Source organism: Melopsittacus undulatus, chromosome 5 (genome assembly GCF_012275295.1).
Source record: "Melopsittacus undulatus isolate bMelUnd1 chromosome 5, bMelUnd1.mat.Z, whole genome shotgun sequence".
Taxonomy (NCBI): Eukaryota; Metazoa; Chordata; class Aves; order Psittaciformes; family Psittaculidae; genus Melopsittacus; species Melopsittacus undulatus.
In genome coordinates, this window is record NC_047531.1 from 50,507,351 (window position 1) to 50,643,695 (window position 136,345).

Sequence of the window (136,345 nt, forward strand, 5' to 3'; positions counted from 1 at the left end):
ATTTGCCATTTTAAAATAAAGACATATTTCAATATTCTCCATAGGTTCTTTCTCTGCCTCTTATACAACAGGCAGGGCAGATTTTTATTTTTCCTTTAAGAAAAGAAGCTGATCATATCAGTCTAGGACGTTTTCCAAAAAACCTGAGGGGAGTGAGGTTTCCATATACCAGGGCCAAAATACAGATGTTTGGCCTAAAATTGATTTTATTATTTTTATTTTGGATTTTGGAAAAACAAGTACACAGTTCTCCACAAAAGAGCACAAATCTTCACAAAAGGATACAAGTCTCCACAAAAGAACACAACTCTCCACCAAAGAACACGAGTCTCCACTAAAGAATACAAATACCTCTGTTCTCTCTGTTACACTGGAAGGAAACTGAAATGGACAAAATGAGCAGGCCTATTTTCTCTAAGCAGAACTCTCAGAAATGGGAAAACCAAGCAGTCAGATGAGTACAATGAAGGGACTTTGACCCCACAAGAATGTCAATTTTTACCAAATGAACCAAACAGTCCAATAAAGGATATAACCTTCCCTATAAATCTTACCTTGCAGAAAACAAAGGCATAATGATTTCAAAACAAGGAGCAGAATCAGGCTATAGAGCAGCCAGGGCAGCAAACAAGGAGAGACCAAAGGTAGATCTTACGTGGTATAACTTTGTGAGAGGAAAGAACTGAATATATGGCCCAGTAAAATCCTCCTGTTTGGATCATTTATGAACAATTACAGGAATTTATCTCTGATTTTCTCACATACCACCTGAGGTATATGATCTTCATCTGGTGTTTGAACTTTGCTGACAGCTCTTGACTCACTTAAATGATGAATAAAAGCTAGCTGATATAGGCACTGTGAAGTATAAATAGAAGAGTTAGCAGCAGAGTTTCCATCAGAGTTTGCAGAGTAGTGTTTATAAGCTTTGCTGTATAAATGTGGTTTTGCTATAGCAACAAAGATGAACAGTCATCATTTTCTATGACCAACACCAAATCTAGTAATATCTGTGTCCTGCCTTGCACAGAGAAATTATTTACCTCTACATGAGGTTCAGTCTGGTAGCCAAAATGGAGAAGAAATTATACTAAAATTCATATACTGTGCATATATATATTTCCCAGTGGATTGACTGGGTCAATATCACAGCAGATCTTTCAGTCTTCTAATGACAAAGCAACTAAGCCAGTTGAGAAAACACAGACTAGTCTGTTCTCACTGCCAATTTTAAGAGTCTCTAGAGTATATTGTCCCATCTGCAAGTATCAAATAACTACCTGATACCAAGTAAGACATTGGAAAAGAACAGCTTTTAAGAACTGATCTATTAGTTCAGCAGAGGGAAATTCAGAGAGATGACATTCAGCTCAAATGAGGGTACTCAGAAGGACCCAAAAAGTATCTTGGGCATGTGCCTAAGACTATCCCACAGTAGACCACAGACAGCTAGATGATTTATCCCATCAAACAGGAAACACTAAAGGCAATTAGAAAGCTTTGAAGCTAGGAATATTTATTTATTTCAGGTGACTTTCAACCACTAACAACATTCATCAGCTGGGGACCTGAGAAAAGCTGAAATAAGCTAACCCAGCTGACAAGATAGAAATGTTAAGCAGTTTTTCAAGTAAGGTTAAAAAATAGGCAGAAGATAATGGAGTTCAATAGTAGGGGTGATAGGTGAAGTAAGGGAAGAGTTTATTTCAAGAAATCAGCAACATAACCTCTAAGGAAATAAAAGATCACATGGTTTTATGGCCTTCATCTCAGCAAAATATGAACTTGCCTTCTGGTGACCGATGAAGTAGTCATGAAGACTTAATCTACTCAAACTATGTGAAAGGAGAGAATCATGATGACAGAACAAGACATACATATCCATGGACGTAAGCCAACTAAAAGCATCATTTTTTATGACAAACCAAAAAGCAAAGTATGCTGAGAGGTATTATGAATACTATTCATAACAATGTGAAGCTCAGAAAGCTGGAAGTAGTCACATAGAAGAAATTATGTGATTAGTAATATTAATACTAAACTTGATGGTGTGTGTCCTGTGGGTTTTGGAGGATTGCATTTCATGCCTAATGTGTTCCATAAAAGCTACAGTGGAAAACCAGATCTGATGTTGATGATATTATGCATCCAATACCCTGTTACCTGATTAAAAAGTCATAGACAACTGAGTGGACTCAGCAGTGTTTGTGGTTTAAGTATTAATTAATCTAATAAACTAGAAGGCATCTATAATAGACTACCAAATTTCACAAAAATATAAGGCAAGCTTCCCCTCAAAAACCCTTGTTATTAAGAGCAGAAACGAAAAATCTGTTACTGTGTCTTTCCTCCTGCAGATCATTTTATCAGTCTACACAGCCAATAATACAACTTCAGAAATTGCTAAAAGTAATGTGTTTTTTTTTTTCTTAACACAGAAATCCTGCATGTGATACCAAGTAATTAAGTAATGTCCATTAGTAATTACTCACCATAATGGACCCCACGACACAGTTAATGGCTTTTATAAAAATTGAAAAACAGAAAAATTGCCTCATGAAATGAGGTTTGATTTATTTAGTGCAAACAGGATATGTCACCAACCTGAAATATCTCTTGTTGGATCTTTTCTTTTTGAAACTTAGAGGAACAGCTGAGATTAGAGTTGGGAACACACTTTTAACTGAAGTAGTGCTAAAACAACTGGGACTTTTTCAGGATTATCCTGCTGAATGCCCAAGAAGCAAAAATTCCCTGGATTCAAAAAAGGTATTTGAGCCAAGAAGATACCACTCTTGGTGAAAACAATTACAGAAGTTGTGTATTTATGCCTATATACATACACAAGTATACAGTACATGTGCATACTTACATGTATGTACATGTATATACAGAAAGGGAATTAAAAACCAATTAAGTGAGAACGGTTACAAACTACAAATACAAATGGGTAATGAAGTCAGTAAGTTGAATGAACAACTTATCATAAATCCATAAATTTTAAATAATAAGACATTAAAGAAATCCAGAAATAATAAACTCAGTGAATTAATTACAAGTCAATAGCTAGATTCAGACAAAAAAAATGGTAAAGTGTAATCACCAGGTATTTCAGTGGCATTTGAAACTAATCAAGTTATGTGTCTAGTTCTTAAGGTATTACTGATAGCTCAAAAACTGGCCATGGAGCAAATGAGGATGTGAGTAGCCTCTGTGACAGTTAAACCTTTACAAAAACACAGACTCAGATATATTAGGTTCAAGAATCTTAAATAAATCCTTCTTACCTAAGTAAACCTCCAAATTACTAATATAGTTTTTCTGGCAAACACTGAAGAGCATTAGAAAAATTCTGGAAGACTGGAAAATTGTCAACATAGTCAAAGAGAGAATCTTGTTGTAAATGCTCATCATCTTGAAGAAACAAAATGAAATTTGCAAAGTCAAAATGCTGACTGTTTCAAGATGCAAAATGTGAACATTAGACGCCTGAATAGTGGCACTAAAGAACACAGCCTTAGAAGACAAAATCAGATGAGAAATAAAACAACACAAAAAAAAATCTTTTTGTTACAAAGATAAGCAAAGTAATGATATAATCTTTACAGTGGTGTTGATGAAAATGGCTTAATTAAAACAAAAATCTGAAATTCACATCTTAAATGTGATATAGTACTCAATGACAATTAGCTTGAATTTGATAAAAGAAATCAAGACTCTTTCAGAAAGAAATTGTAACTCCAATAATTACATAATATAAGCATAGATATTTGTCATTAGTTAATCCAATAAGCTGTTTTGTTTGTTTCCACCATTGCCTCTGAAAATCTGACAATAAATTTCGATAACCTAAGCAATATTCAGACGAAAAGGAAGATAAAAACTAATAGTAAATCAGGTCAAACAACAGGCCCTGGGGGACAGACATGCACGTGTACACATGTATACACATATATTAGAGTGTTATGGTCACATCTGAAGCAAAATGGTCACATCTGAAGCAAATTCCCTACTCATTCCTGCTTACCAAGTATGTTCGGATTGTGGAGCCAAGTCAGAATCTCTGGTCCAGGTGACTACCCACTAGTGTACACCAAGTGCTGTTGAGGATACACTGCTTCAGGCCTGAGGGTGCTGAGAATGGTGGGAATAAGATAGGAGCAGCAGACAACATATCAGTTCTTGGACCATCTAGAGAACAAATTGCAGCACACTTTTACATAGGCTTGAGAGAAATAAGCTCTGGAGAAATTGTGTGAGCAGTGGCTCCTGTGACACCTTTGGTCTCCCTCTGAAAAAAACCCTGCTCTCTGGCTACAAAGTGTGAGCCAGCCGCAGGAGACACAAGAGGAGAAATTTCAGTTGAACCCTGACCTGGGAATTTCCATTCCCCCAGAATGAATGTTATTCAGTCAGAAACACACTTTAGATGTTGAAATTGCCCCAGGGGAAGCAAGGCATGTCAGGAGGCTTCAACAGAGCAGGGCACCTACTTTACCTTTTCTAGTCCTCCCAATAAACATAGGTGTGTAAAAGCTGCTGCCCTGGCATTTTGGGGGTTTTGTAGTGCTTAGTTAGCCATGCTGTCTCACTAAGGAATTTCTGAGTGGTGGGCATATTGTTTCCCTCTCTTACATTTTCTTATTCACTCCCTGTCCCCACCCCACAACATCTCCCTCCCTTGTCATCTCCTGACCTATTATGGGTCATGTTGGCCCTCTCAGGCAATAAAAATTTGTTGCTGTTTGAACACTTTTGCTGACCCATTTCTGTCAAGCTGCAGGTGTTCCTCCCACTCAGACTTTTGGCTGTTGCTTAAATCTACATGCCTGGGCCATGGGCTGCTGAACAGTGGTCCCTCTCTCACTTTGCAGGGGAATAGGCATGCAGAGAGCTTGGCTGCTGAATGCATTGTGAGTGGGAGGATGGAGGTAGTTGCTGGGACTGAGGAGGTCCAGCTGTGAGGACCTTTAAGGCAGGGTATGCAAGCCATGGGGTGTTAGTAGCCCATCATTAGGCTATAAGGGTGTAGCAGCTCTAAGAATAGGTGCTTCAGCGCCAAAAGCATAAGTACAGAATAAATTATTAATTTCACACAGTACTAAAAAAAAGGGAACAGGAGAGAAACTCTTGATTCACTAGGGGCAAAAGATTTCCTTCTTGAGGATACCTTTTCACTCCACAGGGAGCAATCAGATGGCTCCATGCAGTTGTCTTTTATAAAAATCTTAACACAAAGTTGCACAAAACCAATGCGAGCTTTATCCCACTTCCTTACCCTCACGCTGCCTTCTCCACTGACATGTGCCACTGAAATGAAGGCAAGCAATGCCCCTCCCCTTGTCTCTTACTTTCTTGGTAAGAAAGCACCACTTAGGGTGCACAGCTTTTTAACTTCTTTTTTTTTTTCTCACAGTAAACATTCTGTCCATTTCAATTTTTATAATTTCAACAGTCCTGGCCTGGCATCAGATTGGAATGTACATACTGTCAATGCCATCCATAAAGTGCAGGAAGAGATAGACACTGAAAGTCTAGTCTTTTGGATTGCTGATTTTCAGATTATACAGTTTTGTTCCAGGGAGCCTTACTAAGTCTTGATCAAAGTGAGATCTTGGAAATATGGATAGTATATATGTTCGGTCCTCAGCACCAAGTGCTTTGCTAATCTATTTGTATAGCAACGTGTGCTTGTTAAAACAGATAGTTCGTGCATTCTTCAATCTACTAGCTTCCAGATTTGCTTCAACCATTACTTTCTATATTTGCAATTCAGAGCTATAGTTTTTATCTAGCTCTTGTAGATAGCAAAATATGCATGCAAAATAGGCATGTAAAATGTCTATTATGTTGTTTTTATTCTGGAGGATAACTGTGAAACAATAGCCTGAAAAGTATGGACTGTTCTGTTCACTTTACAAAACTGACATTGAAACTGGAAGGTGATAATTTGAATGGCATTATAAAGAATAATTTCCCTGTTATTTGTCAGACATAGAAAAGTAATACGCTCATCACAAAAATCTAGATTAGTTCTTCTTTGGGTATACAAATCTGACTTGTCTTAATCCATTCTTCCTAGCAGTCCAAATATACAGCTTTTGTCACATCATTTATTAAGCACTTTGCCTCATCAGTGGAGCAAAGCAAAGTGGATAGCATTCAAAAGCACAGATAAAAACATCATTGATACATAAACACACAGGTCTACTGGAAAAATAGCTTTGAAACAGGGAGGAGGGAGGCTGGGAGTTGGGGGGATGGAGGAGCTATCGGTCGGTGCTCGGTCGGGCAGGGTGGGGTGAGTTATGGGTTGGTGGCTGGTGAGGTGTTGTATTCTCTTCGCTTGTTATTTGCTTTATCATTATTGTTTGTAGTAGTAGTAGCAGGAGTGACTTGTGTTATACCTAGCTATTAAACTGTGCTTATCTCAACCCATGGGGGCTACATTGTTTGGATTCTCCTTCCTAACTCTCCAGGAGTTGGGGGAGCAAGGGGGCGAGTGAGTGAACGAGCTGTGTGTGGACTTGGTTTAAACCACGACAGAAGTACTCTGCAACTTTAGTGTATTCTGAAATTTATCTTAAAACTAGAGGTCTGACCTGATGTAGTCTATGGGTCCCCATCTAAATCACAACTTTTAGAGCCAAAATGCAGTCCATTACAACCTGAGCTTACACAATAAATAGCAGGAGTAGAAACTTAGACTCTTAGAATCATAGAATGATTGGGTTGGAAAGGATCTGTCAAGATCATCTAGTCCAACCTCTAAGGTACATCTTTCACTACCACTTTGCTCAAAGCCCCATGAAGCTAACCTAGAACAATTCCAATGATAGGGCACCTACAAATTCTCTGGGTAACCTGTTCCACTGTCTCATTACCCTCATTTAAAAAAATTTCTTCCTTATGTGCAATCTAAATCTATCAGTTTAAACCCACTGCTCCTTGTCATCACAGTCCTTGGTAAAAGGTCTTCTTTATAAGCTCTCTTTATATACTGAAAGCATGCAATATGGTCTGTCTGGAACCTCCTCTTCTCCAGGCTGAGTAAGCCCAACTACCTCAGCCTGTCTTCATAGGAGAGGTACTCCAGCCCTCTAACCATCTCTGTGGCCTCCTTTGGATCCTCTCTGACAGGTCCATGTCTTTCTTATACATAGGACTCCAGAGCTGAATGCAGTACTCCAGGTGAAGTCTCACAAGGCAGAATAGAAGGGAAAAATCCATTTTCTTGACCTGCTGCCCATGTTTCTTTTGATGCAGCTTACAACTGGCTTTCTGGGCTGCAAGTGCACATTGCTGGCTCATGTCCAATTTCTCAATTTTTCATCTATTGGTAGACCAAAGCTCTTCACAGGACTGCTTTCAATCCATTCATGCCTCAGTCTGGCCTAATACTAGGGATTGTCCCAGCCTAAGTGAGGCAACAGCAGGCCTTGCTGTTGACCCTGTTGAACTTTATGAGATTCATAAAGACATCTTCCTCAAGCCTGTGAAGTTCCTCTGGATGGCATCCCTTTCCTTTAGTGAATCAACTGCACCACTCATCTTGGTGTTGTCTGCAAACTTGCTGAGAGTGAACTGTCTGCGTGTTTGATGAAGATATTAAATAGTGTTGGTCCCGGTATTGATCTTTGAGGCTCACAATTTGTTCCTGGTTTCCACTCGGACATTGAACATAACTCTTGACATGTCCATCAGCCAATTCCTTAGCTAACAATCAAAATTTGTATCTTGCCTATTTAGCAGCAAGTATACCATTGCAGACCATATTTAAGACCTTACAGATGTCTAGGTAGATGGCATTGTAGCTATTATGTCATCCACTGATGTAGTTGCTCTATTGTAGAAGGTTTATCATCCTCAGTCTGAGCCTGACATTGATGAATGTCAAGAAATAAAATATGCTAAGGGTTTCCATACCTATTTAACAGACAAGACAGGCAGGCAAGGACTAGGGTTCCAAAAACATTTGCTCTTGTGCTTGCTGTTCCTTCGCTCTAAATCTTCAGAACCTTCCTTGCTCAGCACATCTCCATGCTCCTCCTGTGCTGCTCTTCTGTCTCTCCATCTCCAGGATTCTGACTGTGCACCCTTAGCCTCTGCTCTTCTCTCTTGTATACCCTTTCTCCTCTCTACCTTCTCCATGATGTTTCTGGAGCAAGCACAAAAATATGGAGAATACAGATAAGATGTGGATATAACTACAGCAGGTAAGGCAGAAAAATGCAGAGGTACTTAAACCTTAACTTCCTAACCCTGGATCAGAAGCAGTGCAGGTCAACTCCATGTAGAGGCAAGAATAGCCATATTTGCCTGTGCAACAGTGGTATAACCAATGGTTTCAAGCTAGCATGGGAACCACTAAATTTTGCATAGTGTAGACACTTCTTCATGCAGTGTCCTGGAAAAAAATTGCATAGGGAATCAAGTTGAATGTTTTCCTCAATGAGATTAAAAATGTTTCATGTCAGGGCAGCTGAGAGGAAGCAGGACTGCTTACTCCAGGCCCAAACAGCACAGGGGCCTCAAGCTTCCCCTCTAACTCATGGAGGAAAGAAGGAGGCTGTTGATCAGGGAAGCTGGGAATTAGTAACAAAAAAAAAAAAAACCAAAAAAACAACAAAAGGAGGAAGAGAGCAATTAAAAGCAAGGGGCTTCCTCCTGAATCTGCTGTACCCACCCAGAACCGCTTTGCTGTCCTGCAGGGGGCTGATGAGGAAATGCACTTGCACCAGAAACAGCCAGCTAGTGCACTGGTACAGAAGATCTCTACTGGTGCCGCCAGGAAAAAGCGGCGGGTTGTAGTAGTAGGGAACTCTGCCTTGAAAGGGACAGAAGCGCTCATCTGTCGGCCTGACCCGGTCGCAAGGGAGGTGTGTTTCCTACCTGGGGCACGGATCAGGGATGTTGTGGAGAGGCTGCCTGCTCTAGTAAGTCCCATGGACTATTACCCACTTCTAGTGTTCCATGTGGGTGCTAGGGATATAGATAGTAGTAGCCTGAGGAGTATAAAGAAGGACTACAGAGCTCTGGGAGAGGTGGTCAGGGGTTCTGGAGCTCAGATAGTCTTTTCAACAATTCTCCAAGACACGGGGGAGGACCTTCCAAAGGCAAGGAGGATTGGACAGGTTAATGAATGGTTAAAAGGGTGGTGTCATAGTCACGGGGTTGGGTGCCTTGGACATGGGGCCCACATTTGTAGGCCAGGCCTACTGGGGTCTGGTGGAGCTGCTCTGATAAAGGGAAGAGTGGCTTTGCTGGGAGGCTTGCCAGACTTGTCAAGGATGCTTTAAACTAGTTGTGTTGGAGGAGGGGAGCATCATTCCATCCCAACACACCCAGTCAGTTGCCAGCACCTATAATAAATACTCTGAGCAATGTAGTGATATTCTAGCTGCTCCAGCCACTGAGCTGGCTTCATTTGGAGCTCGGATCAGATGCCTCTATACAAATACCTGTAGCATGGGGAATAAACAAGAGGAATTAGAGATGTGGGCACATCTATGGGGCTATGATATAATAGGCATCACAGAAGCATGGTGGGATGGCTCCTTTGACTGGAGTGTTGGAATGGAAGGTTACAGGCTCTTTAGAAAAGACAGGCCCAGTAGGAGGGGAGGGGGAGTTTCCCTTTATGTTAGGGGTAGGCTGGAGAGTATGGAACTCTGTCTGGGGACAGGTGATCAGTTAACAGAAAGTTTGTGGGTCAGGGTTAAGGGGAAATCGGTGATGGGACACATTACTGTGGGGATATGTTACAGACTGCCTGATCAAGAGGAACCTGTGGATGAAGAACTCTACAGACAAATAGGAAAAGCCTCACACCCGCAGGCCCTTGTTCTCATGGGGGACTTCAACCACCCTGACATCTGTTGGGGCGGTGGTACGGCTCGGCACAAACAATCCAGGAGGTTTCTCGATTGTGTGGAAGACAACTTCCTTCTGCAAGCAATAGAGGAGCCAACAAGGAGAGATACCATGCTTGACCTTGTGCTCACCAACAGGGAAGGGCTTGTTGGAAATGTGACTCTCCAGGGAAGTCTTGGATGCAGTGATCACAAGATGGTCAAATTCTAGGTCCTCAAGACAGTGAGAAGAGTGTGCAGTAAGCTCACTGCCCTGGACTTCAAGAGAGCAGAATTTGGTCTCTTCAGGAACCTGCTTAGCAAGATTACAGGGGATATAGCCCTAGAGGGTAAGGGGGCCCATGACTCTTGGTTAATATTCAAGGATCACCTGCTCAGGAGTGTTGCATCCCGACCAGAAGGAAGTGCAGCAGGAAGGCCAGGAGACCTCCTTGACTGGATAAGGAGCTGCTGAGAAAAATTCACAAGAAAAAAAGAGGCTTATAAAAGGTGGAAGCAAGGACAGGTGACCTGGGATGAATACAGGGATGTTGTCAGGGTAGTTAGAGACCAAGTTAAGAAAGCTAAGGCCCAATTGGAGCTAAACTTGGCAAGGGATGTTAAAGATAATAGGAAGGGATTTTATAGGTATGTAGCGGCTAAAAGCAGACTAAGGACAATGTAGGCCCCCTCCGGAAACTTTCGGGAGAACTGGCTACACAGGACTTGGAGAAGGCTGAGGTTCTGAATGGCTTCTTTGCCTTGGTCTTCACTGGCAAAGGCTCTGACTGCAGCACCCAAGTCTTGAAAGGCGGACGCAGGGACTGTGAAAACCTAGACCTTAGGCCCACTGTACAAGAGGATCTGGTTCGAGACCATCTTAAGGACCTGAATGTACACAAGTGCATGGGACCTGATGAAATCCATCTGCGGGTCCTGAAGGAGCTGGCAAATGAAGTTGTTAAGCCACTGGCCATCATATTTGAAAAATCATGGCAGACAGGTGAAGTTCCTGATGACTGGAAAAATGGAAATATAACCCCCATTTTCAAGAAGGGGAAAATGGATGACCCAGGGAATTACAGACCAGTCAGTCTCACCTCTGTGCCTAGCAAAATCTGGGAGCAAATTCTCCTGGAAGGCATGCTAGGGCACATGAAAAAGAGAAATGTGCTTGGTGACAGCCAGCATGGCTTTACTAGGGGAAAATCCTGCATGACCAATGTGGTGGCCTTCTATGACGGGGCTACAAAAGTGATGGACAGGGGTGGAGCAGTTGACGTCATCTGCCTGGACCTGTGCAAAGTGTTCAACACTGTCCCACATGACATCCTTGTCTCTAAATTGGAGTGTCATCAATTTGATAGGTGGACCACTCGGAGGATAAAGAACTGGCTGGATGGTCGCACTCAAAGAGTTGTGGTAAACGGTTCAGTGTCTGGCTGGAGACCAGTAACGAGTGGTGTCCCTCAGGGATCACTGCTGGGACCGGTCTTGTTTAATATCTTTGTTGCTGACATGGACAATGGAATTGAGTGTGCCCTCAGCAAGTTTGCCGATGACACCAAGCTGTGTGGTTCTGTTGATACGCTAGAGGGAAGGAATGCCATTCAGAGGGACCTTGACACACTTGTGAGGTGGGCTGATGCCAACGTCATGAAGTTTAACCATGACAAGTGCAAGGTCCTACAGCTGGGTGGGAGCAATCCCAGGCACAGCTACAGGTTGGGCAAAAAGGAAATTCATGGTAGTCCTGTGGAGAAGGACTTGGGGGTGTTAGTCAATGAGAAAATGAACATGAGCCCACTTCAGTGTGCACTCGCAGCCCAGAAAGCCAACCGTATCCTGGGCTGCATCAAGAGCAGCATGACCAGCAGGTCAAAGGAGGTGATCCTGCCCCTTTACTCTGCTCTCATGAGACCTCACCTGCAGTACCTTGTGCAGTTCTGGTGTCCTCAACATAGAAAGGACATGGAACTGTTAGAACAAGTCCAGAGGAGGGCCACGAGGATGATCAGGGGACTGGAGCACCTTCTGTATGAAGACAGGCTGAGAAAGTTGGGGCTGTTCAGCCTGGAGAAGAGAAGGCTGCGTGGAGACCTCATAGCAGCCTTCCAGTATCTGAAGGGGGCCTACAGGGATGCTGGTGAGGGACTCTTCATTAGGGACTGTAGTGATAGGACAAGGGGTAATGGGTTGAAACTTAAACAGCAGAGGTTTAGACTGGATATAAGGAAGAAATTCTTTACTGTGAGGGTGGTGAGGTACTGGAATGGGTTGCCCAGGGAGGTAATGAATGCTCCATCCCTGGCAGTGTTCAAGACCAGGTTGGATGAAGCCTTGGGTCATATGGTTTAGTGTGAGGTGTCCCTGCCCATGGCAGGGGGGTTGGAACTAGATGATCTTGAGGTCCTTTCCAATCCTAACTATTCTATGATTCTATGATTCTTTGCCTCAGTCTTCACTGGCAAATGCTCGGACCACACCACTCAAGTCTTGGAGGGCAGACACAAGGATTGTGGGAATGAAGACCTTCGGCTCACTGTAGGAGAGAATCTGGTTCAAGACCATCTTAAGAACCTGAACGTACACAAGTGCATGGGACCTGATGAAATCCATCTGCGGGTCCTGAAGGAGCTGGCAAATAAAGTTGTTAAGCCACTGGCCATCATATTTGAAAAATCATGGCGGTCAAGTGAAGTTCCTGATGATGGGGAAAAGGGTAATATAACCCCCATTTTCAAGAAGGGGAAAATGGATGACCCAGGGAATTACAGACCAGTCAGTCTCACCTCTGTGCCTAGCAAAATCTTGGAGCAGATTCTCCTGGAGGGCATGCCAGGGCACATGAAAAACACCAAGGTGCTTGGTGACAGCCAGCATGGCTTCACTACGGGGAAATCCTGGCTGACCAATTTGGTGGCCTTCTGTGATGGAGCTACAGAACTGATGGACAGGGGTGGAGCAGTTGATGTCATCTACCTGGACTTCTACAAAGCGTTTAACACTGTCCCACATGACATCCTTGTCTCTAAATTGGAGAGACACCAGTTTGATAGGTGGACCACTCGGTGGGTGAAGAGCTAGCTAGCTGGCTGCATGCAAAGAGTTGTGGTGAAAAACTCAACACCCAGCTGGAGACCAGTAACAAGAGGTGTCAGTCAGGGATCAGTGTTGGGACCTGTCTCGTTCAACATCTTTGTCACTGACATGGACAGTGGGATTGAATGCACCCTCAGTAAGTTTGCCGATGACACCAAGCTGTGTGGTTTGGTTGATACGCTGGAAGGGATGAATGCCATCCAGAGGAACTTTGACACACATGTGAGGTGGGCTGATGCCAACCTCATGAAGTTCAACAAAGCAAAGTGCAAGGTCCTACACCTGGGTCAGAACAAGCTCAGGCACTGCTACAGGCTGGGCAAAGAGATTCAGAGCAGCCCTGCTGAAAAGGACTTGGGGGTGTTAATGAGAAAATGAACATGAGCTGGCTTCAGTGTGCACTCACAGCCCAGAAAGCCAACCGTATCCTGGGCTGCATCAAAAGGAGCATAACCAGCAGCTTGAAGGAGGTGATCCTGCCCCTTTACTCTGCTCTCATGAGACCTCACCTGCAGTACCTTGTGCAGTTCTGGTGTCCTCAACATAGAAAGGACATGGAACTGTTGAAACAAATCCAGAGGAAGGCCATGAGGATGATCAGGGGACTGGAGCACCTTCTGTATGAAGACAGGCTGAGAAAGTTGGGGCTGTTGAGCCTGGAGAAGAGAAGGCTGCGTGGAGACCTCATAGCAGCCTTCCAGTATCTGAAGGGCGTCTATAAGGGTGCTGGTGAGGGACTCTTCATTAGGGACTGTAGGGAAAGGATAAGCTGTAACTGGTTAAAACTTAAACAGGGGAAGTTTAGATTGGATATAAGAAGGAAGTTCTTTACTATAAGGGCGGTGAGGCACTGGAATGGTTTGCCCAAGGAAGCTGTGAATGCTCCATTCCTGGCAGTGTTCAAGACCTGGTTTGACAGAGCCTTGGGTGACATGGTTTAGTGTGAGGTGTCCCTTCCCATGGCAGGGGAATTGGAACTAGATGTTCTTAAGGTCCTTTCCAACCCTAACTATTCTATGATTCTAAAACATTCACCTAGTATTCTTCCTCTCTCTATCATTACTTTTTTGGTTATGCAGAATATAAAGAACCGAACAATTCACAGGATCAAATTTATGAACTAAATTTTTAGAATAGTTGCTGTCAAAAGAATATTCAGTAGTGGAGGAAGACATGGGGATGTAAGGGTGAGGACTGGGCCTTTCCTCATATGAAGGAAATAGTGGTCTTCAGGTAGTAAGTCTGAGATGACACAGAGGAAAAGAGCTGCTTGGTCAACCAAGTGGTAATAGTCCAGTACCTGGGAGAAGAAGCAGTAGGAAGAGGAGACAGATCTGTCTTGGGAACCACTTCTGTCTGATATTGATACCTAATTCAGATTAAAACTGTCTTCAATTTGGGCCTAATAGCTAATCAATGTGGAAAAGCAATACTTGGAAGCGTCTCTGTTTCCTTGTTTTGCCAGAATAAAACCATTAGACTTGGTTTCTATTTCATGCAAACATTGATAGGATATAATTTGTCATGATGGGCATCTTACCAAGTGTATAGTTTGGGGATGTGCTAGAATCTGTCTCTTTTAAGGCTGACTGCAAATATTGTTTTATAAACTGGATAATTGAGCAGTAATCATCAGTGTCACATTAATGGAAGGCTACATTTCCTCCCACTTCAAGAAGCTGAAACACTGTTAGCCTGTTGCAGGATGGTCAAATGTCATATACACTATGCATTATACTTGAAAATGGAAGTGTATTCTTGAGTTTTAGAAATAAATTAGTAACTCAGTCTTCACACAAAACTCTCTTAATATCAGTAGAAATGCTATGCATAACAAAGTGAATGGATCTTAAGCCTTCACCTTCCCATCTCCTTTTCTAGGGATAAATTCAAAGGGAAGTATGTATGTCTAATACAGAAGCTATGAACAATCAGGAATTAATACCTTACTCAGCATTCTAAACTCTCCAGATTAAAGCTGGTGCATATTTTGCTGAGAAAAAAAAAAAGCGAGTATATATTAAAATTAATTATTATTACTACTGTAATTTATTACATTAAGAAAGTAATTTTATAGAAATTCTTCTAGTAATGAAGATATTCTAGATTATTATATTGTCTTGTAGTTCATGGAGCTTGGTATATTGAAGAATGGAGCCAAAAACCACACTTTGGAATACTTTGAAAGCATGGCATGTGCAGAGCATCATATTAATGCTGTAAAACTTATCAAATATCTCTAAGACATTTCCGGAAACTATACTCCTGCATAAGAAAGGTAGTAAAGGAGTGTTTTCTGCCAGTACTAAAGTTACTGAGAAAGGGGAAAGTGCATGAACTCAAGGAAGCTGTCAGGATAATCAACCTCAGTTGCCAAGGGTGATTCATATTTCTCTGAGAAATAACCCATACTGATTTGATTGAAGAAGTCTGGCAGATCATGATCTTAAAACTGCCTGTACCAACACTTATGGATGAAAAGTTGGCATCATATTTTCTAGCATAGGCCGAGAGTCTGTATTAGACAATGAGACTGGAGAAAAGATCTGAAGTAATTTAATCAGTCTCTCTGAATACTGTATGGGTTCTTCATGTAGAAGATGATTGCCTGCCTGACAGAATCATCATAGAATTATCATAGAATGGTTTAAGTTGGAAGGGACCTTAAAAATAATCTTCCTGCATAGAAGTTCTACATAGTTTTATGAATTATTTTCTCTGAAGCTTTTATTGTTCTAAATAGGTGGTAATTAGCACTGTTACAGATGACTCTGCACTTACCAATCCTGACATTGTCCCAGTGAGAACATGGACAGAAGTTCCTCCCTCAAGTCAGATTTCCACAAATCATCAGACTCAATCTCCTCTGGATGGGAAGAAAATAAAAGTCTCCTTACCAAAAAAACATGTAGTTTCAAGGTTTTGAGACTTAGTTAGGACCACTGAAAGAGAAACAATAGATTAGAGGTGCATTGTACTCAAAAATTCTAACAGAGACACTCTGGGACACAACAATCCATGAGGATTTTGTGAAGAGGAGAGATAAGAAAGGCTAGACAGAGCTTCTATGTACTGAATGTGCCCCACATTTTTTTATAGAATAACTGAACTATGCTTAACTCAATTTAAAATTTTACTTTGTGGTTGACCTTTTCCAGATTAATGACACTATTTCAGTGGTAGGACACAGGAGACATGCCAGTTACAGTGATTGAATAAAAACATCAAGAGAAACTATATATACCGTTGCCTAGCAGAGAACCAAAACAATTTTTCCTGAAAGCCACATGAATTTATTTTCCAAGTCTTAAAAATGGCTGTGTGTTGAACATCAATAGAAAGGAGCTGGAAGAAAGAGGTGATTTGTAGAAGTTATGCTTTGGACAGTGATGATAATTATTAAAATGACCCCATATTATTTTTGTATGAAAATAAAAATTGGATTTGAAAAATAGTGCCAAAGAATTAAGGTCACACTCAGCTAGACAATTTAAAATGTGCTTCACTTTACTGAATTTACTTACTGTCTCTTTAAGATCTTTCTACCAATTTCCAGGTGTTACCTCAAATCTGATACGAATAAACAAAGACTCTTAATCTTTTCCCTTTTAATCCCTTTTACCTTCTTTCTGATCAGTATGAATAATGCTAACCTGTTTACTCAGTACCAGAACCCAAATATAACCTTTGGTTTGGGCTTTCCTCCAGATCTTCATATCCAGGCTCTGCATGTATGTGCCTTTGCCATCTGAGACCTCTGTTCTGGGCTGGGATGAATCTGTCTCTGAACATGCTAGTCTGTGTACTCTGACTATACAGACAACAGAAGCAAGTAGTTTGGATTAGATAAGTCCATAGTAGCCCATAGCTGGATAAAGTGAATCCCCATTTGAGATGATGAGGGCCTGGATTTAGCAACATGGAAGAATAGAAAAGGTGGAATACGAAAGATGTCTGGAGTTAATAAGAACTCCTTCCTTTTTTTTTCTTTTCCCTGAAGAAAGGCAGATCCATGACTTTTGTTCTCTTCAGAACAGAACTAATATACATGTGTTGGAAGAATATTACTGAAAAGAAGTTGCCCAAAGTGTGAGTATTCAAACAACAATGAGCTTTGATGATGGCAATGAAAACCACAGTGTTTACACTAGGCAAGGAATGGGTGCAGTAAATAAAACCTCAGTCAGAGGAGGCTGTTAACTTTTGCTAGAGGGAATGGGCTGAATGTGACAGTTCATGTTCTCTTTAGTCCCTAGAGACTTGGAACTGTAGAAGTAGGCTACCACCCGTGAAGATTGTGCTGTGCTCATAGCCTAGTATGCAGACTTATTTTCTTATGATTTGAGAATTGCTTTTGAATCAATAAATTTTGCAAAGCATCAGGGCAATTCCTTTCATTTGGTGACGCTGAAAGTTAATAATCTGTCAATGCAGCTATTTAATTTTCAAAATATGGAGTAATTTGGAGTATGAACTCTGTGGATTTTTTTGTTTGTTTCATGTCTATGACATACAAAGCCTGAATCTGTACATGATAGAGGGAGAGAAAGGCATCTAATTTTCTCATGGTTTGTATTTCAAATGATCTCTTCTGTTTCTGTGGGAAAGAAGCAGTGCTTTCAATAATAACTTTTTTCTATTCTATTTTTTTCCTTTTGTAAATAATCAAAATAGAAACTTATTTTTAAGCAGGAAATAATCAGTTGAGCTATCTTCTCATTTCTTTAAAACTTGGTTCCAATATCAGCTATCCTTTCCTAAGTAGTTTCCTTCTTTCTATTTTAATTTTGAGTGACTGTTCTGTCTTCTCAAACTGATAGTAAGCATACTAGCAATAGTGGTATTCTTACCAGACTGAAGATAAAGCTGCTGTATCCCTTATGGAAGTATTCCTAGAATGCCTCCATACAAGGAATATACCTAGCTTGCACTCATACTATGAATATATTCAGTGTAGATCCATGTATCTTGTGACTGGGTGCTGTGATTTCTTTTCAAGTGGAATGTTTCGTGCTCTAAAGTTACCCCATCAACACAAGATGAGGTGGTTAGAGATAGTGATAGAGCCAGAGACTTCAATTTCTATAACACCAGGACTCTGTGTATGGGGCATTGACCTCCATTTTCAGATTATTTTTGGTTTGCTGGTATGGATTCCAATTACAATTAAAATGGATTTTTATTTATATGAAAGAGGGCTAGGAATATTAGTAGGCTATATGGATGATACTTTAATTAATATATTTTTTCAGGCAGACAAGGCTCATAAATGTATTTCATGTTTCCAGATATTTTTCTACTTCTCTGGCAATTTGAAATACAAAGTTCTCATCTGCCTCTTTGTAACTTACTGGGTTTTTTTCACCACACTGTGATAAAGAAAACAACAAAAACTGCGTGAAGTCTTTTTTTTATTTGTTTTTTTCTTTTCAAATGAATATTCAAACAAGCTGTGCAGTCCAGACATCCAAAATCTGTGTGGCATTCACTGTAAAAGTTAACTCAATTTCAGAAAGACTGTAGTTAATAGATTTCATGGGCATTACTTATGTAGAATTAGCACCTAAGTGAAATGGGAAAACATCACATGAAAAATGAACAAGATTGTCTTGCAAAAAGCTGTTTTAAGCCCAAATGAAACATGAATATCATTGAGTCTAGTTAAAAATCGAGGTGAATAATTGGAAGAAATTTGCAGGGAACTTTGCCATTTTGTTTTACAGAAAATGAATGGATGTGTTCCCATTCCTGTGGAAAATTTTGGAGGTACCTCACATAATTTATAATTGATTTTCCACTAAACTGTTGAAAAAATCTTTTTTTGCTTTTGCTACTAAAGTGCAGCACCAGCAAAAATTTACAGAACATCCTGGCAAATTCTTCAGAAATTAACTCTACCTCAAAAACCTGAAAGTATGATGTATGTTTTTGGTTTGGTTTGGTTTTGCTTAGTTTGATACAATTTTTTGTATTTGAAAAATAGAATACCATGAAAGTGTGGAGTATGTTAGTTCCCTAATTCAGTAAGAGGCAATAGTATTGTAGCTACAGCAGTACTTTTTAGCAGAACATGTCAAATGACACTGAGGTAGATTTTATTCTTTTTAGATTTGAAATGTAATAGAATCTTATTAGAGCTCTTGGACCTAACCTGTGACTTAAGACACCATGCACCAGAAAGGCCAAACCTGCAGTCAGTTTGCTGTTTCCTAGATTTTTAAAGTCTGGATATTAGAACTTGTTAAAGAATCATCTCATGGGTTTTATTACTGTGTAATGAGTCTTTCACCTCTCAGTTGCTGACTGAATTTTCTGTAACAGCAAAAATGCTTTATTATCTGGAGAGCAGTTAAAGGAATCAAAAGTTCCATTTACGGTGTGAGAACTTAGCCCACAACTTGAATGCAGTACAAAGAGCCATTAGAATTAACCTTAACTGAGCAGTTCACCAGAAATCATAGAGAAACAGTTATCTTTTTCCTTTAAAGTATAGTTCTATCAGCCATGATTTGATGTCTCATATTCAATATAGATGAGAGTTAGATGTACGTTTTTACTGCTCATTTTGTAGCCATGCAGTGGAGGAAGAAGTCTTCAACTAAAACAGGTCCTGTTGAACTAAATACACATTCTGCTGCTTCTGTCAGTGGGACCAGCATTTCACCCTTAGGTTCCATAAAAATCAACCTGAAACAATTCCTATTGTGCTACTGTTTTTTTTCAAAACTATCTCCACAGCACCTTTTGCAAAATTACTTACTTAGTAAGTTTTAGAAACAGGTAAATTAAGAGGTTACACTTGCTCTCCCAAGATGCAGATAGTAAGCTACCATTTATATCCTAAAGCTCTTGAGAAGATGTTTTAGTTTAGCTGTGTTATTAGTTCTGGTCATAGCACTGATTTGAAAAATAAGGTGTAAAATTAGTTTCACTTCTAGTAGTCTTAAATTTGCGCTGGTAAGATTTTCAGATGCTCTTTGAAAAAGATTTCTGTCACTGTAGATCCATTATAGATCTTAAAAAGTACTGCTTAAGAAACATCTATATTTTTTTTCTCATTTCCTGACAGCTAATATTAAATTATAGATATTTGATTGCTAGGACCTAGTTTTGCTCAACCTTATTTTGAAAATGCCTATTTCTATCTCTGTCTTGATAGAGAGTCAAAGCTGGATATTGCCATGTTTTCTGAAGTGAAAGCCTTCAAATACATGCCTGAATATTAACTGAAAATTCTCAACTGAAATTCTAATTACCTGACAATATTGTTACCACATGATGTCCAAGACAATGCTAAAAACCTTCTAGATGTAAATGTTTGAAGCATATGAATTATAGCCAGTTTTGTACTTCAAACAGAGTATTTCCTGATTTGCTTAAGCTCTAATCACGTATTTATATGATGAACATCAATTAAGTGGTGATGGTCAATGGCAGCCTTGGCTGCAGTGACCATGAGATGGTGGAGTTTAGGATCCTGTGTGGGAGGAATAGAATACCTAGCAAGGCCACAGTTCTGGATTTCTGAAGGGCCAACTTTGGCCTGTTCAATCAACTGCTAAGGGAAGTCCCATGGGAAAGGGTACTAGGTGGTAAAGGAGCTCATGATAATGGGTCAAAATTCAAGGACCACTTCTTCCAAGCTCAGGATCAGAGCATCCCAATGAGTAGGAAATCAAGTAAGGGATCTAGGAGACCAGCGTGGTTAAACAAGGAGCTGCTGGGCAAACTCAAGCGAAAAAGGAGAATCTATGGATTATGGAAAGAGGGGCTGGCCACTTGGGAGGAATATAGGACAGTTGTTAGAGGATGTAGGGAGGCAATTAGGACAGCTAAGGCCTCCTTGGAACTTAATCTTGCAAGTCGGATTAAGGACAACAGAAAGGGCTTCTTCAAATACATAGCAAATAAAACTAACACAAGAGGCAATATAGGCCCACTGTTGAACGAGGTTGGTGCCCTGGAGACAGAGGATACAAAGAAGGCAGAAGTTCTGAATGCTTTCTTTGCCTCTGTCTTTACTCCTGCAGACTCTCCCCAGGGCCCCCAGATTCCTGTAGCCCCAGAAGGAGTCAGGACAAAGGAGGAGTTTGCTTTGGTAGATGAGGATTGGGTTAGGGATCAGCTATGCAATCTGGACATCTATAAGTCAATGGGTCCAGATGGAATGCACCCACGGGTGCTGAGGGAGCTGGCGGAGGTCATTGCTAGGCCACTCTCCATCATCTTTGGTAAATCGTGGGAAACGGGAGAGGTGCCTGAGGATTGGAAGATGGCAAATGTCACACCAGTCTATAAGAAAGGCAAGAAGGAGGACCCAGGTAATTATAGACCAATCAGCCTTACCTCCGTCCCTGGAAAGGTGATGGAACAACTTATTCTTGACTCCATCTCTAGGCATATTAAGGATGAGGGGGTTATTAAGAACAGCCAACATGGTTTTATGAAGGGGGAGTCATGTTTGACCAACCTTATAGCCTTCTATGAGGAAGTGACTAGGTGGAAGGATGATGGTAGAGCGGTAGATGTGGTTTTTCTTGATTTCAGTAAGGCATTTGATACTGTCTCCCACAGCATTCTCATAGATAAGCTAAGAAAGTGTGGGCTTGACAATCAGGTAGTGAGGTGGATCAAGAACTGGTTGAAAGGAAGAAGGCAGAGAGTTGTGGTCAATGGCACGGAATCTAGCTGGAGGTCTGTGACTAGTGGAGTCCCTCAGGGGTCGGTGCTGGGACCAGTGCTGTTTAATATTTTCATCAATGACCTGGATGAGGGAACTGAGTGTACCCTCAGCAAGTTTGCTGATGACACTAAACTGGGAGGAGTGGCTGACACACCAGAAGGCTGTGTTGCCATTCAGTGAGACCTGGACAGGCTGGAGAGTTGGGCAGGGAGAAACTTGATGAAATTCAACAAGGGCAAGTGTAGAGTCTTGCATCTGGGGAAGAACAACCCCATGTACCAGTACAGGCTGGGGGTTGACCTGCTGGAAAGGAGTGAAGGGGAAAGGGAACTGGGGGTCCTGGTGGGTAGGAGGATGACCATGAGCCAGCAATGTGCCCTTGTGGCCAAGAAGGCAAATGGCATCCTAGGATGCATTAGAAAGGGTGTGGTTAGTAGGGCAAGAGAGGTTCTCCTCCCCCTCTACTCTGCCTTGGTGAGGCCGCATCTGGAATATTGCATCCAGTTCTGGGCCCCTCAGTTCAAGGACAGGGAATTGCTTGAAAGAGTCCAGCACAGAGCCACAAAGATGATGAAGGGAGTGGAACACCTCCCTTATGAGGAGAGGCTGAGGGAGCTGGGTCTCTTTAGCTTGGAGAAGAGGAGACTGAGGGGTGACCTCATCAGTGTTTACAAATATGTAAAGGGTGGGTGTCAGGATGATGGAGTTAGGCTTTTTTCAGTGATATCCAGTGATAGGACAAGGGGCAATGGGTGTAAACTGGAGCATAGGAGGTTCCACGTTAACAACAGGAAGAACTTCTTTACTGTAAGAGTGACAGAGCACTGGAACAGGTTGCCCAGGGGGGTTGTGGAGTCTCCTACGTTGGAGATATTCAAGGCCCGCCTGGACAAGTTCCTGTGTGATGTAGTCTAGGTTACCCTGCTCTTGCAGGGAGGTTGGACTAGATGATCTTTCGAGGTCCCTTCCAACCCTCGGGATTCTGTGATTCTGTAATTGAACTTCACTGTATTCAAGGTAACACCTGTCTGTAAGAAACTAAAGGAGAAGTATGAAATCTGACTTTGGATTAGCAATCTATTCTCATATTATTTCAGGTTTCAATCTAACTGTTAGAGAAGCATCCACCCTCTAGAACCTGACAATGATTCAATGCTTCTATGCTCAGAGATTTTTGCCACAGTGTACTTTGTGAAGCTTCTCATGCTGGTATTTCTGAGTGTGACATGGCTTCGTTTACTAAAACCACCCTAGAAGTTTATCTGATGTGAGTGACTTATAATTATTTAGGATGTTAATTTTACTTCTTTAAGTTTGATGAACTGCAAGGCTTGATGGGTACCATAAAAGAGTAAAATTTTTATTTTTTAATTGGTTAATTGTATAATAATCTGATTTCATATTTAATGTTCAGATTTCTTAATTAAATTGTTCTGTATGTTCACAAAGACGGAACTGTATGGGAAATTAGTGGCAAAAAAAATCTGTCCTTCTCCTTCTAAGAAAGAACATTGTATCCATTTTCAAGTTAACATATCCCAAGGGAAAATTGCTATGTAACTTTTATTCTCTCTCAAATAAAGCTCTTCAGTCAGTTACAAAATAATGGCCAAAGATTTATTCTATAGCTCCTTTAATGCACAGAAAAATAAAATTACTTAAGTACCGTACTAAGAGATGAGTATTAGTGTAAATTTCACTCTTTCATGAATTCTTTTTAGTTACTCTTAAACTGATTCAAGTAGGGTGATTTGAATGCAAAATCCTTCATGTAATTTGTGTTGGCTTTTCAAAAAGACAAACTTTATAATGTAATGAATCATATATTGGGGGAGACCTTTGACTCAGATAAGTAAACAGGTTCAGAGAAGGAAAGTGCAATCAAATATAGGAATTAATAGTGTTTGGTGTGATCCTCTGCTACTGTACAAATACAAATACAGATGCAAATGGGTGAAAATTATCCTAGATGTAAAAGTGTTAATATCAGCTAATCCACTTCTTCTTAATTTTAATTCATAAAAACCTCTGATATACACAGAAAAAAGGTGCAATACTCCAAACTAAATTTTCTTCCTTTCCTAACTCTCATATTTTCATATTCTGTGATATCCCATAGTTGTACAATGTCATTCTAATTCAACTGACCATTTTTATTTTTCACTCTAATTTCACCTTGCTTTCACCTTTGTTACTCTTTTATGTCATAAAATCTGCAACGTTATTGATCTTTTTGGAGTCAGTGATTCTCGTTGAACCAAATTTCTACCCAAGATACTACAAACAATGAGATGCAATAAATATCAAATAATACAGTGTTAAAATCTTCACTGATTCAAGATATGGAAGAAAAAAATATTTGTTTTGTACTGCATCAAAGAAATTATTCTTCCTTAGTAATGTGCTACAGAAATTGGAATCTCAGATAGTTTAAGATCTTTTGACATGTTAGAGTTATAAGCAGGAAACTTCTGACATGTTACATTATAAGTTACTTTTTAAAATTGTTCATAGCTTTGCTAAAATTAAACTGGTTGGGTTGGAATTTCCTTGTCTGACTGGAGCTGATTTTATTAATTTTAAGTTTCAGTTTCTCAGAAGGTAAGTTTTGCACTTTTCTTACACTTGTTGCCATGACAATGATAGTGAGTCTGATCTTTAATTAGGGACTTGTTATGTGCAAGAACAGTTTGAGTTTTAGGGATGGATCATTTACTTACCCTTGAAAACTTGACCAGTTTTGACCAACTTGTAATTCTTTGACTCGTGTTTACATGTCCTCAGTACAGTTTTGTTAATAAATTTTCACATACATTTCACGAATATTTCTCATGTTTTAGGAATGCTTTATTCTCTCAGAGATCCAATGGACAATTAGAATCATAGAATCATAGAATAGTTAGGATTGGAAAGGACCTCAAGATCATCTAGTTCCAACCCCCCTGCCATGGGCAGGGACACCTCACACTAAACCATATGACCCAAGGCTTCATCCAACCTGGTCTTGAACACTGCCAGGGATGGAGCATTCATTACCTCCCTGGGCAACCCATTCCAGTACCTCACCACCCTCACAGTAAAGAATTTCTTCCTTATATCCAGTCTAAACCTCTGCTGTTTAAGTTTCAACCCATTACCCCTTGTCCTATCACTACAGTCCCTAATGAAGAGTCCCTCACCAGCATCCCTGTAGGCCCCCTTCAGATACTGGAAGGCTGCTATGAGGTCTCCACGCAGCCTTCTCTTCTCCAGGCTGAACAGCCCCAACTTTCTCAGCCTGTCTTCATACAGAAGGTGCTCCAGTCCCCTGATCATCCTCGTGGCCCTCCTCTGGACTTGTTCTAACAGTTCCATGTCCTTTCTATGTTGAGGACACCAGAACTGCACAAGGTACTGCAGGTGAGGTCTCATGAGAGCAGAGTAAAGGGGCAGGATCACCTCCTTTGACCTGCTGGTCATGCTGCTCTTGATGCAGCCCAGGATACGGTTGGCTTTCTGGGCTGCGAGTGCACACTGAAGTGGGCTCATGTTCATTTTCTCATTGACTAACACCCCCAAGTCCTTCTCCACAGGACTACCATGAATTTCCTTTTTGCCCAACCTGTAGCTGTGCCTGGGATTGCTCCCACCCAGCTGTAGGACCTTGCACTTGTCATGGTTAAAATTCATGAAGTCATTAAGAACCTCAGCCTTCTCCAAATCCTGTATAGCCAGTTCTCCTGATGGCTTCCGAAGAGGGCCCATGTTGACTCTAGTCTGTCTTTTATTTGCAATGTGCCTAAAGAATCCCTTTCTGTTATCTTTCACATCCCTAGCCGAGTTTAATTCTAACTGGGCCTTAGCCTTTCTAACCTGGTCCCTAGCTCCCCAGACAACATCACTGTATTCTTCTCAGGCCACCTGTCCTTGCTTCCACCTTTTATAAGTCTCTTTCTTCCTTCAAAGTTTCCTCAGCAGCTCCTTATCCATCCAAGGAGTTCTCCTGGCTCTCCTGCTGTACTTCCTTCTAGTCAGGATGCAACACTCCTGAGCTTGTAGCAGGTGATCCTTGAATATCAACCAACAGTCTGGAGGCCCCCTGCCCTCTAGGGCTATATCCCATGGAATCTTGCTAAGCAGGTTCCTGAAGAGGCCAGGGTCTGATCTCTTGAAGTCCAGAGCAGTGAGCTTGTTTCATGCTCTTCTCACTCTCCTGAGGATCTCGAACTTGATCATCTCATGATCGCTACAACCAAGGCTGCCCTGGAGAGTCACATTTCCAACCACCCTCTCCCTGAGGGTGAGCACAAGGTCAAGCATGGTACCTCTCCTTGTCAGCTCCTCTACTTGCAGAAGAAAGTTGTCTTCCACACAATCGAGGAACCTTGTGGATTGTTTGTGCCGGGCTGTTCTGTCCCTCCAACAAATAATAAGGCTTAAAATTGCCACAGACCCAAAGCAAACCCTTAATTACCTTTGAAGAAGAACAATTCTAGACATTAAGCGCACTTCTGTTCTTGGATGCACTAACTGCTATTCTAGCATACTCTGATACAATGTGAAACAAGATTTTCCATAAAATATTTAACAAATCTAGAAAAGAAGAATAGCTGATAATGAACTACACCAGTAAAACCATGAAAAGTAGGATTTAGTCATTAGATTTCGTTGCTTCTTGACTTTTCAAACAGATTATCAAAATGCATAGCCTACTGTATGTCAGGAGAGAACAAGCACATCCTAAAACTGAGATGGGAAAATATATGGGGATGTTATGCCAATAAGAATGTAATTAGACTTTTTTTTATTAATTTGCAAAAATAAGTTAGTTCCATCACCATCAAGATAAACAGGTTTCAGTTCTGCTTAAAACTCCTGAAGGATCTATGTGGATAAAGAAAGAGTTACTGTGATTATAGGTACCAGTATAGTATTAAAATATTGCTTATGTTACTTTATTAAAGAAGGATAATTGTAAATTATATGTAAATATCTCTCCCATATAAGCTAGGCATTGAAAAAAATCTTGCTCTGGAACAGATGCACTCTCTAAGGCAACTTTTGCTTACTTTACTCATCACAAAGCAAGAAAAGTGATAAAAGTTCCAGTATTCTGCATAATGACACTTGTATAAAGCAGGCTGTATTTGCCCCTGAAGTTAAAATGTAATAAATCCCAGAAGTACAATGAAAAATAATTTACTATGGACCATATTTATCAATCAATAGTGATAAATCTGCTTTAATTTCCAATGTCTACCTTAGTAGCTGTAGATATTAGTTTATTTATCTTCATAAAGCTAGATGTTCCCTTTACATTCAGTAAGAACTGTGAATTTCCTAAAAATACTTGCATAGTGTACAAGAAAGGGTTGAGGAAAAAGTAAAATCCCTGTGAGCTGAAACTGAATAGATTGCAGTTGGTTGCTCCAAACTGTTTGTGGTTAAAAGCATTTTGAAAGCACAGTGTTATTACACTATGAGTAAGTCAAGTTTTCTTTCTTTTTTTTTGTTTTTCCTCTCCAGTGTAATTTTTTACCAGGAATCGTCACCTTGAGCAAATTTTACATTAACCCAAATGCCAGATGTTAATTTCCCTAAGCTGTTTTTGTGTGACTAGCTTTCCTGAAGTACTATGGAAGCCATAAGCCCAGTTTCAGGGTTAAAGAGCAACCAAAGTTCCAGTTAGATCAGTGGTAGCTGTGGATACAGGGCAGCCTTTAAAAACCAGTTATAAGGCAATGCTGCTGACATAGAGAAAGTAGTCCTGGAAGCTCCTATTGAGAACACCCATTGACTCATCTGGTATTTCCATATATAAAAGCTTGGAAAACTACTTTCCGTTCTCAAATCTTAGGAGGTGCTGGGACTTCATTTATGGATTTTGTTACTTTCCATGTCACAAGTACACTTACACATTTTAAAGTAAACTAAAGCTATCCTGTATCTGTGCATTTATGTGTGCTTGTATGTACACACATACACACACACGTTTCTCCATATAGTATTTTTAGATAGCAAACACAAAATTCTTTTGCTACTTACAGTCTAGCCCAAAAGAATGGAGATATGATGCATGCATATACTTTAACATGTTAAATAATAATAAAGAGATTATCTCCTGGAGAAGCAGTAAGACAATCACCTGCTACCATTCACCTGCAAAAATATCACCACTGGCAAGTGGTAAGGTCTTCCAACTTGAAAATCAAGGCAGATAACTCCTTCAATGGGATGTCGCCTTATTTCTGGCAAATTCACAGTCATGTGAACTTTTGCTGTTCTCAGTAAAACCATACAGATGGAACACTTAAGTTTAATGTAGCTTGCAAAATGTTTCTAGAAGGTATTTTCTCAGTCTGGGATCTCCAGGGCACCATGTACCATATTTTGCTAAATACCAAAAAATGAAGCAAAGTGGAAGAAATAGGTCTGGTAATATGTGTTTCACCATGACAGCCTCACATGTATTTGGAATTCCCCCATATTAAACAAAATGGCCTGATTCCTTTGCATTGTCAGAAAGTACAAGGAAGTGATAAAAAGGGTAAGTACGTGGACCTCAGAGTGAGAAAAACTACTGTCCAATAAGGTGAGAAAAATTAGCACTTGGTCTGCCACAGAATCTACTTCTACTATTATATTTCAGAACTCTGACTTCCAAGACCAAAAGGCACTGTTCCACCCATTTCTTACAGATATTGTGCAAAATTAAAGCTACATCAAACAACAAATAAAAAAAAAAAGAGCAGGTTTGTACTGGTTTACGTTAATGGCAAAAAAAGCAAACACCTTCAGACAGCTGCAAAAAATTAAGCTTTCTTAAGTGCTCCTTAATTAAATTAGGCAGTATTGAACAAAAACCCAAATCTGTGTAAAAGGGATTTCTCTTGAAAATATTGCCCTTACACAACATTCTAAGCAATCCTTTCTAGAGAGTGCTGGCATGGGGGTAAATTCTTCCAGCTCTTTTGAGAACAGGCCTGAAAATCACAGCCTCTAAAATCTGTTGTCTCAATCTGCTTTGAAATGCTGACTTACACCTTTATGAAAAGATAAGCGACAAAGTAATTCGCTAACAGTTGCCTTTCTGAAAATAAGTCAGTATTTATTATTGAGTTTCTGGATGTACAACAAAAGCTTCTGAGATAGTGCAGCAAAGTTTTTTGGTATAACTGATTAGCTGTTCAAGATTTTTTCTGATATCTCTGTCTCTGGAATACTTTCTTTTATCCAGCTTCTCTCTGTGGCCCTACACATGCTGTATGAATGAATGCTGTATGAATGTGAATGTTACAGTTCATTCAGTGGTAAAGTAGGATTACAGCATTCCTGTCTGTTCTCCCCTCATTCCTATCTCATCTACTTATGGTACTGCACAGTAAACAGATCATTGAAACAAACAAAAAATGGCCACCCATAAAGTTCTATTAACACAACAGAAGGCGAAGTTCCATACTTTTCCAGTCTAGCTCATATGATAATTGGCAAGCAAAAAGATAGCAAAAAGAGGTAGCAAAATGATCTATCTGCAGCCAGATCAGTTCACTGAGCTGACTTACTGAACAAATGGTCTTTTCCTAATACCTGCAAAGGGGAGGTGCAGGACAGGAATATATAGTCGGAATGCTGAGAGGGGAGAGACTGCTGTTTCAGTTACAGCAATCCCTCATGTTGATTTGTAGTGACCACAAAATCACTCCCCTGAGAGGAAAATGGTGTATGGCATAGTGGAAGGGAAAGCCTGGGTTTGGAAGTTCCCATTTTCTGCTTGCATAGTGACACAAGTAGTGCCCCCGGATTCTTCAGGTTCTTCTATTTCTTCTCCAGTTTCTCCCCTCACTCATTTTCTCCCACAGGTTGTCATGAAACTAGGTTCTATCCTTATAGGAGAAAATCCAGCATCTTCCTCCTCAAATAAGAAGCAAATGGGTTTGGTACATATTTTGTTGTGTGGTCAGTCAGTCCTGCACAGGATTGGTATAGCAAGAAGAGGAATACTTCTATTTTTTTCTTTTCAAAATGAAAAACCTCAAGTACGTATGTGGGAGAAAGATCATTCTGCTGGAAGTCATTTTACTTCCAGCAACAGAGTTCAGGTCTGTGACCTGAGCAGTCATTGGGAGGCAGGACTTCAACACAGGACTTATGTCAACATCCTCATGTAAACATGAACTTATTTTTCTGTGATGTGATGTTATTCATACAACTTAAACCTACAGTTTTAATATAAAGACATATTAGAGAGCACTTTTCTGTAGAGATAGGCAGACTTTTGTCATTGTGAACGTAGCCAGCAGCACTAAAATGTTCAAACAGAATAGAGCAGCTATGGAATCAGCCAAGGAAAATCAAATTAAAAGACAAGACAAGAATTTATAGTGTAAAAAACCCACCCTTTTTTCATTAAGATCATGTCTTTTCATATGAATAAAATAGAAAGAAAAAGAGAAAAAGTAGAAAGAGATTTTTGTTCATTTGTTCACCTTTAACATTCAGAAGGGAAAAAAGTCTACAAGCTGGATGTGGTACTGACAAAAGAGGTATCATTCTAATTAATATGAAACACTGAACTTTTATTGGAGAACAATAGTAATGAGTGCAGAATGGTGACTTTCTGTTTAAAATATTTGGAAGACAGGCTCACACTATGACGTGCTTCCAGTTTCCAGTGGTATTAGGGATGAAGCCAGTGTAAATCCAGTTGTCACAAAAGAACAAGTTATAGTATATATTAAACCACAAAAAAATACTTTCAAATAACATTAAGAGTATGACTTAAGCCCACAAAAGCTAGGAAATTCAGAGTTAGGGCTGCAACCCTGTCCTTAACTCACCCCATTTTGTTTAGGTATTGTAGCAGATATGAAGAGAGCTAGACAAAACATGATGGTTTTGGTTCACAAGGGTTAGCACAAAATTTGTTTTTTATCTGTGCTGGATAGGGTTTGCCAGTTAAGCTAGAGCTGACAAAGGCTTCTCATGGACTTCAAGATTATGTGATGAATAAACCAGATCTCTGCATTAAATGTTAATAATAGAATGCATACCTCCCTTTACCTGATTAATTTTGCGATCCACATTCCCACACATCAGCTAGTTAATTTTTTTGGAGACACTTTATTTTGTTGACAGTTTAGTTAGACATTTGTTGATTAGTGGGCTAACCTGTGTCACATATCCAGGTCTGGACTGAGTGAACAGGTGATCACAGTGGTTGATATTTGAATATACTGAATTTAGCAGCCAAAACATGAATGCAGCCAAAGGGAGGGACAACTAGCAATGAATACCTAACGGAGAAAATGTGATCATCTGATGAAAGTGATGATATTCAACAAAAAAGACACTTAAGAAGTAATAGCAGGATAAGAGATGAACTCAAAAAACAACTAAAGCAGAAAATTAGAGACAGAAGTGAGTTGAAGAAGATTTTTCTCAGACACCCATGAAAATTATGTCTTACATCAGTCTGAGCTGAAGTTGTAAGGAAAGAGAAACACAAAAACATACACACATTTCATGAGAAAGCAGGTTGAGGGAGGTGATTCTGCCCCTCTGCTCTCATGAGACCTCACTTGAAATGCTGCATACAGCTCTGGGGCCCCCAACACAAGAGGCATGTGGACCTCCTTGAGCAAGTCCAAAGAAGGTCCATAAAGATGATCAGAGGGCCGGAGCACCTGTACATTGAAGACAGGCTGAGAGAGTTAGGCTTGTTCAGCCTGCAGAAGAGAAAGCCCAGGGGAGACCTTAGAGCAGCTTCCAGTGTCTGAAATGGACCCACAAGAAATCTGGAGAGGGACTTTTTACAAAGACATGTACTGATAGGACAAGGGGGAATGGCTTTAAACTCACAGAGGGGAGATTTAGATTAGAGATTAGGAAGAAATTCTTCCCTGTGAGGGTGCTGAGGCCCTGGCACAGGTTGCTCATAGAAGTTGTGGCTGCCCCTTGCCTGGTAGTGCTCAAGGCCAGGTTGGATGGGGCTTTGAGCAACCTGGTCTAGGAGGGTGTCCCTGCCCATGGCAGGAGGCTGGACCCGGATGACCTTTAAGGTCCCTTTCAACCAAACCATTCTATGATTTAACTCAGGACAATGTTCACACCTGCCACCTGAAGCTGTTAAATTCAGAATTCATTACAAACCCTAAGTACAACCAATGTTCCCTGAAAGGGCTGCAAATATTCTGAACAAGCTATGACCCACTTTTCAGCACAGTTGTGCCAGCACAAACTATTTTTGTGTTTAAATAAAAATAACAAAAAGGCACATTTTTGCATAGTTTCAGCACAAAATTGAGGGGGCAGAAGGGGAAGAACTGTGGGCTGAGATGAGTTTCACTTTACAGTTTTGGAACAACCAAAACCTTAAAGTAAAATTAAAATGGTGAGTGCATAGAACCACAGGAACCAAAACCAAAGAAAAAGTTGGAATGGAATGTTATTACAGCTTTTATATCTATCAGGATAGCTAGGTACCATCTGGCCCATATCACAATAGTATTTGAATAATATATTGTGTTGTGATTTTTACATGCACTTCTTACCAGTGAGACTATTACTGGAATAGTGTGCCCAGTTCTGATACCCACACTTTAAGAAAGATACTAAAAACCCATCTATGGCTGAGTGTAAGCCATAAAGCCAGTGTAAGAATGAATCATGGTGTGGAAAATTAGTCCTAGAATGACAGAAAAGCTCAGTTGAGTTAATTTATTCAAGAGAATTTAACTATGTGACCTGCTAATAGTTTATTAACTATTATTATGTGATTAAGAAGACTTGATAGTGGTTTTGTTTTTTTTTTTTTTAAGTAAAGAAGATAATAAGAAAAAGAACTAGTAAGTAGAAATTGAAGTTTGACAAATTGAGAATAAAAATAATGTACATTTTTTGGATTATGAAGATAATAACAAGTAATTTACAAGTGTTACGGTGAAACTATTGTCCACTTGAGGTCTGAATAAAAAAGAAATGTCTTAAGCTATTTTTCCTAAATCCATCAAAAGGGGCTTAATACTAAGGTTATTAAGAAAAGATTTAGAATAAGACTGTGATAACCTCAGTCACAATGCGATGAAAAACAGAATGGAAAAATTTTTATAAATGTCAGTATATGAGATCAACAGACAATGTAAGCTGAAATTTTCTATTCCTCTGAAATCCCTAATTCTTTTTTTTTTTTTTTCATTCTGGTCTAAGTTCCATCAAAGTTAATACATTTTTCCTGCTGACTTGAAAAGTTGTAGTATAAATTAAATTTGAGGACTTCTGAAAATTTTACACTTAGTGTCACAAAAGCTGCCATTTGACAAGAAGCTGTGTTTCTCTTTACATTCTTCTTTAAATAAATTATTTAAGTAATAAAGATTCTAATAATAGTTTTTCCATAAGATACTTTCTCTTTGAAAACAAAATAACATTGCATGCAGCCAGATTAGAAGCCTTAGAAAGTAATATTTAAAGCCATATTTCTTGCAGCACTATTCCCTTTTTTCCAAAAGTATTCTAATGCATATTGTTTACTGACTGCCATGAGCAGAAGTAGAAAGAGAAAACCCTGTTTTATCCATCACTGAAATGTAACCATCATCGAGTGCAGCACAACAAAACTTCCCAGTGGTCTGTTCATTTGAAATTAAGAGGAATTTGAGGTAGTTAGCTGGTTTAGCAATCATTTTGCAAGAATATGTAAATTATTTCCAACTTGATTTTGTTTTTACTGAAAAACAATTTAGAATTTTACTCTTGCTTTCCTAGAATGCAACAGTAATAACTCAAAACCAAACCCTCAGCTGCTGTAAAAGAGGTGCTCTGCACCATCAGCAGTTGAGAATATTAATTCTAGCTGAAGCTAGCATATAAAAGCTCTTTTAGAAGAGGCTGTTAGTGACCCAGTTTTAGACTTAGCTCCTCAGGATTAAGATGGCTTTCTCTGTATATCTTGCAATGAAACTAATGAAGCTACTAGAGGTTAACATGGGACAATGATTCAAGTTATGCAGTCAATTGAACAAAAGTTCGTCTCAAATTAGTGGGGGTTCTGCTCAGTTGACGGACTCAGATTTTGGCCTCGTAATAGAAGGCCTTACTCTAATTAAGTTTTGGTTTTAGCCCTAAGCATTCATCTTTCTTAGTAGAGTGTGCCAAGAAAACTAAAAACTAAGTGGCACAGAAGCAGTATTAAACTTTAACAATGCTTTGCACTGACACAGGGGGAATCTCAGAGCTGCTTAAAAACAATGGCATGATCTGCAACTGGAGCCAGGGAATTCACAGTATATGAAACTTACAGATGTGTTTTTCATTGCGACCATCCTCTTATTATTGTATGCTGTTCTCATGCCTCATGCTTCTGTGTATAGTTCTTAACCTAACCACCTAAATCTCACTGAAGTTACTGTTAGCTACATGCCAAAGGTTGTAAATGCCCAGCTGGAAAGTCAGATGTTTGTTTCCTACGTATTACTCAATTGCAGTTAATATATTTCTACCTTTTATATTTAATCATAATTTATTTAATTGAACTGTATGTTAACATTTCTGGTTTGGAGTTCACCAAACATTCAACATTTGTCTAATATTTATTAATGCAGATAGACCTCCAATTCAGTTGGTCCATAATACATGACACTAAACAAAGCATGACAATATTACCTGTACACAGTTAGATGTCAGATTTAGTTTAAAGCCAAAAAATAATACTTTAAAATCTCTTAGGAACAATTATTAAATTTTACAAGGATTTTTTTCCCCTACAGTTTTTGATTTTTTCTAAAAACCATTTTCTACTTGTTGAAATCCTTACAAGTTATTTACATGTAACAGAACAGCATGCTTGACCATCTTATAGTCTTACTTGCGTGTTATTAACTCCCCTTTAAATGTGGATAGAGGTTACTGATATCATTCTTCCAGGCATATCTGGTTTTGTTTGGTTTTTTTTTTACCAGGCATGTACAACCTTTTAAATTCGGGAAAATATGTTGATCTTGAACAGGAACAATGTAAACTCCCACCTGAGATCACCATCCCATGGAGAATGTAAACTGAAATGGATGATTATCCTTTAAGGATGATAGTAATGACAATTCTCACTTTGAGTGCTTGACTTTGAAGAAATGCCTATGGCTTTGAAGCAGCAAAGTAGGAAATTGGTAGCATCCATCAAGTTGCAATGTTTTGGTTCCCACATGTCATGAGTAGGGTTGATATATCTTCGTGCATGGCACAGACCACTATAATTTAGAAAAGGAAGGCAGCTAATAGTTAATTGCTCTTACTGGTTGTTCTTGCCTTCAGTCCCATTTATTCCCAGCTACAACATGAATTTGCTGACCAATCTGAGTCCCTCTCTGAGCAAGTCTCCTTGCCTAAGTAGTTCTTGAGTTTACCAGGTTAGATAGTTCAGGTTTTTGATTGGCTTCATTTCATCAACAGTGTATATGTTATCATGTGAGTACTCATCTGCACAGGATTACTTTTTTATTTACTCAGTAGAGCAAATTCAGCATTTTCAGAGCATGGTTAATCCTTTTAAAGATGTATTATTGAATCAGATCCCAGTCTAGAAGTCCAAATAATATTTCAGTGATGATTAAATGGAATCTAAGTGGTCAGGTCAGTTTTCAGAGTTTAGATGAGGGAAACCTAAAGTAAAATTAATTCCATCCTTCAGGGCCAAATTATATTTGCAAATCAAGTGGTCTCTACTTCAATAAAGGAAGTACGGGCATATAACAAAATCCTTATGATTATCTCTAATAATTCTTAAGTAGCAGGTAACCTTCGGTAGTGAAATATTCAAAAGTTGCTGATGCTTATCAGCCATGTCTTATCGACTAATCTCTATACTAATAGATTGTTGACCGAATGAAAAGATTAGATATAGTCAATGGAAAGGTGAGGAGAACATGGCTGCTAGTAACTATTAGTTTAAGATAATTTCAGCTGCTGACTATAAATGTTAGCATTCCCTGTCCCTGACACAGGCAAGCAGTCTTATTCCCAAGCCTGTGCTAACATCTGCATGGCTACAGTGTCAATGAACTAAGTCAGCCAAAAAGTTAGTAGTCTTTATCTGGATTAGTTCTCTAAAAGTCAAGAAGCAGGAATATGCCACCATTGTCTGGGGATAGGTGAGGTCACCACTTTTGGCAGAAGCATCTACTTAGATCATCTTCAAGTGATTGTGAAAGTGCAACCTTAGCTACATGCAGAGAGCTAATTCTCATTATCTTCTCCATTGCCACAGCGTGTAACCACTCATTTTCAGATTCCTGCTAAAATGCAATGTAAAACTTAACACTGAGTGTCATTTGTTAGTGTCTGAGAAGTCATCTGACAACTGGGGAAGGACCAAAAGAGCACTGAAGAGGTAAAAACCTTGGTGTTCAAGAGTAAACAGAATCAGATCAGTGGAAATGTTCATTTTTAAGTGGGAAGAACTTAAGTGAAAAAAAACATGCGGCCAGAACAACTCATCCTGAAATTTTTGTTCAAAACACAAATAAAATAGATATTTAACATAAAGATCATGTTTTGACAAAGTTTATATTCACTGCCCAAAAATTCAAGGATTCAGATCTTCTCACTAAAAGAGCTGCATTTTTTTATTGGTTTCTTAGCAATTAATGGACTATTCAGAATAAAATTTAATTTAAAAAAATGTCTGAGGCAGATACATATCACTGAAAAGTTTCTTCAAATAGTTGAAGTTCAACTACAGAAAGCAAGGTTTTATAATGAGACACATCTGAAAACTTTAATACTAGACAATGTTTCCAGTCCCAATAATAAGACTTTTTTTGTAGAAACCTGTGTATGAAAATTCCTGTGTTGAAGTGAAAATCGAGTTGTACAGCACATAGTGACTTTTTTAGTGTTGTAAGAGTGTCTATAGAAAGATACATATTGAGTGCTATGCAATAATAATAACAATAATAATAAGCACATCCCATGTAATACTTATCCTTGCAAATAGATATGGGATACAGAACAACTGATACAAATAGCCTTGTGGCCTAAGCATATATAACTATCATGGTGCAGCTGCTTATGAAAAAGTGAAGCTACACCTTGGAACTAACTTCTAACTTTAGCTCTCATGTCCCATATACAAATATTAATTATCATTAATTTATTTCACAGTACTGTTTAGAGTGTTCAGTAAGGCACAATATGGACATATTGAAAACACAGCCCCTGCCTTCAAGAGCTTATAGGATTAAGTCTGACCTATTTATCATAAAAATGCTGCTCCAGATATTCATAGGGATTTGGTTGAGGTAGTGTTTCAATTGCATGTTTCTCAAGAACATATATCACTTCAAGAACTTCTAGGTTATATACTGGTAAAAGGAAATTTACCACACACACCCCTCTAAGCCTGATGAGGGCCTAAGGGCTAATCAAAACCACTACAGGCCTTTTAGCAATGACTCTGAATTAATCAAATCATCCCTGCTGTTTTTTGTTAATGTTTGGACAACCTAGCTTTTCTGCAGTATGCTCTTGCTGTCTGAGTAGAGGACAAGGAGCCAGAAACTCCTCGAGTTTTAATCCTGGCTCTGACACTGATTCTCTCTGTGGCTTTGGGCAAAGAGTCATTGTTCTATAGTAAAATGCTTGTATTGGCAAGATGATCAACTACTGTAAATGATCTAATAAAATTTTTCCATCTTTAATTTCTATGATTCTGTAATGCAAACAGCATAAGTTTCAACCTCTGAAAAAAGGAAGGTAAGTACTTACCCAGTTTGCTTGCACACAGAAAAGGATTAAAGTTATAGGACACAGGGCTTCACAGGACTGAAACTACTACGTATAATTAGTATTTTGCTAACCAATGACACCTGTAAGGACATATAGGAACACCTGCATTACACAAAGCCAGACTGAATAGCCTTTTTCCTTTCTACTAATCATACTCCTAGCTAGCATTTGTGGGAAAATTCTGCCTTTAGAAATTTGGAGACCTTTTCACTAGTATGTTTCAGAAGAACCACCAAACTAGTCAATGGTGGACTTTTTTTTCTTCTGAGAAAGGTAAGAGAAGAGGGTAAGCACAACAGGGCAAAGTTCCTAGAGAGGTGCTCATGCCAAGGCATACAATGACACAGTCATAAAAATGCCTGCATTCCCCAGGTGTTACAAACAGCTCAGTAACACCCACTGTTTGATGACTGAAGATGGAGATTCTTACGAGTGGATCTAAGTTGACCTATGAAATGGACTGAAGAATAAGAGCCCCAAAAATTCCAGTAATAAAAATATGCATTTGAAAAAAAAAGTTATTAATTTTTCTAAGTCTAGAAAGACAGAAGATATGCAGTAAAATGAATGGTCTGCACATATAATTAGCTTCATGTTAGCTTAGCTGCTTCATCCACTGTTCATAGAACACCAGGCATAGTAAACATCGTAGTCTACTGCAATGGACCCCATTCTGCCTTTTCTATGTATATGTAGAAGAGTCAAAGGTTGGACTGTTGTTGACAATACATTATAAATCTTGCTTATCAGCTGTACCACACTGAATGTATCACATGGAAGGAGACAGCAGAGAAAAGCAACCAGAATATTTTTCAGTGAAGGACAGTTACAAGCAGATTTGCCTTTTAATTTTCCTATGACAGTGAAAACTGGCTTTCTCGTGCCAGACAATGCACAGTGGCAACTACTTATGGAACTGGCTGCTGCTGAGTTCTGTCAGTGTTTGGTAGGGATTTTATTTTAATTTTTTCAGCAGGCTATATTGTTGCCACAAGGGAACATTTTTCTTGACCTATTTTCTTTGGTAAAGGATGTCACCTTAGTTCTCAGCTTCATTTCTACACATCATACCATCCTGTAGGGCAAACAAGTAGTTCAACTTTATTCTCCATGTGAAAAACAGGAATGAGCAATATAGAGAATGTAGAGATATATAGAAATAGCTTGTTATTGTTATAGTAGGATATGGTGATCTGCAAGATGAATGCTGCAAGACAGTGATTCATCAAACTGGCAGGGGTAAATAGGGAGACAAAGATGATTAATGTTTCTCTCCAAGTTACAGAACACTTTGGGGTTCTTAATGATATGCCAATTACCCTTTGTAATCATGTGACTATCCTGACATGAAAATACTAACAACAATGATACATTGCTCTTATAAAGTGAAATTCTGCCAAATTAATTTTCAGTCCAGAAGAAATTTCTTTGCCATGCTCTTTTAATAGATTTATATGACTTGTGTCAATAGACACTCACTGCCTTTTAGTTTGTAACAGCATGACATTATAATGAAAAATACATATAATTATTGTTATTTACAGCAAATACTGGTGGAGATGTTAGGTTAAGCAATCAGGCCAACTACAGAGAAATGGTTGGTTAAACAATTATCACACTTTCTTAGAAATGAATACATAAAGTTCAAGACATACTGCAGTTAAAAGCTATTTCATTCACTGGGACACAACTGAAAGACATCTAAGAAACCCCTGGAAAAGGACACCCCATCCCCCCCACGTGAAAAAATTTACTTCATGCAAGTCACAAGAAAGTTATTATCTGAGCTAGGTCACTGACAAGAGATGTTATTAATGATCCCATTGAAATTATTAATGCATTTAACAATCACTTTGCAAACTATAATATTATATCCTGGGAGAATTCTGAATCATGCTGGTTATTTGGATGAAGATCAAATAAACTTGATGAAAAGATGAAAAGATCAGACTCTGAGAAATTTTAGAGTACTTTGTGATTAATAAAAATTAAATGCCAGAACTCCTTGATTTGTATTTAAATCCACAGAATAGTGCTGACTGGACTTTACCACATGATTCAGATATAGTAACTAAGCACACCTCCGCACACACAAAATACTAACATTATTACAATATAGAGGTAAGTCTACTGCTATAGTTACATGCAAAAATGACACAGGAACATTGCATGAAGGTGATAACTCTCTTCAGTTCACAAAATGGACCTTACTGTGACATTTTAGTAATACACAACTATTATGGCACTTTGTAGACAAGAATTTCTTAATCTTTTTGTTTACTTCCAAGTAATTTAATGATGAATAGCCTAAGTCTATCTGACCATATGATGTATACAGATTCTATATGGTATCTTACAGCATATGGTAAGACCTGCAGACTGTTATTCTGTAACCATCCTAATTAAAGTGCAAAATGTATTATTAAATTTAAGATTATATGAGCAAGGAATAAGAATTTTTGCTATTAAATTAAAATGTAATCAGTGCAAAAAAAGGTAAATTATTGGAACTATACTCTTTGTTACAAGTAGTAACTGTATTACCATTATTATTAATTATAGCTGTTAATATACTATATTTCTTGTATAGTACACAAGAAATCTGGAGAGGGACATTTTACAAAGGCATGTAGTGACAGGACAAGGGGGAAATGGCTTTAAACTGAAAAAAGGGAGATTTAGATTAGGCATGAGGAAAAAATTCTTCACTGTGGGAGTGGTGAGAGACGGTGGAACAAGTTGCCCAGAGAAGTTGTGGCTGTCCCATCCCTGGAACTGTTCAAAGCCAGTTTGGACAGGACTTTGAGTAATCTGGTCTAGTGGAGATTGTCCCTGCCCATGGCAGGGTTGGAACTACATGATATTTAAGGTCCCTTCCAACCCAAACAATTCTATGATTCTGTGATACTCTCAAGAATAATTTGGGGATAGTGAAACCTGCTGAAGAAATGAATACTGAACTAAAATGCATTTTTTCTCAACTTTCTTTAGTTCACGTCTCACTTCCATTAAAAAAAATTCCTTTGTGCCATGGCTCTTAAATTAGCAATCACAAGACTGCTTCATGTTTCATCTGCCATTCAGAGCACTTCCAAGATGGCATGCTCTTCCTGGTTTCAAAAGGCATGATAAGATGTTCTCCTGAAGTCTCTTCCAACCTGATTTTATGGAACACCCAAGTCCAGGAGTCATGTGCATCCTGTTTTCTTTCTTCTTATTCTTTTTACTTTGTCATATGTGCTAGTTGTGCTAACTCAGCTGAGCTACTTCAGATCTGTTAGCATTCTGTTATGTCTTGGTGTATGAAAAGAGAAGTTTTGCCTATACCATGGTCTTCTCTTATTCATTTACCTTTAGGCTTTGCATCATGCTTTCTGGAATCCATACAAATTACATCCATTACACAACTTCTTTTTCTGCTGAGATGAACTTTCATTATTACTTATAGTCTTATTACCTGTTCATATATCTCTTAAATCTGACCAGAGTTGTAATCCAGATAAAGTAGGTGATATATATTATTATTCCCCAAATAATGTCCCATGAGCTGTTCACGTCCCTTTGTCAAATAAGTTAGAGAAAGTCTGTCAAATATTTGTCACAAGTAGTGCAGGCCAACAACCACCACCATGTCTGGAACCCTTTCTATAGAAATTTCACAAAATGACTGTACCTTGGCCAATCATCCCAATTCTCATTCCTCCAAGTGTCCCCTGAGATAAAAAGGAGGCACTTCAGCATGAAAGAGTGTAAGAATTCTGTATTGCTGTTGCCTGTTATGATCCTATTTGGGCAGTAAATAGATTATTTCCATCTGGAATATGAAAGAAAACTGGAAAATTATTTAATTCTGCTTATAAACATATTTTAATAAAATAACAAAATGAGTTTTCATGTTGCCCATATATAAAAACACCAGTGGGAACAGAGTAGTGTTAAAATGGAGGATCCTGTCGCAGGGACAAAATACTATTCGGCACTTAGTGAAAGGTACAGGTAAATATACTGTTGAACAGGAATATTACTTAACCACATACTAATTTTCTCTGTTGAAATGAGTGCTGAATTAATACTGCAAACCCTCTTAAAACTTACATATAAAGAGAAAAGGTAAAACATTACTGCTACAGGTATTTCCCTCCTTCATGCATACATTTTCTGCTCAGCATTCATTCTTAAATTATAAAAAATAATCAGAGATAATTATCACATTTTTGTACTGACAGAGAACCTGCACATGCTAAGATAGTGGCATAGTTTGATATTTATGAAATGCTTCTTTATTTATGAAGCATCTGTCTAGAAATTTAATTCCCCCCACTGCAGTGTTTCATTACAATTCTAAGACAGATGAATAATGAACAAGATTCCTATCTAGGCTATTAAAATTTGAAAAACGAATACCTTTGATGAATCCAAACCATCAACTCACCCAGCTACTGTATAAAATTCTTAGTACTTTCATTTATTTTTCAGTTTCCTGTTTCAGTCAGAAGTTCAAATAGGAAAGCCAAAACCTGGAAAAGAAACAAAATGAAAGAGGGACATGGGAATGGGTGTGTGAAATGTTAGGGGCATTAAAAAGTAAAAGGTTCAGATTACAGTTCCTGAAGAGGCCAGAGAAATATGAAAAAAAAATGAAGTTTATAATATTGGACAGAGAATTAAAAAAAAATAATCTGGAGGAGCCACATAAGAATAGATAGACAACAGCTGTGGGTGGGTGAAGAGAGAGAATAAGAAAGGCCAGATCTTGTTCCCACGGAAGTTGATGGCAAAGCACTCCTTGACTTCAGTGGGAAGTGGAGAGGCCCACAGTGAACGAAAATTCATTGCACAAGGGAGGGAAAGGGAGGAGAACTGGCACTAACAGAAGGCTTAAAAAGGGTAGGGAAAACAAAAATTGAGAGCAGTAATTGAGGCTCAAGGTGACACAGTCAGAAGAGCATCCATAGCAAGGCTTTAGGGAGCCAAAGACCCTCAGCAACTCACAGGACTGAGGGTCTGGCTGAGACCCAAATACAAAAGCCCTCACAACTTTAGCTTCAAAGATCCCAAAACTGGGATTTTCTCATTGTTAGTGATTTTGGAAAATTTTACTGCCAAATGTCAGGTCCTGTCACCTTTGCTTCACGGTAATTTAATACAGAAATGACTGGAACATTTTGCCAGGTAGACCGCTATTGATTGTAGTGAATGGAGTAAGGGTAGGATAAGGAGAATGAGCACAGGAACTGATGTCTATGGTGGAGATAGCTCAGCACTTTTGAACTGATGATCCTGCTTGCAGTCACCAAATATGTTACTATATTTCACCTCTTCAGACACTTTTACTGTGCATCTTATAACATTTGGTGTTTTTCTTAAAATATTTTCAATACTTTTCAATATTTTTCTCCTCTTAGTTGCAGAAAATATTCGACCTAAGCACATCCCAAAGCTATCAGAAAACCAGATAATAAAAGGAAGCTAGGCATCATTCTTGGGGTGTGTTTCTATTTTTAGACTATGACCTTTGTAATCCTTGCCAGTTAACCTACTACACCCAAGCCTCATAATTTCTTCATGAGTGAGCAAAGATTTGTTAAACTCACCAGCAAAGTATGTGTATCCATTCCCCCCTAGTGGAAGACAAAAGCCTTCTACTGCTATAAATTACTTTCTTAGCTCAAGTGCAGAGCAGCTGTGTTACATATTTCAAGAGCCCAGGCCCACTGATGATCCATGTGAGGAGCCACAATATTTCACAGGATTGAAAGTTCAGTGGGGTTTTTTTGGTCTGATTTTTGTTCCTGTGTTGGTACTGCAATGTAAATTGCTTTATGAAGTTATGATGTGCCTCCTTTGTGCATATGTACATGGGTACAATTGAAGTCCATGACAATACAGTTCTTCCAAGTGAAGCCAGTGCATGGTGTTCCAGGGTATCTGGGGATGAGAAGAGCTAACAGAGTCTTGCCATATAGCATAACACTGGGACTAGAACATGCAGGAGGCAGAGGAATGTTCCCAAGCCTAAAGATGCTAAAGCTTCCCCAGGTAAGCGTTCCAGCTGTAACTGTACTGATGGGAAGTCAAATTATCTGAAATTTTCTGAAGTGGACAAGGTAGTTGCTGTTTGTTTGTTGTGCAGTTTGAAGTCACACAGCAAGTGTGCTGAACTCTTATTACTGTGAGGTTAGTGAGACCAAAGAGGTCTCAAGATCAGCTCTACTATTCACTTAGAAAAGTTGACATCAGAGAATTATAGACTCATAGAATAGTTAGGGTTGGAAAAGTCCTTAAGATCATGTAGTTCCAATCCCTCTGCCATGAGCAAGGGCATCTCACACTAGACCATGTCTCCCAAGGTGCTGTCCAATCTGGCCCTGAACACTGCCAGGGATGGAGCATTTACCACCACTTTGGGCAACCTGTTCCAGTGCCTCACCACCTTCACAATAAGGAAACTTTTTCCTTATATCTAACCTGGACTTCCCTGTTTAGGTTTAAACCTATTACCCCTTGTCCTATCACTACATCCCTGATGAAGAGTTCCTCTTCAGCATCCTTGTAGGCCCCCCTTTCAGATACTGGAAGGCTGCTATGAGGTCTCAAGGCAGCCTTCTCTTCTCCAGGCTGAACAGCCCCAACTTCCTCAGTCTGTCATTGTACGCTCCTTTGATGCAGCCCAGGATACAGTTGGCTTTCTGGGCTGCAAGCGCACACTGAAGTGGGCTCATGTTCATTTTCTCATCCACCAACACCCCCAAGTCCTTTTCCGCAGGGCTGCTCTGAATCTCTTCTCTGCCCAACCAGTAGCTATGCCTGGGATTGTTCTGACCCAGGTGTAGAACCTTACACTTTGCTTTGTTGAACTTCGAGGTTGATGCTGGCCCACCTCACAAGCATGTCAACGTTCCTCTGGATGGCATTCCTTCCCTCCAGCTTATCAACCAAACCACACAGCTTGGTGTCATCGGCAAACTTGCTGCGGGTGCATTCAATCCCATTGTCCATGTCACTGACAAAGATGTTGAACAAAATCAATCCCAATACCAACCCCTGAGGGACACCACTTGCTACCTGTCTCCAGCTGGACACTGAGCTTTTGACCACAAGTCTTTGCATGCAGCCATCCAGCCAGTTCTTTATCTACTGAGTGATCCACCCATCCATCAAATTGGCATTCTTCCAATTTAGAGACAAGGATGTCATGCAGGACAGTGTTGAATGCTTTACACAATTCCAGGTAGATGATGTCAACTGCTCTACACCTATCCATCAGTTCTGTAACCCCATCATATAAGGCCACCAAATTTGCCAGACATGATCCACCCTTAGTGAAGCCATGCTGGCTGTCACCAAGCACCTTGTTGTTTTTCATGTGCCTTAGCATGCCTTCCAGGAGAATCCGCTCCAAGATTTTGCCAGGCACAGAGGTGAGACTGACTGGTCTGTAATTCCCTGGATCATCCATTTTCCCTCTCTTGAAAATGGGGGTTATATTTCCCTTTTTCCAGTCGTCAGAAACATCACCTGACTGCCATGATTTTTCAAATATGATGGATAGTGGCTTTGCAACTTCATTCAGTTCCTTCAGGACCTGCAGATGAATTACATCAGGTCCCACAGACTCGTGCACATTCAGGTTCCTAAGATGATCTCAAACCTGATCCTTACAAGAGCCTCTTATAAAAGAAGAGTCTATGTCAGACTGACCACCTTCTGTTCTTTCACTGTTTTAGCTACAGTGTGCCATAGTTCTGTGATGGCAATAGTCTCTACTGGATAGGAATGTCACTAGAATAAAATCATTAATATCTTTAAAGTACTATGGACAGATTGAAAAGACATTAAAATAGTGACAGGTCTTCATGTAAATTTAAGCCAGAGCCTACTTCTAATTCTGAGACCCTCAAACATCCATTCCCACTTCCACCCAATCTTGGAAGCATTTGCATAAGAATCTCAATTAACTCACAGCATAATAAGTATATAAAATTCTTCTGCATATTCACAGAGAGGTATGTCACTGTAAATAGGGCTTATTTCAATATACATGCTTTCTTCAGCCTGACTTGCATCTACAAACAACTATCTATGCCTATTAAAAGGCTTAATCCCACTGATTTCTGTTAGAGCCTAACTGGCCAAGAATGTGGTGCCTCTTATTAGGTAATAGTCTAGTCAGTATGACATTTCTTAGGGATGTAGGAGGTATAGAGTCAATTTCCATCTTCTTCTGAAGTGATTCATACTTAGAGCTTCCACACAATAGACTTCTGGGGAATACGAAGAAGGGAGGGTAGAAAAACTGGTTTCTTTGAAACTGTGCCACAACATACAAGGATAATAAACTTTTTGGACATGATGTTAGGCTCCAGGCTACAGCAGGGCTGGATTAATAAGCCTTGCACTCCATTGTAGGCTTTTCATATTTTCAAAGGATTCCATATTAAGAAGCAAGGAAAATAGATATTCCCTTAGACAGCTGCTCACTTATTTCCTCCCTCATTCTCAACTGCCTCTTCAAGCCATTACATTAAGGAATTATGGTTCACCTTGTCCTCTTTCTTGCCTAATCAAGTAAAACTTGAATGTATTTGTGCACAGTGGAAATGATGCTGAGTACACATTTGATACTGACATCAGAGAGAGATGGAAATTAACTAAACCTGGATTTCTAACATGTCAAGTGAATGCTTAACTACATCACTATGCATCACTAACATCACCAGTCAGATTTGGAAATAATGTTTTCTGCTCTTTACTGAAAGCAAGAACTTAGATACCTCACCAAGGTGAGGGATAGCACAAAGATGTGCCTTTCTGTATCCTTGAGTAAGATTCTGAAGTTTCCATGATGGAAAGACAAACTGTTCTGTTGTTTTCAGTAATCCTCTATGTATCATTTCTGGGCAGCAGTCTACTCAACTTGATATAACCCGCATATCCTCCAGCATACCTTTACTCTCCCTTTACACTACATATGGAGCCTGGTCACATAACACCAGGGTTCCGGAATCCTGTTTAAGGTCACATATTCCTTTTGAACTAATCCATTGGCACTAATGCAAGGGCCTGGTAGAAATATTTCTGCACACAGTAGAAGTTCTATATTCATGACAGGGGTTGGATGGCCCATGATAAATAATGCATAGGGTCATATATTGAAAAATGAGACTGTGAAGAACTACCGAATAAAGACCAGTCTTCAATAAGCACCATTTGTCATAGTTATTAATGAGGTTGGAGTTCTGCAGGAAAAGTGGGATGTGGCTGCCTAATTAAAAGTGCTATGCAGTTGAATTTGGCATCATATCAGATGTATGTACAGAGAGCAAATTTATGGTGAAACAGCAGCTTCAGTGTTTGCAGTTTTTATTTTCTTGATATCCTTTAGTAATTTTTTTTTAGATGTCAGTTTAGAGAAAAGAAATGGCTTAAGGTTGATATAAGGTTAACGTGCAGATATAGAACTTCTCTATATGTCTACTGAGTAAAAGACAACACAGGGTACTGCCTGGAGATGTTTAGAAGCTATCTTGGATTTCTTTTGGTCTTCCAATGATTCAAAACCACATTAAATTACCCATTTATTACAATCACTACGCTGCAACAGGTGTTGTAGTAAACTGATAATCTCACCTATCTTTAGAAGACTTTCATGAGGTTTAATGAATTTATTGTGCTAGCCTTAGACTAGTTTCTAAATCATCGGAACTTTCAGATAGTGCAACAACATAAAAGGATAATAAACTTTGAAGACTGGTTTTTAAACCACTGGACCTTTTGGATAGTGCAAGAAACATATACACGTACCTAATCATGAAACAGCTTTTGAAATCTCCCTATAAAATCATTTTGAGAATTAAATTGCTACACTGCATACATTGTGATTTCAACTTGAACCACAGTACAATATTCTCATTGCTGTTGCTTATGCATTTTACCCTAGTCCTGCCAGTGATTCCCAGTGGCCTTTATTAACTCTTCTTTTGTTGAAAACCAAAGATTAGAGATGAGCCCATGGAGTATTATCAGATGGGAAATATTAATTTACTAAAGCATCTGAACATTTGGAGTAAATTTGAAAACAGAACCATCTGTTACATAAACTAATCCAATAGACTTCACACTTTGTATAGCCAGCCTCTGTCAAGTAACAGATTCTGAAACCAAGTAATAAATCTTAATTCAAAAAAAGGTTTTTCCATTTGAAAGGTATGAGAATTTATTTTTCCTTTCTTATTTTAATGTAAACTTGATGCAAATTGACAGAGCTCTCTGACCTGCAGGGGTCTAGTATTCACTCAGATCCCTGTGGGAGTCTGTGGATGAAGACTCACAGAGGTCAATTGCAGGGCAGCTCTTGTGATACAGGCCTCTTTTGTGCATCAGTTACTTACTCTCATGAACATGATGCATAAGGTGCTGGGTTTGTTTTAGAGGTGGGTGAAAAGGTGCTGGGTTTGTTTTAGAGGTGGGTGAAAGGTGCTGAAATTAAAACCAATGCTTGTACCAAACTTTTCTGAGACTAGTAAGACAAATGAAAAATATCTTCCCTGCAGTTAAGACCTAAATTAATGGTTCAGGACTCTATTCATCCTGGGTTGCAATCTCTGATAAAGGCAAACACCCTTTACAATAGTCAGCATTTAAAGGGACTCCTAACAAACAAAGTTTCCCTCTTTTTAATATGGAGGTTATGACTCCATGTACCAATCAACAGCAGGTTTCTTACAAAATGCAGGAAAACACTCTGCTCATGGCAGCTGGTTAACATCTAGTGCATCTAAGTCTGCCCTTTCCTCCAATCAATGACATGGCATAGAACCCTTCTAGTTTTCTAATATGGCTTGTCTTCTCTACCCACATCACATCAAACCAAGAGATGTTTTGTAATCCATCCCAAAATATAACAAAATATAACAAAAATTGTCAGGTCATATTAGAAGAAAAATATTTTGGGAGTTGTTTTCCTCCCTTTTGTCTTCAGAACATATAACAGGATTCTTAGGTATTTAGTTAATTTTGAAACCTGTGAAAAAAGTATGTGGATATCAGTTAAGATACTGCAGATTCGTTTGCATTTAGGTAGCTTTGGCTTAGCTCAGGCTGCAGCATGATGATGTAAGCCAACAATCAGATTAAACAAGGGAAGAAACTTTACAAGACACTATGCTGATACACAATGAAAAAAGGAAAATAATGAAAGGTTTTTAACACATTATTTCCTCTTTATTTTTATATGAGGAACAGTACTTCTCAAGGCCTTCTGCTGCTTTCAGATATCCCACTCAAAAAATAGCATACTGATGGATAAGAGCAAAGGAAGCAAAGCAGACTCTTTCACTAATGTGGTATCTCTGATTAAAAATGTATAATTGGACAAATTCTACAAAACTTTGTAGTTCTCAGTGGAACAACTATACTGTTAGCAGAAATTCCTTTTCTTTTTTTCTCCATAATTCCTTTACTTCTCTGGACAAGGCATAACCAAAGACTGATTAATCTATTCTAGTATTTGCTGAATCCATTAATCACTCAGACTGCTTAATTCACTGTCCAAAAAGTCTTTGGGAATACAGTGTACAATTGTTTTTCACATAGGGGAGTGCTTTCTGTTGGAGTAACATCATTGACAATCTAACCATATTAGTGGTTAGGAGATTCAGATTTATATTATTTAGCCATTTATCAGCCCTCTATATTTCACAATTGGATATGAATTTCTGCTTTTCTAGCCTGCAAGAATTAGGAATATTCTATGTAGAATTCTCTAAGAGTTTGCATATTCTTAAAAATTCTAAATAGCAAGAAAAAATTGTTAATGGAAAACTATTTAGAGACGTCTGTTCTCACATCGATTTATTCAACAATTTCCCATTAGCATGTACACTGAAGGGAGAATAGGCTCTGCAGAATGCAATAAAAATGTGTTTCACTAACTAAATAAATTCCTTTATATATTGTGGCAAGACAAATAAATAAACCCAGAGATTTACAGACAGCCACCTTGGCTGACATTTCAGGGAGTTAGAGCCTTTAGCAATATTTTTTGCTTAACTCCATTCTAGCAAAGCCCTATCTCTTCTCTCAAAGCCTCCTTTCTCAACTCTTCCCTTCTCTCCTCTTCCAGGCCCACTTCCCAGTTTCTTTCTCTATTTCCTTCCAAGGTGTGATTGCTTTCCTTGCTCCCCAAAGTCTCCTTCTTGATTGTTTTGCTCTGCTTTAATGAGTCCAAGGCTTTGCTCTACTCCAGAAAGTGTGTTTATCCTTTTTGTTCCCAAGTACATCTGTCTCCTCCAAGCTTTCTCTCCTGTTCTGACCTTCCTGCGCTTCAGGATCTTTTTTGCCAAATTTATTTCCCTTGTCTTTCTAGTCTCTTTTTATTTCTCTGCTCTTTCTACTCCCAGTGCTCTAAATCCATGCACCTTGTTTTTCCCCCTTTAGCAGTGACAAGCTAAAATCTGAGAATTCATATTTGCAAGCACAATAAAATACCAGTCATTGTTGCATTTTTTTCACTCTAGTATATACAAGAATGAGGGAGGCTTTTAAAAACTGATCCAATCTAGACAGTACTAAAAACAATAGAAACTTTCAAGACACCTCTGTGATATTTTATCCATAGTCAGAAATTCATAAGGAAATTGCATTTACTTTTAAACTTACAGTTTCTAATTCAATCAAGAAATATTCAATGATGCCTGTAACAATACCTATTTATATAATTCAGATTTGATAATGTCATATCATCTTTCTTACAAGTCTTTTGTCCTATAGACTTTGCTGATTCTTTCACATATAGTATGGCATATGATAAAATTTGAAATTTCTTCTGTTTCTGAAATGAACATCCCTACCTTCTCCTTCATTCATGGGCATTACTGAAGAAAGTTTGTTGAAGTTTTTGTTATTCTGAGCAAAAATAACATGTGATAGGTTATTTGCAGGTTCTTACTTTTTACTTTGCTGCTAACAGAGGAATTAATTTATATCAGAGGAAAGGGGGTTCTTCCCTGTTCCCAGTGATGCTAATAAACATTTTGCTATTTAATTCACTAGAGGCAGGACTAGAATGTAGGCCAGCACAATAGATATTTCTTATTTAAATTCATTTCTTTCCTACTGTTCTATGCTACATTCCTTAGCCAAGCAAAACTCCTACTGACTTCCTGTATGAGGTCCATCTTTATTATTTAGCAGATTGACAGAACCAGAGTGGTACCATCTATTACTACTGGCAAATAACATTTGAATTCATCTTCCCCTTATTCACACGATGACTCATTCCGTGTCATACACACTTCATTTTTGATTTATGTAAGATGTACATTTTAACACCCTTTCTGAGACTCAATTATTTAATCTATTTTTGTCATTCTATTCATTTGCTTATTCAAGTAATTTTGCATTAATAATCAGTCTCCATTCTTCTTCATTATTTAGTATTATTTGGTATAATGTAGTGTGTGCCAACTACGACTTCTGGATGAAGATTCTGGATGAGTGACACATTTACTGCTGAAAGTTAAAAAAATGTAAAACTTCAGACAGAGAAAAATCAAGATATTTGTGGAAGTAATGTCTCATTTTGAAAATGTAATTGTGACTTGAGCTAAGTTAATAATAACAGTATTCTTTTCCCAGCTAGTTGTATCCACACAAGAAATAAATATGTTTTCCCCAACAATTCTGAGAACCAGAAAGGTAGCTTTTCTCAACTTTAGAAATACCTTGTTAGGTATGTCACAGGGAGTGGGAGATGTTACTTTAGCAGAAATCTTATTTATCAAAAGACAAATACTAAACTTTTTATTTATTATTTATTCAGCATATGTGGTCCACTCTGCCTATAGGACTGTGGGCTCATGAAAGCTGAAGAAGGTTCAAGAGTTTCTGACTTTTATATTACAGACCCTGTATGTTGATTCCTATAAACAGCCGAATACCAAGACAACTGCCAAAACCTCCTCATGGGCTAGAAAATGAAATGAAATAGGCTTCTTCCAGTGAAGTACCCTAACCATACCTCTCTGCTACCTGTATACTCAACCAGTTCCTCAGAGCCTCAGGGAAAAGGTCAAAAATAAATTCTCATACATTGTGGTTCACAAAATAACATTTTGGCCCATCAGACACATTTTCTGGTTTTTGTCTGTGTCATGACATTGTATGCAGAGGTACTAGTCTACATAGTGTGTAGACAGTGTTTGGAAGGTGTAGTTCTTGAAAGTAATTTCACAGAATCACAGAATAATTGGGGTTGGAAAGGACCTCTGGAAATTGTCTATCAATCCTCTAACAATATCAGCTGCTTTCACCTCATCCAATACCCTTCAGGTCCAAGTAGGGTCAACTAAAGTAGGTTGCTCAGTAACATATCCATTCAGATTTTGAATATTTCCAAGGATGGGAACTCTCTGCGGGCAACCTCTTACAGCTTTTGAACACTCTCACTATAAAAACCTTTTTTCTTATGTTAAGCTGAATATACTGTTTTCAGTTTGTTTCCATTGCCTCTTATCATTTCACAGGATGTCACTCAGAAGTATCTAGCTTCACTGTCTTTACTCCCTCTCCTCTTAACCACTTTGCTAAGATCCGCCTAAACCTTTTTTTCTCCAGGCTTAACAATTCCAGCTCTCTGTTACTCATCCACATGTCAGATGCTCCAGTCCCTGTCATCAGCATGTCCTTCACCGGACTCATTCCAGTATGTCAGTGTCCTTTTATGTATACAGGGAAGTCCAGGACTGGAGTAGAAAAAGGAAAGGGTCCCCTCCTTTCATCTGCTACAATGCTTTGCCTAATACAGTCCAGGACACTGTAATCCTTTCTTTGCCACAAGCACACATTCTTAGCTCATGGTTTGCTTGTCCACCAGGATCTGCAGATCACCAGTGCTTTTCTGCAAAACTGATATGCAGCTGGTTCGTCTCCAGCTTGTGGTGGTGAATGAAGTTATTTCTTCTCAGGTGCAGGGCTTTACATTTCCCTTTGTTAGAAATCATGAGATTGCTGTTGACCTATTTCTCCAGCCTGCCAAGGTCTCTCTGAAAGGCAGCACAACCATTTAGGGTATCGATCACTCGAATTTTGCATCACCCACAAACTTGCTGTGTGTGTATTCTGCCCCTTTATCCAGATCTTAAGAAGATGCTAAACAGTTTCAGCTCCAGTATCCAGTCCTGGAGCACACAAATAGTAACTACACTCCAGCAGGACTTCATGCTGCTATCCTTTGATCCTAGCAGCTCAGCAAGTCTTCAGTCCACCTCACTGTCTGTTTATGTTGTCCAAACTTCATCAGTTTGTCTGTGCAGATATTATGGGAGACAGCGTTGAAAGTCTTGCTAAAGTCAAAATAAACAATATCAGCTGCTTTTACTTTTTTGTCCTTCTTGAAAACGAGTGTCTCGCTGTCTGCCAGTCCTTAGGAATCTCACCCAATGCTATGACTTTTCAAAGATTTTTTAGAGTAGACTTGCAATGACATTGGCCAGCTACCTCAGCACTCTTAAATGGTAATCTCAGCAGTGCTACAACACACTTACAAAACACTAGCAAAGCATTCTGGTAGCTAATTGAAATGTATATATGGAAAATATATCTTGAATTGTGTGATATGTTTTCTGATCTATGTTGCACAGGTAGAGAATTAAAATCTACTTCAGGTGATTCTATCACTAGCCATTCTCAGCAAAGCCACTAATTACTCATTCTTTCTATTCTTCCCAAGATGTTGTGAGTATCACCCAAATTCAAATAAATCATGAAACAAAAGTAGGATAAAGTTCATTTCACTAAACAGGTGGCATTTTTTCTAAAGTGCCCATGATAGGGAAAGGATTATCTATGTAAATGGCAGGCAAGAGATAAGACCAACTTGGCTGCTGCAGGTTAAATATTAAGAAGGTAAGCAAATAATAGAACGTCATGTTAGCAGACTTTCATTCTCATCCAGAAAGGGTATGGTTGGAAGGAGTAACTACTCAGATCTGTGATTCTCATTAAGACAATGCTGTTCATTACTGGAGTTTGCCATTTGGCATCAAAAAGCTAGTTCTCTCATACACTCTAAATTATCTATAACAAGGTGTCAAATTCCCAAATCAATATTTTTTTTTAAACAAACCTGTACGAATTTGCTCCTTAGAAGAAGAAACTAATCCATTATTAGGCTAATAGAGCGGACATCTCAAAGACATATGTACTGTGAGCAGAGCCAACTATTTTTCCAAGGTATTAACAGTAATACCTTCGGCATAACTGATTTCCAGTTCCTGCATATCTATTCCATGTCACTGTTTCCCATACCTCTGTATCTGTTCATTTTCTGGCTATTAGCACATTTGGAGTTCAAAAATCATTGATCGCTCTTGTGACACCAAGGAAATCAACAATATCTATAGTGTTTTAGGGAGATATATATTCTTTTTCCTGTTTAAACACTGTTATTTCAATAATCCAATAAAATCTCCCATCATTAAGAACATGGGCCTGTTTTTGTTAATTCTTGTATCTGCATATAATTCAGCTTGCTTTGTAAATTCTACCAGGCATAAAGATTTTGAGAATATTTAGGATATCCCTCAATAAAGAACTCAGGCACACTATCAAATTGCTTGATAAATTATCATACAACACATGATCTTTTTTTCCTAGTCCACTCTTAGCCAGAAACAAAGGGAAAGTACTATGACTTAGTTCAGTCCACAAAGAAAACAACTTAAACTAAGACTCATTTTTTTGCTCATGCTACATGATAAGAAGACTCACATTTGCCACAGTTCATCTGACAGATGATAGCATGTTAACACACCATAACCTGGTCTGAAATCAAGGGTGATATAGTAGCAGTAACAATACTGGACCTTCAGCTGTACAGAAGATACAGGGCTTCCACTGCTGTTTGAAAGTCCTCCTTATTTCTGTGTCTTATGGAATATTTTGTGGGGGAGCAGGTGTCACTCAATGTTTTTGATTAGCTAAATTAGTAGCTTGGATTGACATGTTTTGCACAGAAGAGTAATACTGAGAGTGTCAATACTCATGCAAAATATATATATATATATATATATATATATATATATACACACACTCTTAGCAACATACAGTGGCTATTTTGTTACTGGAGATAAAATACAGATCCTAAAAATATTCATGCTCTTTTTTCCACTTCCTTTGTCTCCAGATATTCAATATAAGTTTTTGTGTTGAGGTATTATTAAACTATAGGATCCCTGTGGTCTCTCTGGATAACACTATGTGTAAGGACTTCTCACAATGAAGAATATTCCATACATGATCAAGATGTCACTAGCACTATGAAAGATTAAAAAACTTTAATAATATGTTGAAGTGTTTTAAAGTGAGAAATGGTTATACATTTCAAGATCATTGAACCAGTTCTATTAATTTTGAATATGCTTTTACTAATTTGAGGGGATTCTAAAAGTATTAAAGCTCTTAAATGCTGTTTAGTTAAAATTTCACACAGTGATAGGTTAAACCTTTTCAATGATTTTAGGATTAGCCCTAGCTTTCAAAGCTCATACAAAGGAAAGTTCTATAGTCCTTTCATCTGGGATCTTATTTTCTTTAGGATTATGAGATAATGCATCTGGAACAACATTCATTCATCCAGGTTTGTGGTTTAGATGAAAGTCAGTCCAAATTCCTGTAATCACAAATGACATCTGGCTAAACATGCACTTGGGTCAACTTTAGACCTCAGCCACTCTAAAAGACTGTGGTTAGATAGCATGCTCAACTTGACACCTCCCAAACAGAGGAATGCATGCCTAGTCTACACCAACACAGTTAAAAGTTGCACTTTTTTTTTTCGGTTGTTTCCTGTATCTCAACATCTTCTTTTAACAGCCTTTCAACATCTATTGTCAAAGCTTCTGTGGTGTTTATATAGCAGTTTCCACAAGAACTTACACAAAATAAATGCTCAAACCTATATCTAACGCCTCTCAGTTCAAATGATAAATCAGAATTCCAGAGCATTAACTAGTAGTTCCAAAGGTAAAGGGTGTGTTGCACAATATTAAAAGGCAATCAATTTACAAAAGGGGGAAAAGCCTAAACCCTAGTTTGGCAGTAGAGAACATATCAGAAAATCTGAAAATTCAAAATCAACAGAAATTCAGCTGTACTTTAATTAAACTGTAACAAAACTAGGGAGGGAGTTACAGGTCTGCTTGTACAAAGTGTTTCTGATGAGGTTTTTAGTCAGAAAGAGGTCTTAGCCTCTAACATTCTCATTACCTGTTGGTAATTACCTAATCGATAATTATTTGATAATACTGTAAATAATGGCTGCTCAGGCTGTGTAATTTGAGAATTGTGGTATTTTTCTCCTAAACTTCTGTTTGAGTTCCTGGTCTTGTTAGATGCAAAGCAAACTGATTTCTGAATGATCCATTTCTATAAATCTATCTAATATACCTTGGAGTGAAAAAAAATCCCATCTACCACAAGAAGTAAATGTGGGTAAATGTATAGAGGTATGTGGGGTAGAATATTTTAAACAGAAACAATACAGTATATATATCTTTAGTGAGATAAAACTCTTCCCTGTAAATATCAGTAGCTTACACAGAGTTAAATACTAGCCACCCAAGATTAAAGCTATGAACACATTCTTTAGCTCAAATTCTCTATCTTTTCTTGTCAGTACGATTAAAGGCTCAGATTCAATGTAACTGATGTCTAAGGAACTTTAATTTTCCTTTGATAAACTGGCAAAAATAATCATTTCTTTAATGCTGATCCAAAGGGCACAATGTTACAATGGTCTCCTTGTGATACACTGAATCATGTGAAAATCTGTTCTTATCTTCAGAGCCCTTTACTAGCAGCCTCTACAATACCCTGCCAGATACAAGGGTACATTCAGTACATTAGTCTGGAGTAATTTGCTATCAACACTTGGTAGCTGTTGCTATGGTGGGGAGAGAGACATATATAATTTCCCATAACGATGACAGTAAAATAATAATTGGTTCAGAATTAATCCAGGAAGAACAGGGAGCATATGAAAGTAAGTAGGAGAACCTGAGGCACTGTACATTAAGGACGTCTTCTCCTAACTGGTGATGGGGGAGTGTGAGGGAGTAGAGGTAGTGGTAGCACTACTGGATTTCTGGGTTTTACCAAAAATACCAAATTTGTCTCACTATTCTGTCACAATTGTCTGGACAGATGCACATGCAGCCTTAAAATGTTTATACAGAGTAAGGTTATACTACTACAATCGTTAAAAAGGAATTGGAGGATAAGAAGTCTATAGCAGAAGTAAAAAATTGAGTGTTGTCTTCATGACTTTAGGACAGTGCTATATAATGAAGGACCACCTTTCTACCCTCCTAATGCCTCTTCTCCACAACTACATACATACTTCAGAAATGCACATACCCATATTTCCTGTGGAAACGTATGTGGCACAACTTTATGTATATTTTAATTTGCTTCCTCTGATATCTTTTGCCTTGGCTCATTTAGGAAGAAATATAACATGACAGAAGTTGGGCTGAAAGGAATTCATCATGTCTGTATCATCACTGGAATGAAATGTCTCTTTCTCCTACCCCTTGTTTTCATTTTCATTCAAATTGGACGGAAGAAACATCCCTAGCAGATTCAGCTTGTCAGCTATATTACTGGTAAAAATCTGTTTGGAAACCAGATTCTTCCACATGAAAATGTGTGTGTTAATTAGCCCCTTTTGTGTCAGCCTGTTTCTGAGCCAAGTCTGAAGAGTCATTTGAGGGCACCGAATGTCTGTTCTGAAGAGAGGCTTACGTGATTGAGAGTGTCATGACCACATGAAAAACTTGAAGAAAGTTCATCTCAACGATGAGAACTTTTCTATTGGCAACATGTTATCAGGAACATCTAGTCCAGCACCATCAAGGATTTTGCTGTTTATTTAAAAAAAAATATGCAGACACTACAACTCCTTTTGGTTGTAGTGATACAAGGGAATTGAGGGCAGAAGAAAAAATGCTTAGAGAGAGATTGATTTAACAAACTAAATTCATTTTATCATAAATAAGTGCCTGGATTTAAGTGTCACAAGTGTGCCTGTCAACTCCTGCTCCACCTGTGAAGCTTCTAAGCAGCAACCAAAACTAAGCAACACAGCTACGGTTCATGTATTTCAGTCCTTATTAAGAAGGCTGGCAACAATCAACCTAGGGGTGCTGGTCAACCTGCTACCAGCAGACAGAATAGAGTCCAGGGGTATCTGTAGGATTTGTGCCCATTTTTATGAAAAGAGTGGACTTAAACACCTTCCCTTTTGGGCTTTTCTTGGCCAGTGTGGACAGTGTATTCCAAACCATCCTGACTTATTGGCTTATATATGGCCCCAATGTTCTGGATTGTACTGGAGTGAGCAAGGAAAAACTAACCAATTTCCTAACAAAACCAGCAAGTTTCTTCATTCCCTTCCCCCAAACTAAGTCTATGAACTCAGTCTGTCTTTCCCACAACTCTTGTCTCAAAGAGGCACAAGGGTTATTTTTTCTCATAACCACCCCAAAATGCATTTCTGAGAGGACACTACTTCCATTCTCAGCAATTTCAGAGGCTGCAGGAGGCTGCTGCTCTTCCCAGAAGTCACTCACAAAGTCAACAAGCAGTTTACCCTCTAACTGTTTTGATGTTGGCCTGCCTTCCAGCAATTCTCAGTTGGCACATAGTCTCCTGCAGACTATAATCAGCTTGGCACATGTTAAAACAGCCATGCCAGGGCTATGGCCAGAACAAGTCAAGGCAACTGCTGTGTTGCAGCTACACTTTGTCTAGTTACACTTTCAGCAGCACACTCCAGACCAGATTCCCTGACTGCCCACATTGTCTAGCACTTCGAATCTCCTTTTTTGTGAAACTGAGAGCATTGCAGATTTAATGTCAAGAAACAAAACTTAAGAGAGCTCTCCTCCAGCATGCTCTGAATTCTTTACAAAGCTTAGATGATCTGCACTCCTGCCAGCCTACACCAGCAATCCAAAACATCACGCATAACACAGCATAGCCCATGCTACCCTTACCTCATATCAGACAGCTTAACCCCTGTAGCTCTACAGAAATATGCCCCTTCCAAAACCCTGCTGAATAGACCAAACTCTTAAGGCAAGGGTTTTTTCCTTTGAAGACAAAATGTTTACAGCTGTGAGAAGGGGGTGATCAGGACCTCAGAGACAAGCAACAAGAAATGGATATCATATCAGCCTGGAAGGGGCTTTGAGGAACCTGGCCTAATAGCAGGTGTCTCTGTCCACGGCAGGGGGTTAAAAATGAATGAGCATTAGGGACCTTTCCAATCCAAACCATTCTGTGATTCTCTGAGATGGGAAATGTAATGAGACAGATACTCAGGTCTACGGTGGTAAGGATGCAGATAAAGGCAGTGGAACAACTATCCATATGGCCACAGTCTCCTTCACTCTAATAGACAAAGCCTTGGTAGCAGGATCACCATTCAGCAGAAATAAACAGTTAGTGCAGGCTGAACTGGACACTGTTAATAGGATTAAATACAGAGCACCAGGGAATCCAGGCAAGTGATTTTACCCACATGACCAAGCAAAGGAGGAATCTGTAATATCCTCAACACTGGGCAGTGCTAGGTACAGGTTTCACAAACAATTATTGACAGATGTGGGGAAGGGGCTCTTCTTGATTCTTGATTTTGATTTTCATGAGGCAGGATATCATGTTTTCAATCATATACAATAACTGTGATATTAGGCATTTTTTAATGAATTTAGTGGAGAATTCAACAGTCTGTATGACAGAGAAGGTTACTAGCACTTACCTTTGTTCATTGCTCTTTCACAGATGTGTTGCTCTTAAGGGATGTTTTTTTTCTTAAATACTTTTTTTAAAAAAAAAACCTTGTCATTACATGACTTTTATTTAAATTTTCTGGTTTTCCCTGAACAAACTGCAAAAAATTCATTAACACTATGAAAACATCCAAATAAGGCAGCCCATCAAGGGCATGAACATGTCACAGCGCTTCTGTAAAAAGTCAATGCTCCATCTGACTGTGATTAATATGGGTAGCCTTTTTATGTAGATTCTAACTGTACTGGCAAAAGAACATTTTCTGTCTTTTGTGGGAGTGAGTATTTGTCTGTAACAACAGAGGAAAAAAAGGTCTCTTTCACGCTTCACTGTGTTTTAAGACTTTTTCTCCACGTAATGGTAAGAAAATCTGCTTAAATTGGGAAACAGAAATGACGTTTACACTTAACAAAAAAACCTGGTTTTGCTGTTTACAAAAAATCTACTGATTTGGCCTAATGCCCAATATATGCTGATACAGATGGTATATTTCCCTTACCTTGCAAGAGCAGTACCTACCAAGGTCAAGGACTTCACTGCATTGGAATAAACAGTGACAGTCTGTGCTTTCCCTACAGGCATTTTTAAGAACTCTTTAGTCCTGAGTGATCCTTATGGCACTCTCCACTCTGCCAGTCCACCTGCTTCATAGGCAATGCCTTTGTGCTTTGAGTGAACAAGAGGAAAACTCAGCAGATAGATAGGTGGCAGCTGTTCCTTGTAGTCTCATGGTATAACAGTACCAAGGATGCTCAAAGTTCATGTCCAGAAAAACCAAGACACAGCTGGCCAGAACTCTTATGTTCTTGGTACAGCAAAGAGAAACCGGGACTTGACTAGAACAAGCAAAGGACACAGTCCTCAAGATACATTGAACATATGTGCAGAGGCAGAAGACTGTTGCTTTACTCCTGGGCCATAGGTTCACCTCCTTCTTTGGAGCCTCCTTCCTCTTTCCTCACTCCTTTCCAACCTTATTATTTATAACTAAACAGAACATGCAGTCACAGAAAGATCAATGGCAACATGGAAGGGGAACTGTGAGAATTCTTATGAAAAACAGCATAATGGGCCACAGAGTGTATGTGGTATAGAGCAAAGAAGAGAGCAAGCACCTTATAAGAGGTGCTATAAAAAACTATATCCAAAGGATAACTTGTGAACATGGATGGTGTGGTTGAAAATCATTGGATATTCATTGTGGTCTTGCACGTTTTCTTCTGCCTGAGATATCCTTATCTGGGAGATCCTCTGGAGCGATACAGAGGAGCTACATAACTGTAGGAATCTAGGACCCATAAATAGCTTCCATCCTTTCTTGAGCTTGTCCTAGTGCAGGAGAATTTCTGGGCCATCATATCTTTTCCTACTTTATACAGAGAAGAAAAGTTTCAGAGAAAGGAATTTCTTAAAGCATATTTTATTGACTAAAGATATTTTCCAGCTACTACTTCAACACGGAGATATATGCATAGTATTTCACCATCTCCCAAGATCCAGATTCCTTTCTTTTCTGAAGTTATAACCATTAAAATCAATGTTTATTTAACATTATGAAAAAGCCTGGACATGTCTATCTAACATAAGTCTAATAAAATATATCCCATGTTGCCAATGAGGCATTAAATGTCAAGTTTCTCTTGGAGGAACATAAGCAACTAATAAATAAATGTTTGGGTTTTTTTTCTTATTGTCAGTATAGGTTACTTAATCTTACAGTTTATCAAAAGTCAGTCATGTCATGGTATGCTTGAATCTGTGTGTGGTTTGCTTTTTTTTTTCCCCTTTTGATACTTTTGGTATTAGCTCAATTTCAGAGTTCCTACAAATTTACTGTAAAAGATCTGTTTGACAATGAGAAAAGAAGTTGCCAGCCGTGCCAATTATAGTGATTTTGTGGTGTGGGACTTTAGGCCACTGGGAACTAAAGGCCCATGCCAGAAAAAGAAAATGCTTTTCTAGGCATCTCTGTTTCTTTCACAATTGTATTCACATATCCAATTCAAACTATGGCTTGTTAGTATGTTATCTAAAGAAAGAGATTAGGTTTACATTAGGACTTTTCTGAGTAACTGATATTAAGCAGGGACATAGAAGTAATGCTTTTTCATATTCTTTTTTCTTTTCTTTTTTTTTTTTCCCCTAAGAAAGTAACATCTGGAACAAATAAAGTCTTTAACTGATTATCATTAACACAATTGTGCTGCGTTCTCAAAAAGCTATTAAAAAGTGTTAACATGGTTACATCATGGACTTCAGCTGGTTCTTATAACTCATGAATCAACTCAAAACAGAAGTGTTCACATAATGCATATTTAAAATACTGTATTGTAAAACATGATTTTGAGAACATTAATAGTAGAATTGCTTACCAGTTCCAGCAGTTATTTTGAGAATTGATTTCACTACACATATCACATTGAAGAGTATTTCAGCATAAAACTAAACATGTTTACAGTTCTGTAGGTAGCAACCCACCAATCAGTTTGGATGAAAGAGACAACAGCATATATATATATATATTTATTTTTAATTAAACAATTCTCTCTCACCTGTTATTCAAACACTGCCTTTAAACCAGAGTCACACGTGATCAAAATCAAATACAGACTTCATGAGTTTTGAAATAAATTAATAAATATTTGTAATCTGTAAGTGTCTTGAAGGGTCTATTACAATGTTAAAAAATGTTTCCCTGTATAGAGCCCCAGTGGAACATGACAGGCCTTTTTTTTTCCCCTGCTATGCACAGCATGTAGTGCAAGACAGGAAGGAAAATAAAACACAACCATCTGTGACTACAAGGATAAAACCTATCATTAGCATCTGCTAAAACCTTCTCTTTCAGCATCAGTGTATGCCTTCACACCTTTATGGAGAATAATAGTATCAGCTAAGCCATTACTTTTAGCAGACAGACTTTCTTGGCAGCACTTCCCAACTAAATCATCAGAACACCTTTGTTAGTTTGTCATATATAGTAGTGTGGTAGCCAAAGGCCATTTGCCTGCTGAGATAGAAAAGGGATTTCATGTGTTTGGAATTAATATTGCTCTAGACTTCTCAACTCACCTGACAGCCATGAAAATGCAGTAGTAGTTAGCAAGTACAAGTAATTAGAACACAATGCATCTGGATTGTGTCAGATCTTTTCACATATAAGATCATGTAATATTTGCCTCCAGGAAACTGGGCTACATTAAAATTCTAGGAGGCTGTTTACCAGGCAATATTATAGCCAACAAGGCTCCCGCATCAACATATGGAAAGTGAAACTGAGAAGCAGTTCAATGCTCCCTAGTTGAAGTGCACATCCTGTCCACATCCTGAGCCCTGAGCATATACCCTTCTTTGCTATACTTTCCAAAGAAAGTTGGTGCCTAGGTTGCCTACCCTTTGACAACCTAGACACTGCCTGCAAAACCAATGTTGCTGCTAAATAATAGCACTGAACACAATAATACAGGCTGGTTTTCCTATCTTTGAGCACTCCATGTCATGTTCAGCCACAGAGAAGCAATAATAATTTTAATGATAATGACACCACTTTTTTGGCAAGAGGACTAAAGCACAAGCAAAAGGAGCGAGCCTCATGCACAAAGCCCATGAAATGACGTTTGCTATTCTGACATATGTTTTGCAAGACTGGGAAGTGGTCTCAGAAATGCCAAACATGTGACCAATCATGCAGCCTAATGTCCATCCTTTTATTAACCTGTAATTACATGACCACAGAGTATTTCTCCCAAAGAATTCCTTTTACATTCAGGGAAGAAACTGAATTCACAGTGGGTGCTGATGAAAGGGTTCATGTGAAATTGCAATTTTATTCTTTTTTGTGTCACATGCTTTATCCTTCAACCATAAAATCCCCTTTTTTAGTTGAGAGGGGAGGGACTGTTACTTTTATATTGTAGAAAAGTTATAGATTCTTCTGATGGAAGATAATTATAAGAAGTTATCAGTAAAGATTACAATAAAAGAAACAGAAACCTAACATGCTTATCAGAGCACTAATCTTCTGCAAAAAATACAACTTATTCTAAGCTAGTATGTTCCAGTCTTGCTAGAGTCCATGGTTCAATGATGAGTACACCTAGTTTTAGGGCTTCTAATGCTATATAAAAATATTCCAAGCATGCATGACACAAAGCTTGAAAAATCCTCACTGTGCCTGTTAAAATTTGCTCAAGTTTCGACATGTTAATTTTGCATCTGCAGTCTTTATGCCAGCTCACATAACGATTGCCTGTACACCCCTAATATTACAAAGAATAAATACCTTGTCTCCTTCTGCAACTGGCATAAAACTACATCAGTGCTGAATTCTGATGTATCTTGTTCATCTGAAATGTCATCTTGTGTTCCCAGCTGATATGGCTCAGACTTGTGCTTCAGAATGACCCAGTAGCATGTAGGTCCAGTACTAGTTATTATAGAAACATTTTAAAAATCTATTAAAAATATGAATCATTCCCCAAAAGACAGATTGGTATAAAAAAAAACCCAGACAACCAACAAATATTGCAAAATATAGGTAAGTATCATGTCTGTCCATATGCTTTCTTTTCTGTCAAAAGAGAAAAGAATGGAAATAGATCTATAAAGAAAGAGAAACATTTTAAGTCAAACCACAAGCAAAGGTTTTTGTTCCAGTGATAGTTTGCTACACAGCCTGCTACACTTTTCAGATCTTGAAGGAGTGTTTTGAAAAACTGATGATGTTTGGAAGCATCTCAAAACTGCACCAGCATTCAATTCTTTACCATCATGATGATGCTGTTGCCCATAAAAAGAAAGATTTTAAACAGTGATATTTTTCCAAAGAAGCAATACTAATTTTTGATCTAGAAAATATCCTATTGAGCATAACCTCAAGAATCATGCAAATAAAATAAAGATTTAGCAAACTAAGGATGTGATAGCTTTAAAAGTAGATACAGAAAGAGGAAACTCCTGTTTAAACAGATAACACAGAATCTGAAGTAAATGTGTTCTATTGATCTATTCTGAGAAAAGCTAAAATTCTAAACAAATTATGTGGTTAAGATTTTTATTTCTCTTCATCATCTAAACTTCTAACCTATAATAATTCCCACAGAACTTGCCTCTCTAATAAGGATAAAGCATGTCTTCTTATTTCTTTGTGTGTTTTTCCAAGTGATAAAACTTTTCATATTCATGATATTTATTTTTTTTAAATATCTATTATTCTACATAGCACTGAAAGAAAAGAGATTGAACTATTACAGATTCAAATCAATCTTACAAATTTTAACTAGTAACCACAAGCATTAGCACTAAAAGAAGTCAAGTCAATGCTACAGGTGCTCATATCTCTGAAAAGAAGGCCAGAAAGTAGCCTCTTTGACAGCAGTTCTTTTTCTGCATAGGGGCATGGCTTAACCCATTGGCAGCTTCCAAGACTGAAAAAAAGTTTCATGCTAATAAGTCTGCTGGTAGAATCAGGACCCTATTCTATAAAGAGCACATAGCCATGTGTACATGTTTAGGCTAAGGATTATTTATTATATTCTTTGCTATATATCTCAAGTAATACATAACTAACCATTGGTGCCTGTCACCTCATGGGATGCACTTCTCATTCTCACTGTTCCAATTTTGTTGTTTTCAGATATAGTATCCTCACTTATATAAATTTAAACAACAGCATTGCCTTCTCAAATAGCAGGGCACTGAAGCACAAACTTTTATCATACTTTAATATTAGTATCGTATAAAAAGAGCAATCATTCCAGAAACAGTTTTGCAAAGAAGGTCTTTGACAAGAACACTTGTGAATGGTGTAAAAGTAAAAATAAGAAAATAAGTAAAAGGAAGCATCTGTTACAAGTTCTTCCAGCTATGCTTAACACTTTTGGAACATGACAGACATAATACACACAGGGCTAACACAGTAGCTTGTCACTTCCTATAAACTTACAGAGGTGTTTTTTGGCCACGATGGTATTTTCCAGAAAATATATAACATGGCTTGCCCTGCTTTCCCTCTATGAGACTCAAAGTACATCACAAAATATTTCAGAACTATTATTTCTGTTTCACAGATAGAAAAATATGGATCTGATTGGAGAAATGGCTCAAGTGGCTCAAGGTAATACAGACATAGAAATAAGAGCCAAGTTCAATGAAGCTGTAGTTAAGATATGTAAGATATCAAAGATGCATTTTTGTTTGTTTTAATGCTTTCACTGACTGGATGCCCTGAAATCCAAAACCACAGATTTGAAAATTCAGTCTCAGTGGCCTAAGCTGTCATCCCCTTTCAGAAAACCTAAAAGCATATCCAATGACAAAATAACATTATCAAAATCAAAGTGGATGAAAATAAAGGATCAAAACAAAACAAAACAACCAAACAACAGCAAAAAAACCAAACAAACCAAAACAAAAAAAAACCCAAAAAAATGGAAAACCCCTTATAAGCAGATACTGTTCAGAAACACAGAATTCATACATGATTAATATAGATTCACTCCTTTTTCGTTAAAGGTAGAGCCTCATTCTGCTATAGTCCAACATGCATTTTAAGATCAAAATAGGGGAAGGAAATCCTATTTCATCAGTTTAATATGGCAGTTGAAGAGACGTTATATCCTAGGGCTACAGTATAGATTGAGGAATGAGCTTTAAATGACAGTGGTTAAATCTTCATTAAAGAGAATCAGAATATAGCTTTGATTTGGGGCAACTTTGTCATTCTGTGATTACTTCTTAGCAGTTCAGTAGTTAAATGAATTATTCAGTAGTTTCTTAATGACAGCACAGTTGACCAAAATCTAAAAATTATAATTAGTTGAGGTAGTTTATGAGTTTGAGTTAGTTTTTCATTAACATCAAAAGTTTTGATCAAAATAAACCAATCACTGTTACTAATAGGCCAAACTAGAGGTGAACAATGTATTTGTAACTTCTATTTGAAGAAAACAGGAATAAAGATATCAATGAGGGGGCTTAGTCTTTGATGTTGGAGAACATACTGGCTTCAGTCCACAAAACACTGTATAAATTTTGAAATAAGCCCCTTCAGTGTAGTAAAACACGGGAGTGAAAAAAAATTAACCCAGAAGAAAGATTTCTAGCAGTGCAATAGGAGCCAGATTAATTGTAAATTAAAGAAATTGAAAATGGACTAAGCAGATGTTCTTTTTGTTTGGAGACATCTTATGTCATCTCCAAATAGCGTTTGTTTATAAGTACAGACTTCAGAAAGTATTCCTTATTGTAACTCATGCAAAAACTCTAGGCCAAGACAAAATAAATAGGCATTTTTGCCATGAGCTCACACTGCTTTGAATGGAAACATGCAACCTGTTTGTGATAAAATTGACAGTATTCAGTTTGTCCTATTTTATGGTACTTTCTGAGTCAGCAAATAAACAAACAGGCAAACATATGCATTAGCCATCATTTGTCTAATTTACAGAAAAAGCACAATACCATAAAACACCATTAAACATATCTAGTAAAACCCAGAGGGGACTCAGGAAAAAATGAGTATGTCTCTACATTTCATCTAAATGAGGAAGTAATAAATTAAGAAATAAAAAGGAATATCTAAAGCCATGCATTTTTCTTCCTGTGATACAGACATATAAATGACTTGTGGAAATCATCACCCTTCATCTACCAGGAAGCTATGCACATATATGTAAACCCCAGCCTACCATAATTCCCACTTGTTTTGCCTTTTTTCTGTGCAGGCAAGCATAGAGCTTATGCTGTTGTATTTCCTAACTTTCTTTTTCTTTGTTAATTCTGGCTTTTTGCTTCTTTTAGGAGTGAGGAAGAAAGGAACTTTTGGGAACAAAGATGATCTATTGAGTTCTTAAAATTGGGAAAGGAAGAGCAAGACTACAGACAGCTAAAACTGGGAATTTCCAGTTTAATGGAAAATTCTGGTATTCTGATTATTCTGAATCAGAACAAACTATTTCAAAATTTTCCACAAAACTGAAATAAAAAAAAACTAAAGAATTGCTTTCAAAAATGTTGAAACTCATTGTGTTTGAGCTTCTTAGGTCTTTTTTAATACTACTTTTCATATTTTATATTTTTGTTTTAAAGTCATAATTACACATCATCTTATGCCACTTACTAATAATTAAGTCTTCTGCATAATGTAATTAAAATTGTAAGTATTTAAATAGTGAAAAAATATATCCAATAGTTGATGCATATTTTGTTTGAATAGGAAAATATGATCATTATTTGGCTTTATATTATTTTTAGCAACAATTATTTCTAAAACCTTCTAAAAGTGGAAAAAAATATACTAACACAAGGATATTCAAGCTGGTGGCTACTCATACCATAAATTAAAATTATATAGTACTTCATTACATTCATCACAGCATTCTAACCACACACTTCCTCTGTATCTGAGTTGCAAGCAATAAGGCCCTTGCCTTCTCGTGAGCAAAGCTACTACTCCTACTCCACAGAATGAAAGTACTGAGTACATTCAATTTACAAGTCCATGGATTAATTCTGACCTGTTATTAACACCGATTGTTTCTAGCACTACTACCTAAAAGCAATAGTTCAGCACTGAGGTTCTCATGCATCCATCCTGTTGTTTAAACACTCATTTTTCTTGATCAGCAAATATGAAAGGTTTTGATCTACTTGATTCTCATTTAATCAGGAAACTTGCACTTTCCCCTTTTTGCTGAAGTGAGAAACTACTTTTCAGGGCTCTGTGTTCTCCTTGGTGTCTTCAATATTGGCAGCATAATGACAGCTCAAATTGCATGCCCCCACCCAACCCCTCAAATTTGTTACTTGCTTTTCATGCTACTTAGGCCACCATAAGAAAAGATGTTTGTTTTTTGGTTTTGTTTTTAAACAGTTCATTAACTCAAATAAATTAGTAAAATTATTTATTTCTTGATTTCCTAAGTTTTAACTTGATGAAAGGAATTTTCCACCATATACTTGACTTATCACTAACTTTGGCACAACATTCCATATTAATAAAATACGCACTTTCACCCTTTCTCCAAAGCTGTTTCCTAGAAAAGGAAGCCAAACTTCTCCAACAGTAAACACATAATATTTAACAAATAATTCACAAGAGACTGTAAGAGCTAAACAATCATTTGCGTGTTTCAGGAAAGAATACTAACATTGTAAATAACATTTTGTCTTATCCAAAAGTGAGCAAGATGATTTATGAAGCAAATAAAAAGAGACAGCTCCAAACCAAAAGATCTTAAGCTGGAGGCTAAGCAAAAGAGAATAAGGAAAATATACACTCAGACCATGCCGAAATTCAATGGAAATTGTATGTTCTCCACTTTAAAACCTCTTCACAAATGGATCACAAAAATAGTAAATGGCAGAAGACAGAGTATCTCTATGAAGAAGCCAAAGGTAATTCTCAGGCCAAAGGCTGCACTTACAAGAATTCCAGATCAGCATGCCAAAAGAAGGCCTTATGGTGGGGTTCAGTTACCTGCAGGTGCTGAAGGCCATTTGAGATGCCCTAAACTATGCAAGATATCTATATGAGGTCAGCAGATAGGACACAGAGACTTATGGGAAATAAGTATCACTCTGTAGTGGAAGCTGGGGGCATGAAGAATATTCTGCAGCACTAAAAGTGACACTGGTTGCCTAGATTTAGGCAAATTAATAATGTCTTAAATGTCTTATATCATAACTGAGATCTCAAAAGGAAAAAAAAGACACAAAAAATACAGTTCCCATTTGCCCAATGAACTGAGTTCAGTAACCAAGCAGTAAACTAAAGGAAAACTGGTAAGACATAAAACCTTCAAAAGGCTCTTTTGCTTTTTGGTGGGGGGTTGAGAGGACAGGGTACACATTATTTATGCATTCAGTATAACTCACTCATCTTTTCACACCACATGGATCTTACTGCATCTGTGTATGTCCTGTGCAGGATGAATATCCTTTAAGATAACATAGTAAAAGAAAATCTTGCCTCTGCTGCTTTTGCATAATGAAGAACAGCTGTTTAGCAGCCACTGTGATTATTGTCTTCTTCCATCCTGCCTGCCACCTTGCTCTCAGCCCTATAACCCTCTCAGGTGATATATATTATAGTGGTTCTATCTTGGTTCCAGAAAATTTATGATCCCAATGTAAGAAAAAATCCGAACAGGTACAGATAACAAATAACTGCACATAACTAAAGTGATCTAATCCAGAAGAATGCAAGAGGATGGCAAAGAGTTGTCAGCCATTGTGGCAACATTCCTACCTTTTAAGAAAGGGTTTAAGGAGAGATAATATATTAATTACGATAATTGATTACTTTCAGTTTTGCTACTGTCTTCTATAAAGTGGAGTACTTCCCAGAAAAAGCAATGCATGAGCTCTACATCATTATGGTGTTAGTGATCTCATAGAAGTGTTACAGTGCAAAAGATGAGTATCAGAACACATAAATTCCTAAATATTCTTATTATCTATCTCACACATTTCATATATCTTTGGGGCTATCGTATCACTGCAGGTTATACTTAAGAAGCCAAACAAAGATATATGGTTCTACTATATTGCCTTTTAATGTTGAATTATTATACACATTCTAATGAAATATTTTTTTCTGATCTGGACATCTTTTGTGGCTATTTTGATGGCTACCATACACTCTGTAGTTTACAGGTGCATTTTGTTCAAGGAAATGTATGTAATGGCATAAGCACTCAATCATAAACTAGTTATCATACAGTACTTTATTCTAAATGTTTTATAAAGTAAGAGCTATTACATTTAACAAAGGAGAAATGAACAAATCTCCATTATTTAACAGACTGCTATACTGACTAGAATATTATCACCAGAATAGAAGCTGTATTTTAGGAAAGTAGTGATTCCGAGGTCAGTATGTCCTGAGGACCTCTAGAAAAAAGTGGAATTACTTGTTAGTGAGGAAAAGCAGTGCACTAACAGTCTATAAATTGCTACAAAAAACCCTTATTGAATCTCTTTTGTTTTTTTTGCCTTTTCACAATACCCTTTTAAAACAAGAACTAAAAGAAGGAAGTGAAGTGCATCAGAGACTTAGGCATAAGAGACTTGGGCTGGTTGGGTGGAATGAGGATAGGTGTTCAGAATGGAAATAATCCATGAAAAGAAAAATTATTAGCAGTTGTGTAGAGACAGCGTGATTCTCTGGCTAGCTAGCCTGAACACTAAAGTTTGCATCTTCTACTGCATGCTGCTCTCATGATCAAGACAGGCCTGGGGAAACCTGGGAGAAATCAAGCAGTGAGGAGTGAAATGAGGGTTTGAAGCTCAGGCAGAGGGGAAGCGATGAATGAGTAGATTCCTTCTGTTATTTAGGAAGAAAAAGTATGTGCACCCATCTGTAGTACTGTGAAAGTAAAAAATAAAGAATATCAGATCTTTGATAATTTGTCTTCCCACATTCTTCTATTAGGCTGGTGAAATGAGGGGTACATGGGCGACAAGTTGCAGCAGGCTATGTCAAGCTATGTATAGAATGGTTCTACTATTCAATGGCCTCTGAAATACACGGAGAAGAATAAAACTGACCAGAATATTAAAATACAGTACTTACAGTAGAAAGGTGTATTAGAGTACTTGAAATATTGGTATTATCTGAACTAAACAAACCTGCCTCAAAGCCCCTGTGATTCTGCTATTATGCTACATTAGAAGAAATCCTTCCCAAAGATTAATCAGCTTATCTAAATGTACAGCATTTAAAACTACACAGAGCAGAGTATTAGCCATTCATAGAGGATACAAAAAACTAAATGTGTCCTTTCTGCCTGGCAAGCACCATATAGTTCAAGGTGGATCTGAAAACTGAGAAGGGACCTGGGCCAATATGATCTCAATTGTTATTTTCAATAATAAAGTACAGCTAGCGCCTCAGCATGCAATGCTCATGTGGTAGGGGACAGGGACAAAATGCAATGTTCTGAAACAGCTCTTATGGAAAGCATGAACTGTTTGTGACAGGTATTTGGTCTCTATTCCTCTACTTTTAAATGCCATCTTCCAAAACCAAAGGATAACAAGTACAAATTGTATCTATAAAACAGCATCACAACTTTATTCTTAATAGCCAACTATTGAAATGCAAGCATACATTATAAATAGAAAAACAGCTGGCTTGGAGCACATTGCAAGCCACTAACACAGTTGAGGGATTTGAATGACATCATAACCCGTGAGAGCATGTTGCTGGCCAGCTGGTGTTATTTATAATATACTCATAATTGAGGAAAAAATAAAAAGGCAAAAGTTAGGTATTGCAGAAGTAACAAAGTTGAATTCTCTCTTTCTCCGTGTAATTTAAATTGTTATCAAGAGTAATTATGCAGATTACTACTAAAAAGGGAGAAAATCACTTTATAATTACAATGGCACATTTACCATAAATGTCATGGAAGCCCCCCAAACTGGGCTACTTGTGGTACTGTGTTCATAGCACTGTAAATTCTAGGAAATAATATGTCTTCTGTGTGGTTGTTGAAAGATCACAATGTTATTTTTCCCTATTTACAAGTAGCGCTCAACAATTCTGTTATTTTTAGCAAATTACAAACTGCTATTTTAGGGTTAATAGCACTGAGAGTTGGAGGTTTTAATTGTTACTCAGCATATAAGCTTGCCAAGTTTAATAATATAAAGATGTATTAAGAAAAAAGTATATAACTGACTGACTTTCTATACTATATAAATAAAATACCTATGCCTCTGCATAAAGAAAATGAGTGTATACAAAGGTATGCATATATAAAAACAAAGCCCTTACATATATAGGCTTTTACTTATTTAAAATGCAGACACACACACACGTAAATACAAATGCAAACATAGCTATCTGATACTTCACCAGAATACATTTACTTATTTTTCATGGCAGCACAAGTTTTTTTTCTGTCTGCTAACCCCTCAGTCACTAATTCACATTCTTTTAAAGGGAAAAAAATATGCTTCTGTGCTCTAGTTTTAAAATGCAAAGGTATGATGTTATTTGTCACCATGCCCAAAAAAGTCCTTACTCGGTAACTTTGCCAGAAGAGGGAGAGAGAGAGAAGGCAAATGCTCCCCCAGCTGTTTCCTGTCTACAGTGTCTGTGTAATGTAGATAAATGTGAGGATTTTCTCTAAATCCCTCTTCTGTTTGCTAAATCTCACTGTCACTGCTAAAATCAGAGCAGATAGAGCCTGCGCAATGGAATAAAGTCCTCAATATTGAAATGTGACATTGCTCTCAACATCTCACATCTCTCTGGATTTCTTTTTTCTCATCATTACTGCTAACAAATTCATTTCCAGACTTTGCACTTTTAAGAAGCAATGGAAAAAATCAACAATCTTTCAACACAATTAGTTAAGTGCTGCTTGTGTGATTTCTTGAAGGTAAATCTTTATTACTATTTCAAATAATTTTTTAGTTCTATTTTACTGTGTATTGTCTGCTTCTGGTTTGAAGAGTATTGTGCACTTTTCAATAACATTATTTTAGAACTGAGAATTATTTATAAATTGCTGAACATGCAATTTTATGTGATCTGGAAAATGGCTGTATGTAATAGTTGCAATTACATAGATAACTGTAAGGGTAAACTATTGCAGATACATGTCTTGATTTTCACTTCTATTGAGACAACTTTGCAATATTTCAGTTATGTCATTATTAAGAGGTCAATTACATCATTGTCTATACTGTTAATTAATGTTTCTGTAAATGAACTTTTAGCTGTTTTCTGCAGGTGCAGGGTTTTATAGGAAAAAAGGTATTATTCACATGTTAAGTTTCTGCAGTTTTATTATACATAATGATAGATAAAATGTTCAGGCTTTCACAGGGAAACTTTTAAGGGATGTTGACACTGCAGCAATTTTCTGGCAGCACTGTAGCATTTACTTGCTTTTTGCTTTCATAAATAAAAAGTAAATGTGAAGTTCAGTTTGTTTTCTACATTAGAAACCAGCTGCGACTCTTGCTGACCTTGCATATTTGTATAGCTTAAGCAATTGTACATAAAGAAAATGGAAATTGCCCTACATGTTCATCTCCAAGTTTTCCCTTCAAGGGAGGGCTGTTTCAGGAAAGTTTGCATGTGAAGTTTCATGTTATGACCCTGTAATTTCTACACATTAATATAAGCTGTCTTTAAGTGAATTTGGCTTCAGTAGGTGCACTGACCTCTGTTTCTGTCAATTGGCCCTATTTCAACTTTCCATTATCAGCAAATTTATACCTTTCAAGAACTTTTTTCTTTAATATTTTACAAGAACAATTATGCAGCTGACAGAATTCTCCTGTTTTAATTGTTTAGGGCCTAATGTTTCTTTTTTTTTTTTTTGAGTGCCTTATACTTAAAACACAGCTCATTCCTTAATGTGATTCAAAACACCAGGTCTGTAATTGCTATGGATGAAACCATTCTCTTAATGTATAAATGGGCACCCCTTCCAATATACTTGAAAGATGGTTTTTTTTTAAGTAAGTACTGTGCAAGGCACTAAGAGACAAAAGTAATGTGCTAGCTCCTCAGCTGGTACATCCTGCCAAGCTTCCTTGGAATCAATAGAACATATTGATTTAAGTTAGGAAGTAGCCCAGATACTTTAATAAAAGTTAGCAGTATTTAGATCTTGATCCACTCTAAAGTATATCTATGCTCTATTTGTATAATAATTACTAATGATTACTGTCATTACATACTAATTATACACTTCTACTATGTTTTGGTTAACAGGTCCAACCTCTATATAGCAAAATGTAATTATGAATATAACTCTTGATTTTTTACCTATAGCATATGCTATCCATAAAAATGTTCCCCCTTCGAGATATTTATAATTATTGTGGAAGTTCTTATATATTATTAAAATGACCAAGGATGTGAAGAATTCTTGTGCACAACTTGTGCCAACTGATAGTTTATTAGCCAAAGAGGACTTATGTAGGACAATTAAGAAATAAAAAAGAAGTGGAGTATTCATATATGACATTCCTCTGTGGTGCCACTCTTCTGGACTATTAAAAGTGGAATGCAGCAAAAGCTGGTTATTTTACTAAAAAAAGAGGAAATTCCAGCTGTGAAAATATGGTCAGTCATTCTATGCAACTGAAAGAAGTGCTTAACTAGGCTCATCCTGAACCTGTATTCAATTTCCAAATGTAATTAGATGCTTCTATAAACCCCACCCACATGCCAAAGCATTTTCTTTTAAGCTCTCAACTTTCTAGTCAAATCTGGGACATTGCAAGCACCCTGCCTGTTTGTAAAGAACCTGAAGCAAAATTGGATTACAACTTTGTATTTTCTTAAGAATATTTCCTTCAGACATAAATGGGAACTTTGATTTTATCACAAACATATTGAATCGACTAATGTTATGTTTAATTAAAATGATGAAGTAAAGTTTTAAACTATGTTCTGGATTTAGTTTTGATGAAACAGCACTCAATTTAACAAATAACTGAGTGAACCCTAGAAACGTGTGAGTCTGTTTTCTTTTCCCCAAAGTTTTTACTTGCTTGAAAGTTCTTGACTGTTGTTAAATTTGGAGATAAAGTTAGAAATTCTCTGTGGTTTATACTGTGCAGCCTTCTTGGCTTCCACTAAAGGAAAAACAGTAGATAATATGTTTTGTTGTAGTTCAGTGCTGATATTTATCTGAAAATGCAAGCCAGCTGAAAAGTCTTGAAAAATACAAAATTGTTAAATATCTAAGATTTATGTTTATTTCTGGCCCAAATGTTCTACAAGAACAAAGTGTTAAATACATAATGTTCTTGTATTTGTAATGTATTCCAGCCTTCTGAGGCGTGTGCTGAACAGCTTTCTGCTCTACCTCCTCAGAACCGGGAACCATCTTAAAGTGCAGGTGCATTACATTTATGTTAGAAATTCAAAAATATAGCAAGGGTAAAAAAACATTGATGCTGTTAAGATATGGAATCACTACAGGAAATAATGCCTTGAGTCATTGTCATTCATTTGTAACCTGATCTTTCTCCATCTGCCATTGAAGTCATGTCCATGCATTAAACCTTGTTGGTTTGTACATGGTAAAGTTGGCTAAAGACTATTGTGAATGGAAAAAAAGATTATTCTTTCTTTTTATGCTTTGTCATGGGATTTAGATTTGTTCATTATTGTCACAGTGGAAATATCAGGAAAAAAAAGTGGGATAAATTCTAACTTATTTATAGATTTGTCTCTTATTCAACTTTGACTTAGGTTGAAATAGGGGACTCATCCAGCAAAGTACTAAGATCGTTTGCCAAGAAAATAGGAATTCTTAAAAATTGTTAACTAGAGAAGGCTCAATACCCCACTGGATCAGATCCCATATGAGCAAACTACAGATTATTTCGTCATTTTTTCAGAAGTTCAGTGAGAAAAACAATATTAAATGGTCCTTTAAACCCTGAAAGAAACTTTAGAGAAGATTAATCATTTTACTCCAATTACTTTACACTAGTCTGCTAGTGCAAAACACTTTTAAGTCAAGGTTAACTGTGTGTGCAAGAAAGATTTGTAACTTCTTACCCGAATGCACTACTAGTGTTAACCTTGAACGAAAATAAAATTTACATCTTTCAAAACTAGCATTTTTGACAAGTCATCTAAATCAGTTTAGAACATGCACTAAGCACATTCTTCACTCTCCTGCTACTAAATATAATTAGCATTTCCAGGTCTTTAAAAAAAATAATTTACTCTTTGACATGGTAGGTATGATCTTTGGTGGATATAAACTGATATAAAAGGAATGGTACAAATTTACACCCATGGATGACTGGCCTTTCTTTAATCAAAAGGCCAGGAAAAAATTAGTTTGTAACCAAATGTAAATGAGGAAAGAATTATCACGTCTGTATATACCTCATACCCAAACCTAAGAGGATATAATGGAGGTCAGTGAAAGTATAGCTGCTTCCACCAAGTAAAAATACAAACATTCCAACTAGTGCTTCTCTTAATTTCCTGAATGTTTCCAAATGTTAATTTGCTAGTAACAGAGGATTGTGAGAATTGTGGAATGTGGTTCCCTACTATGGAATATCCCACATCAACTCTTCTGTAACTTTGGCAGAGTCTACCTTGAAACTTTTGCTTTTTCCTGATATTTCCATTTTTAAGGTGGCTGGAGAACCATGGAGAACTAATTATGAGTCCTTTTCGTACTGGGACAAATTTCCTTCCACCCTGTTTATAACCATTTATTCTTGTGCCAGTGTTCACTCTTTAGTTTAAATAGCTTTTCTCTGTCATACGCCACCTCCATCTTCCACAGTACACTGGCAAGCAACAGTTATATTCTCTCTTAGCCTATCTGGTCTGAGACAAAATAATTCAATATTGCTTAGTCTTCCTTACTCATAATTCTGGACTTCCCTTTGCCTGTCTATTGCATTCTTTCATCCCCTCCTTTTGCAGGAACAACCATAAATCATACTTATTACAAGGTTCTCTGTGTGTGAATGTGAACCAAGAATATTCACCAGAGGAAATAATCTGCTTACAAACTACATGGACTATAATATGTGGACAGTTGCAAAATTATGGTGAGGCATTTCCTGATGCTGTGTTTATTGTCTAACAAATTACAGTACATATGCATTCTGAACTCACAAGGCTGCAGCAAGCATTCTCTTTAAGGCTCTGTTGGGAAATACTGACACTGCTTTTGCTTCCTTGGCAGGTGAAGATGCACACTGTGTCCTACATCCATTTCTTCTACCTTGGCCTGTGTTTGCTTACCTTAACCAGTTCTGCTGCTGCTGGCCCAGAAACACTCTGTGGTGCTGAGCTAGTTGATGCTCTTCAGTTTGTGTGTGGAGACAGAGGGTTTTACTTCAGTAAGTCAACCCTTTATTTCATTCAACTGCTAACTTTGCTATGTAATACACCAGAGTTTGCAGCTGCTCTACAAGCTTAGAAATGATCAGACCAAGCTCCAAGTTTGACTAGTATTCTCTATCTTGGAGATGCCAAAATCTTTAGTGACCAGTTAAATCCAGGTGAAGGGAAACCCATGCATGGTGAGACAATAAAATCTAACACCAGCACAGTCAATAGCTAAAATTGAGTCTTCAACAGTGTGGATATATTAGTACTCAAATTACTTGGTGGAGGAAGACCTACACTTTGAAATTGAACAGCACAATAATTTTCCTTTGCTGTATATTAGATTGTGCAAAGATGAAGTATTTAGAAAAGTAACCCTTTTGTCTTAGCATCTTGCAAGTGCTGTCAAGATTGAGAACTACACACCTTTTAAATAACAGAAATCTATTTCTAATTTTCAGCTCTTTGCTACTCAACATAAAATTAATGAAACTTTTAGCTAGGGATGTATTAATTCTGTATTCATTCCTTAATATGTTTATTCAAAACAGGCAAAAATTTGTGCTTTTATAGCCTCTGAAGGTAGTGTTTACTCCTAATTATATTATGTGCTTGTATGAAGATCTTGTCTGAAGTTACTTCTCCTTCTGGGCCTCAGTTACTGTTCTAAACAAGAACATAATTAAGAAAAGGAAATATAGGGTAGTTAGGCTATAAAGACAAGAAATTGACTGAAGGTTTTTTGTTTAGTGGGTTTTTGTTTTTGCTTTTTTGGGGGGGCTGTTTGTTTATTTCTATATTCTTTCTAAGGTCTAGCTATTTTCTTTTTTTTTTTTTTAAGTAATCCTCATTTTATCCTAATGCTCCTGCCTTCTAAGGTATCATGTTTGTTTTTCTGATCTTACCCACCCCATTCTTATTAATTTCTATTAATAAGATATTTGCTTTTGGTATTTTTCACCTTTCTTGAGATAAAAACATAAATCCAGAATCTCGCACCTTTAATTTACAGAAAATACTGATATTCTCAACATACAAACTGCAGACATTTACACTGTCTTCTTGGCACTTTCTATTAAGGTTTACCTTTGAAACTGGCAGCCTACTTTTTATATATGCAAAGTGATTCACTGAAGAACTCTTATGTATTTAACAATTTAGCTATCATTCATGGGCATCTAGTTTAAGTTGCCTTTAACTTAGCATTCTGGTGCTAAACATAACAAAAATAGTGAAATCCCTCATAAAGGAATTCATTTTTTCTACCAACTCTTTGTCTGTTCATTTAAAAACCCAAATCCCTTATGTTTATCAGTAGCTGAGTTACACTTAAGGACTATTTGAGTCATATAAACACTTTCTCTGTGTGGCTGGAAGAAATGTAAAGGAAGACTTTCATCTCCCCCTCCTGTTTCTGCACCAGAAAACAATGAGACAATATACTTCATCCTTAGAACAGCACAACAATTGTTTTTTACTGTGCATGTATCCAAAGGCATTTTCCCAGTCATGCCTCTCCTGGCAAAATGTTTGCTGCTTGTTCGGAAAACTATCATGCTTGCTTACAAGAGTGGTTTTTACTGCCAAGCAATCAGACTTACTGTTACATGTACTCTTTGTGTTCCTCAAGGTAAGAGGACACGTGAAATGCTAATAATCAGCAATAACTCCTTTTTCAATCTATCTCAGTTATTCTAAGTTTGCATGATCTGTTTCAAATCTCTATATTCTCTAAGCCAAATCACCCTTACTTTAAAATATCAGGATGGGTTTCTGAAGTTTTAAAGATCTTTATCCTCGAAATCTTGAGGTTTATCTGCTGTCACCAAAGAATTTTCTCTAGTTTACTTTATTGTTTTCTTACATTCAGAGTTTTCACATGAAATAACCTAACTGTTGACACCATAAAGGTCTACCTTCTTTTGTATGGAAGCCTGTAGAAGGTTTTACTAATGAATGACCACCCTGTGTTGGGAAAGTCTTGCACTGTTGATTACTTGACTGTAATCAACAGATTACAACTGAAATATTCAACAGCAATTTTATGAAGTTGATATGTGGCCCTTGGATGTTAAGAAATGTGTGTCCTCTATATGACTATTTCTGATTAATGAGGCAGCAACTTAATCTTCTTAGCCTTCTCCCTCTTTTTTGATAGTGTTAATTTAAAATACAGAACTGTAGAAAAGTCTGGTAACATTTGTAAACCAACATGAGATCCTCATATTAAATGCATTACAGAATGTAGCATATTATTGGAAGTTAAAAATGTTGCTCCTTTCTTGGGACTTTAAGAATCTCACATAATTTGCAGAAGTAAAAAACCACTGAATTTTTTTCTTTCATTGTGAAGAGGATGTCAGTTTAAATTGTATCTTAAGCTTTGTATTCTCAGTCTGGTTCCTTTATACAAAATGTAATGAATAGTAACACTTGCCTTTAACCTGCACAGGAAATAGCTTTGAGGGAAGGTTTTTCTTCCATCAGTCTGTATCTCACTAGAGACTACAAATATAAAGAATACCTTTCGACTGAGGTGGAAATCCTGGTTCAGATTCAAGGTCAAAGCTTCTGACTATTCCTTGGGAGTTGTGGGTGGAAATGAATATAGAAATAATTGAGTTACTTTCTGTTGAAACTCTGTACTCCACAACCACAAGGCTATATCTATGGCTAGGACTGGAAGAAAAAAATTTCCTTTCTGTAGTCTACTCTGCCCAAGTTCCTAGGTATAAAAGGATATTCTTTACAGCTTCTGAAGAGATGTCCCAGCTGCTCACCACACAGAAATAAAAGTATTGACTTCAAGAGGAAGTCAAATGTGGTTTCTACTGCTTGCTTTCTTTATGAGGTAGACTAGCAACAAGCATTTCTCCAAGTTTTTTAGGGGAGAACATTGTAGAAATCCCAAAATGGAGCATCTGCTTTTTCCTTTAGTCACATGTAACCACAGCCAACACTGGATACTTGTTGGACAGCTTTTTCTCCCGTATGATTCACCACTGAAGAACAGGGTGTTGCCATCTTTTATCCAGTAACATCTCTCTAGCAAAATTTGTGCCACTCAAGCTCCTGTGTGTTAGCTTCTGTTAGGAGAAGCCAACAGAGTCTGGCCAGAGCTACACAAGTGGCTACACAACTCTTCTCAATTAATGCTTCCCTTGTCTCAAAACCTCTGGATTCAACAGTCATGGAGCATAGTGAGATGTCTGCTATGTTCATTTCAATTTGAATGCCTAGAAAGCTCTACTATGCCACTGCTATTACAAAACAATGCTGAGGGCAGGGAATGTTAGAGAAACTGAAAGTGCGTGTTACAAGAAACTTACAGAAGTAATAGCCCAGGAGGGAGGAAGTTTTCTTTGAAATAGTCTTGTCTTATTACAGGAATTTTAGTTTGTGGATTACTAAAAAAAAACAACAAAAATAACAAAAAAACCCAACCAACCAAACCCCCCAAAAAAGCCAAACACACACATCATCAGAAAATATATAATCATCAGAAAATTAGGATAAGACTGTGAACATATTTTTTGGTATTCAGAACTGTCATTGAATCTCATTGCTTTGTAGAACTAAGGTATATATGGAGGATTTCATGCCTTTCAAAGCAGGAAATAAACGGCATAGTGCTAAGAAATTACTGCTTGTTTCTTCCATTTCCCTTTAATATCTTCTTGTTTACTTCAGGAAGTCTGCTTTTAAGATGCTATTAAAATTTCTAGGCCTGTCAAACCTATCAACATAATTACAAGAGATGGCATGACACTCAGTTCTTTAACTACTCCATACCTGTAGGAGCTATGAGTCATTAGCTCTCTGTGTCCCTGATTGAAAGGATTGTTAACATGACAAACCCAGGAGAGGCAAGCTGAAAAACTGCCATGGACACCCACAGCCTGTGGTGTAAATGACAATCTTACAAATCCTTGCAAACAAATGCTGGTCATCTTGGCTATGTTCACACAGCAAGATCTGACAGTGTTTTTAAGTTCCTTGGTCTGGCTACATGCCCCATTCACGTCCAAATCCTGTATCCATTGAACATTTGAGTGTATTCCTTTACACCCAGATTCTTCACTTCTTACAAGAAAGCTAATCTAGAAATGAGCTAAAATGTGCTTTAGCCAAGCCTGCAGGGTCAGTGCTCAGGGAACCAGAACTATAGGCACAGTTATTGATATACCTCTGTAAGAAAAAAGACAGCTCTGGCTTCTGGAATGGTATCACTGTATAGATAACTAAATGATACCTAAGTTTGGTCTGTGCTATTTTGCCACTGGTGGTAATCATTGAGGAAGTTCTTAAAATAAGCCAGTCTTTCAGAGAATTTTGTCTTTTTTTACCTCATTAAGTAAGGCTAGGGAATTTTCATAAAGACTAACCTTAGTTTAGTGAGTTTAATCTTCTTAAGTTAGCTCTGTAATAACAGAGCGAGATATTCTACCTTCATTTCTCTATGGGTCACACTGAATCTGGGAGGATTTAGCCTCTAAAACACACTAAATTTAGACTCTGCAAACAGGACCCTTTACAGTTAGTTCTCAGGTCACCAAGGATTTAAGAATTTTTCAACCTTTTCATTAAGAGTGACTGTAGTAGTAATGGTAATTTTAATGAGGTAATTGGATTTAAATCCTTGATCAGCAAGAATGCTTCACCAAGAAGCATCCCTGCAAAAAGTGGCTACTATCAAAACCAAATAAGTACAGTTTCACCATAAGTTTAGTTTAAATGTGTCCCTATTATCTGTTAGATGTTAGAGATGAAAATGTTCTTTAATGGTGTTTGCCTTTATTTATGCACTAGACCAAATTTCAAATTTGGTCTCAAATAGCAGAAAGCTGTTATTTGACATTTGATTCCCTAACTGCTATATGTGTATTTAATACATTGTTTAGTCTCATGTTGGATAAAGTCACTCAGAGAAGCACTTGGCAAGATCAGCATTAATTCTTGGCATAGCTGCCCCTCTTACTTTTCCACTGAATCTTAAATACCAAGAAAAACCCTGACTTCAATTCTGGCATAGGCTTTATGCAACTAGCCAAAACCTTTGCATATGGACCTCTTCATTTGTTCTGGTATTAATAATGCATTTGATCAACAGCAGCAAGAGTTGTAAAGCAAATTACTGTTTAGCAGAACCCACAGTCTCTTAATTAAAAACTTTTGCCTTAACTACTTGAGCATCTAGGGCAATCTATACAAAGTGCTCATCCAAAGAAGGAAGTTCATACAGCCATTTCTCTAGAGATTATTCAGCACTTTAACTCTTATGCATGTTTCAAACCCTCTCACACCACTGAAAATCAGAGACTTAAAGACATTTCCACTTCAGAACTCTGCTAAAAAAAAAAAAGGATAAATTTGAACTTGTTTATTAAATCATACCCAAATGTCAATATCTCCCTATGATACAAGCTTACTTATTAAAAATATATGACAATGGATGAAAGGAGTAACCAACAGTTAAGTAATTTCTCAGTCTAGAAATCAAGACAAAAGAAATACCACAAATGTATACTTATTGAAGAATTTATGCTAAATTTATCTCTGGTAATAACCACAGGAACTTCGATGTCAGAAGAAGAAAAAGCCATTTCTTCATACTTTCTTTGTGGTACACTTATTGCAAAATCACTATGCAAGATATACCCAAGTACTGGGTCTAATAGTTCAGTAATGACAGGCATATTTCATGTGTGCATCAGTGAATGAGTCTGTGAGAACAAGAATTTTAACAAACCTGTTACCTTTGGAGAGGCATACTGTATACTGACCAGGTAGTCACTCCAAATTATAGAAAATTTTGTATTGTCACTCTAAATAAAAGTTTTAAAATTGAATCCTGTTAAATACTAAATGCCGATCTCAACCAAAAGGCTGTACCTTAGGCACTATTTAATACAAAATTTTCAGAATAATGGGATAAATTGCTTTTCTTACCTTATTAATGCAAGAGAAGTCAAAGTTCTTTTCAGACTTCTGTAAGTAGAAAAATTACATAGGTGTGCTTCTCTTGTCAGTTTTATCTAGGAAACTTTTAGGTTAAAATCCTGATTGCCTTTTCAATGTCAATTCCTCATAAATTGGTTTGGAAAGCAAGTCTGAAATACTGGCTGTATTTTCTGTTTGAATCCCATGTGCAGTCAAGTTTAATGTTTTCAGTGTTCTTAATCTTACAAGAAAGAGTGGAAGCTGTTTATTTATCTAATGTTAAACTGTTTGCTAGTGAAAACTGGAATAGCTTCCTTTTATCAAAGACACAATTTGTTTGGACGGTTGGTTTGTTTGGATTTTTTGTTTTGTTTTTTTTTTTCCTAAGTCTATACTATATTCATATATTTCTCATCTCACTTTAGAAATTCAACTGTGATCGCAGTTTTCCCATCTATGTAATACGGCTATTCTAGAATAAGAGAATGTCTTCAGAGATCAAACCCTTCTGCTTCCTTATGTGTTCATAACGGGGTGAAAGAAGGAATAGAGTGTCTTATTGAAACATTTCCATCGGGAAATTATGGTTTACACCCAAATCTGAAATTGTATGATTATTTTTGATACAGAACTATTTGTTTATAGTGTTTTTGTCTTTGAGTGTTGGGCAGAAATTTCCACAAGGCTGAGTACGCAGAAAAAGGAAGGGGTTGGCTCAGACCAGCTCAGTGAACAAACTGTTTTCTTTATGAAAATAAATATTCTAGCAATACTTATTAAGTATTTCTATCTCCAAACAAGAAAGCACTTAGGTAACACCTCCAGCTCCTATAAACAGCAACTTCTAAGGAAAGTAAACACTACTGAAAATTGTTCTGACTTCAAAGGAATATTAATTAACAGCCGTATCCTACTAAGGCAACGGATAAAAGCTTGAATTATGCACACACACTCTGCATTTCACAAGTTCTAAAGAATATTTGCAAATGTATTGCTTATGCAAAGTTAGAGAAAGTGTAAGTGTTGTGGAGAAAATGGTAGAGAACGTGTTATGATTGAGGATTTGAAAAGATCAGTACTTTCCTAATTAGTACCACACAGCCATCAAAACTATGTATAACAAATTCAATTTACAATAGAAGGATTTGTTGAATTTATAGTGTGAGAAGGTGGCTAATCTATTCTCCCAAGCAACAAGTGATAGGACAAGATGTAACAGCCTCAAGCTGCGCCAGGGAAGGTTTAGACCGGATATTAGGAAAAATTTCTTCACCGAGTGGGTGATCAGGCATTGGAACAGGCTGCTCAGGGAAGCGGTGGAATCACCATTCCTGGAAGTACTCAAAAACCATGTAGACAAGGCCCTTAATGACATGGTTTAGTGGTGGGCTTGGCAGTGCTGGGGGAACGGTTGAGCTTGATGATCTTAAAGATCTTTTCCAACCTACTTGATTCAGTGAGTCTGTAATACTTCTGGTTTTTTTTTCAGACTTACATTAACAATACTGAATGTTTCTTTTAGTTCAGCCCCATCAAAATGACTGGATAAGAGCTTCTACTGTTAGACTGAAATTTCTACAACTTCTTTTTTGTAAGTCTTAATTGGTTACTTCAGGTTACATGGAAGCTAGTAAGAACATCTATTTTAGGTTAGCACAGCAAGTTTAAACTGAATACGTTTCCTACCTTGAAGCTTCTGTAGACAAGTAAGATGTAATAATTTGTTTCTACATCCCCTGAATTCCTGAATTACTAGTCAACAGGTCTTCCATGAAAAAACTTAGTTTTTCCTACGTATTTCAAGTTTTATGTTTCTTTCCATTAAAGTTTCCAGCCTTTCACAGACATATTTAGTTTGGCAGGAAGAATCTGGTGACTCATAGACTGAAGAGATTTGAGAGCAAGCTACTGAAAATGTATCTAATTTCTTCTTGTGTAATTTGGGAGCAAGCTACTGATAGTATGTCTAATTTTCCTAGTTTAATCAGATGTATTATCGGCAAATACATGTCCTGAATAAAAGCCATGTTTATTCCTGAAATATAAAGTTAAGATTAAATGCAAACCAATACATATTTGCCTTTAGAACACTTCTGTTTTTCTAATTGTTTTGGGCATTTTACTCTAAAACAGTGGGCATTGAATAAAAACAGAGGCATTACTGTAATAATTTGCATTATGACCCTACTTATATTTTCGAATTCAGTAATATCAAAGTATTCCTTACTAGTGTTTTTTGGTTTTTTTTCAAGGGAGGATAGAGTTATAGAGGTGTGAAAAGAATAGGTGATGTTGTTATCCCTTTACAAGTCATAAAGAGAAGGACAGATGTATTAAAAAGCTTTCATTTATGTTTTATATTGTTAACTGTAAGGTTCCTTTCACCTCTTTTCAGACAGAAGTCTTTTAAATTCATTTTTTCTAGGCAGACAGTCTGTGACAAACATCATTTTCATTTACCCACATATGATCTAATATACACAAGGAGATTCTGGTTCAGAGTAATTCCTTTTACTTTGGTGCATTTAAATGAGGTATCTGAGTTAGGAGCCTGCTCAAGCTTACTACAGTGAGTGAGAGGAGTAAGAATCTCATTAAGGAGTAAGCTCTCATTAAGTACTAAATATCTAGTAGGATATTCTTCTCCACTAAACTAAGCAAGGAAGCTACGGTAATTGTACCCGTAAGTAAGTTAAGTCAATTGAGTAAAGGACACTTCATTAAGAGCCCAAATTTTGATGGGATGAATCTATTTAAAACCATACAGTGAATTTGAGTGTGGAGATAAGCATGCTCTCATGCAGAGTACATTTCAGATCAAAGCAAATTCAAGCTTCTTTTAACTCCCATAGTATGATACAGTTAAGCAAAGACATAGAGTATGCCTTACGTAGTAAAACCAATTAGCGCTGCTCCTTTGGCCTTTACCAACTCCCAGGCCTTAGCCTGACCAAGTGTGAATCCTGTTGGAGAAAGCACTCAGTAAAAGTAGGAGGAAACATTTATCTTTTCTTTTTTTTTATTAGATAGATAGATGGAATATATTCTTACATGCCACAATAAGTAACACTCCTTCATGTTTTATTACTGCCTAATTAGACAAGGTACCCTTATCCATGAGCAAATAATGAAGCAATTTTTTCACACTGCCGTTCACATGCACTCATTTGTATTCCTATGGATATATGTGATCCAGCAGGATCTTTTTAAGAAATTGAGACAATAATAATATTTAAAACCTAGTGTGACCTCTAAATATCATATGTCATTAAAGAAGCATTTTCTCTGTTACAGTACTGTGCATGAAGCACCATCATGGAGAAAAAACACAGAATGATGCTCAAGTACAGTTAAAGATTCATTGATATAAATGGCATACAGTTTTAAGATACTCAGGCAATTTGAAGATTTAGAAAATAGCTGATGATCTAATGAGCTCATCTATAAAAGCAGTAATATGACAGAAGTAAGACAAAACCTACCTGAACTGTTACCCGCTCAACAAGTTGAATCAAGAGAACAAAGTCGACCTTTCATCCAAGGCAATATAGAAACAGTCCAGAGACATTTCAAAGATAACCACGCTCCACAATCTTCCCTAAAGTGAACCCTTTGCAGGGAACAGCAGTGCAGTAGTTAAAATTTCCAAACCAACTATGGAGGCTAGGAACTGTACTTTTGGTTGTTCAATCTTGATAAACCTTTTTCAGTAAGTATTGCTTTGGAACAGAGTACAGCACTAAAACCCAGAAAGGATTATTTTTATTTTCTATGAAAAAACATATATTCAATTTAGTTTATTTCAGGCTACCCTTAATATTGTGCATTGTACCATTCCCAGTTGCTCTGGCTTGAGGGTAGTAGGGTAGAAATGAAGGTAATGTTGCCACAACATTCTCTCAATTCACAGTTATTTATTGACTTCTGCATTTAGAAGTCATGAAAGGTGATCCTGTATGAGATACATGATTGATTTTCATGCACTTGCAGAGTTCCACCTCTATTTCAGGAATTAGATACAGTGAATAAAATATAACTATTCCAAGATACAATAATTTAAAGAAGTGGAATAGTCAAGATAATATGGCTATTAAAAAAAATTGGGAGATATTTTTTGTAGAATTTAACACTTAGTTTTCTTTCTGCAAACAATGGAATGAAATTCTGCAACCGTATCTCTAATAGTGTTAAATCAACTACCATAATTTTTGCTACATAGTCATCTTACATTAGTTTTTGAAAGCAGGAGGATTTGGTGCAATAAAAGACAATTATTTCCTGTTATCACTAAGATGAAGACTAACAAAATGAGCAGAATTCATAAGTGGTGATATTTTTATAGTCCACTGCTCTTTTCAAATAGAAATTTATACCCTGATATGAAACAGGTGAACCTCAAATCTGTAAAAAAGAGCAAATTTTTTTTAATAAATCAGGCTTGAATTCCCTCATCAAGAATCAAATAACCTGCAACAGATTTTGAATGCAAAACAATTATCTTCGAATTACGAAATTAGGGGGAGTGCTTTTGCTGTTTGTTTTTTTTTAAAGATGTCATATAATAAAAAAGTGTGTATCTACATTTTCATATGGCAGAGAAATAGACATTGTCTAGGAAAAGCTGATAGGTAGTATAAAAAGAAGGAGAAAAGATGATACCGAAGAAGGGGTCATTAGTGACATTAATAATCCAGGCTAGGCCTGTCCAGGAGTTTCTTCACTTCATAATCTACAAATCAAGGGTCCAGGGCTACACACTCACAGTTATCTGTGAACTTCAATTGGCTTAGGCTCAGCACACTGAGGATAGTGTGATTTAATTTGAGGAATTCTCTATGCCTACTAAAGAAAACATTGATCATTGATTTTCCTAGGTCTTTTGGCCATAAGTGTCATTACACCACAAATATTTTCCCTTGACTGGGTTCCCACTGGTTTCTAGCTAGTCATCTGTTTTTCCTAAGAACTACCAGCTGAACTTCTGATATTTTTCCTTCTGTATTATAAATACAGCAAATAGAAACTCTTTTGAGCTATCAATAGATACTACTTATGTCTGATTTGAAAAGGGTACATGCACACCAAAAACTTGATTTTTAACATTCATTCAAACCAGCCTGAAAGGTTTGTAGTGTAATTTTAAAGTTTATCTACCATTCATGGTACAAACTATTAAAAATTATCAATTCTTCATACTTTTGTGCTTGCCGAAGTGTCTAAATTGGTCTTGATTTTGTGGCAGGTAGATGGCTGCATCTGAAAGACTGGACACTAAAAGTTTAGAAGTGTCCATCTATTATCAAAATGTAGAAAAAGTGTTATGAGAAGTCAGTGAGACCTTGGAGGCTTGTAAAGGCATATGAGGCAGATTTTCAACAATTTTTAGGCACTGAAGAGGCAGATGGACACTCAAGAGACTTTTCAAAAACTGTTATGTATCTAATTTTCACTGAAATCAATGAGAGGTAGTCCTAGGCAGAGGCCTGTACAAGTCTGTGTTTTTAGTTGCTTCAGTATCTTTGGAAATATGAGTCAGTATCTTTGGAAATATCAGTCAGGGTCCTTAGCTACTTGTCTAAATTTTGCTTATGGACCTTATTGACTGCTTGTGAAAAAGCTATCACTATTAAAAGCTCTTTAAAATAAGAATTGGCATAATGACTTGGCTTCCTCTCTGACGTTAAACATACTAATACGCTTAGTATGAAATCTTCTTATTTCTAGCATAAATATGTGAGGCATCAGATGAAAGCTAATAATTTCCCAAGTGAGCTAAAAATAATGAAGGCTGAATTTGAATAAATATTCTAGGAGGCATCCTGAAACAGACAGTGGTTAGTAAGTACTGTGTGTGTTACCCTTTTACTAACCTGATTTGCAAGATGCCAGTGTCTAAAAGTGAATCCCCAAAAATACAAAATAAAGATCAAACATGAGAAAAATTATAACCATTGCAGGAAGCTGGAGACATTGAATATTTTATTGGGTTTTTTTTGTCTTCTAATCAGAAAAATGTAATTAAAAATTCCACAAACTTCTTTAGGGTGTCTTATTTTGGAGTTTCATGTACTTGTGACTTAGACCTACTCTCCACTGCAATGAGGCCATCTGCCAGCATTTGAATTTACTGCAATAATTCCAAATAAATACATTATAATATAAAATGTAGGAGTATCTGCAGGTTTTATTAAAAAGTATGTTTGTGTAACAAAAAATAATGTATGAATCTATTAATTATAGGCATTTTAAAAACATGTACTGCAACTCAAACAGAAAAGCTTAATGAAACAGCTACTGACTTAAGCTATGTTCTTAAGAATCAGGGAATATTAGCCTTAATTTTGGTCACAGGCTAATCAGTTTCACGTCATGATACTGTCCATCAATAAATGACTACAGTTTTTAACAAGAAAATTGTACCCATGGTTATGCAGGATGCATACTTCTTCTGAGAAGGAAAAAAAGCATTCAAATATTTATTTTGTCTTCAGTATGTAATAGATGGTCTCATGCCCTATTGATTTCTAAGATCCAAACATTGCAGACAATAAGAATTAATATTTTATTCATAAACTCCCCTAGAGTGTTCATCATAAAAGTATTTGATATCAACACTAAAACAAATACATTATACCCTACAATTTTGCAAGAATTCACCTGTTTCCCTGAGCGTTTATAAGGTTTTATTGCCTTAGTAATTGCATGTCCAACTGGAGACAGCCAGGATTTTTTGCACAGAAATTTTAACATTTCTGCTAGCACTTTGTATGTTCAACAGAGAATACAAATGGCAATTAATTTAACCTAGAGATACAGTGAAGCAGTACCTTCTCTTTACACAGGGGAAACCAAAGCAGAAAGGCAAACGTAGATTTTAATCCAAGCAGTTGCAAGTGTGCTGCTTCCTCAAAAGCAGCTTCAGCATAAACCCTATCCTACCTGAGCTAACAAAGCATTTTTTTGCCAGGAGAGCTGGAAACAAAAGCCATGTAATCTTCCTCTTTTTGTAAGCGCCTTTCCAAAAAAATCATTAGCCTCTGTTTTCATTGCAGTGACAGAAATTACCTCATCCTTGTGAGCTGCAGAAATTCTAGAGCAGGTGCTGTGCAGGGCAGCAGCAAAACACTGACCAAGATTTGGTTTTGTTGCCAAGTAGCTGGTGATAAATAAAATTCAGTGCATAATCATATAGAATTTTGAGTGACTGAAATCTCTTTATCAGGAGACCTGATTTTAGATTAAAAAGTTTAAAACAATTAAGAAAGACAGAAACCATTTCTTTTGCTTTTCAGCTAATGAAGGAGCTCATGAAAGGTGATACAGAAAAAACCTATATCTGTTCACAAGTTCATGAAGTACTGTGGTTATGTAGATACTTCTCAGAAATCCATGCTAAACCTGCAGTTGGAATAAGTAAATTCCTGTCTTCAGCAATGACAACAAAAATTAGGCTTATCAATTCATGGGTAGTCAGTTGAAACTATCAACTAGACAAGAATTCATTCAAGTAATTTATAATGTGAGTGTTAAAAGAGATGACCAGTGCATTTCTCAACAGTCACTATAAAAACATAATGTTTTTCACATACTAAGCTTTGTTGGCAATGGACAATAATCTACTAAATAAAAAAACACTTCATATTTCAGTTTGCTTCTTTTCCTGCTTTCCCCACTCTGCATCACCGTACTGTATGCAACACTTACTTAGAAATCTGTTCTGAATGACCTAAGCAGATGAATTAAGATTCTCTTGGTTGAGTTCATCCTAACTGTCCTTCATTCGATTCTTTTCAAAGGAACTGGTAGGCTATCATTGCCATATTGCCAGGATAGCTTGATAATATTTTGGTAAAATTTTCATTTTACTGTTTCCCTATAGTCTCAGGAGACAGAGAGATGTCTTGGAAAACTAAGACCTCATTACCTAATTTGTATCAGCAGCAGATTGTTTTCTTATTGAAACAACCATAATCACAGAAAGCTTGTGGCTGAAGTAGGCAGTTGAAATCTGAAAGTTCCATTGTTTCGAGTCAGTACAGAAAATCCACTTTTTCTTTGAATCACCTCTACCTCTTCAGTTTCCATTATATCCTTATGCCATGTTGAAAGCAGAGTCATAATGATTTTTTAAAGTACTACTTTGAATTCTTTTAAGATGCATTTGAACTATACACATTTGAACTATAGTAGTTTAGTTGATGGCTGCTTGGGTTTCAGTGCAGCTAGTGAGAAGGCAAGCAATCCAATGACCCTAAGTTCAGTGAGATTGCTGGAAAATAAAAACAAGATTTTGGAAGGCCAGTGCTTCCACATATAAAGAAATATATTGAATACTTCAAAAGATATAAAATTCTTAGAACTGCTGGACATGCTTCTGTGTGTGAACTGTCCTGTCCAAGTGGCATTGCTAAATACCATGGCACCAATCAGAGGGCTGACATCATGTTGTTGTGTAACTCATAACCATAGCAATGTCACTTTTAAAAGTGCATAATATGTGCATTCAGCAGCTTAAAATCTCAACTGTTAAATAAATAGAGGTTAAAAGATCTCAAGATATTAAATCAGGTAGAATTCAGGAGATTTATTTTGAAATATGATCCCTTTATGCTGTTGGGGTTTGGTTTGGTTTGGGGTTTTTTTATAACGGGAAAAGAAAATCTAAAACTTGTTAAGCCAGTGTTAACACTGGAAGCTTGGATTCAGACAAGAAACACAATAAGAACGAGTTTCATCATCAGCATAACTCATAGTGATATTGTCTGTTAAGACAGCTAGTCCTGATCACCTTAACAGAAGACAATAAACTTGAGCTTCTACATTACAAATGGGCCATGACACACCTAACATATGCAGTCGATAAATGAAAGCATGGTACTCCCAAACTGGTGCGTAAATGGTTAGTGTGAGGTGTCCCTGCCCATGGCAGGGGGGTTGGAACTAGATGATATTAAGGTCCTTTCCAACCCTAACTATTCTATGATGCTATGATTCTATGATTCTATTTATCAGTCCAAGTTAACTTAGTCCTTATTAGGCCTGACAACTATAAGCAATAGAGAACAGCATGTAACAGAAACTGGGAATGCAATCCTGCTCTCCTTTTCTGCAAGTATAAGCACCCTTCCAAATAATCATTAGCCTCCTTCTGCTCTCACTGGAGAGACAGAAATTGCCTCATTCCTGAGAGCTACAGAAATTCCAGAGCAGCTGCTGTGCAGGGCAGCAACAGAGCACTGACCAGGAATACTTTTTGTTGCCAAGTGTCTGGTGATAAACAAAATTCAGTATTGCCAGGTACTGCTAAAGGAAATGAAATGTACCCTTCATCTCAAGTGACACACAGTAGGGAGTATCTGTTCTTATCTGTTAGCTGTCCTTTTAGAATATCAGTATGTTGGAGCTGTAGACTAGAAACACTGTGTTGGACTGATTTTCCTTTTATGTGATCACAGTCATGAGCAGTGGTGTAATGCAGCCTTTGCCCTCTAAATAATCTACTGAGGAGACCATTAACACACAAAAATGACACATAAAAATATGAAATAAGGGCTTACTATACCCCAAAGGATGCATCTTATTCAATGAGGTTCAAGGCTATGCTTTCACAAGATAAGCGATGATATATCCCGTACACCACCATAATCTGGGTTACACTGAATTATAGCTTCTTTGGCAAAGATAAAAGGACCTGAATTTCTCTGGTACTAAATAACAAGACCACCAGCCCACCTTTCAACACCTCACAATTTTAACTGCCACTTAAAGCGCACAAGAATTCAGGACACAGATTACTTCCACTATCAAAGCCATAATAACTTGATTTCTCTATATGCTTCATAAGATTATCATGTTTCTAAACAGTTTCTCATATGTACAGAAAATATATTTATAAATTTTGCACTCACTAAAAAAATGGTGAATGTATTAGTGAAATGTATTAGTCCAGCAGTGCACAATTATGGCCAACACGTTCCCTTTCTATGCAATCGACAAGTCCAGAAATAAGACTTCCTAATAGGAGAAGCCTAATTGGTGTAAACTCTCTCACCTTTCATATTTCAGAAGACAGATAAAGTACTTCTATAGATAGGCAATGGGTAAAGAATAAAGCAGCTGGGAGAGCTATGATTATTTCTGGCTTTGGGACTAACCAGCTTACATAACCTTGAACAAACCAATTTTATCTGTATTTGTCTTACTTTCACCATGTGTGAAAATGAGGCAATGATATTTATTCACCACTTAAATGCTTTTGAAATCCCCTGATTCAGGTAACCTTTCAGGTCCACAGAAATATTATTTTTTCAGAAGCTCATATGTAACTCATATATAACGCAACCACTAGAAGGGTTAAAGTTTTAAGCAAAATGCCACATTGCAGTAAGGATGATAAATTATAGGTAATAGTCTATCTGACTTAGGAAGACAGTTCAGTAAATACAATAAAAATAGATATATTTACATAAGGGATAAAAACTGGCTACTACTTTAAAACTAGAAGTTGATGCATTCCATATTACTGCAGAGAATCCCTCAAACCATTTTCAAACAGTACTATAACAGTTACATAAAACTTAATGGCAAGTTAAGTAGATCACCCCAGCAGGCCCTCTGCTTACTGCAAGTATATGGCACAGAGTTCATAGGTTACTTGAGACTCATTCTCCCAGCCAAGAGTCAAACAATAACACTTCTAGACGCTGAAACACTTTTCCTTGGATTTCAGCAGAAGCAGATGTGGGACTGACTACACACTGAACAAAAGGAATATTTTGAAAGGGAATGGCAGCAAAAACATAAGCTCAGCTTTCAGTTTATTAGTAATCATCCTTGCTTTTCACCCTGACACTAGCTTTCTAATATTACCCTCTTCATCTGAAGATGGGTGCAAAACTTCAGCAAATTGGAAGCTCATTTCTTCATGTGTGCTTCAGATTCCTCTACTAAACACTGCAGTGTTTCAATCTTCATTTTACTTTGGGATGCAAGTTCTGAGTCATCATCATTTAATTTTCTCCAAGCCTCCAGCTCGTGTTTTCTGTTTTTCTTCCTGGATGTGTCATAACAACTGAATTGTACCACCCCAGTAAAATGGTGAAGCCTAGCAGACATCTGCCAGCAACAAAATACTGTGGTCTCACTCTAATTCCCCACACATTCCACTTTTCACACCACTTTCCTTGCATCCTCTCAATAAAGTTGTAGAGTCTAGTAAGCAATTTCTTTTCATTCTCCACAATATTCTGCCAATGCTAACACAGAGATGAGGTAATAAATCAAAAAAGTCGCCTCAGAGAAGTGTGCACTTGCCTTGCATGCTGTTTTCCTAACCCTGCTCCTATCAATATTCCCATGAGGTTAATTTCCTGAAGTCAGTGACTTCCCTGTAGGTAGGATATCTGTCAGTTCTGGGTCAATACTGTGTTAATGAACTGTGAACATATTATTTTTCTGAATTGCTAAGTAACTTCGATTTGGAAAAAAAAACACTGAGAAAAGTTTTGCTCTTTCAAATTTAATAGAAACTCTGTTCAAAAGTTTCCACTATTTTTAAGGCAGGAACAATAGAAAAAAAACAAGAAAGGCTTAGTCTGAGCTTTGAGATATCCATCATTCCATCATTAATTTAAAGGAGTCAATATTCTAGTATATTTTTTTTAAAAACAATCATTATACATCAGAATTACATGAAGAAAAAAAAGAATATGAGAATTAGCAGTAAGAGAAAGGTGTTGCAAACAAGGCAAAAAAAATCATTTGGAAAGGCACAAAAATGATGAGTCAGAAGAAAACATGATTTAAGATAGAGGGGCCTTTAAAAGTTGCTAATAAAGTTCTGTATTTGGCAGCTACCTTAGCTGAACTAGGACTTTGATTCCTTTGAGGGTGAATCATGTTTGAACCAGGTTTCAAGGACATTTCTCCTCTCACAAACCCACCACACATGCAACTTTGTCCAATTTTTCCTACTAGATCTGGGTTGGGCAGTGACTGCACCGTGTACTAGCAATCGCATGTCAGGGAATAGCTATATAAGTATCAATCTTGCAGTCCTGGTTAGCGCAGACTGTGAAGGAAACTGTGAAAGATGTCTATAGAAATACGTCAGATCACCTAACCACAAAGTAGATGTGTCTCATTTACCTTCAATCTCAGCAGAGTCCAAGAAAAAATATTAAGAGAACACTCATCTCAATGTTCAGATGGGAAAATGTCATTATCAGACAGCAGGCTCAGTTGTGGTAGCAGTAACAAATGATAGCAGCCATTCTAAAGAGGAGAGTTCCCAGATGACAACTGCTTGAAATTATCATGAGGGGTGTACAAAGAAAAACCCAGCTGTTGCAGCACAGCTCTTCAGAGAACCAAACCGGTAAATACTTACGCTGGACTAATAGCTATACCTACCTTTACTGAGAAGTACCTCAGAACCTTGGAAATTTGCAGCTTTAGGTAAATTTCCATATGCAGGACACAAGTGCACATACATGAACCAAAAAAATTTCTTTTTTGCCTTCTCCTTGAATTCCACCTTCACATTGCAGAAGCACAAGGGTTATTCAATAAAACAGCCAAACACTTCAAAGAAGAGTGGGTTATGTTTTAATAGGGGCAAACCATGTGGCTTCTAATCTTACTGTTGGAAATGACTCAATGATTTTAGCTGCACCTTTCTCTGTTCCATTCCTTCACTAGAAAAAAAACAAAAAACCGCAAAAACGTACCAAAGGTTCACAATGTGTGAAACTTAAAACCCAGACAGTTAAGATTTGGTTAATCTATAATGTTGAGTCAGAGATTAATATCAGAGAGTGTCAGGTAAAGTATAGTTTAGGTGTAGTTATTTGCTCCAACTGTTAATGTCAATGGCAATATTATGACACCAAAGAATCACAATTTATATGTTTGATTACTGAACATTGTGTTCTGCTGCCCAGTTAATGAAAATGTTACGGGATATTTAGTTTGCTTATGCAGAAGTATTTAATTTTCGAACACTTTGTGCAATAAGGCAGGATGAATTATTCTTTAAGGATTGGGCTGCCCCTCAAAGATTCCAGCTTGAGCTATACCAGATGCCATATAGCCCATCCAGAAGAGCTAACTCTTAATCTTTCTTCTTCTTCTACATCCAGTAAATACAACTTTATATAATTGCACCAGAGTACTGAGACAATAACAAATGAATGGTCCATGAAGAACTTTGGAGAGGTTTCAGCAATTTCTATAAGGAAATGAGTCAAAATGAATCTGAGAAAGATACAGGACATGGAATAATGTCTGGTTTCTTCTGAAGAAAAAGAAAGAACAAGTGTCCTATCACTGATATTTTATCCTGGAAATGTGAAAATCTAATGTGAAATAATAAATTAAGAATGTCTGTTCTATTAGGAAAGAAATAAAGTACTCAATAATCACTACCAGCTTCGACACTAAAATGTTAACACTATGTTTAAATTTTTGAAGACTTCATTTCTTAGCAATTTTATAGCATATCATTTTGAAATCTTTGTAGATATTTGCCAGATGTGATACAGTGGTACAGGAACATTACAGTAGGGAGCTTATTTATCCTTAGATTACCCCACTCTTTCACTCACAAACCAGAGAAATGACTTCTGAATTTCCTAATGATCTTGCACGATCATCATTGAAAATTAGTAGAGCTAGAAATTATTATAGTGAAAGCAGTATTACAGTGTTTAACTTGAGTGCTAAGAGCATAAACCTTTCCTAAGTCCTACTTATCAGTACAGTGACGTCGTCCTTAAGTAAAAGGATAATCTTCCTTTTTGCTGCATTATTGAAGAATCTCAAGAAGTTCTAATAAATATACTGCTCATTATGCATATGAGTTTAATTGCAACCAACATTAATCAGTCTTTTACATAGCATGGAACATATTGTGGATTTTTAAAGCTACATATTGTTTTATATACCAGGTATCTTTCCTCCCTACAGTACAGCAAAATGTTCCAAGCATTTTTCATTGCTTTCTCTCCTCTTTGCCATCACTCCACAAGCTGTCACTCCAATGATATTTCCCAAGCATGAAGCTGACAAAGAGCAGGGTAGGGCTTATGAAATTAAGCTGTGGAGGTCAGCAGCAATACTTTAAAATATCAACATAACTCAGTGTTTTGGGAAAAAAATTCTGATATTGTTACTTGAATGGACAACACTATTTACTACACAACCGTACTGAATACACTTCAATTATTTTAGAAATTTAAAAGGTTACTAAAGTAGAGCACACAACTATTTTGTCTCTAAATTTCCTGGTTTTCTACCATAACACTTTATGTAAACTAGAACTTAAGAAAGCCTATGCTGATTAATACTAAGAAATTTCTGTGCAGACAATTAAAAAAGACAAAAATGCAAAAAAAGAGGGCAAAGGATAGAGTAAGGGACAGACACCTGAGAAATGTTTTACTTCCTGATTTGCACACCTTCTCTACCAATTTATTTTTCAAAACCCAGAACTGTATTTGCAGGTCAAAATTATCCAAAATTTTGGTCTAAAAAAAGGTCAAGAGGAATTATCACATGGGGGTGCCTATCTCCAACAGTAAAGCTTTCTTCTCACTTTCTTGTTCTTGTCTGTTATTTGAGCCACTGTAGTCCAAGGTCCAAATACAGACAGTAAAAACTACTGCAACATGAAGAGCTAGCATAAGCATTTTCTTCAACGCGTACAAATAACTGATCCCATTACCAAAATTAAATTGGCTCAGGCATGCCAACAGCAGAAAGACAAATTGAAGCGGTTTTCAACAACCCCTAAAAATCTTACCTAGTGACCACAATTTTAGGAAACCTTCAGGGTGAGGTTTTCAGTTTGCCACCTGACTTGAGGCATTTATCATTCTCATGTGTATCATGCTCATAAACTGAAGCGTGAATGAATCTCAAATTCTCTTTGTTCAGAAACAGTTCCATAGTGTTTCTGTTCTTCCCACCTTATGTGGTAAGAATGAAGGAAAATTATCAAAGGTGAGGTGACAATTTCACAATGTGCAGAAGCAATTTCTGTGAAGCAGAGACACAGTGAGCCTGTTACATCCTGTAGTTCAGGCACACACTCTGCAGCAAGTTTCCACTGCTCTGACTTGTAGGTGCTGCCACACTGCTAACCAAGTGTGAAGGGGCCCTCTAGTGTAAAAAAGAAACTGAACCTACTACCCATATTTTATACACAAATAATGTAGCAAAACAATGACTACAATGCCCCTGTCAGTCTCCAGGCGTTCTGGCAAAACACACTGGCCAGAAGATGCAACAATTATAAAATCTGGATCACAAAGCTGAAGGAAAATAAGTATAAATATTTACAGCAAGTCTTAAGGGGTGTTACAGATAATGTGATTTCAGGGTTAATATGTGAGCAGCCATAAAGCCAGTCTTAATTGGAAAAGAAACCAAAAAAGTTGAGAATTATGCAGAAATAAATTGCAGTCCTGTCAGATAAATATTTTTTTTACATTTTTTTCAGTAGACCTTGACACAAAGTACAATTTTTAGAAATCATTAAAATGACAGAAAGCTTTTCTTGTAAACCTTACATACTAAGGTAAATTTAATATGTTATGTGCTGATCACTCAACTCTTTCAGAGGCATAACCAGTTTGCTCTATAATATAAATAATATTTTAAAAAGTCTAGCACTCAGATCTCTTTGCTAGTGATATGGCTTCATTGCAACACCTCCATCTGTCTCATATGACAGAGAAAAAAAAATCTATATATTTCACTACAGCATGTAATTAATGTAATATTCATATACTATGTACAGCTGAAGACACAAAAAGCCATCAGAGAGGCAGCATATGCCTCCTCCATGGTATAGGTAGTATTCTATGAAGACACTCTGTAGTAGTTGGCAAAAGATCACACTCATGCTAGTAGAGAGAGGCAGACGTAAAGAGTCAAAGAGAGATTCAGCCCCCCACAGATCCATAATATGCAGCTACTTCTTACACCAAAACTTTCAGTCTGTGCTTTGTATCACTAAGATTAAAATAAATAGCAAGGATGATATTTATGTTGATTGTATTTTAATGTCACTAATTCTAAATGAGATATATGTTAGATTTATCCAGTCTAAAAGCAATATGTTCTAAAGTTGTATAGAGAAAACCATATGCAATTGTTTATGCTTGTGTTTTTAATCTTCAGAGTGATCACAGTTTATTGCATAGCAGTTTTATAATGCTGGGTGGAAAACCAAAACAATTATAAAGTTTAAATTGATAATGACTTATTGAATACTCTGCTGTCTAACTGCTACAGGGATAAACAAAGAATACCTAGAATGCTGGAATGAGTTTAGGAAATTCATTTGAAAAGTTATGAAGTGATATTAGAAGAAGACAAGAAGTGATTCATGAATGGAATAAGCAACTGACAGATGAGGTGACATTGAAAGTAATCAAGCAAAATCACAAGAGACGCAGTTTAGGTAATCATTTAGAACAAAGAAGAGAAAATTCAGACCCATTTTATACAAACAGAATTGTGAAAGTGACTTGATTTCACTTCCATTTAGGATTTTATACTGGATGCGGACCTGAAACTTTCACTAATGGGGAAAACAATTCTGCAAAATTAAACTGTTGTCCTGGTTAAGGTCCTTACGCTGGAAATCTTGCATGAGCAGTGACTCTCACTGAACTTGCTAAAATTCTCACTTCTGGACAGCCTGCAGAGCCTCCTTGGGTTATTTTGGCACCTCCTTTTCTGGCTAGCAAAAGGGAGTTCAGAGGAATGTAAAAGGAAAAACAAGGGGAAAAAAACTAATCCAACTTTCCCAAACCACAGAAAATTTTCATTTGGTATACATTTTGACCAAAGATTCAGTGAGAGCAACGATCATATTTTATCCAAATATCACTCTCAATGGAAAGAGCTCTAAAAAGTTTTGGTGCAGAAAGGCTAAGAGAAAGAAAACACCTAGCATCTACATCCACATTCAAAGTGTATAAATACTAAAAGTGCAGGAGGTCACAAGTACTATCACAAATATGTAATAGCACTTTTAGGAATCGGAGGAAATTGTATAGTTTATTGACATTTTAATGACATCTGTGTAGCTACTGACAAAGGTAATTTGAGCATGTTAAAAAACTGAAGCAAAACAAAACAAAAACAAACCCAAAGTAACAATTTGGAATTGAACATCTGTAATACCTGAAAATTACTTAACCTTCCTTGGTCATTTGTGCATTCCTTTAGTTGTATTAAATTAGATGAAGCAGCAAAGAACAAAAAACTTACAAGGATTTTGGTGTTTTGGGGTGGGGGTGTTGTGTGGAAGCAATGTTTTCTACCCTATTCGATTTGGTTTATATCAATATCAGATTTAATTGTAGGATTAATTGTAATTAACTACTAAAGGATAGTTATTTGAAAATATTTATTAGCTTATTAAGCGAAACTCTGGTAGTAACAGAATATGCCTGAATATAATTTTCCCTTGTACAGACTGAATTTAATGTCAGATTTGAATAATGGATTATTAATTTCAAATACAGCTAAGTAACCTGTAAGTACAGAAATAAATATCTAAAGATTCACAACATAAATATTTGAAAAGGACTTAATACTGGTGCCAATGTCAGAGATATCTTCAGACACAGCTCAGAATCTATTCTTTCAGATGATCAAAAGTGTTCTTCAAAGTCCTCCAGACTTTGAGATTTATTAGCATTTAAAGGAATAAATATTGAATGATAGGTGTTAAGGCTTGAGAATTAAAAACATCACTTATTTCTAATAACCAATACAGGATTAAAAGACATTCTGTAGAAATGCCCTTGTAAATATTACCTGGCTCTACTTTCTCATATTCTGTGATACCATGTAAGCCCTCCACTGGCCAAATATGCTTAAGACAAGTATTTTTCTCACTCTTCCACAATACTCTTTTTTTCTTTCATAGTGACCATAGCTCCAGAACAGGGATAGGCTCAGCATGGTGAAGTGGATGTCATGAGGTGCAACAACACTGAACCAGTGCTGGGGAGAATGATTTGCTAGACTGAAGCACATTTAAAAGCGCTTACAGGGTCACCGTTAAGTTTTAACATTAGTACATCAATAAGATAAATGAAAACATCTACACAATTGTAAGCATACTTATTTATCCTACTTCTGAATTTGACTCCCTTGCTGAAATGATTGTGCATGTACAAAGTTCTGGCTCACAAGAAGTCAGTGATCACATGGAATTTAAAAGCCAGATCAACTTCAACTTTGCCACAGCCCTTTTACAGTTTACAGAATTCCCGCATTATCCACAAAACAAACTCAGTGAAACAAAAGGATAGCAAGATTGCAAAAAAAAAAAAATAGAAAAACACCTTCAAATGATACAGAGATTTCAATTATTAATCAAGTCTAAACAAGTTGGAAAGGAAATAGTAAAAGAAAGGAATAATTCTGTGCACTTAGAAAAACCGTTTAAATGGAAATGAACTTTTAGAAAAACCTTTGAACTTCCCTGAAAAGGCCATTGAAACTTAGCAAGTGGCAACTTAAAAAGTCTGCTCAGGAACCACATTCTCTTTTAAAAACTGAGACTGGAGAGGGCATTGTCAGCCCTGTAAAAATATTATTACTTCCTATTTGCTTCATAAACCAGCTTTACTGCCTATAAGCACTTCTGTTTCCAATAATCCTACAGAAACTATAGGTTTGGTATTTTAAATGTTGTACTGGAACCAATTTCTCCCTGCACTGTACCAGTATTCCTTTATAATCCCTCTGCATATCTTCAGGAATAAAAAGGTGAGCTGAATGGTCAAGGGTAACAAGAATAGTTTAACCTATTATTCAGAAGTGACTTCTTTTTCTTTACCTTCCTGTCACTAGAACTGAGTCTCCTAGTTCCAATTGCAGTACTAAATCATTAAACAGTGCAGCTACAACTGGTAGAAAACCATAGTGAGTGAAAAGTAAATCAAGCACAACAGTATATTTTATCTAGGTTTAGTGCTGGCTTTGTTTCCAGACACATCTTACTGTCCCTTTCTCATCCCAGTGACTTCATCCTCACTCCCTAACAGCCGTGTACTCTGCTGGAAAGTTTCAATTCTTTTATCTCATTAGACAAGTTTAACAGGAGCATCATGACCTTAAAGGAGTGTTTCATATCAAGAATAAATTTTTATATGTCCTACTGATTCAAAAATAAGTTTAAAGCAAGACAGGTATACAGTTAAAGCATTGGCCTGGCACTTACGTTGATGGAGGGTCAGTTCCTGGCACTGTCACAGCCTTCTCCTGTGCAAATAATTGATATGTGGATTCCAGAAATACTCCTCAAATTAAGAACTATCTTTGACTGCAAAGAGCTCTCTTAATTTAGGATAAGGCACTGTTTAACATCAGTGAAGACAAAAGAATCTGTCTCCTAATCTTTCTGTCTTAATTCCCTTTCTGCATGTAGTGGTTAATTTGTCCTTGCTAATCAGGAATCTCGTAAGTCAATCTTCACAAGCAAAAAGTATCCCAATATGCCAAAAGTAGCAGACAATCCAAAACAAGTTTTCTGGAAAATAATTCACATTTAAAGTGTTGGCCATAAGGAAACTACATGCTGGACTTCTTTCAAAAGCATTAAGTCATTTTACCATGCTTAAAGTAATTTTTGAAGTAATTAAAGTAATGTCATCCTGACTTGTACAGCAAGTTTGAATAACTGTAAATCTAAACAAGATTCAGACACGTGCACAGATACAAAGCTGAATCTTCCTAATTCCCTATGCTCTGTTGCTGCATCGTTGTACAAGGTCAGATGCTTCTTGCTGACAAAGCCCTTAACAATGATATCAGATCTTACTAAACGGAGCTTATAGCTCTAGTGCTTAAAGCACATTCAAGTAAATCCACTGAAGTTAACTGCATTAGACAAGTGCAAAACTGCAAAACTAGTGTGAGAAGTGAGTTGGGCCCTTACTGTTGCCTTATTTCTCCCTCCTGCCTTCTTTTCTATTATCACACTTGTTTCTCATAAGGGAATGAAAATTCTGTGCCTCTCCAGTCAACAAGATGACAATGGCCTGCATTCAACTGCTTACCCTCCTGTAAGTGCAACTACAGTATAAACAGAAATAAAAATTGTAACATGTCGATTAGTGCCCTCCTGGATAGTGTGAAAGGTATTAGACAGGAATTACTTCACTCAACAGACCATTCATACCTTCTGCTTCTAATCAGATGATGGTTCCAAAATGCAGGAACAAAAGTACCTGTTTGTAAACGTTTACCATTTGTTACTTGCTTTAATTTCTCAGAATACAGCTGAGAAAGAGTATTTATAGAGAGAAGAATCTTGATTACACAGTTAAAAGCAATATACTGATAGTTATGTGGTCAGTAGCATTAACCACATAGCAGTGGCTCTGGCTTCACATTTTACATCAGTATTCTTTTGTTCTCACCTCCTTCGAGGAATCATACCACATCCATTCCCTGCAAATCTCTCTAAATGCCACTAAGATAGTATTTACTCACTGAACTGTAAGGTTGGAATTAAAAGCAAGTGATTGTTTCTTATCAGCCTGATGCTTATAAGCTTACTAAGGGCAATGGAAATCTTTTCATTGATTTTAATAGACCTTGGATCAGGTTATAAATAAGTAACTTTTGGCACCTGATTCATCAGGTCATAATCCTGACTGCACTAAAAGATTTCTTGGTGTTGTCAGTGATGGTATGATTTCACTCAGTTATGGTTTGGGATTGTTATTAATTTGGTAATCCAAATAAAAGGCAGGTTTATATTTACTATGAGGTAAGAAGGGTATGGAAGGTCTTATGATTGATCACCCTTCCACACCACACACAAGGATAAGCACTAACTACATATACAAGAAGAAGAGAGAATGTATTCTCATTATGGATGGATGACTCTATTACTGTTGTCATCCTTGATGCACTATAGGGGGCAACATTCAAATGTAACAATGATCTACTGGTTCTTCTGGTTTCTAATTATCTTGTCCTAAATCCTGATAAACCTGGCTATTCTTGCAATAGTGAGTTTCTTTCCAGCAAAGCATTTACCTTGCCAAAATATATATATTTTTGGCAGCATCTGGCACTTTCCAGCCCTGGAATCTGACGTAGGCTTGTAAATTGTGCTAGGTTGGCATGAGTTTCACCCTCTAGAGCACTGAACTGGTGTAAAATAATACATTATATTGTTTCTCACTCTTTCTAATTTTTTTTACTCTGAAATTTCTTTGTCATTCCCAGCTCAACACTCACAAAAATACAGGTCTTTCTCTTCACACGTTGCAACTGGCTGAGGAACTACCGTATGAAGCATAATGGTTTTATTGTATGTTTAGTATACTTAAAGGCCTCCAAAGCAGCCATTCCATAAAAGGGCAGATACAGTGCAACTATATGTGAGAGGAAATTGTTACAAGTGCTGTACTTTGGAAATAAATTTAGGGGAAGAAGAGCTTTTTTTCCCAATTAAATACTCAATGAAGAGAAAAAGTGCTTCTGAAAGCATATTTCTAAAGGAAAACATTACGTGGCAGACTAAATAAATGTAAACATACAAATTAAAAATTAAAGCACCTTTTGGAATAAATCTGCATTTGTCAGCTGACTTAAAAGAAGTAAAATAGTTATTTTATTCTCTATATGAAAAACAGTTTTCATTTTTTATAAGGTGCAGCTTATACATCTTAATTATTCAGGAAGAAAACCTCTGTGAAGTCTTGATAGTTTTCTCTTATAGATCAGTATGGAGTGCCTGTTTTCTCACTCTTACCTAGAACTTCAGAGCAATAAGCAAACATCCTTTTGCCTTAGACTCGGTAATTAAGGTGCCCCAGTATTCCACAAAGCAGTAGCTCGAGTGAAATATCTCCGTATTAACAAATGCACATGCTTTCATAAAGATTTTACTCGTGCATACTGATAAAGCTTATCCTCTATTCTCATGCATATTAAATTAGACTTCAGAGCTAGAGCATCCATTCATTGAGCATTTATAAATGCTAATATATGCTCATTTTGATGAATACAAACAAAAATCAGTCTAAGCATAATTATTTTTTGGCACTAGCAAAACATTGAAGGAAAATGAAAGTTAAATATTAAATATTGTGGCTTCAAAACACATGCAACTTATTTACATTAAAATCAGATTGCCTAGTTTGCAACGTTTAAACCTTGAGGTATTTCTGTTACAATTCTGTTACAGTTCTGTACAACAATTCACAAGATTTGTTGTTTGTTTGTTTGTTGTAGCAGTTCACAGAAGCATCAAAATACAGACATTGCCTGCTGATTGAACATTGACTCATAATTTTCCAAATACAAATTAGAAACTCCAGAGAACTCTCAAGAAATATTACAAATATAACACGAAAACATTTGTCTAAGACCACAAGGAGATGAAAAGTGACATTAACAATCTCTTATTTTGCATATACATGCATTTAGAATGTAAAAATAGAAAAGGATACTATCCTGATATACAGAATACAGTCAAAGAGATATAGAGATACATAAATAAACAGTAGCCTGGCTGGTATGCTTTTTAGAAAAATATGTGTCATTATATTTAATTGTTAAAATGGAAATAAAAGAGAATGTCATTGTACTACAAAAGTGATATATTTTGTGATTTAGGACAAATTACAATAAATGGAATTAATTTTCTTTGAATTCAGTTTCCTAGAAGTTGTGCATATACGCTAAGGCTACATCAAGTAGCTTTATCTGTAGTTGATGAAAGAGCACAGGCTCCTGCAGAGAGCAAGTATTAATTTCATTTTAAGTAAAGCATTCCAAACAAGGATAAACCCATCTCCAGACACACCTGCTTGTTGACTTGACTATCTTAGACTAGATCCCTAATTTTCAGAGAGTGCAGCTGTGTAAGATGAATCTCAAACCCAGCATCCCTAGTCCTCCTTGCCACCATTAGGCAGATAGATAGTACATGCAACTCAAAAGCACTCCAACCAGCTCCCAGTCTGGGTCTAGTGTACAGGATGTGCTTGTTAAGTTACTACATTGTACTATAACACTACAAACTCTCAACCTTGATGCTCAGGCCACAGAAAAATTCTGTTTGACCAACCTACTGCCTTATAATATTCTTACATACACCCAGATACTATAAACTGGACACAGCAGCAAATGTTTTACTGGAAAAACTTTGAGCTTCTCTGTAAAATATTATAGTACAGTAGTAGGTCAATAGCCTTTCCAAATTTAAAAGTTGCAGTTATAGATGAAGATTGTCTGTAATACTAGTTTTATGATGTTTTTCTCAGTTAAATTACATTCTTGGGTTCTACTGCTGGGCTAGAGAAACAGTATCTACAGCAAATATAAAAAGCCACATAAAAGCTCCAGTATATGTTACCTGAGTTCTCCTTATAGTCCTCTAAAGAACAGATTAACTTTGTGTTTATCCTGGGCTATTTCTCATGTACTTTCTAACATTAATGCTACAACAATAGATTATAATTCTCCACAGAATGCCTAGATTGTTCAACATCCATAATCCACCTACACCAGTGCTTCTTATACTGAAACCATCGGTAGAGCAGAACCAATGGCAGCACCAGTAAGATATTTTGGAGGGAAGCAGGGGGAACAAAGAAACAAAGTGTAAACAAGCCCTGCTGAATTACTCCACTGACTTTGCATTATTTAGACGGAAGCACTGTTAGTACAGAAGCCAGCTGTTTAACTATTGGAATTCTGTACCTTGGCCTCCTTTCAGGGGACATCAGAACAGTGTGATTAGGCTTTGTATCTGCTTGTAGCACATGGAAAGAAACATTCACACTGTTTGGTACAGTAGATTAAATGAGAGCCAAAAATTCTATTAACTGAACTTTGACCTACATGATATGAAACCTCTTTTGAGCTAGCAACTGACAAAAAAAAGGAAAGAAACCTCCAAGGAGACCAGTGTACCTCAGTAAAAAGGAATGCCTAGGGCTGTTACATGTCCACAGGCAGCACTTTGAAGGTTGAGTAAATACATGGGACTTTTTGATAACAGCTGGAAGGCAGTGCTCAAATTGTGTCCGAAAAATGAGAAAGAACTATATGGATGCTCAGTATACTGACAGAGCAGGATCAGTCAGTATTTTAAGGTAATATCATAAGAAAAAAATAAGAAACAGAAAACTGGCATTAAATGTGCAAAACAACCAGCCATTTATTTACTAATATGGGTTTTAGTCTAGAAATTAACTTAAGTGTTTGATTACGTCAGTCCCTACGTAGGAGAGCACTCAGGCATGCGCTTACTGTTGAATATGTGCCTTAGTCCAGCAGACCATGCAGAAGCTTGAACATTTGCCCAGAACTAAGTGCATACTTTGTTAACTTGATGAACTGGGACCATCTGACCCTGCAGTCATTCCAGAAAATGGGCCAAATACTGTTAATATCTGTAGAAGTGGCACTATCTCCTTGTGTTTCTCTCATCTTTGTGATAGCACCTTTCTTTGTATTCTGCAGGACTTACAAGGACAGCAGCAATCTAAAATCTAGTAGCTTAAAACTAATTTAAACATCAGATACTTCTCAGAAATAGAGTCCAGAACCATGATTATTGAGAAAGAATATTTTTCTTTGTTTTTTTTCTATTTATTTGCTCTGTCTGTATTCTCACTTTCTGTTTCATCCATATTTTAAGTATACTGGATCACTTTAGTCCTTCAAAAACCTTGGGGAAACAAAATAACAAAACCATTCCAAACATCAAACCCTTTACTTCACCAAACTAATACTATCTTTTTATGAAGGTTAAGCATTTAGTGTGTCAGATAATACATATTTAAGTTTATAGATAAACAGCAAGATTTATTGCTGACAACATCACTGAATGTGATTCTATTCCAAACTTGTTAAATTTACCATACAGTTTTTTAAGGAGCTATAAGATATTATATCCTACTTCATAAAGTTATTATTCTTTCAGAAAATAAACCAACTCATTAGATGTCTTTGAGATGACTACTGTAAATATAATTTTGAAGTAAACTGAGATTTTCATCTGAAAGATTTCAGGATTCAGGACTTGTTTTAACTATTTATGTATATGATAGTGCAGGAGAAAAGTTGCTACTGAGGCATGCAATGCTTCATGGGCTATTTTGTCATGGGTACTTTGTCAACTTTATAAGTGGTTAAATTTAAACACTAAGAGGCAAAATAACTTCCATGTAATCACACAAAGTAGCAACTAGATAAGAATAAAAATCAGAATTTTCAAATTCCAACTAACAAAAAATTGTCTAAGTTCCTGCTTGACTTATTGGGAAGACATCACGTACAAATAAAGGAGTGATGTTATTAAAAGTTAGATTAGATGGCTCTAGTTCCTCTACTTTATGTATGTAAAAAAACCAGATATAATCCTGTTGAAATTATTGTGTTTAACAATAAGTCATAAATTTTGTAAAACAAATGATAGCAATAATCTGATAGAATGCTATATAACCCATTACATGTCACTGTTTTACCTTATGCCTTGAATAAAAGGCAATTAAGTAAACAAAACATCAGATTATATGACTGAGCTAAATTAAAAGTTCATAATGCAAGCAACGCTGTATAGCTACAGGCTCAACATAGACAAATCGGACAGAACTGTTGATTGTTAGGAGATGAAAGATTGAAGAAAAAGAAGCAACCATCTCTATCAACCAGTTCATCTTTGGCTTTAATCACAACAAAGCAAAATGTCAACCATATTAAGCAACAAAATTTTGAGACCTTGCAAACTTTACACTTCATTTGACTTTTTCCTTTATAACCCATATCAATGGATCCTATAAAACAGCAGCTTTCAGTCATTAGGCATTTATAGTCTTGCTGCTCATGAAAGGAAAATTTCTTATCAGGTCCTGATGTTAACTCATAGAAGTTCCTGGACAACACATTTTATATTGCTGATTCTAAATTTTGTCACTTAGAGGTAGCATTATCTACTCAGTATGACTGTCATGAGGAGCTAACATAGTTAACATTCTTAGAAGTGCAAGATATTACTAATCCTGAAATCTTCCTTTGGATTGATAGATCTTTTTTTTTTTTATAGGTAATTTCTTCTCTAGGTAGAAAGGTCATCCTAAGCCACTTTAAATTAACCAATGAACAGCACATATTTATTTTTAGTATTAGCAGTCTCCAATAGTAAAACAGGAATAAAACAAATGTCTATGCTTGTTAGGCTGCTATGAAATACCATTGAAAGGAAAATTCTTGAACAGGAGTTTTTAGTATGTTTTCTTATGAAAAATTGGCAGACTAAGAAAAGCTTAACTCATCAACTATTTGTTGATTTCAACATTCAGCTGGATCTATTAGGAAGAGTTAGACCTGCATAACCACGAACAGAATTTGCCCTTTCATGTCTCACATAGGAGTAATAAAAAATGTGAAATCCTACACAGTAAGGACACTCCACATTTTCTTATAACTGCTAAATTTTAAAAGTATTAGGCTAAGACAATCTGATTAACAGACCAGTAAAATCTCCAGGGAGTATCTTGTACTTTATATGATAATTCAGTCAGTGAATTAGTGAGTGAAAATAGTCTGGAAGTAAAACCCCAAATCTCTGTCTTAATATTTATAACACTTTCCAGTGAAACACAGAAAACATACACACACAGACAAATCAAAATATTACTGTAATCTACTCCTGGCTTGCCTTTCTGTTTAGTCTTATGAAACAAATAATTTAGCAGACAATGTACAGTATAGAGGCCCTTGGTGGATTGCAATATACTAAATAAGCACGTTTTTCTTTTTGTTTAATATATTGTTCTGAAAAAAAGGAACATTTAAAAACCTGTTGTCTGGGTTTACCAAGCTCATAGGGATAGTTAGCTCCTAGCTGACTCTATTGCTGGCTAAAATGTTAGACATACTTTACCACTAGAGGTCTTTTCATTTATGGAAGTATTAAAGCCTCAAGGGTTCTTCACCACTGGGCATATGTTTTAATCACAGAGAATTGTAAAATGCAGTGTTGTCTTCAAATTGACAACTGCAGGTCAAGTATATGGATATTAACCTAGAAATTGCTGTATAAGCATTAAAGGCAATAATTTGCTAAAGAGAAATTGAGTTTTCATCTTTTTTTGGTATCCTTATCTTTTATCTAGCTTGAGTAATTTCTTAAAACGTAAACTCCTGCCAAGCCCTGTGAATAACAGATTTTTGGTCTCAGTGATAAAACTGAAGTGGAGAAAAAAAAAAAGGCAAGGAAAAAAAAGAAATGGTAGGGATGACTGATTTGAGTTACTTCATATTTTGGCTCTTGGTGCAATTTTCTTTCCTTTTTTCCATATTTTTGTGTTCTTAACCAATGTGGCTCATTCTGTAAAAGGAAATGCTTAATGCTGAAAATGTCAAAACAAAACATTTAAACTTTTCAGAATTTTACTGCCTGAAACCAAATTCTACCAGAATTTTAAAATAGATTCAGTAAGCAACTACTTATTTTTGTGAGGTTATTGTTCCTTCATTTCTAGTTGATCATAACAGGGCAGCTGCACATTCACATGGGTTACACACAAACAAGCCTAGGAAATAATGGGTCTATCTTTGCATAAGACAGCAGAGTTAGCAATGGTTACTAAAGAAATCATAAATCACTGAAAGAAAAAGAAAAAGAGAAGTTTAGAAGTTCTATGAATGAAAATGTCACCCTTTACTGGAGCTCAGTGAAAAATACCGAACATCTGCCAGTTTAGTAGTTTCTACAGATGCCCAGTGCAAACTCAAAATGCAGGAAAGGACATGTTATGTCATTCCCATTTCCTACCTTCTGCAAAGCTATAGAATATAATACCTTCTTCTTTAACCTTTTCCATCAAGCATCTTCTTACTTTTACTGCATTTCATTGTTTACTTTGTTACTTTAGTTCTTATTCCTACTAGCTTTTGTGCTTGCAGGTCTTACAGCCCGTGCAGTGGTATATGGTATTCATTTCCCTTTTGGAATACACTGACTTCACAGAGTGGCTCAGTGTAAATGTTTCATTTGAAAATACTTGCCTACAGAACAGGCATGACCTATGATCTTTAAACACCAGCTACCTCAGTCAGCTCAACAATCAGTTTTCATCCGAAAGCTAAAGAGCAAATTTCCTTTGCAAGGCCTCTAAATGCCAGATTTCAACTTCCTCCTGCTCCATGTTCAATGCCAAGACAGTTCAAGAAAATATTTTAATAATATTGTTGTAAGAAGATATAATTTTGCTCAAATGCTTAAATAGCAACGAGCCACAGAGATCAAGGGTGGCCATTTCCAGGAATATGTTTCAAAGCTGTATCTGAGAACGGGGTCTTAGAACTGAGACACGCAGGCAGCTTCTACAACTGTCATTGGTGATTCTGTTAAAATAATGCAATTTATATGACTGCTTCTGAGATCTTTGCATTTGCTTTCTAACAGAAATATTTTCCATTTGTGTTTCGAATAGGTAAGCCTACAGGGTATGGATCCAGCAGTAGACGCTTACACCACAAGGGAATAGTGGACGAATGCTGCTTCCAGAGTTGTGACCTGAGGAGACTGGAGATGTACTGTGCTCCAATAAAGCCACCTAAATCTGCACGCTCTGTACGTGCTCAGCGCCACACTGATATGCCAAAAGCACAAAAGGTAGGCCAAGCTGGGGAAAAAAGGAGAGGAAAAAAGGGAAAAAAGACCCATAAAACAAAACCCAACAAAATCACAAAAAAACCCAACAAAACAACAAACCTACCTATTTGAGGGAAGTAAAATTGTCTCTAGGCTGCTAACATTGTGAACTGATTTTTTTTGCTTACTAGGGACACAGAGATTTAGTGGAGTTCTGGAAAATATTTTCTGTAGTAGGAAATAAGTAGGAAATTATATGTTTCATCTCATCTCTTAGAACACTGAATAAAACATGGAATTGCTAAGCTAGTAGTTGTGAGGCTTTGTCCTGGGTAGTGAATGACAAGTACTCACATCATCCAGTCATGAACAGCACCTAAGATTTCTTTCAAAAGAGAAACCAAACACTGAATGTTTAACAACTGATCTATCCAAAACCTCCCCACTCATCTGCCTTGTCAGGAAGAGGTAGTGTGAGTGATCAAGAGGGAAAAAACAGCTTTTCTGCTATTAATTTTGCATGTAAATGAAAACGTTCTATTTTCTTTTTCCTTGTTATTTTGGCTTTATTGATTTAATTAACAAAACTAAATTAACCGGATACGCACTGCAATCATTACACACTTCATTTTAACTATATAATATTTTATATGTATATTCTGCAAGCACTTCAAATATTCATTGGTGTGGAGCACAGGGTATTCAGATTTTTGTTCTTGTCATACTAGATATACTGTATATATATGTAGTTAAATCTCATCTCTCCTCATCACAGCCTATAGCTCAGAAAACTCATTTTAGTCTAAGCCACCATTAAGCTCACGTCCAACTATCTCTCCTGTTTGAGTTCTGAACATCTGTTTTACATGTTATCATTCATCTGCTGTAAGCCTCAAGTGATATATTTTGTTGCTGTTGACCCTGTCTGTCCTACGTATACACTGGCCCCAATCCTGAAATTATGCAAAACAGAATTGAGTGAATTTATAAGACTTCACAGAAAGTCAAGAAATCAGCACCATATACTTATTTCCTTAATATTATCTAATTGTAAAGAACAATTGTAATCATTCCACCATCCATTTCTTTTCCATAAATCAATCCATAGAATGGAATCCTTCCACCTCTTCCTCAAAAGTTTTCAACTTTTTAAAGTAGTGGCTACATGATTCTTTCTTGGAAGTATCACCTTAGCCATGAACATCTCAAAAGGCACACACACCAAGTGAAGTCTTCTTCAGGGAGAGCTTAACTATAGAAGAGAAAACCCTGTGGTTTATTTCTGTCTGGGCACACACATATTTGAGGCTTGCAGAAAAAGAAAAAAAAAAGGCTTGGCCCATAATCTGTGTGCTCCTTCCCATACTTGTTGCTAAGGTGATGGGTAAAACATTCTGTAACTTCAAGCAAAAGGAGACAAGATACCTGCCAGCTTTCTGATGGATCTCCACACCAATTTCCTTGGAGAGCTAAGGAATGATGTCACTGTTCTTCAGGCAGCTGTCCTTTTCCCAGAAGGTAGTCAAGAAAACTCTTTTCTTATGAACAGGAAGGAGCAGAAGAAAGGCCTTGCATCTTTCTGCAGCAGCAGGGGAGGTAATGCTCAAGTGGGGATACTGGAAGAAGAAAAAAATTAGAGCATGTAGTAATTGAGAGAGTCTAGCTGCAGAAGAAATCATCCAGGAAATTAAATGGAGAAAAAAATCAAGAGGTGAAAAGGGCAGTAAAAGGACAATGAAGAGCAGAGGAAAAGAAAAGGGAGAGAATTGGATGAAAGAGCCTGAGAAGATAAGAAACATGAACCATGATGTATCACACAGAAAAGACAAGATTTTGAGAAAAGGGGAGAAAAAACAAAATTAAAAAAATAATAGAATTTAAAAATCCTAACACCTTCAAAGAAGATGTATGTGAAAAGGAGGAGAGAGACGAACAGAAGCAGAAAAATCACAAATGCTTCTTGGTGGGAATTTGGCAATAAAATATCAAAAATCTGATGGGAAAAACAAACTGAAATTTTCATTAATATCTGTGCATGGAGGGAATTAGATTGAAGAAACAAAAATATAGAAAGGGCAGGAGAAACTATAATACATTTTTATAATAGATAGAAGGAAAATACAGGGAGAGGATGAGAAGGGAAACAGAATTCACTAAGCATAGCTCTATCTGGAAAAGCTCCAGTACATGTTGAAAATAACTACATGAAATATAATTATTTTTTCCTCCTTTCTTTCTTTTTGCAGTCAGCTGTACATGCCTCCATTAAAACAGACAATACTATGTTCATACTTTCTTCCTTGGATAGGCTCCCACAATACGAATGCATTTAGCTAATTCACAGCATGTCACTGATTTTGATTAAAAAATAATTATATTAAAGTTATTTTTCAGTTGAGCAATTTTTTTTCTGCCTTAGAATATTGTCTCTTCATATTATGTTATGTATGACATATGTATCTTATACATCTAAAATGAATATATATGACCTCTTTAATATTTTCTTATTCAGGTACAAGATGTAAGGCAGGATTAAGTGAAATATATAGTATCTACAGTTACTCTCAGATTTCATGCACAATCAGATGCTTACACCCTTCATACTTCTAATGTTGTTTTTATTTGACATCTGCTCATAACCATTTTAATCCACAAATCCAGGATCTGGGTTTTGGTGTAAGTGTTTTTGTAAGTGGTATACTTTTCCAGTTCCTTGAGTGGATGATTTGTCCTGTGCACTATTTGGTAGAATAATTTATCTCAATGGAGCAGGGCTGTTCTTTCTTTTATAGGTTATATTAATGCTGATCTTTAGTCACTGCATTACAAACAAATGTTGCTACACTACATGCACGAATCTGAATGACGAGGGCCAGACACTGAACGATTGATGTGGGCTGGGAACCCACAAAATGCCTATTTGCTGCTATAAGGCCCATTACAGAGACTGTATATGTAGAGTTTTGATTGTAGCTAAACCTCTGAATATTTCTTTCTCTACAGAACCATTATTTGTCCTGTTCCAAGACCTGTATTCACAAATACATATAAAAGTATATTAAAAATAAAAATTAAATACATTGTTATTATATACTTAGAGGTATTAACAGGGTCACAAAAAAAATAAATCAAGAAAAAATCCAACCAACCTGCAGGATCTGTTGTTCACACATTTACTGATCATTCATCAATTATGTTCATCCGAAGCCTGTTTTGTTTACTTGCTTGTTATTTGAAAACTGGTGAAAGCTTTCAGTAAAATTCTTACTGAAATATGAGATACTTAGGTATTCATTTGCCAGAACTGATAAAAAACAGAAAGTAATCAACCACATAATAAATTATAAATTATAAAGAATTATAAAATTCTACCTCAATTGCAGTTAGAAACGTTTTAAACTGCAAAACTGGAGAAAGAAGAGGAATTAAACTTATGTCCTCAGTGTACACAGTTCCATCTAGCTTTTCTTCCATTCACTTTTTTCTCTTCTGAGAAATGCTAATAAATGTTTAGTCTATTTACCCTTAAGTGAATGAAGTTTTAACAGCAATTTGAAAAACTAGTGAATAGAACTTGGAAAAACAATTGCTCTCCGTTCAAGCAAAGGAATGAACTGAGCTATTTCCACAACAATTCTGTTTGTGAGGGAAATCTGTGAGCTTTATGAATGAAGCAGTTTCACAGAACCAGTGGCACAAAGTTCTTACTAATTCTGGGCTGCAGGGTATCTTGAAAATTGTTACACGAATGTGAACACTGGTAAGGCTGATTTTAAAGTCCAGTAAATAAACAAGAGGGAAAGCAAAAAACCCATAGTGCATGCCATTCACTTGCACTCCAAGCAAAAGAATGTGAAAGGTATACATAGAATAGTTAGGGTTGGATCTTGATATATTTTTTTCTCTTCCCCTGATTTTTAGTCCTTATTCTTCTTTAAGCCTAATATGTGGAAAATACACATAACTATATATCAACAGAGTATTAACAGAATAAAGTAAGTGGATTTTCTCAAAAATCCTTTTCGTATTTCATCTATTCAAAATCTAAATAAATACTACGTGGGACTAAGAGAGAGAGGGAAAATATGTTAATATTTTTAGTTTAATAAAATGCCACTAAGAAATAGGAAAAGGAGTTGCATTATTTCTCATTAATCTTTCTATGATTCCCAGGCTATTTTGTAATTGGTTCAGTATCAAGTCACAGATACAATTACAGGCCAAAATATGCACAGTGGCACTAATCCTAATTTCTATTACAGCCATGCCACATTACCAAGCCAATGAGAGAAACTTTAGGCGTAACAGATAGAAGTTGGCCTTTTCACTTCAGAAAATTATTTCTTCCCATTGCTTACTTTACAGTCTTGTTATTATGTTACTGGTCACACTGCCCACAGAACTAAAAAGCTTTCAAAGAGACCCCAGAGAATTCATAGCTAAGATGTCATGCCTGTTATTCCAAACATTAGGCTTTCCACTTATTTCCAATAAAGCAAAAGATCTTTTAATGCCAATATGAGGTTTGAATGTCCATCCTAACAGGATAAGAACGCTGCTGCATGCTTCCCAATACCCCTCCATCTCAGTTAATGACATTTACTATCCCTGAGATAGTTGTCCTTACTTTAAGACTGGGTTGTTTTCAGAGAGCCATCCTTAAGGTGATAGGTTAAGGTCTTTGCTTCTCTGTTCATTAACTAGCTAATGCAAAGTCGACATTTTGCATGTCATCTTACAATGATTATGTCTTTGTATGGGTCTGAGTATCAGCTAAGAGTATCTGATAATGAAATAAGCATCACAGATATCAATTTAATTTCTAATTGCCATTTTTTCAAAGACTTGAGAAATGATGCAAACGTTTTTAGACCAGTGCAAACGCAGGTCTGAGAACCTGACTCAGGCATTCACATTTCTTGATTTTTTTTCCAATGGTCTCAACACTGCATACTTGAAAAAACCTGTCAAGAGAGTCAAAGCATTTTCTGGCATGTATATTACTACTGCCACCATCACTGCCACCTCTTTGTAGTTCATCAAAATACTAGTTCCAGAGAAGGAAGTGTTTTAAAATAGCATACCATCATCCCCTTATCTCAAAGCTAAATGTCAGTATTAAAAGCTATAACTGAAACCCTGCTGCATCTTACTATTGGCTTTCTTTGGATAATAAATCCATTTTAAAGTCAGACCACAACAGCAGTGGAGAGAATTTATATTTTTGTTTGGGAAACATATAGTTAATTTTCAGTTTAAGCCACTGTAATGCAAAATGGCTGTTGTTTCATAATAAGGCTCTCACTGTCCATTTTATAGGTCATGAGTGTGCAGCATTTAAATATGTAAGACTTTTTTCAAATAAAATATAGCATATTACTATTCCTTTATGCTGGTAAACTCTTGTCAAAGAACCTAGAGACAGCACTGAGGAGGATGTTTTGTTTTCTTGCCATGAGGAAAAAACAGTGCAGATAAGGAATTCCTGATTTTTTAGTTCATTATTACTAATATAAGCATTTGTAACACAAGGCAGGATCATTAACAGTGGTAGACTCCTGTGAAGTGCAGCAATGATGATTATAGTGAAAATCAGTGAAAACTGGAGGTTTCATTCAGAATACGTACTTCAAGGTGAAACTTACATACAACTTAGGGAAAACTAAAGACAAAAAAGGTAGTTTTCAAAAAGTTGGAAGAGAAACAGCCAATGAAACAGCAAAAGCTATTTCAATGTATGTATAAGCAGAATTCTGTTGACATTTCTGTTTCTGTACTTGATCCATGTTAAAGAAGCTGTTCTACAGCAGTATTAGCAAAACTTGACGAAAACAAGCCAATATCTTACTGAACACAGGAGTAGTGACTAGATGGTTAACCTCATCTTCATTTAGTATTGCATTTACAGTAATAACATCCAGAATGTCAGGTTCCTAACAAAGACATTTTTTCATTATGAATACTTTGCTATTAACAAATTTGGCTTGTCAGTGATGATAAACATTAGTTTGGCTCAATGTTTTTATTTGTTGGTAGTATAGTTAACAATTGCTAGTACTGCTTGTTGAGGTTTTTTTATATTCTGAAAAGAATAATTCAACCCATATCCATCAGAACGCAATCAAACCAGTGAAAATTGCTCTATGTGAGCTCAAGTTTTGTGATCCTTTCCAAATTTCTGACTTATGTTTGATAGATACTGGAGGAAAATGGGAAATTTAGATACAGAACAGTATTTTATGGAGGCAATCATTTTAAAAACTATTGTAATGCACCAAATCAGCTTCCATTTTCTTTCTGCCCATTAGAAAACAGGCAAAAAATTCATTATTTTATACATTTTAGAGATCACATTTCCTTTTTTTTTCCATGCTTAAATAGCAGATAATGCAGTGGTAAAGATGCATACACATACCTCATCTTTCTCAGGGACATGGTTTTATTTCTGGCTTCTCTGAGGACAACAGGAATTATTTCAGCTAACTAAGAATTTAACTTCTGATGAAGATTGTCACTTAACAATTCTGCCTCTAGTCTGGTACAAAATGTGCAAAGATTTGGGAACATGTAATATTTACCAGCATGGCAAATATGGAATCAAACTCAAAGATACATACCACACCCAGCACTGTTGCTGGAAAATTGCCTATGCATGAAACGACAGTGAACAGTGCATTATTCATTTCAAAGCCGTTTTGATTTGCCTGGCACATCATCCGGTCTCTTTTTGAAAATACAAATTATTTGGCTGCAGCTCCTGCAGTGAACCCACACCTTTTATCCTCCTAAAGGCCTTATCCAACAAAAACCTTACACATCTAGTATGTGATTTACGCAAAATGTAGGTAAGAGAGTCCTACTCAGCAATTTTGCAAACCTCTGACCACGGGGTACCAAAGCCCAGGGGGCTCCATAAATCCTGCAGTTGCAACTCTGAAGTTCCCTGGCCCCTGCACATCCTGCTTGCAAATGTCCTTGTTCTGAAGGAAAGAAAATCTTTGGTACCCACTGTATGCTTAAGCCCATTCAGGTTCCAGTATGTAGATGTTTCTTCTGCCAAGATCAACAATGACAGCAATCAAAATGTTTATGTCTAGGAGAACAAGGAATTTAGTGTACAGAAGTTTTGTATGGTTATGTTTTCTGTGAACTGGCAAAAAGGCTCTAACAATTCCAGCATTCAGGATAACTGTTGTTGCCATGAGGAACAAAACAGTGCAGATGAGTCAAGGAATACCTGCTTTCTTCATTCATTGTTACTATTTTTCCCACTAATAAAGGTTTCATAGAGTGCATTAAAACCTATCTGGAATAATTTTTTTTCTCTACACCTTCAGGAAGTGCATTTGAAGAATACAAGTAGAGGGAACACAGGAAACAGAAACTACAGAATGTAAGAACATGCCGTCCACAAGAAAGAAGAATGGATGTGCCATCTGCAGGATACTTTGTTGTAAATAAATTATTTGTTAAGCATTGGAAGACTTAAAAAAACCCTATGGTTTAATAAGCTTGATGCAATCTCAACCAATGGGCATTCTCCCAGTGAACAATGCAACTAAACATTCCAATACTAAGTCTTTAGAGAACAGAACATTTTAACAAGCCCAGAGCTAAAAAATTCTGTGGTTGATATATTACTGTTTGTTAATCTGTTTTAAATGTCCTGCACAAAATCTCTTAAAGTCCTGTGCCCCTCAAAAGCCTACAAATTTATGGGCCTTTGATGGATCCAATTGCACTAAATTAACCTATGAACACAGGCTGCTGGAGTCATTCATCAGCCTTGTCTAAGTGGTGTTTTTATTTTATTTGCACTTCTATACAAGCAACAGGCTGTTTGTTTTACCGTGTCTGATAACATTGTTTGTCTACCCCTTCATATTTGCACAGTTTGACATTCCCAGTAACAGCAGCAGTAAGGTAACATATACCGTTTTAAACATCCATTAATTCCATCTGTGGCTTTTTGACAGAATATGGGTTATAGATGCATTTGTTTAAAGACAGTTTTATTTTTCCTTCTCTTGCAAAGATGCGAGTTATTGCAATTTGTGAGACAAAAGATTTCTAAAAGCAGTTAAAGCATACATAGGCTCTCAAACCATTAATGATTCTTCCAGGTAATTATTTTGCAACAGTATAGGTAACTTCTTTCTTCCTCCATATAATGCAGTATGTAAAATTTAGCATATCAGTAATACACATATATCAAACAGTATGTAAAAATCTCTGTTTTATAGTACAACGGTGCTATTTTATAGTTTGTTACATGAAAGGGTCTGGCCAAAATGGTAATAAGCAAAAGCAAATATCAAAAGATCAAGCCAAAGATCAAATAACAAAACAGTTTAAACAATATTCAGTTTAAATGAACTAAAATGGCTTCAGATTCCACCACTGAAATAAGTTTCCCATCTTCAAAAGAAAAGTCAGATACCTAGCTTCTGTTAGATGTTTGAATGGTGGTGTTTTCATTTGCAGTTATGTGGAACAAAAATTCGTAGATGCCTAGGCCCAGAGAAGACAATTTGAGAAACAACCCTCAAATTACTTTAAAGGGTAATCCATCAGGACTTTAGTCTCTGTCATTTTAACTCTTCCCACAATCAGATGTGACTAAATTGACTGTTAATTAGGCTGCTGCATCATCCTGTAAATCACAAAAGCTAATCTAATCACCAACTTACAGTGTAGAAAGAGCCCTCAAGAAGAGATGAACCAGAATGTCCTTCAAACTGTTACAATAACCTTTCATGCACTCTTGTGGGAGACATATTTCTAGATTATCTCTGCCATGTAACCTTGATAGGTACTGCACTGATTCTACCTTGAATAGCACTGTGTCCTACGCTCCAGTTCATAAGTCAACTCAGTGCTGGATCAGCCATGCAGTAAGGAGTGATAAGTAGCCAAATGTTCCAAGGTGAGCAATAAATTTATTGGTGCAAGAGTGGAAGAGAAGGCAGGGGAGAATTCACTGCTCCACCCTGTCCAAAGCTGCAACATGGTTCTACTCAATCTTTTTCCCAAAAAAAATCCCTGCACATGGCAAGCACAGACAAGAGATGAAGTATCCCTGATCAGCCTCAATGATGGCAGAGAAAATGGAGCAATTAGGGAGATGTTGGATCAGAGCTGTAAAGAAAGTATCTCTTCTTAAAGGCTCAAATCTGCCTTTCTTTCTACTACATCCATGGGAGCAGATGACTTAACTATTAATTAAAACACAAGAGAAGAATCCCTGAAGGCTGAATATTTTACAGTTACTCAAGTAGTTTCTCATAAAACAGGCAGGAAAATTAGGTCTTAAAAGTCCAACAAATAATTATAGCTCCTTTTTGGTTCCTGTAGAAAGTTAGATTTCTTTTTCCAAGGAAAGTGCAATGTATTTTATGATTCTATGACTCCTGTGCAATTCTTTATACCCTTTGTTTTCTGTGAGATACATGTTTATATCCACAATAGGCTGCCATTGCAATGTAAAAGCAGAACACTAAATGAATAAAAAGAATATATCACAGCTGTCACTGACTGAGATAGTTATGTTGAAATGGAAGAAAGTACAGAGAAACAGATTGGGAAACGAAATTGTTTACCACCAATTCAATAAACAGAGGTAGCAATACTGGCATCTGTCACAGCTCTTACAGACTTTCTTTTTTAGCAGAGAGGATGGAGAGAGAAGTATTTTTACTTCAGTGGCTATTAAGTATTCTGAAACACATTCTAGAATATGCCATTATTTTGATGTCACATATATAATACATATTTCCATTTCATGCCCCATGATTCTTTTTGGCCCATCTCCTCTGAAGTTCTAAGGGGAAGAGGGAAGAAAGGTGTGAGGGCAAATAGTAATTTACAGATCTCTGTGGTGGCAAGTGTCTTTGTAGACAGCATTTTACAGATGCACTGTGGATGTAACTAAATAGCCATACATTGTTGGGCTATTTAATTCCTGTAAACTAAGATTTTGGTCTTATATTGGGATTCATGCAGTCACATTTCTGCCACCGTATTCCTCTTGTTGAGACATCATAATTAGAAAATGTCACTCAGACAGCAATATCTAACACGAGAACTTGGCAACTGTCTAAACAATTTAGAACAATCCTTGAAAGAAATTACAATAAATAATGAATAGTTACAAGGTTTAAAGGCAACACTTTGCTTTACTAGAAAATAAAGGGTATCACAAAACGGAGAGTAGCTTCATCACCTCAGAGTTGGGAAATGCATGGATGGGAAATATGCAGTTGTATAAGAAACCACCAGTCACATGGTAGGGAGCACACGATATACCAGTCAGTGTGAAAGACAAAGGGCTGCATTATCTCAATAATCTCAGTAAATCTGCTACTTAAAGAAGCTGAAGCATGAGCCAAAACATCTCCCTTCCAAAAGTACAAAGTAGTCTGACTTGGAAAACTTCTAATTAGAGAAATTGAAAGATTCAGCAGGATTTTTAAAAGCACTCCAGATATTTAGGAATCGGGCTCCCACTGGATTTCATTGATTCCCATAAACCACTTAAGTGGTAAGGAATATTCCACTCCCCAACCCTCCGTATCATGTAACACATGACAGAAGTCACAGATTTTTGCATTCTAGAACAGACATAAATATCCAGTTATTACATAGAATGTCACTGAAGTGCAGCAGTAAAAATGTGAATTAAAACTCATTATTTTCAGTTAGTTCAAAAATAATTGCAGATCTAAACCCACTGAAGTTAATATAGCTCTTTCACCAAGGGAGCAGAATTTAAGCATCACCTCCATAGTAACCATAATCATTAGAAGTTTAAATGAAAAATTAACTAATTCTGTATTCTGCTCAACATGTGCTTACAAACCTACACTTACATATGTATGAAAGACTTATATGAGGCATATTCATACCATTCAGTCAAGAGATAAAAGAAAATAAAATAATGGGATATTGCATCAGGCCCTTGTAGATACATCAAAGCAGGCACCTTTTGCTCAAGACAGATCACAGTGTCAATTTATTTATTTTTATTTTTAAGATTAAAGGGTAAGTTTTCTTTACAGAAGAAAATTCCATATACAATAAGTACCTATGTTCAGCTGCCCCATGAGCTGATTGCTGACTTATTATTGATTGTTAAAGTTGATTAATGAAGACTGTAGGCCAAGCACCGTGTATTCTTGGCCCTCCATTTTAACAAGTGCATGATAAGATGAGTTCAGAAAAGTGTATGCATATTTGCTTTACCTGTTACTGATTTGGCCAACAATGCCAAAGTGGTGCTATTGTTTTCTTTAAGAAAGTACTTGACTAAAATATAAAAGAAAGCATAAATATTTTTTTAATGTATGAAAATGTCAATTATATAGGTATGCTTATTAAAATAGAAATACAACTAGCCATAACTTTTCAACTTTTTGTCACTCAGCAACAGGAAAAAAAATCCTAAATAGGTGGAGGTGGGGCAGGAAAAAACGTTCAAAATGCTACAAAAATTCACAAACTTGAAATGCAATTCTGAATCTTTATTCTATGTTAGAAATACAGGTGAAGAAAAGCATTTCAAGTCAGAGAACAATAGATATGACCGAAAGCCTGTTCAGAGTAATGTTAGTCCTCTATGATAACAAAGATTTCTAAGCCACACTGTAGCCTGAGATCAGTGTTGAGTTAGGCTTAAAGTCATTGGCATGATACACTCAAGATTTTCATTTTGCATAGATTTTTTTATTTTTACCCAATGACCTTTTCACTCATGGCATGTCCCAAAAGTTCCAAATTCTTAAGGAAAAAAAAAAAAAGCATAAAGAAATGCATCTGATTTTATAAAGAAAGAATAGGGAAAAAAAATCCTAGCATGAAACTGATGTTATTTTTAACTCTCACCAGTTTCAAATTGTGAGAAAAAGTTGAAATATATGGCTAAGAGTCTGTGAATTATTTTTTTTATTATTTTATTTTATGTGGTCTCTATAAACATCCTAATGTGCAAAGTTACACATTTCATTGTTTTGTTTTGAAATGTTGATAAGTTAAGCCCAAATAGAGATTCTAGGAAACTATAGGCTAGATAGAATACTTATGTTCCGATGAAGGTATAATCAATATATTTAAAATGTTTTATTTTTAGTCTGAAAAGGAATAGTAATAATTTATTTGGGGACTCAACTTATTCTGGTCCCTCTTTTAAGGATACCTTTTAGTGCAAACAATTCTTCTGAACACTAAACTTCTATTCAAAACCAACATTCATTCCTCCTCCCACGTTCCCCCCCAGCAAACCTAGTTAAAACACTATTACAACATAATTTTACTGTTTGTTTCTTTGCTTGGGGTAGGAGGTGTTTTGGTTTGATTCACTTTGTTTTGATTTGGGAGGCAGTGGTAAGGAGGAGGACATGAGGCTTTCAAGTGATTAAGATTTTTTTCCTCTCGGTACAATCCACAAAAAATAAAGAATTTTCCTTGATGAGGTTACTAATTATCCAGTTTATGTGTGGAAGTAACATTAAGTAAAGTAACTAGATTAAAGGTATCATGAAAGAAAGAAAAAAAGTCATTAACACAAAGGTTTTACTCATTCTAATCCTACACTATACATTTTTTTCTCACAGCATTGGAATATTCTACTTAACTGTACCTGTCCAAACACACAGTATCTGATATATATAATATCTTCTTTGATTTTTTTTACGTGAAGGATGTTATGGGAATATCTGAAACTTGATTTCGTATAGTGCAGTATAGAGATACCAGTCTAGCACATACCAAAACAAGAAGGACCTCCCTGATGCTTACATTAGGAAATCTTATGCTAGTTGCATAAAGAGTGTGTGTATGTATATATAGATATATACATATATAGAGACATATGTATGTATATGTGTATATATAATGTTCTAATGTGTGCATGTGTATGTGCATGTATGTGTGCACGTGTATTTTATGCTTTTCTTATTCCTCTCAAGTAAAATTTGAACTTCTTGCTTCTTACAATTTTTTTCTCTTGGATTATACTCGATAATCCAATTGGAACCTAATTTTAGAAGAACATTGTATAATATGGGTGTCACAAGTTAGATCCTGACTTTTTTCTCACAGCAAAAGAAATTACCTGATTTTTAAGACACTTCTTTGTTATCACTTGACAAATCTATCTATCTGTTTAAGTGCAGATGTAAAATACTAACACTGAGGGCCTTGGTATGAAAACATTGATTTAAAATTTGTCTTTTATTTCATTCTTCTCCAGATAAGTTGTGGTAAGTGAGACTTTTTAAGCGTAAGCATCCCTTCAAAGTAAGAGTAATTGATAATAGAGAGAAGAATGAAAATTTCTATAATCTCATTTGTCAGTTAGGTGTTTTCTGTAAGAATAATTCCTGCCCCTCTATAATACCAATAACTAAGTAAGAAGTGGAAAAGATGCAGCACTGTAAATTCTTATATCCCAAATTATTTGTAATAATTTTTTATCTCTCTGTATTCTTCAGTAACTTTTTATTTTTCCAGCTTGGATCACAAAAGTCATAACGAGCATAAACATGATACTTCTGCTGCTAAACATTCTTTCCCATAAATATTTAACATACATACAGCTATTTACAATATTACATATTCACACTTGTTTGAAGCTCTTAACAGCATAAATATTGTTGGGGATTTTTTTCATATTTTAAAAGTGTGAGCCATCTTTATGCTTTTTTAAACTAAATTAAAGGCATTCCATCTCACTGTGTTTTATGTCCATTAGTACAATCTCAGTCATCTAAAGCAACGACAAAATACCTGCAGAACAAAAAGGACTCTAAAGATAAATAGGATCATGCTACACTTACAAGCGTTAAAAAAAAGTTTAACCAGATAACTGTATTTACAACAGATTTAATAAGATTCATAATTTGTAGTGAAATATTTAACTTTCTAATTTTAAAATCAAATGAATGTTCCACTCTTCCTTTTTTGCTAGCATTAACCTGGCTTATGATGTGAAAGAAAAAAACACATTAACAATGATCAATGATAAGGGATCCAAGACTAAGAGACTAAAGTGCTACCAATGAAAGTGGTACAACGTCCTTATTTTGTGCCCAGAGATGAATTCTAACTTTTGTCTTTATTTTTTTTAGATAGATTAAATTAGAATTTTACATCAAAATTATATCAATACTGCATAATAACTATAATACTCTTCATTGTTTCCATTTAGTGACACAGTTGAATGTAATAAAGCACATGCAAGTTATACTGCATGATACAGTAAATAAATTGTACTTTTTCACTTCTTATCATTTCTAAGGAATTAGTTAAACTGAATTCTATAGAAATCCTGTGCCAGATGAAAAAAAAAAAAAAACAATTGTAAAAAGCATAATATGATAATAGTTGCCTGATTAAACTAAGTCTCCTCAAAATACGTCATAAAATGCACCACTGAAAGCATACTGGTACTTCATAATGTCGTGAGCAGCTTCACCTGTAATCTGATACTTCATGTTGCTTTTATCAGAATGTGATGGTTTTGGAGTTTCTTAATCCTTGGAGTCTTTGGGTTGAATATTGAACATGTTTATTAAGACTCAGGATTTTAGGAAACAGAAGAAGCAGCACCACCTGTTGCTGATAATCAAATCATATATGAGATTTCTCTCTTCCCAAATTATCTACAAAGCAACCCAAAAATGCTACATTGAAGAGATCAATAGCACTTGGCTTTCAGGAGGATGGCCTTTCCAATATTAACTGTCCTCCCTTTCTTCACTGTTCAACTTCAATTGGTATTCTGACTAAAACTGGGGTTCCCGTGCTGCAAGCATGAATGTGGATACATGAATTTCTGATTTCACTACTGAATAATGCTACTATTAACATTTCAAGTCGTTATAACCAAACAGTGACAAGTGTTAAATGTTCATTCACTAAAAACCATTTAAACTCTCTATTAAAGTTCTAACTGGATTTATTCTTTCTTTTTATTTTCTTGTGCTTACTCATAATACAATGTCACTACTTGATGACAAATAATATTTCATACTGTGTATGTAACATCATCGTGTTGCAGAATCCCCCAAATACCTCAACAATGTCTTTGTTGCGCTATTCTCCCCATTTAGCACTTATAAGCTTTTCTAGTAACAACCAATAAATCAATAATGGAGCTCTGAATATGTACAAATATTAAAAAAAAAAAAGAATTTTTTTGCTAGTTTGCAGTTCATGTAATGCCATCTTGACCATTCTCTTCCCCTTTCTATATGAGCTGTCTAGAACAGTAAACTTTGCTCCATAAATAATAGTGTATTTATGCTTTTAAAGGCTTTTATATGCATTTATGGTAGGTAAAGGTTGGAAGAGGTAGTTGACTGATTTTCACTTTTATCTACTTTGATTTCAGTAAAGGGCTTTGTCACTCTGTATTCATAAAGGCTAATGCACCCTTTGGTTTGTAGAATGTACTGAAATGTTTGCAACCCTCTTGGTATCAGGTCCAAAATGTGAAGCATTACTGTTAAGAGGGTATCTTTCTAATGTATTTGTATGTATAGTTTACACCTCTGTGAGGTCTAATAAAGGATTATGGTTAATAAAAAATGTGTTGAAAATTCCTCATCCATATAGATTCTGCAGTAAATTGCATTTTTCCTTTCTCTTCTGTGACAAACACATTTAAATTCTCAGAATGCACCAAAATCAGGACATACACATACTTGACAGGATGAGCAGGATACGCTCCTAAAATAGGACTGACATGGAAATCCAACCAGTGGTTCAAGAACCTATAGATAAAATTAATAGTAATGACGAGGAAAAAACTGTATTCACCTACAGATGAAGATACCTGAACTCACTCTGATATGGCAACTTACTCAATAGGTCTTTGCTGCAAAAGAACTAGGTAGTAGATAACTCTTCCAAAGTTATCCAAGGGTTATTTAAGGAACTACATTACTATGCCTTCTATTTCTACCACTTCCAAGGTTCTCAAGAACAGAATCTGTGAGTACAGGAATAAATATTAAATGACAAATATGGTGTCACGTAGGTAAAGGAAGATGGTTCTTGTGAAGTCAAGACTCAGAAATCTGTTGGGAGTTCTCAGGAAGAAAGAACAAGCATGCAGTCAAGGAAGATGAGGGTAATCTTAAGATTCCCAAAATTCTTGTAAATCAGGTCCCTCATCCAGATCTCCCCAAAACACTAAACAGTCATGGAATGAGTGGAAAGTTCTTCATGTGCACACACCACTGATTAAAAAGCAGAACACATAACGCAGGAAAAATTAGGACTATCTACAGCAACTGTTAAAAATGAATAACTGATTTTTTTTTTTATTTAGACAACTTCATTCAGCCAAAAGTGGTTTTGTCCTGTATTTTCACACTGCTTTACATTTGGCTAAAAAAAAAAAAACCCAAAACTTTATTCACACATTATTGCCTTAATTTTGGTTTACAACTGCATATTTTTACTGATTCTCTCTTGTGCATACTTTTTAGATAAAGTAGATTAGTGGTGATTCTAAGCCGATCTTACATCTCTGCAAAAAGGACTGGCCTCTGAGAAGTATGTTTTACCAACTGAGAGTGTGACAGAGCTATTAACATTCATAAGAGTTTGCTTATGTTACACTATGCATCAGTGGTACACAGATTTTCTGCTGGCTTTCTGAAAAGAGGTAATTTGTCATCTCTGTATTTTGACAACCCAAACATTGAGAAGAAATTGAACAGAACAGGAAGAAGAGTGTTAGTCAAGCTGAGATAAAACAAAGATTAAAGCAGGATTTCCAGATTACCACTGGGTTGGTTTTGTTTGTTTGAGGAGTGCTTGGACATAACCTTTAATGCAACAATCACTTAAATTAAAAGGCACTGTCTTTGGACCAGACTCCAGGCCCTCCAGGACTCCCCTGCTCAGCATGTGCTCTCTACACTCAGTAATGTTTTGACTCTTTTTGTTTGCTTTTTCCTTCTGTTCCATGTATCACCTATTCTTGTACAGTGAAACAACTTTGGGTATACAAAACTATAGAATTCTAATCACCTTAAGATCTTTTAGGTTTCAAAGCAGATAGAGCAGGGAAGCTGCTAATTCTTGTTCAGTTTCATTATTAGGTATTTCAGATATAATTTTCTTTCATTCTTTCAAATAGATTATGTGGATTCATATGTATTTTATTGAAACTACTTGACTGCAGAATCCCTACCAAAGTCTCTATTAATACTGTGCAAGGGATATAGTTTTCTTCATTTCACATTTTTCAAATCCTTGCTTCTCTGAAAAAAAAAAAAAATTTGTTTCATTGCCTTTCCTGCAGATCTTCATCTGAATATTGTTATAATTCTATGTCCATAATTATTTTTCCATGTAAGTTTATTAATATAGATGTACTGTTAAATTTTTTCTTTATTAATTCATTATATGCATTTTGCTACTTCAACAGAAAGCTATGCAATGAGTTTTAGTCTTTTTCAATTTCTCTGGATACCCTTTTTATTTTTTTCACTGCATTTTTAAATAATATTTTATAAAAGGTATATCCAAATCTTAGCTTATTTAAGGATTTATTTTAAATAAATTGCAAAGTATAAACTTCAGCCTTCCTATATTTTGTGAAGTGCTGATTCTTTCCCCTGTCAGAGTACAAGTTTCTTGATTTGATCTTATTCTGTTAGTAACCTTTTCACATATGCTGGCTTACTTATTTTCTCTCCTTTTATTTTTTCCTTTTTTCCATTCCGTTATTTAACGCAAAACCCAATACATTCTCTCGCTGATGTTTGAGAAGAGTAAGGTTCTTCACTGTCTCCTAACAATAGATTCGTAATTTCCTCAGACTCTCTGGTCTTCTTTATGCAGATGGATATTTGCTTTTCATGTAACAGTGCTAATTAAGGAGCTACAATCACCATTATTAAGGTTAGCTTCCTAGAATGTATCCATATAATCACATTTAGCTAACACAATGTATCCACGATAAGAATACTCTGTAAATATGTGTTTAAATTCACATCTGAAAGTATTTTTCCCATGTAGTGACAAATTATTACTTCAGAAAATGTCTTTTATTGCATACCTGGTTCTAAAACTATCCTTTCTGGCATATCTTGAGGGTTCACTAGTACTGTAAGCACCTTCTTTGTTTCTTCTTCAAGTATTGTTTTGTGTGTGCACAAGTATTTTTGTACACTAGAAGGTGTCACTGCCTGTAGCAGGGGGTTTGGAACTAGGTGATTTTTAAGGTCCCTTCTGACTCAAAGCATTCTATGATTCTTTCTCAATCCCTCATGTTCTAGCAATTTTACATCCAGAGAATCTCTCAGGAAGCATATTCTATGCTGTCTGGCTTCTGTATGAGAGTATGTGTAGGCCAAGAGGAAGATACCTTGTTCTCCACTTTGCAGTGCTCACTATACCTTCAAGCTTCCCAGCAGCAGATAAACATAGTAATTTATTTGCTTAATGCTGAAAATTTCCTAAGAATATTATAACACACCTCCCCCCCCCTCCCCATTATGGCTCTCACATCCTCAAAAGTGGGAAATTAATGGAAATGTTCTAATTTTATTATGGCTTGGATAGAAAAACCTCTCCAATATCACATAGCACGCTAGTGTTAGATACAGGTAAATTGTCCGCAGCACCTTGAAAAATCAGTTTAACTAATGACACCAGTGTGCTTCTCCAGAATCTTGTGATTTCTTCCTGACCTGTTACATTAGCTTCTTCAATTCTCTCAAGCACCAGAAAGGGTTAGAACTATTAGAAGTACATGGATGCATGCAGCATAAGCCTAAATCAATGAGGGATTTTCCAGCTGCACAAAAAGCTGACTTAATATGCAATATAACATTTTGAAAGGTTCATAAATCTATCAAGACAAACAATGGAACAGCAAACTCAACTTCACTTTGGAATGTCTCTCCCATCCTAAAAAAATCTGTTCAATATTCAACACTCAGTAATTTATAACAATACAGTGGATTCTTTACTACCCAGTTTGCCTACCTACACAGGTATGTCTATTACTTTCCCTGTTTCAGAGTGTAAATGCAATTCCTGAGATACTACCCAGGAAGAGAACAAATCTGTAAAATTTTAACCTCAAAAGTTTCATGAAGCTGCAAGGCCAAATGGAAAAATGTAAAAGCTGAAGCACAACAGTAATTATATAATACTCTATGACGAAGGCCCCTCCAAAACCCAGTTTAGAAATGTGTCATGTGGTGCCTCAGATTACTGGAGCCTGAACACGTTATAAAGGTGCTATGCTATATAATTTGAGCATAACACAAAAAATTGACAGTAACTAGTACAGATAATTACATTATGAGATCATGAATGAATAATTCTTTCTACTTATGGAACATCTCACAGTGTTTTTCATAAGAAAATGAAGCAGAATTATCTTAATTTTGCATCAGACAGAAATGAAAGACCAAATTCTAGCTAGCTTGCTAAAAATATATACAGCTAGTCCATAACAGAACCAAGAGCAGCACTCAGTAAATCCAACTCTGTTTTTCTATCTGCTTTTATAAACAAGCATCTTCTACAGACATATTGTTCTAGATTTGGGAAATTAAGCATCAACTGTAGGATAGATCTGATGAGAAAGCTACTGAAATCAATGAGAAATACTCTCAAGGCCTTTGAAATGTTTATGACATCCTTTTCCAGTTACAAAGAGATCATCTATTTTTATATGTCACGGGACAATGCTACTTCATACATTTAAGTTTGCTGCCTATTTCTTAAAGTTTGCCTTTTAATCATTCCTAATCATTGTTTCAAATTCTGTATTTGTGGATGAAGAATTTCACCTGTGTACTAAAATGCATATGTAAAGTCAATCCAGAATTTTCAGTGTAACTTCAAAGAAAAATTAAGCTATTACCTTCATTTGAACATAGTGTTAGATAAGCATATCAGGTGTATATACAGGGAATATATTTATCCCACTTTCAACATATCATCCTTAAAGCATGGAAGTATCAAACATCAGAACCTACCAGACTGCAAATTCAGAACATGCAAGACAGTAGGACAGTATCCTGGCATCAATATAGAATTACTGAAAACACCACATAGCACAGTCCTCAGATACCAGAGACTTCTAAAAAGGCCTACAAACAAAACTACATATAAATCTCCATGAACATTGTAAACACGTGTAGCAGTTTCTATTACAATCTGAAATATATATGTAGTCCAAACGGGTTTATTTTTATTATACTTCTGCCAAAATGTAGCCTCATTGGTGTCCTGGAAAAACACACACAGAAACTCAGCTGCCAAATGAGGGATTTTTATCTCTCTCTAATAATCTCTTGAGAAACCGATGCCTATATGGGACCAAAACAAGCATTTACATCATGCAAGCAGACAAGTGATAATTGAATTAGGAGAAATTAGCAACTGCTACATATTTCTCAACACTTTTTCTGTCAGTAGGGCTGCACAACAGACATTACTCTCTGTCAAAAGGCAAAAAGCTTCAAAACAAAAAAAAAGAGAAAATTGAACCATTTCAACAAGATAATAAACCAATGCTTTTTGAATCACTAGTAATTGAGACCCCTCTTCTAATCACCATGTGGATGGCAAGATTTAAGAGTCTTGTAATATATTTATGAAGGAAACAAGAGCATCAGACAAACAAGCTGTAACAAGTACACATTAATTTTACCAGCTAATTAAAGTTTCCAACTTTAATTGAAAAAGGAAGTGCTTCAAAAAAAATCTTGCTGTGAAAGCAATTCCTTCAGTCTCTGGAGATTAAAACTGTATTCATATAAAAGGAAAAACTAACATGCAACTTAACAATGGCTTATAAAAAAAATTAAGACAATGAAAAACTGAATATTCATCAATACTCCCAATGGCATTCACAGAGGGATTTTATGCTTAATCAAATATGATTTTGACAGGTTTTGAATATGGAAAAGACAATACACCGAATTCATGTGCCAATTATTTGCCATGCACTTTGCTCAAAAGATGTCTGAGATTTTGCTTATTTTAAAGGTCTGGTAATGACAATCTGTGTTTACAACTTGTGTCAAGAAGAAAGCAGTGAAAGAATGTAAGCACCCTATTATTGATTGAATACAGACATTCATCTCACCTTAAATGCAAGATCTGAAAATCAGATTCACAAATAAGAAATGGCAGTGCATATTTTCCTACTTTAAAACAAGTCAGATGACTGACTCAGACTTATAGCTGGGTAATGTACTATTGGACATTTCAAGAATTTAAAGTTGTCATTTAAAAAAATCATTTAAATATAAAGACTATGTATGCAGTCTAAAGCAGATTTCAGGTGAAAACATTTCTTTCGAAATTCTCATTTTGACATTCTAGGGCATGCAGAGGAGTTAATTCACAGTAGAAACTTGAAGAGGAATAACAGCCGACTCAGGGATGCATCCAAATGCCAAGTTACAGCTTTGGGGTTGAAGTACTAATTTTAGTCATCCATATTAACAAACACACACCTACCTCAGTGTAGATATTTAGACATCATGAGACATGGAACAAGCAATTTCTGATTTTTGTATTACAATTAATTTCTGCTCACTTAAACTTCTAACTTTACCTTAGAACCTGCCTAACTCACTAAAGACAGAAAACTTCTTCCTCTTTGTGTTTTGCACATTTCTTTTTACTTCTACATAGGAAATGTTGAAATCTGTTTTTTACTGTAAATTTTAAAATTCATGACACATATGACATTCTGACAAAACTACCTAATTTTCCGAAAATTATAAATAAACTACATGAAAAGGTTTAATGAAGTTCCTCTAAACTGGGTATATATGTAACAAGGTAAGCCTTATTTTACACTGGAAAACCAAGAAACTATTTCCTTTGTGAAAAACCAATAACTGAAATTGAAATAGACACAGATTTCAGAGTCATTCAGCATCCTTTCTATGGGTATATTACTTTAGGTTCTGCCTCTGTTTCACATTCTTAGCAGACACTCAAGGCTGTGTTCAGCATGGAATATGTTCTGCTTTCTAAAATAAAGTGTTTTTTGTTTTTTTTTAATGCATAGTTTTGATGACTTGCTATCTTTCAAAAACACAGAAATCCAGGCAACCTTTCTACCTTCATAGCAATGGGAATCCTAAAAGTCTAAACACACTTATTACAGTGCCAATGTGAAGTTATTCAGAGCTAGTGGGGTATTTCACTGTTATATTTGTGGTGATTAGAAAGAAATATTCTGATTTCTCCCATTGCAATCTCAGAGATGTGAAGCAGACAAAACCCAAAATTTCTGTATAATGCAGAATTAAGGACAACCAGACAGGAAAGTCAAGTATGCCAGTGGTGTGGGAACCTATGTATTAGAAAGTATCAGGCTGCTACAAGGAAGAAAAAGGAACTGTGTAATCAAGAATTAAACAGCCCAAAAAACTGATGCATAGGGAAATTATACCAGGAGCGACTGACCAGAGCATCTCTGAAGAAGATTAAGGTGCTGCAGATTTGGTTCCTCTCGTTACTGCTTTTAATAAATCCCTTTTTCTTGCTTGCTTCTCATTTTGTGCCTTCTCCTCCACCCCACCCCCACTTCTCTATAGCTTCATTTCTCTAACTTGTTGCAGCAATTGTAGCCTCAATATATTCAGTTCAGTGAGCTTCAGTGAATTTGGCACTCACCTGACTGTCTAATATGACAGACACAGAACCTTTAGAGGGTTTTGAGGGAAGCTGCAGTTCCCTGACTTCAGTATAGCTGAACGTATGACAGCTCAAATGTGATGCAAGTCTGACTAACAGAATAATACCACTCATATATGCTACGTGCAGTAGGTGACAGCAGCTCGGAACATTTCAATTATACACTCCTTATATTAGAAAACTAAAAATAGTTCAGCTATAAGCTTGCCTAAGAGCCTTATCAAAAATTAATATGATCAATGGAAACCTCTTATTTCATGTTAATGGAACTAGAGAACGATTTTAGGTTTACTTGAGTTTGGGTTTGTTTTGCTAAAAAGACATAAAGTGTGAGTATTCTGCAAAACAAGTATTTTTACTGTGCATCAGCCTTGTTACAGAGAAGTAAAATCACAAGTGGGGGAAATTATCTACAATCGTTCTGAATGTATTCATGTCATTCCATTCTGAGAGAAAAATCAAGCCTTTCAGTTTTTGTGTCTTGAGACTGGTCACTTGAATAGGTTATTGCTCTCTGTACATTACCAGCTAGAGGTTCAGCTCTTACATATAACAACTCAACTGTCCAGGCACTTCTATAAGAAACATTCTGAGGCTGTGCACAAGAATAAACTGGAAACTCGTCCTTCCCAACATAATGAAAAACACACTCATGATATGGCACTGAGCTTTACAGTGCTAATACTTCAAGGCTCATGCACCAGGCAACAGTCCTGTCAGCCAATTTCACATGCCAGATGTCTTTGAGGAAATGAGATCCTGGAAAGGAAAACCAATAGAAAAGAGTACTATATGAAAACATGATCAAGTTCTTTTAGTACAGGAAAAACTACAGGCCAAATACTGCAGGTCTTAAATGGAGCAAAACTCCCACGACAGTCAAGAACTTTACTGATTAGAAATTATAGATCTTGGCTCAGTAAGCTTGATGCAAGGCAGATCTGAAGTATCATTCAGTTACCGAAAAATTTTATATGGATAATATCATCGCAACATTTTTTACAACAACAAAGCTCATAAACACACAGGCAATGCGAACAGGGAAGGGGGGTAGTGGTGGGGAAAGGAATTTAACTGTTAACTTATGTGGGTTTCCAAATAATTGATTCCAATAAATTAAAATGATACCTGAAAGTTAACATAAAAAAAACAGCACATGGCAGGACCCAGTAAGTTAGAAAAAAAAAGCCCTTTATCTCCATAGCTAAATTTGATTAATTAGAAACTTTAATGAAATCATAAAACTATGATTTAAAAAGTAAGGATAGGAAAGTCCACCATGGGGGTAGGGAGACACTGTGGATTTAAAAAGACTTGGAAAAAAAGATAAAAAATTGTTTTGGCCTGCTTACAGCATGTACTTCCTTCACTTCAGCAACAGGAAAAGTGGAATCACTACGGAGAAAAAAAAAAGAGGACGATAAAGATAAATTCTAATAATCTGCTACATATTTTACGCCTCAAGAATAAGAAAAAGAAAATTCTTACTACATTATTTTATCCTTGCCATGTTCCCTGAATACATATGGCAGGGATATAGTTAATTAACCTCATTTCAGTTACTATCAGAATGTGAAGGAATGTATCAACAGTAAAAAGATATGGAGTTCATATATCTTCATTTTCAAATCAGTGGGGGGGGGGGGGGGAAAAATGAGGATGCGGTGTCCCTAATCCTCAGTCCTTATGAAACCACAATACCTTGATTTATGTCAAAGTTGTCTATTTTATTATTTATATCTTGCATAAAAGAATAACTCTTTTTAAGGCATATTCCAGCAAAAAGGTAAATGGTTCTGCTGTTGATTTTTTAATGTTTTCGTTTGTGGGTGTAAAAACTTGCAAGAAAAAGACTGAAAGCCTCTTACACATTTCTATAGATTGAGATTCTATGTAGCTTGACCAGAATGAGACAGCTCCAAGTAAGCACCTGAATTAGAGCAAAAAATCTTATCATTTAGCACTTGCTACTG

General features: G+C 36.6%; 1 protein-coding gene across 1 annotated transcript; it reads left to right on the plus strand.

Moving 5' to 3' along the window:
* The first annotated feature begins 72,329 nt into the window (after window positions 1–72,329).
* Window positions 72,330–119,441, plus strand: IGF1 (insulin like growth factor 1). The gene is made up of 4 exons (XM_005150439.2): window positions 72,330–72,638; window positions 76,944–77,100; window positions 111,523–111,704; window positions 119,021–119,441. The coding sequence occupies exons 1-4, from the start codon at window positions 72,576–72,578 to the stop codon at window positions 119,078–119,080; spliced, it is 462 nt and encodes a 153-aa protein (XP_005150496.1). The 5' UTR covers window positions 72,330–72,575; the 3' UTR covers window positions 119,081–119,441.
* The last annotated feature ends 16,904 nt before the right edge of the window (window positions 119,442–136,345 follow it).

Coding starts and splice junctions, on each gene's coding strand:
- IGF1 (XM_005150439.2), top strand. CDS start 72,576: ATGGAAAAAATCAACAATCTTTCAACACAATTAGTTAAGTGCTGCTTG. Junction 72,639..76,943: donor GCTTGTGTGATTTCTTGAAG/GTAAATCTTTAT, acceptor CTTCCTTGGCAG/GTGAAGATGCACACTGTGTC. Junction 111,705..119,020: donor ATATGCCAAAAGCACAAAAG/GTAGGCCAAGCT, acceptor CTACACCTTCAG/GAAGTGCATTTGAAGAATAC.